The following is a 120,648-nucleotide window of genomic DNA, read 5'->3' as shown; positions in this document are numbered from 1 at the left end:
GAAGGAATCTATATAGCATAACCTTCAGCCTGAATAAGTATCTTTCAAGTATTTGTATATACATTTCAATTGGATGTAAATTCTGGTGTGACTAATAAAGATACATTGATTTAGGCCGGGCATGGTGGCTCAAGCCTGTAATCCCAGCACTTTGGGAGGCCGAGACAGGCGGATCCCAAGGTCAGGAGATCGAGACCATCCTGGCTAACACGGTGAAACCCTGTCTCTACTAAAAAATACAAAAAACTAGCCGGGCGCGGTGGCGGGCGCCTGTAGTCCCAGCTACTCGGGAGGCTGAGGCAGGAGAATGGCGTGAACCCGGGAGGCAGAGCTTGCAGTGAGCTGAGATCCAGCCAATGCACTCCAGCCTGGGCGACAGAGCGAGACTCCGTCTCAAAAAAAAAAAAAAAGATACATTGACTTAAAAGCATTACTGAAATCATAGCAGCTTTTTGTTACATATTCTTTAATCAAAAATACTAATAATATGGCTATCACGTTGTTGGAAGGGAATCTAATAATTTGGGGGTTTGTTTTTGTTTTGAGACAGGGTCTCTGTCGCCCTGGAGTGCAGTGGCACAATCTTGGCTCACTACAACCTCTGCCTCCTGGGTTCAGGCGATTCTCCCTCCTCAGTCTCCCAAGTAGCTGGGACTACAGGTGCGTGCCACCACACCTGGCTAAGTTTTGTATTTTTAGTAGACATGGGGTTTCACTGTGTTGCCCAGGCTGGTCTCGAACTCCTGACCTCAAGTGATCTGCCTGCCTCAGCCTCCCAAAGATTACAGGCATAAGCCACCATGCCCAGCCAAGAATCTAATAATTTTTGGACCTTGAAAATTGTATTTCTTATTAGAAAAGGTAAAGAACCACAAGCTTACATCCTATGATTCACAGATCTAAGTGTTCTGGTTGAAAGAGGAAGAAGGGGCAACATTCAAACTACACTTCTGTGGACACCAAATGTAGTCTGGCAGGAAAACATAAAGTTTACATGCATAAAACCTTAAAGTTGAATGCCTATAATGCACCTGTCTGTGGCACGTATGAGATCAAAACCTTACAATGTCATTTGGATCAGACAAGGGCTCTATTTTGATCCTGGAAAGCATCTCTGGTTGTACACATTGTATTCTATGCATTCTATTTTAAACCCCTGGAGCAGCGCAGTGCTCCCCGGCTGAATACTGAGACACTGACATTATTGCAGGCTAGGATTTCCCCCTACAGGACAGCCACTTGTGATGCTTATCCCACCAAAGTTTTCCTCCATCTTACTGCGACAGAATATAAATGAGATTCATTCAGGAAATTCTCAACAAGAGTATTCTATTCTGTAAGTCGCCCCCAATCCCCAGAGCTCCAATGGATTATTCTTGTAAACAGCACTTTTATCTTCCAATCTCTCTACCACAGAGGCCAAAAAGGGTTTTCCCCTAACATCCAAATACCTATTCAGATACCAGCCCTGCTCCTTCTCTTAAAATCTGTCTCCTCACCTGGGCATGGTGGCTCATGCCTGTAATCCCAGCACTTTGGGACACTGAGGTGGGTGATCACTTGAAGTCAGGAGTTCGAGACCAGCCTGGGCAACATGGCAAAACCCCGTCTCTACTAAAAATACAAAAATTAGCCGGGCATGGTGGCATGTGCCTGTAATCCCAGCTACTTGGGAGGCTGAGGCAAGAGAATCGCTTGAACCCAGGGGCGGGGAGGTTGCAGAGGGCTGAGATCATGCCACTGCACTCCAGCCTAGGTGAAAGAGTAAGATTGTGTCTCAAAAAAATAAAAATCTGTCTTCCACTTCTTAAGTCCCAAAGCTGTTTGTTGTTGTCATTTAAAACAGACTCAGACTATGCTTCCCTCCTGATTTATTAAGACGGATATATTTAATTTGTATTTCTTGAGGGAATAGCACCTGGAAACCAGGGAGAAAGAAGCTGAAGCATGCAGGTCATGAATTATTCCATTTGGTGTCAATAATGTCAGAAAAATTAAAAAAAAAAAAAGCAATAGATAACTGTATTATAGTTCAACTGATTATAATATAGAAGCAATGGATGATGAACACCCTTTCCTCAAAGTCTTTTATTCCCAACCTTTGGAAATGATTAGGTTTTTACCTCCAGGGAATCCCTTCATCACAGAGCATAACAGGGTACCAGCCCAAGCCAACATACCAGAGAACTCAGGGAAACAAAGATCCTAACAGTTATGTACAATGAGAGAATCAGACTGTGAGGCTCCAGCCTTCTTCTGTAACTCTGCTCACTTTACCTCAGTGCACATCATATCCCTTCTTCCTCTATTGTGAAATGTGCATATACATGTATATAAGTATCTATATTTACACATATATACATACATAAAAATGTGCAATACAAAGACATAAGCAAGGAGTTCTTCCTAACAACTATTTAATCAGAGACTGGTTGGAGAAAAAACAAGTTCTTCCCCTCGAATTTTCCTTCTAACTTGAGAACCAATTCCCACTTAAAGAAAACATTTAAGAAGCACCTGTCCGCTGGGCGCGCTGGCTCAGGCCTGTAATCCCAGCACTTTGGGAGGCCAAGGTGGGTGGGTCACCTGAGGTCAGGAGTTTGAGACCAGCCTGGCCAACATGATGAACCACTTCTCAGAGAGACACATTATTAACCTGGTGAAACCTAAGTGGGATGAGGAGCACTCTGTATACATGCATCATTTCTGTTTTTCCTCATTGTGACGGTTAATCGTACGTGTCAACTTGACTAGGCCACATGATGCCCAGATATTTGGTCATACAGTACTCTGGGTGTGTCTGTGAGGGTGTTTTTGGATGAGACTAACATTTCAATCAACAGACTGAATACAGCACATGGCCCTCCCTAATGTAAGTGGCTCTCATCCAATCAGTTGAAGGTCTGAATGGAACAAGTAAGGGAGAAGTCCTCCTGCCTGACTGCTTGAACTAAGACCTCAGTCTTTTCCTGCCTTTGAACTGGAATGGAAACATCAGCTCTTCTAGGGTCTCCAAAAGCTGGCTTTCAGACTGGAACTACACCATCAGTTCTCCTGGATCTCTAGCTGGCCCACTGCAGATCTTGGGACTTCTCAAACTCCGTAATTGTGTGAACCAATTCCTTATAATACATCTCAGGCTGGGCATGGTGGCTCCTGCCTGTAATCCCAGCACTTTGGGAGGCCACGGCAGGCAGATCACCTGAGGTCTAGATCTAGAGTTCAAGACCAGCCTGGCCAACATGGTAAAATCCTGTCTCTACTAAACATAAAAAATTAGCTGGGCATGGTGGCAGGTGCCTGTAATCCCAGCTGCTAGGGAGGTGAAGGCAGAAGAATCACTGAAACCCAGGAGGCAGAGGTTGCAGCAAGCTGAGATTGTGCCACTGCACTCCAGCCTAGGTGACACAGCGAGACTCCATCTCAAAAAAAAAAAAAATAAATAATAAATAAGAAGAAGAATAAAGGCCGGGCGCGGTGACTCAAGCCTGTAATCCCAGCACTTTGGGAGGCCGAGACGGTCGGATCACGAGGTCAGGAGATCAAGACCATCCTGGCTAACACGGTGAAACCCCGTCTCTACTAAAAAATACAAAAAAAAACTAGCCGGGCGAGGTGGCGGGCACCTGTAGTCCCAGCTACTCGGGAGGCTGAGGCAGGAGAATGGCATAAACCTGGGAGGCGGAGCTTGCAGTGAGCCGAGATCTGGCCACTGCACTCCAGACTGGGCAACAGAGCGAGACTCCGTCTCAAAAAAAGAAAAAAAAGAATAAGAATAAATTCCTGAAAAACCCTAACTCCTCAACACAAATTAACGTGGACATTTGAGGTGCCTCCCATTATAAGAAGAAACACAATAGATTCATTAAGAGGGACAGTCTGGGAAACAGCAAAATGAGTCTCACGTCCTCTATCCATCAGAGCAAAAAAAGTGAAGAAAATTTCATATAACTTAGTCTGATGCTGTTTGCTATACTGTGTAAAAAAGGTAGATCCCTATCCAGCACTTTGTTTCCACCCTTTGTAAAGCTACTCAGATCCTTTCTAGTTCTCTAGGCATTGGTTCTGTAGCTGTAAGTAAAACTACAACTGCCTTTCCTGGCATCTCCAGACACTGACAAGCAGATAAATATGTCCAGGCTGTCATAATTTTTCTGACAACTGATATTGTGTACTTGAAAACTGCAATGTGTCCCAAGTTCAACACAGCCTTCCTCCATCTAAGTAGTGGCCAAATATTCATAATACACCTCTAATTTCCTTCCATCCTCCTCCCCAATTCAAAACCAATGTGTATTCTCAAGCTACATTTCAGGGGATACACACAGTAAGTAGGTCTCATTCCCCAAATAATAATCACTACAGAGGTGTAATACAGGAGATATATGAAAAAACATATTTTATTCCCTCTGGGCCCAAATGAATCATACTTTCTGGTCACAACTTTTAGAGGCAGGCTATTATTTCAGCAGGCCACTCTCTCACTTTTTCTTTTCCCTCTCTGACTCCTTCATCCTCTACCAAAGTACAGAAAAAAGTATCTCTAGCCCCCTTCTGTCACCCACAAATCAGTGTATGATAGTCAACAAAAACTGAGGAAAGACTCCTAGCCAAGAAAGAGACCCACTAAAGAGTGGTGTTTTTGTTCTGATCATTCTAAACTATACAAGGCTGATGTGACAACACAAATGGTGCCCCTCTGTACCTTTTTTTGGTACACCAATAGCTGTTCTATGTCCCCATCATTTCCTTTTGAGACCTTGAAGTTTCAACAACATTCTTGACCTTACTGTATTCAATGTTAAACACTTGAATGCTACAAAGAGCATGTGCATGGGATGCTACTAGGCTGAAAAAATAAGGCCTACCTCTCCCAGGCCAAGCTGTTTTGGACATGATCACACTGATCAGTTTGAGTCCAAGTATAGCCAGAGAACCAAGCAGAAAAGGAAAGTTTCAGAGATGAAAAATAGGCTTAAAAATTAAAATGTGACAATGTAAAATCTTAACTCCTGAAGACCAATGAATTACCAAAAACAGTGAACTGGCTGCAGACGCTCACTGCCTCTATTTCTGTGAGGCAAATTATTTTAAGATTACTAGGAAAAAAGACAGTAAACAATGAGTTGAGCACTTTGAGAGGTTGAGGCAGGCAGATCACTTGAGCCCAGGAGTTTGAGACCAGCCTGGGCAACAAGGCAAAACCCTATCTCTATAAAAATACAAAAATTACCCAGGCATGGTACCCAGGCATGGTGGCACATGCCTGTAGTCCCAGCCACTTGGGAGGCTGAGGTGGGAGGATCACTTGAGCCTGGGAGGTCGAGGCTGTGGTGAGCTGAGATTGTGTCACTGTGCTCCAGCCTAGGCAACAGAAAAAAAAAAAAAAAATCAGTGAGTTGGGGTTTTTTTTTTTTTTTTTTTTTGAGATGGAGTTTCATTCTTGCTGCCCCAACTAGAGTGCGACGGTGTGATCCTGGCTCACCACAACCTCCGCCTCCCGGGTTCAAGTGATTGGCCTGCCTCAGCCTCCCGAGTAGCTGGGACTACAGGCATGCATCACCACGGCCAGCTAATTTTGTATTTTTAGTAGAGACAGGGTTTCTCCATGTTGGTCAGGCTGGTCTCGATCTCTTAACCTTGTGATCCGCCTGCCTCAGCCTCCCAAAGTGCTGAGATTACAGGTGTGAGCCACCGCATCTGGCAGGAATAATTTTTTAAAATCTCAGAGGCAAAGATCTCAAACACCTGTCTTTCTGTGCCTGTATGCTGCCCAACTCATTCCCAAAAAGGAATAGGAATCAGATTCCTACCAACATAAGGCTCCCAATATACGTTATGTAGGTTTCTGGGGAAACTACATCAACTGAAGTAGTCTTTAAAAATTAAAGTAAGACGCCAGGCACAGTGGCTCACACCTGTAATGCCAGCACTTTGGGAGGCTGAGGTGGGCAGAGCACAAGGTCAGGAGATTGAGACCATCTTGGCTAACATGGTGAAACCCCAATCTCTACTAAAAATACAAAAAATTAGCTGGGCATGGTGACAAGCGCCTGTAGTCCCAGCTACTCGGGAGGCTGAGGCAGGAGAATCGCTTGAACTTGGGAGGCAGAGGTTGCAGTGAGCCGAGATCGCGCCACTGCACTACAGCCTAGGCAATAGAGCAAGACTCTATCTCAAAAAAACAAACAAAAATTAAGAAAACCAAAGCACACAATGATGAACCACTTTTCTCTTCTCGCTGTAATTTTTTTTTGATTTGCTCTCTGGGGATCAAGACTAAACAAAATCATTAGTCTTAGATTCCTGAATTTGACCTCACCTCATAGCTAATGTGAGCAAGAGTAGTTTTTTTTTTTTTTTTTTTAATACAATTAAGACAAAAGGACTTTATATCAGCAGGACTTTAGGGCCGTGGTTCCACTGTTTTTATAGTAAAATACACTAATGGTGGGGTAGAGGTTGGAGAAGGAGGTGGAAACACCCGTTACAAGGCAACATGACAGATAGCAGGACCCTAACTAGACTTTAAGGAATTAATTCTATTCAGGTAGGGGGAGCCCTACATAATTAAGTTTCACACTTATAAAATTATCACTCTGAATTCAGGGATAAGAGGCATTTGGTTGTAGACACAATTCCATCTGTAGATACTAACTTTAAATTTAGAGAAGAAAAACATTCATTGCATTAATATTATGTGTTGAGTTTCTTACATGATTCCTAAACCCATCTACTAATTTTTTGTTTTGATACAATTTACAGCTATGATAAGATGATTACCACAGCCCAGATTCAGGTGTGGTCTTTAGCTTCAGAAAGTCCATCGGTCATGTAACTGACTGTCATTGCTAAATCTGTTGCTTGCAGAGGCCTCAGAGCTCTGGCTTTGCCGAGTAGAGTCCTCACCATTTAAGCTCTTCCTACATACAGGACATGTGTCATGCTGAAACAGAAAAATATTAGTCTATGTGAAGATCCTGGCCTGAGAAGCTGGGAGTACTGCACACTTAAATAACCCTGAAAATTGTCACATCAAAAATTACAACTTGGAATAGAAAAACAATAGGGAATGCATCCTCATACAGCATGCACTGGCCTCTAAGGTGTGATACCAGGATATCTCCCAAACAGAACTTAAGCAGAACTGACAGGCACAATTCTAGGCCAGCAAGTTAATAATAGCTAACACATACCACCAAACAGAAATAACCAGAAACAGTAAGTGATCTATGACAAGAGGGTAACTGCCCATTACTTCCCATATGGTCTAGAGCAGAGGTCAGCCAACTTTTTGTTTAAAGGGACAGGAAAATTGGCCGGGTGCACTGGCTCACACCTGTGATCCCAATACTTTGGGAGGCCGAGGCAGGTGGATCACTTGAGGTCAGGAGTTTGAGATCAGCCTGGCCAACATGGCAAAACCCTGTCTCTACTAAAAACACAAAAATTGGCTGGGCATGGTGGTGCATGCCTGTAATCCTAGCTACTCTGAGAGACTGAGGCACAAGAATCACTTGAACCCAGGAGGTGGAGGTTTCAGTGAGCTGAGATCATGCCACTGCACTCCAGTCTGGGTGACAGAGTGAGACTCTATCTCAAAATAAATACATAAAAGGACTGAAAATAAATATTTTAGGCTTTGCAGGCCACACTACAGTCTAATCAACTCTGCTGATGTAGCACACGACTAATCAATTCTGCTGATGTAGCACAAAAGTTGCCACAATCTATAAACAAATGAACATAGCTGTGTTCCAATAAAATGTTATTTACAGTAACAGGTGGCAGGAAACAATGACCTGTAGAACATAGTTTGCAACCCTTGGTCAGAAAAGTTCCAAACAAATAACAGTACCAGAGTTACCCAGGGATTTACGGGATAAAATCTGATCTACTTGGATCTCGAGGAACTGTTAACTCTATCTTTACTCTGAATCATCCCCCCAAGAAGCCATGACTTGCCGTACTCACCAGTTCCAGCCATGGCACAATACAACTGCTGTGAAAGAAGTGATTGCAAGGTAACTGCCGGACTTCCTCTTCAACTGTGTAATCTTCTTTGCATACTGGACACTCTAAACCCATATCTGTTGAAGAAGGTAATGCCTTTTAAAGTAAACAAGCAAAAGGAAGGAAGACAAAACTAACCCAATGTCTCTACCAACCCTATGAATGCATAAAGACACAAGAGACAAAAGAAAATGTACACCCAAGTAGCAGGCAGCTAAAAGGCATGAATTTATTTCAAAACGAGGGTAAAGGTATAGTAGACGGAGACATGAAAAGGAGGAATGACGAATGGGGCCTACTCCAAAAAGGCCTACGTAGGAACTATACAAGGCCTATTTTTTGATGTAAAGAGTTGGAAGAAATAAACCGGGGCTTAGATGATCTGTTCAGTAAAACGGAAAAACTTCTTCCCAAATGTGCGACAGCTCTCTGGCAGTCAGTTTCCACTGTCAATCTTTCCACTATAGCCAAGGGATTCATCTCAGCAACCTTAGCAGTTCAGTGTCTCAAGCCACTTGCCACTTTCACCATGCTCTTTTCAGCATGGGATAAAGCACTCTATATTTCAGTGTGGCTACCCTAAAGTCCTCTGTAAAAATTGTTAATGAGGGCGAAGGCGGGTGGATCACGAGGTCAGAGGTTCAAGACCAGCCTGGCCAAGATGGTAAAAACCCTGTCTCTACTAAAAATACAGAGATTAGCTGGGTGTGATGGTGGGCACCTATAATCCCAGCTACTTGGGAGGCTGAGGCAGAGAATTGCTTGAACCCGGGAGGCAGAGGTTGCAGTGAGCCAATTCACGCCACTGCACTCCAGCCTGGACAACAGAGCAACTCTGTCTCAAAAAAAAAAAAAAAAAAAAAAAAATTGTTAATAAAAGCTATACCAGAAAAGAAAAAAAAAATACCAGAAGCTATACCAGAAAAACTATACCAGAAGTGGTGCTGCAGAACTGCAAAGTTGAAGTCTAGCTCAGGTCACCAAATCAAGAGACAGAAAACCCTCTTCTCTGAGAAGCAACAGTCACCAACTATATTGGGAATTCCAAGCAGCAAGTTTTGAGTTTCCCAAATTTGGCTAATACTGTCAGCTAGTCTACATGCCTAGTGGCTGGGATATGCTCCATGAACCAACAGCAGATAAGGCATTTGGGGCAGTACTACTACTTAACCGATTTACTCCTTACTCTCCATTCTTACCACCTTAGCCTTAATTATTTTACTCCTCATGCCTAGTCTGCTGCAACAGCCTCCCAGCTAGTATCCCAGATTCCACAATCTTAAACCCTCCAAATATATCCTATACTTTGCTACAACTTAATTTTCCCTCAAACCAGGTCCATAGCAATCCCCAGCTCCTCTTCACTTGGATTCTCAGCTGGCACCTCAAAAATCAACGAATTAAAAATGTAAAACATCACCTCATCTCCTTACCCAAAGCAGGGCCCATTCACTATTTCCCCAGCCCTTAAGATGTCAGCACCATGTTTACAGTTACAAAGCTGTGAAATCTCAGAATTATCTTTGACTTTCCCCTCCTTCATCCTATTACGCAATCAGTGAGGAAAGCCTTTCTCCAAAATGATCTTCTGAATCTACCCTTTCCTTTCTGTTAGTATTGTCACCATCACCTGAACCTCACCTGAAATGCTGCCACAGACTCCAAAATCCCTGTTTCTGCTATCTCGCTTCCAATGTGCTACACACTGCCCCTAGACTAATCTTCCCTAAAGACCACTTTACCTGACTCACACACCATGTATATTAAATAGAATGACCTAAGATGGCCCACCTTGTCTTTGAAATCTCTAACTCTAAACTCGAACTGATGGGAACAGAAACTCCCAGTCCAGAATGTTGTCCCTTGTCACTAAATTCCTCCAGTGCTTACAAATAAAGTAGTATCTATGACTAATATACCTAACTGTACCTGACACAAAGTAGATCTGAAACAAATTTCCAGTCTCCTATTTTTTTCTCTTCTCCTTTCCCCAATGTCAGTATCATGTGTCCAACACAGTTTTTAATCATTTGATGAGTTTTTCTTCAACTTATTAGAATCAAGTCTTATCTATCTTTGTACCTCTTTATTCCCAATGGCACCTAAAAAAGAGACACAATTGCTTAGGAAATACCTACTGACTAACCTAATAAAGGGGTAGAACTTTCCAGATTTGGCACCCAGGTAAGAATTTTAGAGGGCCATAGCTTCACTTAAAGGTCCTTAATATAGGAAGGTATTGGGATTTTTTTTCTTATTTATCTTTTTTGTCTTTTTATTTTGTTCGCTTTTTAAACTTTTCACTTGTCAGAAGATACTGGGATTTTGAACAGAGATCAGAAGATGACAGAATAAGTATAAAAATGAACCTACCAACTTGTTCCTGAGTTACTGTCACTGTTGGAAGAGATGTGATCTTTTCCTTGTCAGCTGGGGGAGGGCCTGTGTTTTCCAGTTGTCCTAAAAGCTACAAAAAAAGAGAAAGAAAAAGATGAAGTGGCAGACATCTCAATATACCTGGAGAGGGAGCTGCTCCAGCTGAGAACCAACAGCGCAGACATTAGGTATGTTAGTTACTCTTACTTCTGCTAGGCTCTGAGAGGCTTGGGTTTCCCCTTTCCTGCTGCCAGAACACTCATAATTGCTTTACAATTTCAGAGTGACATTGCATAAGCCTACAGACAAACCCATGATTGCAAGGCCCATCTCTGGGTATAAAGCAACTTCAGGGGCAGCAAAAGGGTTGTGATGTCATGAATAAAACTACAGCTTAATAAAAAGTTAATATGTAACTGGTCCAAAAGCTTCATTCTGCTGGAATAAGAAAAAAGCGAGAATATGAAAAGCAGCATAATGTAAGCCAAGAAATAGGTAAATTACCGCCTATAAGAAGACTGAATATAAAGGACATGCTTTCTAGTCTCAGAAATCCACAAGGGAAATGAAAAACCAATCAAATTAAAATGAACATAAACAAGTGGAAGCAATTATACATGGCATGGGAATACCTTTTTCTCTGCTTCCTTCCCCTACTTTGCTCCATCTAGCAGAAATCCCTGCTTCAACATGTGAGGAAATCCTTTTTTTGTGAAATACTTGTCAACAGAATCCTTATTGGACTGAACAAGAAAGACCAAAAATACAAAATACTATTTTTTATAGAAGTCTTTTCTTCCTATGGAGATGAAACCATCTTCTAGAAATTCCCTCTGACCTAGGAAGTGCATGGATGCTGAGCTAACCCCAAAAATCATTCATCCCTTTAGTAAAACGGAAACCCCAAAGCTCAAAATATTAGAGAAAGCAGAGTGACTGCCATTTCAGAAAGTAGCAGAAGGAAAGCAGGAAGCCTATGGAACCATGAAACACACTGAACAGACACCCTCAAAAGGCAGCTCCTCACCTGGGTTACAATGGCATCAAGCCCTGTCTGACCCCAGGCATAGTCCCCAGGGTTGGAGTGCAGCATCCCGCTCCTATACATGAGATGAGACAGACAGCATTAGATGGAGTGACCAGGCTCTGCCTTACACCACAGAAAAAAAGTGGCAGAGGGATCCTGTTCTCTCTCAGAGCTGGAAAGTCACTAGTCCTCAAGGATCAAGAGGCAAAGAATTCTGTATATTTTCAAGATCAAACAAACTATCCAGAGATAGTATATCATTCTCTAGGAATTTTACTTAACTAGAACATAAAATGTGAAGCTACCTAAAGTACCCCATGACATGCCAGAACAAAAAGAGTGACTCATTGCCTGTTGGTTTCAAAAATTTGTCTTTTCTGTGCCCACTTATATTAAACACAGATGGAGCTGCTTTTTAAGGAGAGTTTTCCCTTCATGACTGGTCAAAATCTACAGCAAACATCCCTCATTATAAGAGGCCGCCCACAGTTCTGGACAATGAGGAGCTTTCAAGTAGAGAAGCAGCCATAGCAGTCTCTCTGAATCACAACTTAGAGCAATTACAAAAGGGATTTGGCAACACCTTTTTTTTTCCCCCCACAGAGCTGCTGGTACACTACCAGCAGAGGTCCAGACTACTGGATGACAGAGGTCCTAAAGGGACTGAGGTTCCTTTGAGCAAAGAAACCTTCTGGGTCACAGTCAGAAGTGGCAAATAATTTCTCTGACAAGAAGAAATTCCATCTTTAATCCCTATCATGATAAGTGTCACTCTGATACTGAATTACAGCCTATTGTTTCTTCTGACAAATCCTCTTACTTTGAAAAAAATAAAGTTCAGCATAATGTTTTCAACTTCAGAAATTCTTAAGGAGTAAAATATTCCTGTGTAGTCTACTGGGGAACCCACAAATCAGATACCAAGCCTGGCAGGGACCATCTCATTCCCTGCATCAACACAACTCTCAGACCTGAATATAAAAGGGATCAAGACATTTCTAGCAACCAAACATTCTGGGGGACCAGAACAGCCTTCCTGAGCCTGAATAATAAAAAAATAAAAGTTATGATTAAGTTTGGGCTTAGCAGATAATGGCAGTCTAGCAGCCTCCAGTTACATCTACATACTCACCTATGCAGTTTTTTTGTTTTGTTTTGTTTTTTTGAGTTGGAGTCTCGTTCTGTTGCCCAGGCTGGAGTACAGTGGCGCGATCTCAGCTCACTGCAACCTCCGTCTCCCGGGTTCAAGTGATTCTCCTGCCTCAGCCTCCAAGTAACTGGGACTACAGGTGCATGCCACCATGCCTGGCTAATTTTTTGTATTTTTGGTAGAGATGGGGTTTCACTATGTTAGCCAGGATGGTCTCGATCTCCTGACCTCGTGATCCGCCAGCCTCGGCCTCCCAAAGTGCTGGAATACGATTATGGTTGTGAGCCACCACGCCCGGCCTATGCAGCTCTTTTTCTCTACTGCACAGAAATGAGAGCACCTAAAATGATGTCACTCCAATAGAATAAGATAGAAAGCAATTAGTTACTTACCAGGAAAAAGGGTGTGGAGATCCAGGAATGGCAGAATTTGCAAAGAATCCTGCAAAGATGTGTTGTAGTATTCTGTTAAGAGAAAAAAAAATTAGGTAAGACAACAGACTAATGAAAGTACTCTACAGATAGCCATGGCTGCCTAATTACCAACTACTTCCCTAAACCAAAATGGTTTTTCATTGGCTATTACACAAGAGACAACATCAGAAATCAGCCTGCCACACGGCGGTGTGCTATTTTGCTATTATGGCTATCTTCCTGAACTCTGCTATCTTATAGATTAATAGATTTTTGTGAATTAAGCTGGAAAGGGATCTGATGGTATGGTATAGTTTTTCAAACTATGTTCCTTGTATATCTGACACCAACATAAGGAAGGGTTAAAAGGGATGCCGAGCCAGTGGAATTCTGGATCCACCTCCCTTTAACAAGGGTAGTTCCATTTTTGAATGTTGTACACATTGGGTTTCTGAGTAAGATATCATTTAGTGGGTCCTTCAAAATAAAAGTTCAAGTAACAATTCTATTTTAAGGTTGTTTCAGATGATTATAACACAAACACATATAAACACACACATGCTTAGCATTTGTCTCTCTCAATACTTAAGATGGCACAGGTACACAGTTCTTTATACGAATGAGTCTTTGCTACCCAAAGAGATATTGGAGTGATGCCTCAGCAAAAGAAAAACCTGAAGAAATTGTTCCCCTAGATCTTCTGTGTTCTGGATGATATGCAATTTTTTTTTTCTTTTTTGAGACAGAGTCTCGCTCTGCCGCCCAGGGTGGAGTGCAATGACGTGATCTCGGCTCACTGCAACCTCTGCCTCTCGGGTTCAGGCAATTCTCCTGCCTTAGCCTCCCGAGCAGCTGGGATTACAGGCACCTGCTACCCCACCCGGCTAATTTTTTGTATATTTAGTAGATTTAGTAGAGACGGGGTTTTACCATGTTGACAAAGTTGATCTTGAACTCCTGACCTCGGCCTCCCAAACTGCTGGGATTACAGGTGTGAACCACTGTGACCAGCAATGATATGCAATTTTAAGTCCCTGGTTCCCACTTTACTTATTAGGCCAATTAATGTAACAATGGCAGTAGCCAACATTAGACTTTCCCTGCTACTAAAGTTCAACAGCAGCTAACTGCACTATCCCGTTTGTTTGCTTGCCTTTTTGTATTATTTTTCATTACTTATTTTTAACTGATAAAAAATATATATATTATGGTATAGAACATATTTTGAAATATGTAAGCATTGTGGAATGACTACATCAACCTATCAACATATGCATTACCTCACAAACTTATTCACAACAATAACACTTAAAATCTACTCTCTTAGCAATTTTCAAATGTACAAAATACTGTTTTTTGTTTTTTTGTTTTTTTTTGAGATGAAGTCTTGCTCTGTCACCCAGGCTGGAGTACAGTGGCACCATCTCGGCTCACTGCAAACTCTGTCCCCCAGGTTCAAGCAATTCTTGTGCTTCAGCCTCCCAAGTAGCTGGGATTACAGATGCGCACCACCATGCCCAGCTAATTCTTGTATTTTTAGTCGAGATGGGGTTTCACCATATTAGCCGGGCTGTCAAGTAATCTGCCTGCCTTGGCCTCCCAAAGTGCTGGGATTATAGGCATGAGCCATTGCACCTGGCTGAAAACATTGTTATTAACTACAGCCACCATGTTGTACAACACATCTCTTGAACTTTTAACTGAAATTTTGTGTCCTTCAACATCTCTCTAATCCACCCCCTCTGCCCCACAGCTCCTGGTAACTACCATTTTACTCTCTGCTTCTATGAATTCATTGGCTTTTTTAAAGAATGCTTCATGTTGTTTTAAAAATATATCCAAAAATTATTTGATAATCTTCCCTTCAGTGTGGGCTGGACTTAGTGACTCACTTAACAATAGAATATGGCAGAATTGATCACCTGTGACTTCCAAGACAAGGTAACAAAGCGGGAGAAATGGCCAGGTGTGGTGGCTCATGCCTGTAATCCCAGCACTTCGAGGTGGGTGGATCACTTGAGGTCAGGAGTTCGAGACCAGCCTGGCCAACATGACTCCATCTCTACTAAAAATACAAAAATTAGCTAGGCATGGCGGCACATGCCTATAGTCTCAGCTACTCAGGAGGATAAGGCAGGAGAATTACTTGAACACAGGAGGCGGAGGGTGCACTGAGCCAAGATCATGCCATTGCACTCCAGCATGGGTGACAGAGTGAGACTTTGCCTCAAGAAAAAAAGGTGGGGGGGGGCAGGGTGCGTAGTGCTTCCTCCTTGTACTTCTGTTGGATCAATCACTTGCTCTGGGAGAGTGCCATATCAAGCAGTCCTGTAGAAAGGTCCATGTGATGAGGAACTGAGTACTCCTGCCACCAGCCAGAACAAACCTGCCAGAATATGTGTAAAGCCTAGTCACCCCTATATACTGCAGCAATGGCCAACATCTTGACTGTAAGCTCATGAAATCCTGGGCCAGAATCACTCAGCGACGCTACTCCCAACTGAACCTGTTCCTGACCCAGTGAATCTGTGAGATAATAAATATTTGTTTGTTTTAAGCCACTAAACTCTGAGATAATTTGTTAATATGGCAATAGGTAACATATAGATTTTCATATCTGGATACACGTGCTACCATAATAAAGACTTAAAACGTGAGAGTATCTTTGGAACCCAGCAGTGGGGCAGAAGTTAAAAGGACTTTGAGGAGAGCATCAGTGAAGTTTGAAGAGCCTTGAAAAGAAACAGAAGCACTATGGCCTTTGAGGAAGTTAAAGGTGAGAGATTAAGAAAAGGCAGAAAAATCTTATTAGAAACTGGAGGGAAAAGGATCCTTGTTATATACTGGCAAAGCTGTTGCCTTACCATAACATGGAAAGTAGATGTTGCGGTCCACAAACTGGTTGATAATCTAGCTAAAGAGAGTTCTACTTTTGAAAGTACCTCCTGGCTTCTTGTTGCTTATTTTAAAATGCAAAAGAGGGATAAATTAAAGGAAGGACAGACGGTTAAACAAAAAGGACAGAATTATATAATTCTGAGAATTCCCAGCATCTCCAGATTAGTAAATGACACTAAAATTAAGAAATGGATTTCAAGCAAAGATTAAATCCAAGGCATTGCCAAAAGACTGATTTCAAATGAAGCCAAGGATCAGACTATAACAATTCTTTGTTAAGACCTCAGAAAGGGCCAGGCACAGTGGCTCACACCTACAATCCCAGCACTTTGGGAGGTCAAGGCAGGAGGATCACTTGAGGCCAGGAATTTGAGACCAGCCTGGCCAACATGGAGAAACCCGTCTCTACTAAAAATACAAAAATTAGCTGGGCATGGTGTCGCACACCTCTAATGCCAGCTACTCGGGAGGCCGAAACATGAGAATCACTTGAACCCGGAGGCAGACGTTGCAGTGGGCTGAGATTGCACCACTGCACTCCAGTCTGGGTGACAGAGTACGACTCTGCCTCAAAAAAAAAAAAAAAAAAAAAAAAAAACCCACAACCTCAGAAAGATCTAAAATAGTACCTAAAGAATCATTCAGTTAGAAAATTGGACTAAGAAGTTTAAGGGTGTTACTGCTATAACAAACTACCACAAACTGGGTAGCTTAAAACAAAAGGAATTTATTCGCTCACTGATTTGGAGGGTGTCAGTAGGGTTAGTTCTTTCAGAAAGTTCTAAGGGAGATTATTTCCATGACTCTTTCCCGGCTTCTGGTGATGGTTGGCAGCAATCTTTGCCATTCCTTGATTTGTAGACGTTATGTCCTCCCAGTCTCTGCCTCTGTCATCACACGGCTTTCTTCTCTTTGTCTTCTGTGTTCATGTCCAAATTTCTAGCTTCCTCTTTTTTTTTTTTTTGAGGCAGAGTCTCACTCTCGCCCAGGCCGTAGTGCAGTAGGTACGATCTTGGCTCACTGCAACCTCTGCCTCAAGGTTAAAGCAATTCTCATGCCTCAGCCTCCTGAGTAGCTGGGATTACAGGCATGGGCCACCACACCTGGCTAATTTTTGTATTTTTAGTAGACAATGGGGTTTTACCACATTGGCCAGGCTGGTCTCGAACTCCTGACCTCAGGTGATCCTCCCACCTCGGCCTCCCAAAGTGCTGAGATTACAGGAGTAAGCCGCCACACCCACCAAATTTCTCTCCTTATAAGACTATCAACCGTTGGATTAAGGTCCTTCCTGATCCAGTGTGATCTTACTATAACTTGACTACATCTGTAAAGACCTTATTTCCAAATAAGGTCATATTCACAGTGACCTTATCAGGGTTAGGACTTGAACACAGCTTTTTGGGGGACACAATTCTACCCACTACAAGTGGTATCCCTCAGCAATCCCAGCAGAAACCCAAGGTGGAAAAAGCCTAATTAGAAGAGATTGGTGGACGTGGCTTTTGCCTAATGGCATGAATCCCAGTGAGATTCACAGGATACTCAAAGTTTTAAAAAGAAACACTGACAGCTTAAACTGAAAGGTGGAAAGACAGTACAAAATGAAAACAGGTCTCTGGGCCCTCAAATTTCTACCGGCAAGAAGCATGCTAAGAAAGCTATGCAGCTACAAATATGAACTACTTTTAATGGAAAAGAAAGGATGACTAACAAGGTGGACTCCAGAGTCACAGAGAAGAACTCCTGGGCAGAAGCAGAAGTCCTAGTCAAGGAACTTCCGACATTTGTCTAGACAACTATCAGAACTGCTATGAACCAGCAATTTCTTTGTGCCGCCATTTTTCCCTTTTGGAAGAGGAAATCTTTACACCTGTTCAGAATCACTGCCTGTCCACATCACTGCATGTTGGGTGTGTGATAGACAGATAACTTGTCTCTTTAGTTTACAGGTCTTCATATCAAAAGGAACTGTGCCTGAGGAGCTACACCCAAGAAGCCACACCCACACCTGGACCTAGTTAAAGGACAGCTACCTGTATTTCAAGCTGATGCTACAGAAGAAGGAAACTTTTTTTGATAGCTCTTGGGAGGAAGAAGTGTAAATAATTTGTGGCTAGAGGGCAAACTGGTGATTTTAAAATACATCCATGAATTCTTTAGAGGTGGAGCTAATTCTCTTCTCCTTGAAAGTGGGCTAGACTTAGTGATTCACCTCTTACAGACAAAATGCAGCAGAAATGACAGTGTTTGACTTCCAAAATTAGGATATAAAAAGGCATTATGGGTTTTTTTCCTTCTTCCTCTATCATTCTCTTGGATCAATAACTCCAAGAGAAGCTAGCTGCCAAGTAATAGGGACATTCAAGGAGCCCTATGGAGAGGCCCAGATGGTGAGGAACTAAGGCCTCCTGCCAACAGTCATGTGAGTGAGCCATCTTGGAAGTGGATCTTCCAGGTCCAGTTAAGTGTTCGGATGACTGCAGCCACAGCTGACATGTTGATTATAACCTCATGAAGCCCTTCACCAGAACCACCTAGCTAAACTGCTCCCAAATTCCTGACCCTCAAAAATAGTGAGATAATAAATATTGTCACAAGCTGTTAAATTCTGGGGTAATGTGTTACACAGCAATAGGCAACTAATATATACCCACCTATTTGCCAGTGACAAGAAGGGCAAATTATCACATGCTTAAACTGTTCAATAAGTAAATGGTAATAATCAAGTGTGAGAGATAGCCTAGTTCTTGAAGCTGTTAAAAGTCAATCCTACAGGAATGCTTGGAATTACGAGGAACAATTCACCAGCAGCTGATGAGCTGATGATTCCTCTTTCTTGGCTGCTTACTCTCTGGAAGTCAGATGTTAGTCCCATATTTTTGCAGCAGTAACAGAGACTGCTCAGGGTGGCCCCAATGCATATGAGCTGTTGCTCGGAGAACAGTTCACAGAGTATTTACAATGAATTTTGTTTATTTAAAAAAAAAAATCTTTTCTTGTTAAAGCTAAATGTCTGGGAAGATGTGGAGGGAAGAAAGATAGTGTATACATTTAATTTTAGAAACTTACAGAAGAGAAAAATCAACCCACTGGGTCTGGAAGGGAAGTCACATGCTAAAACCAGGTAAGAGTCTTCACATAGTTTCCAGAGCTGTACTCTCTCTAGGTTTTCCTCGTACTTCCCAGGCTGTTTCTTCTGAGTTTCCTTGGCTTATTCTTATCTTCCAAACTTCTAAGTTTGGAAGGCCCAGGCTTCCATTCTCTGAGCTCTACTATCTCCTATCTTGACTTCTTTGACCATTTTATCCAGCTTTATAATTTTAAATACCATATATAGGCCACAACTTCCAAATTTTATCTCCAGCCAAGACCTCTGCCTACTCAACATTTCCACTTGTGTAATAAGCACCTCAAACTTATTATGTCCCAAACTGAATTAACTCTTAAATATTTTCCTCCAAACTTACTCCTCCTAATGTTCCCCATGTCAGCAGATGGTGGCTCCATTTTTCTTGTTTTCAGGCCAAAAACCTTGATGTGATAACTCTTCTTTCTGTTACATCCCATATCCAATCTGTCAGTAAATCCTATCATGAATATTGCCAAACTGCATCTGAAACCAAACCATTTTTCACTACTCTCACCCAAACCACTGATATCTCTAGCTTATATGAATGCAATAGCCTCTTAAATAGTTTCTCTGCTGTGTCTTTGCCTCGCACACCTTGCAGCCCCCCATTTTATTTTCAGCACAGCAGTTAGAGCAATCATTTCAAGATATAAATGACACCTAAATTCTCCACTGGAATAGAAGCTCTTATAATTGCCAACTAGGCTTCATATAATCTAATACCCACCTCCCCATTCCTACTCCCATCAATTTCTCCTACCATTCCCCTCACCTTCTCTGCCCTACATTGGTCTCTCCTTGTTTGTACATCCCTACACTTCCTTGGTGTCTATTCAGATACTTTCTCAATAAGACATTTGCTGACCATGCTCTTTTTAAAACTTCACTTCCACCATATTCCCTATCTCCCGTCCCTGCTTTTCTTCCACCATAGCACTTACTACTGCTTAACATTCTGTTTATTGTGATTGTCTATCTCTCCCCATTAGCACTTAAGCTCCATAAAGGCAGTCATTCTTGACTATTTATTGACTACTGTATGCCCAACATCTGGCACATAGTAATACACAATGTCTGTTGAATAAATTAAGAGACCTCTTATGGGCCAGGCAAACTGGCTCACACCCGTAATCCCAGGACACTGGGAGGCCAAGATGGGAATACAAGACCAGCCTGGACAACATAAGGGGACCCCATCTCTACAAAAAAATTTTAAAATTAGCTGGGCCTAGTGCTGCACACCTGTGGTCCCAGATGCTTAGGAAGCTGAGATGGGAGGATCACTTGAGCCCAGGAAAAAATTAATTAATTAAGAAACCTCCCCTAGATGGCCTCTGATATGGTTTGGCTGTGTCTCCACCCAAATCTCAACTTGAATTGTATCTCCCAGAATTCCTACATGCTGCAGGAAGGACCCATGGGGAGGTAATTGAATCATGGAGGCTGATCTTTCCCATGCTATTCTCATGATAGTGAATAAGTCTCATGAGATCTGATGGGTTTATCAGGGGTTTCTGATTTTGCTTCTTCCTCATTTCTCTTGCCGCCACCATGTAAGAAGTCCCTTTCACCTCCCACCATGATTCTGAGGTCTCTCCAGCCATGTGGAACTGTAAGTCCAATTAAAGCTTTTTCTGGTCGGGCACGGTGGCTCACGCCTGTAATCCCAGCACTTTGGGAGGCTGAGGCGGGCGGATCACAAGGTCAGGAGATCGAGACCATGGTGAAACCCCATCTCTACTAAAAATACAAAAAAAAGTTAGCTGGGCGCCGTGGCAGGCGCCTGTAGTCCCAGCTACTGGGGAGGCTGCGGCAGGAGAATGGCGGGAACCCGGGAGGCGGAGCTTGCAGTGAGCCGAGATAGCGCCACCGCACTCCAGCCTGGTGGACAGAGTGAGACTCCGTCTCAAACAAAAAAAAAAAAAAAAAAAAAAGCTTTTTCTTCCCAGTCTTGGGTATGTCTTTATCAGCAGCGTGAAAAAGGATCAATACAGTAAATTGGTGCCAGGAGTGGGGCATTGCTAAAAGATACCCAAAAATGTAGAAGTGACTTTGGAACTGGGTAACAGGCAGAGGTTGGAACAGTTTGGAGGGCTCAGAAGACAGGAAAATGTGGGAAAGTCTGGAACTTCCTAGAGACTTGCTCAATGGCTTTGCCCAAAATGCTAATAGTGATGTGGACAATAAGGTCCAGGCTGAGGTAGTCTCAGAATGGAGATAAGGAACTTGTTGGGAACTGGAGCAAAGGTGACTCTTGGTATGTTTTAGCAATGAGACTGGCAGCATTTTGCCCCTGCCCTACAGATCTGTGGAACTTTGAACTTGAGAGAGATGATTTGGGATATCTGGCAGAAGAAATTTCTAGCAGTAAAGCATTCAAGAGGTAACTTGGGTGCTGTTAACCTGTTTTATAAGGGAAGCAGAGCATAAACATTTGGAAAATTTGTTTTTATTTTTTTTATTTTTTATTTTATTTTATTTTTTTTCTTGAGACAGAGTCTCGCTCTGTCACCCAGGCTGGAGTGCAGTGGCCGGATCTCAGCTCACTGCAAGCTCTGCCTCCCGGGTTTATGCCATTCTCCTGCCTCAGTCTCCCGAGTAGCTGGGACTACAGGCGCCCGCCACCTCGCCCAGCTAGTTTTTTGTATTTTTTAGTAGAGACGGGGTTTCACCATGTTAGCCAGGATGGTCTCCATCTCCTGACCTCGTGATCCGCCCATCTCGGCCTCCCAAAATGCTGGGATTACAGGCTTGAGCCACCGCGCCCGGAAAAATTTGGAAAATTTGATCCCTATGTGATAGAAAAGAAAAACCCATTTTTTAAGGGGAAATTGAAGCCAGCTGCAGAAATCTGCATAAGTAGCAAGGCACCTAATGTTAATACCCAGGACCACAGGGAAAATGTCTCCAGGCCCTGTCAGAGACCTTCACGGCAGCCCCTCCCATCACAGGCCCAGAGGCCCGGGAGGAAAAAGTGGTTTCATGGGCTGGGCCCAGGGTCCCCGTGCTGTGTGCAGCCTAGGGACTTGATGCCCTGTGTCCCAGTTGCTCCAGCCATGGCTGAAAGGGGCCAACATAGAGCTTGGGTTGTGGCTTCAGAGGGTGCAAGCCCAAAGCCTTGGCAGCTTCCCTGTGGTGTTGAGCCTGCGAGTGCACTGAAGACAAGAATTGAGGTTTAGGAACCTCCACCTAGATTTCAGAAGATGTATGGAAACACCTGGATGCCCAGGCAAAAGTTTGCTGCAGGGGCGGGGCCCTCATGGAGAACCTCTGCTAGAGCAGTGCGGAAGGAAAATGTGGGGTGGGAGCCCCCACACAGAGTCCCTACTAGGGAACTGCATAGTGGAGCTGTGAGAAGAGGGCCACCATCTTTCATATCCCAGAATGGCAGACCCACCGACAGCTTGCACCATGAGCCTAGAAAAGCCACAGACACTCAACACCAGACAGTGAAAAGCAGCAAGGAGGGAGGTTGTATACCGCAAAGTCACAGGGGTAGAGCTGCCCAAGACCACGGGAACCCACTTTTTGCATCAGCATGACCTGGATGTGAGACTTGGACTCAAAGATGATTTTGCAGCTTCAAAATTTGACTGCCTCGCTGGGTTTCGGACGTGCATGGAGCCTGTAACCCCTTTGTTTTAGCCAATTTCTCCCATTTGGAATGGCTATATTTACCAAATACCTGTACCTCCACTGTATCTAGGAAGTAACTAGCTTGCTTTTGATTTTACAGGCTCACAGGCAGAAGGGACTTGCCTTATCTCAGATGAGACTTTGGACTTCTGCGTTAATACCTAAATGAATTAAGACTTGGGGGGACTTATGGGAATGCATGACTGGTTTGGAAATGTGAGGGCATGAGATTTGGAGGGGCCAGGGGCTGAATGACATGGTTAGGTTGCCGCCATGTTAGAAATGCCTTTAGCCTCCCACCATGATTCTGAGGCCTTCTCAGCCATGTGAAACTGTTAAGTCCAAATAAACCTCTTTTTCTTCCCAGTCTCAGGTATGTCTTTATCAGTCTTGTGAAAACAGACTAATATAGGCCCCAATCAAATGTATCTTGAAAGATATATACAATCTATTAAGATAAAAAATATTATAAAATATGTGTAGTATAATCAATTCAATCTCAATTATATAGATGTAATTATCATATATATGTATTTTAAAAGGTCTACAACATTATACATCAAGGTGTAACTATGGCTATTTCTGGATAAGGTTGTCTTTTTATTCCATACCAAAAAAAAAATTTTTTTTTAATAAGAAAAAAAAAGTTAACAACCAAAAAAAGTCAGTTCTCAAAATCTGAGATGTGATCAGTGGTCAGAAAACCAAGGTCCAAGAACCTAGGGTTAACTTCAGAAGCACATATTCTCTAGGTAGGAAATCTTAAAACATATTCTTTACACAACCATAAAAAAGAACAAAATCACGTACTTTGCAGCAACATGGATATAGTTGGAGGTCAGTAGTCTAATAAGCAAGTTAATGCAGAAAACAGAAATACCACATGTTCTTACTTATACATGGGAACTAAACATTGGGTACACAGGGACACAAAGTAAGGAATAATAAACACTGGGGATCACAAAACGGGAGAGGGAGGGAGAAGGGCAAAGGTTGAGAAACTACCTATAGGTACTATGTTCACTGCTAAGGTCATGAGATCATTATAAGCCCAAACCCCAGCATCACACAATATACCTGTGTAATAAACCTGCTGTTCTGTGAGTTACCAGGAGAGCAAATTTTAAAAAATTAAAAAATTAAAACCAAATCTGTACATGTACCCCCTGAATCGAAAATAAAAATAATAAATTTTAAAAAGAACGTATTATTTAGGTGGGACAGCTTCTCAGAAGTAATGTACCCTACAAAACGAATCGGAAACAGCTTACTGCTAACTAAAATAAAAGAGGCTTCCTTTATATAGCCAGGAAGGAGACTAAACCACCAGGCTAAAAAGTAACAAAGAACCAAAAGAGTAAAGCACAACAAAATAAAAATGGGGCTGGGCGGCCGGGCGCGGTGGCTCAAGCCTGTAATCCCAGCACTTTGGGAGGCCGAGACGGGCGGATCACGAGGTCAGGAGATCGAGACCATCCTGGCTAACATGGTGAAACCCCGTCTCTACTAAAAAATACAAAAAACTAGCCGGGTGAGGTGGCGGGCGCTTGTAGTCCCAGCTACTCGGGAGGCTGAGGCAGGAGAACGGTGTAAACCCGGGAGGTGGAGCTTGCAGTGAGCTGAGATCCAGCCACTGCACTCCAGCCTGGGTGACAGAGCGAGACTCCGTCTTAAAAAAAAAAAAAAAAAAAATGGGGCTGGGCGCAGTGGCTTACGCCTGTAATCACAACACCTTGGAGGCTGAAGCAGGAGGATCACTTGAGGTCAGGAGTTCGAGACCAGCCTGGCCAACATGGCAAAACCCTGTCTTTACTAAAAATACAAAAAAATTATCCAAGCATTGTGGCTCATGCCTGTAGTCCCAGCTACTCAGGAGGCTGAGGCAGGAGAATTGCTTGAATCTGGGAGGCAGAGGTTGCAGTGAGCTGAGATCACACCACTGCACTGCAACCTGGGAGACAGAGTGAGACTCCCTCTCAAAAAAACAAAACAAAACAAAAACAACAAAATAAAAATGGGGCTGGGCGGCCGGGCGCGGTGGCTCAAGCCTGTAATCCCAGCACTTTGGGAGGCCGAGACGGGCGGATCACGAGGTCAGGAGATCGAGACCATCCTGGCTAACATGGTGAAACCCCGTCTCTACTAAAAATACAAAAAACTAGCCGGGTGAGGTGGCGGGCGCTTGTAGTCCCAGCTACTCGGGAGGCTGAGGCAGGAGAACGGTGTAAACCCGGGAGGTGGAGCTTGCAGTGAGCTGAGATCCAGCCACTGCACTCCAGCCTGGGTGACAGAGCGAGACTCCGTCTTAAAAAAAAAAAAAAAAAAATGGGGCTGGGCGCAGTGGCTTACGCCTGTAATCACAACACCTTGGGAGGCTGAAGCAGGAGGATCACTTGAGGTCAGGAGTTCGAGACCAGCCTGGCCAACATGGCAAAACCCTGTCTTTACTAAAAATACAAAAAAATTATCCAAGCATTGTGGCTCATGCCTGTAGTCCCAGCTACTCAGGAGGCTGAGGCAGGAGAATTGCTTGAATCTGGGAGGCAGAGGTTGCAGTGAGCTGAGATCACACCACTGCACTGCAACCTGGGAGACAGAGTGAGACTCCCTCTCAAAAAAACAAAACAAAACAAAAACAACAAAATAAAATAAAGATGGGTTTTAATGTAATAAGTGCAGACTAATGGGTGGTAATCTCTATTACTTGTCTGGAAAATATGAATGTGCTGGTGTTGACCTAACACAAAGGAAAAAACCTAACAAGCATTAATACTTTACTGTCCTAAAAAATTATTTGAAGTGAAATATGAGTAATTCCTTAGCATTTATTACAACCTGAATGGAATTTCTCTTAAAGATCATGCAATTTCCTTGCTGATTCTATATGTACCAAACCACCATCTGATTGCTTTTGATTTCTTGACATCTGAGAAATTCACAGACAACAGTATGCTAACAAACAAGTGAGTTTTGGAGTCACTGAAACAGAATACCCTCAGTTATAAATGTATAAATTAATCTTCTGACACAGGTCAGATGCACTTAAAGTCAGATGAGATGAGCTAGTCTATTCAAGACCTAATTAACTATTATTCAAAAGCTGCAGATTAGAGGATAAAGCACATACTTTAGGGACACTGAATAAATATTTGCAGAATGAATGAACAATGTGAGATTTCCCTGTCTTTGTGTTACTAAAAAACTTTTACTCATGCCAATGAAAAAGTCAAAGAAAATGGATCTCATTTCAGGGAAACTTATTAAGTTGGTGTGAGGAACACACTAATAATCCCACAAAGGCTCATCTCTGATACCTGATTTCTTAAATACAAAGTACTCTTTTTCTTGAAATGGAGTCTTGCTCTGTTGCCCAGGCTGGAGTACAGTGGTGCGATCTTGGCTCATTGCAAGTGATTCTCCTGCCTCAGCCTCCTGAGTAGCTGGGATAACAGGCAACCACCACCATGCCTCGTTAATTTTTGGATTTTTAGTAGAGATGGGATTTCATCATATTGGTCAGGCTGGTCTGGAACTCCTGACCTCAAGTGATCCACCCACCTCGGCCTCCTAAAGTGCTGGGATTACAGGTGTGAGCCACCGCAGCCAGCCATTAAATACAAAGTACTCTGTTTACAATGAAACTAGTAAAATGAACAGGAAACTGAGATGTAGCCCATGGAAACCATAAATGGAATGCCCATATGTTTCTTCTCAAAGCAAGAGGACAAAACTGTTATCAGGAAGAAGCCATGCTAAAGTTTAATCAATTTTTTAAAATTTGTAAAACATGAAATTGTACTTTCAAAACATACAGTGACATCATAATGACAATTACTGCAAAGTAACAACCATATGGAACAATCTGGGCAGGCCTGCTAACTAGCTATAATAATAGGCCCCAAAGATATACTGTGTTTATTTATACTTCTATGAAAGAAAAGAGAAAAGAAACAGAATTAAAAATTTTCAAGTTCTATTCACTGATATGCTGGTGCCTTGGAAGGAAAGTTTCTGAGAAAATTAGGGAAATGTTTAATTCTTTGGTTAAAAAATAAGTGAGAAGGCTACTTAATTTTAAATTTTTGACTTATCCTAAACAGTTATACTAAAATTTTTCAGTATAAGTAAACAGTTAAAAATCTCACCAAATACAAACACTTTCATTTTTGCACTATCCTGGCTCCAATATTTAACTGCCTTTATACTCTTAGACAATTTACCTAAACTCTCTGTGCCTCAGTTTCTCTGGTAAAATGGAGATAGTCACAATACCTTCTTCACAGGGTTATAGTGAGGATTAAACAAATGAATACCTGTGAAGCATTTAGACTAGTTTCTGGTACGTACTCTTAGCTATTACTACTACTAATTTATATTTTTTTATACTTTTTAGGGACATAATTACAATTATCCACTTACTCAAAACAAACATGTTTAGTAGCCACTATAAAACTGATACTGTGCTAGAAGCTGAGAATACAGAGATAAATAAAACACTACCCTACACTATTAACCCCAGAAGTAACTGAAAAGACTGTAATAGATCTAGTTCTCAAAAGATACCAGGTCCAGATGGAATTACAGGTAACTTGTATTAAACCTTTAAATAATAGGTAATTCCTGTGTTATTTAAACTATTTCCAAGCATAAGAATACAGCAAGTCTTCCCAGTTCTTTTTATGCAACTAATATAATCCTGACACCAAAACTTGATAAAGAGACTCACCCTCGTTTGAATAAATGTAAAAATCCTTTTTAAAAAAAAAAAAAAGGTAAAGAACAAATCAACTCCAATAATGTATTAAGAGACTCCAGCCTGAGCAACCTAGTCTCTACCAAAAATTGAAAAATTACATGTCTGTAGTCCTACCTAGTTCGTAGGTTGAAATGGGAGGCTTGCTTGAGCCCACCGAGTTTGAAGCTGTAGTGAAACATGATCTTGCTACTGCATTCTAGCCTGGGCAACAAAGTGAGACCCTATTTCCCCAACCTCTGACCCCTAAAAAAGAGAGATTAGTGCTCCCTGACAAAGCAGCTTGAATAGAAACACTAGAAAACATTAGAAAACATACTTGTTAATAAAATGCATTAACTGTTTAAGGGAGAAAAACTCTAAGGTCATTTTGATAGGACTGCAAAGGGCATGTGACAAAATCATTAGTCATTCTTAATTAAAAGCCCCTAATAAATTATGAATAAAATTAAACTTTCTTAGTGTGATAGTGCATATATTAGGAACCAAAAGCAAACATGTTTAACAAAGAAACACTAATTCATTCTCACTGAAGTCAGGAAAAACACAATGATGCCTATATTAAACAACTTTGTTTTGGTAATATAGTCAATATAACAGATAAGAAAAATAAGAAGTATAAACATTGGAAAGAGAAACATAATCAATATTTGAGGATGACATAAGTGCTAACCAAAAAACTAAAGAGAATAAAATGAAAAACTATTACAATTAATAAGAGAATTCAATTAAGTAACAAGATGAAGGGTAACAAAAAGTTTGCCAGCAATAATCAGTTAAAAAGTTAAACCGGCCGGGCACGGTGGCTCAAGCCTGCAATCCCAGCACTTTGGGAGGCCAAGACAGGCGGATCATGAGGTCAGGAGATCAAGACCATCCTGGCTATCACAGTGAAACTCCGTCTCTACTACAAAATACAAAAAACTAGCTGGGCGAGGTGGCGGGCGTCTGTAGTCCCAGCTACCCGGGAGGCTGAGGCAGGAGAATGAGATAAACCCAGAAGGCAGAGCTTGCAGTGAGCTGAGATCCGGTCACTGCACTCCAGCCTGGGCGACAGAGTGAGACTCCGTCTCAAAAATAAATAAATAAAAAGTTAAATCAAACTATGAAACTTGACTGAATGATGAAAAGTGCCCTGTATCTTCTACTCAATTGGCTGCAAACCTAAAACCGCTCTTAAAAAGTCTATTTTTAAAAAGAAAGGAGAAGAAGGAAGAAGAAAAAAGAAGGAAGAGGAAGAAAAGAGAAGGAAGAAGAAGATGGAAGAGGGAAGGAGAAAGAAGAAAAGGGAGGAAGAAAAAGGAAGGAGGAAAAAGAAAGGAAGGAGGAGGAAGAAGGAAGAGGAGGAAGAATGAAGAAGAATGAAAGAGGAAGAAGGAAGAAGAATGCAGGAGGAAGAAGGAGAAAGGAAGAAGAAGAAGGAAGAAGGAAGAGGAAGATAGAGGAAGAAGAAAAAAGAACCAAATAAACTGAGACCATGAGCCATAGGTCTGAGAAGTTTCAATATTACTAAAACGTACAGGCTGGGCATGGTGGCTCACGCCTGTAAACCCAGCACTTTGGGAGGCTGAGGCAGGCAGATCACCTGAGGTCAAGAGTTCGAGACCAGTTTGGTCAACACGGCAAAACCCTCTTATCAAAAATACAAAAATTAGCCAGGTGTGGTGGCGGACGCCTGTAATCCCAGCTACTTGGGAGGCTGAGGCAGGAAGAAATGCTTGAATTGGGAGGCAGAGGTTGCACTGAGCCGAGATCACACCACTGCACTCCAGCCTGGGCAACAGAGCGAGACTTTGTCTCAAAAAAACAAAAAAGCCTTTCCTGTCCCGGCCTGCGTGGTGTGGGCTTGTGGGTCTTTGAGACCTGAAAATTGAGAGCGTTTTCGCACCCCAAGGGCTGCTCCTGGCAGTTCTGCGGCCATCACCATGCCACAGACCGAATATATTGAATTACTCCATAAAAGCTATGGATACTGTTTGGATTACCATGAGAAAAAGAGAAAGAAGGAAAGTCGAGAGGCTCATGAATGTTCAAAGAAGGCAAAGAAAATGACTGGTCTGAAGGCTAAGCTTTACCATAAACAGCACCATGCTGAAAAAATACAAATGAAAAAGACTATCAAGATGCATGAAAAGAGAAACACCAAACGAAAGAATGATGAAAAGACTCCACAGGGAGCAGTACCTGCCTATCTGCTGGACAGAGAGGGACAATCTCGAGCTAAAGTACTTTCCAATATGATTAAACAGAAACGAAAAGAGAAGGCGGGAAATTGGGAAGTCCCTCTGCCTAAAGTACATGCCCAGGGAAAAACAGAAGTACTAAAAGTTATTTGAACAGGCAAGAGAAAGAAGAAAGCATGGAAGAGGATGGTTACTAAAGTGTGCTTTGTTGGAGATGGCTTTACAAGAAAACCACCTAAATATGAAAGATTTATCAGGCCAATGGGCTTGCATTTCAAGAAAGCCCATGTAACACATCCTGAACTGAAAGCCACCTTTTGCCTACCAATATTTGGTGTAAAGAAGAATCCCTCATCCCCACTGTATACAACTTTGGGTGTTATTACCAAAGGTACTGTCATTGAGGTAAATGTGAGCAAATTGGGCCTTGTGACACAAGGAGGCAAAGTTATTTGGGGAAAATATGCCCAGGTTACCAAACAATCCTGAAAATGATGGATGTATAAATGCAGTCTTACTGGTTTGACAGCAATTTCATATATAATTATTGAGGACTACACACCAACTGAAAAAACTGCCATTACTGTGATGTTTCTGAATACTACCAAACAGCCATACATGTCTGTAATGAAGAGATTAAATTGTACATTAAAATGGTCCTGTTTAAAAAAAGAAAAGAAAAGAAAAGAAAAAAAAAACTCAAAGTACCAACTGTCCCCAAATTAATATATAAATTCAATGCACTTCCAATCAAAATCCTAATGGGATGGGAAAAGGGGCAGAGATTGAAAAACTGCATCTAAAATCCATTTGGAAGGGTAAACACAAGCAAAGCATTAATAAACTTGCAAACAAACTAAGAATTTTTTTTTTTTTTAAAGAAAAGAACAATAATGAGGTGGACCTTCTCTGCCAGTTTTCAGATCACAGTATAAAATCATAGTGCGTACACCAGAATGGTACATGAATAGAATACAAAAATAAAGATCTACAGCACATAATAGAGAATCCAGAAAGAGAAAGGTAAGTATGAAAATGTATACATAATAAAGGTGACATTTCAAATCAGATATGCTATATATTATGCTGTAAATAACTGGATACGCATATGGGGGGGATTAGATCTTTAACTCAAAAATACACAAAAATACTCCCCACCCACCAGAGATTTGGGCATAACGCCCAATCAGGGCCAGAAACCTTCCACAAAAGTCGATGGATAGGCACGCCTGTAATCTCAGTACTTTGGGAGGCCATGGGTGGATCACTTGAGGTCAGGAGTTCAAGACCAGCCTGGCCAACATGGTAAAACCCCATCTCTCTTAAAAATACAAAAAAAAAAATAGCTAGGCATGGTGGCATGAGACTCTAATTCCAGCTACTCAGGAGGGTGAGGCACAAGAATTGCTTGGATCTGGGAGGCAGAGGTGGCAGTGAGCTGAGGCCACACCACTGCACTTCAGCCTGGGCAACAGAGCAAGGCTGTCTCAAAAAAAAAAGAAAAAAAAGTTGACAGATGGACATATCCTCTGGGATGAATCCTCCATAATTCCTGTAAACTTGGAGCCACCACCGGTTATCTTTCATTTCACAAAGAGAGAGCCATCATGATAACACAGGAAAGCAGATTTGAGAGAGAAAGAATGATAGACAGATGAACATAACATATTGACTGACCATCTAGATCCACCTATAGACTTCTAATTTACACCAGTGCTTCTCAATGTCACTCCAGTGATTTAGAAATCCAAGGGAACAGTTTTGCTAGTCACAATAAATGGTAGGTACCATTCACATTTACTAAGCAGGAAAAATGAGTGCTAGCTACCCTGCAATAAACAGGAGGACAGCCAGGCCCAACAAAGAACTGTCCGCCAACCTGCATATTCTGAACATTCTGCCTGGACATTCATTTGGTGACAAACTACCTATAATTAACTGAAACTAAATCCAGCTCCATTCTACACATAAACACAAATTATTTTCCATTTGGTTTTAATATATACTGAATTTTCCAGGGATGTAACTATTGTGAAAACTGACGGAAGTTTATGCTTCCCCACAAACCCCAGAAACTTCCTACGAGTTCTTCACCATTTTGAAAAGTCATAACATTGTACCAACAATGCTTGTGGCAGATGAACTGTAAAATATAATCCTCTTGTACTGTTTGCATTTGTAGCTATCATCTTAATGATTCTATATACAGAAACAAGCACCTAACTATTCATTTTGTCTCCCATAATAGTTATGGCTAGGCATTTATACATTAAAACACATATATTCATATATTATTTTTATTTCTCCTTTATATTAATTGGAGAACTGTATATATATATATATGTATATGTGTTTTTATTATGTTTTATAGTTTACATTATCAATGAATTTCTAATCAGAATAGTAGAGGGCATTACAAGACAATTGTTATAATAGGGAGATGTTGGGTCTGATATAGCTAACAACCATTTGAGCTATGTGAGTCAATACATTCTAGTTTTTTGGGTTTTTTTGAGACAGAGTTGTGCTCTGTCACCCAGGTTGAAGCAATCGTGGCTTACTACAACCTCCACCTCCCGGGTTCAAGCGATTCTCCTGCCTTAGCCTCCCAAGTAGCTGGGACTGCAGGCACGTGCCACCATGCCCAGCTAAATTTTTTTAATTTTTAGTAGAGATGGGGTTTTGCCATGTTGGCCAGGCTAGTCTTAAACTGGCCTCAAGTGACCTGCCCACCTCGGCCTCCCAAAGTGCTGGGATTACAGGCATGAGCTACCGCGCCTGGCCGCCAGTAAGTTTTTTCTTAAGTTATATTAAATTGAATTTCTATCACTTGTAACCAAAAAGAGTTCTAACATAACCATAAAAAGCATTAAGAAAATATAAAAATTAAATTTTAAATCTTGGAGTAAGAAGAGCCTCTTTTTTTTTTTTTTTTTTGAGACAAGACAAGGACTCACTTCTGTTGCCCAGGCTGGAGTGCAGTGGCGCAATCACTGCTCAGTGCAGCCACAACCTCCCAGGCTCAAGCAATCCTCCCACTCATCCTCTGGAGTAGCTGGGACTACAGGCACATGCCACCATGCTCAGCTGATTTTTCATTTTTTGTAAAGATGAGGTCTTGCCATGTTGCCCAGGGTGATCTTAAATTCCTGGACTCAAGCAATCCTCCCAGAAGTTTGAGACCAGCCTGGGCAACATAGCAAGACCTCATCTTTACAAAAAAAATTTAAAAGTTGGCCAAGCATTACAGGCATGGTGGTACATGCCTGTAATCCAAGCTACTTGGGAGGTTAAGGCAGGAGGATTGTGTGAGCCCAGAAGTTTGAGGCTCAGTGAGCTATGATCACGCCACTGTACTCCAACCTGGGCAACAGAGCAAGACTCTATTGCAAAATAAAGAAAGAAAGAAGAAGAAGAAAAAAAAGTAATTTCAAGGGGGAAGAAAAAAGATTAAAAGGGTTGAATTCAGTGAACTAGACCTATACAATAAGGATTTTAAAGTATCCACTGGGTCTGCAATTATTAATAGAAAGTCACCAGGGATTTTAGTGCAAGGAGGGCCAGACTACAGCAGGTAGAATAATGAAAGATAAAAAAGTAAACACAAACAACTCTTAAGAAATTTTATTGAACAGGAAAGGAAAAAGATTACTAGGCAGTAACTGGAACAGTAATTCTCAATTCTGGCTACAATAAGAATAACTTTAGGAGCTTTTTAAAATTACCAATGCCTGGTTTCACCCAGACTAATAAAATCATAGTCCCTGGGGATGGAGTCCAGGTACCAGTTCAAAAGATATCCTCAGTGACAATGATGTACAGCCAGGACTGAAAAACACAGAGCTAAAGAGTAAAACAGTGGCCAGGGGGCATCAACTGGGAAAGAAAGCAGGAAGAAGAAGATGGATGATACAAAATCCCAGACGAAACAGCTAGAGAATGGGTCAGAACATGGGCTGATAGGCTTGTCTCGAAAAAAAAAAACAAAGGACACCTCATCTCAGGAGGTTGGAAGGAGAAATGAATGTTGATACAGAGAAGCTGGGCACAGGGATTTGGGGAGTTCATGCCCAAGGCCCCAATTTTCATAAAGGAGAATATAAATCAGCTTCTGAGAATCAGCTATTGGATAGAAAATTTGAAGAATGAAATTTAGTGAAAATTAAACTATCTGTCGAGGGAATGCAAAACAAAAGCCTAATCAAAAGCATGAAATCTTGTGGAAATTAAATGCACCTTACTATCTGCAGGGGTACGATTGGGAACATTTATGTGACTTTTCTGAAGCAGTACTGAACCATCCACTAGTAAAGGAGCAAGGAAAAGTGAATCACAGCACTGCTCCAAAATTGGCCATTTAGTGGGTTGAATGGAGGAAAAAAAAAAAAGATGCACAGGAGGTAAAAGTTTAGACGAACCGTAGTTGAGAAACTCAATAATGGGATCTCAAATCTCAAAACAGGTAGAAAAGGGAAAGTAATCCACACACAGTTTAACTGGCACAGGATATAGTAGCTTTAACTCTGGGTGCCATAAGCTATTAAAACAATGTAAGACTTCACTGATTTTTGTCCTAGACAATCTCATTAAATCAGATTTCCCATATCCTGTATTTGTTCCATGAAGCGATGTCTGCAACTAACTTTGAAATGCACAAAACATAAGATGAACTAATGGAAAGCTAGATTGATAGATATGTAATAAAGCAAGTATAGTAAAATGTTAATAAAGCCTAGAAGGTGTGTGCTGGGGGAGAGGGGGAGTGTAGGCTCTAGAACAACACTGTTCGATAGAACTTTCTAAGATAATGGAAATTTTCTATAATATGTTCTGTCAAATACGGTAACTATTAGCTACATGTGGCCAATGGGCACTCAAAATATAGCTATTTGGGATTGAGGTCTTTGAATTCTGAGTTTTATTAGCTTTTGGTTAACTTAAATGTAAACATATAGCTACATGTGGTTAGCAGCTACCATATGAGACAGTGCCGCACTAGATTCATAAAGCCCTAGATTCAAGTCTTAGATCCACCAATGGCTGTTACCTTATTTCTCTGAGACTCAGTTAATTATTTTATAAAATGAAAACAGCAATAGCACCTATTACTTCACACAAATTAAACAACATAAAGCAGATAAAGCATGAAGCACAGTACTCTACATATGGTAAACACTTAATAAAATTAACATTTATTATTCCATCTAAATGAGATCCATGAGCAAAACCATCTATTTGACTCATCATTGTGCTCCTACTGTCCAGTACAGTGCCCCATACAAAAAAGACACTCAACAAACATGTATTACATGAATGTTTTTACAGTCACAAGACTTCATATTTATCCTATTAAATTTTTTTCCTTTCTTCACAAAAAGCAGATACTTGATTCAATTTCATGTTAAGTCCACTGTTCCAATCTGTTGAAATATTTAATCCTAATGCCTAATATATTTGATACCCTTTTGAAATTTTGATAAATATACGGCTATAGTTTGAATGTGCCCTCCTCAAAAATTCATGTGTTGGAAACTTAATCCCCAATGGAGCACTGTTGAAAGGTAGAGACTTTAAGAGATGAATCTCCCATGAGTGGATTAAATGCCTTCATCTCGGAAGTGGATTAGTTATTGTGGAGTGAGTTCCTAATAAAAGGATGAGTCTGGCACCTTTCTTTCTTGCTCATGCATGCTCTCTTGCCCTTCTGCCTTCAAACATGCAATGACACAGCAAGAAGGCCCTCGCCAGACGTAGATCCCTCAACCTTGGCCTTCCCAGCCTCCAGAAATATAAGAAATGAATCTCTGTTCTTTATAAATCACCTAGTCTCAGGTATTCTGTTATAGCTACACAAAATGGACTGAGACACATATCGTCTATATATTAATCTAATCCATTAATAAAAACGTTAATCAGAGACGTATAACATTTCTCATTCTCTAGTTCATCATCAGGTGAGTACTAACATTCAATTTAGCTTCACTTTCATCCTTTCTACTTACGTCCATCTTGTCCGCAAAGGTAGTAAGTATGAGACCCTTATAAAGATTAGATTACAGCCGGGCACGGTGGCTCAAGCCTGTAATCCCAGCACTTTGGGAGGCCGAGACGGGCGGATCACGAGGTCAGGAGATGGAGACCATCCTGGCTAACATGGTGAAATCCCGTTTCTACTAAAAAATACAAAAACTAGCCGGGCGAGGTGGCGGGCGCCTGTAGTCCCAGCTACTCGGGAGGCTGAGGCAGGAGAATGGCATAAACCCAGGAGGCAGAGCTTGCAGTGAGCTGAGATCCGGCCACTGCACTCCAGCCTGGGCGACAGAGCGAGACTCCGTCTCAAAAAAAAAAAAAAAAAAGATTAGATTACACCAATTTGTCCTTCACTGAAACTACCTTAAAAATAACTTTAAAAACAACTCACCCTTCAATAGCTGGAGATCTGTCAGGACGAGAACTTCCTCGAGATCTGTATCTCCGACCCAATGGTAACCGTGGAGGCCTTGCTCCCCAGAAGTCAGTGTGAGTCTGGTGACCCCTTTCATTGGCTCTATTATCTTGGTCCAGTGGATTGCCACTTAGAAATGGTCTAAAATCTTGAAAAAACATCGTGTGATCCAAATGGCCCCAAAGCTAGTAAAGACCAGAAATAAGTCACGTGTTAGAAAAATCAATCAATAAACACCTGGATTGTTTACAGTTTTTCATATTACAAATGGCCACTGTGAATATTACTGGATGTGTCTGCTGCTGCAGAGGTACAAGAGTTTTTGTTTTTGGTCTGTACAACTATTACATGATCCATACATCTTCAACTTTACTGGGTAGCGACAAATTGTTTTCCAAACTGGTTGTAGCAATTTATACACCCACCAAGTGTTTAGGAGTTTCTATTGTGCTATATCCTGGCAAGCACTTGATATCACAGGACTTTTTTTTAAAAAAGTTTTTAACAATTTGGTGAATAGAAAATGATTTTCCAATGTGGGATTTTTGGTTTTGCTGTGTAAGAAAAATTGCGAATGTTTAATTAAAATGCATATGTTTTGGTCCTATGCCAAAAAGAAAATTTAATAGATGTGTGGTGAGCCTGAAGACTCCTTTTAGCATTTCTTACAGGGCAGGTCTATTAATAATGAAGCCCCCTCAGCTGTTGTTTATCTGGGTATGTCATGATTTCTCCTTAATTCCTGAAAGATAGTTTTGCCAGATTTAGAATTATTGGTTGGCAAGTCTGTCTTTCATCACCTGAAAAATGTCATTTCACTGCCTTCTAGCCTCCATGGTTTCTGCTAAGAAATCAACAGAAATTCATCTTATTTAAAATCTCTTATATGTTACAAGTTGCTTCTCTCTTGCTGCTTCCAAGATTCTTTCTTTATCTCTGGCTTTTGAAATTTTAATTATAATGTGTCTTGTATGGATGTCTTTGAGTTTATCCTTCTTGGGTGTTAGCTGAGCTTCCTGGATGTGTATATTCATGTCTTGTCAAATTTGAAATGGTTTTGGCAATTATTTCTTTTTTGTTTGTTTTTGTTTTTGAGACGAAGTCTCGCTCTGTCACCCAGGCTGGAGTGCTGTGGCCGGATCTCAGCTCACTGCAAGCTCCGCCTCCCGGGTTCATGCCATTCTCCTGCCTCAGCCTCCCAGGTAGCTGGGACTACAGGCGCCCGCCACCTCGCCCAGCTAGTTTTTTGTAGCTTTTAGTAGAGACGGGGTTTCACCGTATTAGCCAGGATGGTCTAGATCTCCTGACCTCCTAATCCGCCCGTCTCGGCCTCCCAAAGTGCTGGGATTACAGGCTTGAGCCACCGCGCCCGGCCGGCAATTATTTCTTAACCATGTTTTCTGCACCTTCCTCCCTCTCCTTACCATGATACATACGTTGGTATCCCACACATCTCTTGGGCTCTGTTCATTTTTCTTCAATCTTTTAAATGTGTGCTCTTCAAACTGTATAATTTCAGTGGACCTATCTTCAAGTCCACTGATTGTTCTGTCTGCTCATATCTTTTGTTGAGCTCCCCTAGTGAATTTTCATTTCAATTATTGTAATCTTCAGCCCCAAAATTTATTTGCTTACTTTTAAAAACTTCTATCTCTTATTGATATTCTCTATTTGTTGAGACGTTATTATCTTGAATCCCTTTAGTTCTTTGTCCATGGTGTCCTCTAAGCTCTTTGAGTATACTTAAGACAGCTGATTTAAAGTTTTTGTCTAGTAATTCTAGTATTAGTGCTTCCTCGGGGTAGTTTCTGTTCATTTTTTTCTTGTGAATGAGGCATATTTTCTAGATTCTTCACATGCTTCGTAATTTTTTTTTAAAAAACTGAACATTTATAATGTGTAAAAAATAAAACAAAAACAAAAAGAGATGGGTGCAGTGGTGTGTGCCTATAATTCTGGCTACTCATGAAGCTGAGGTGGAAGGATCGCTTGAGTCAACGAGCTCAAGATTAACCTGAGCAACACAGCAAGACCACATTTCAAAACAAACAAATAAACCAAAGAGAAAAAAAAAAGGAAACAAAAAAAGAAAAAGACGCCCAGGCACAGTGGCTCACACCTGTAATCCCAGCACTTTGGGAGGCCGAGGCGGGTGGATCACCTGAGGTTGGGAGTTCAAGACCAGCCTGACCACCATGGAGAAACCCTGTCTCTACTAAAAATACAAAATTAGCCGGGCATGGCGGCACATGCCTATAATCCCAGCCACTAGGGAGGCTGAGGCAGGAGAATCGCTTGAACCTGGGAGACGGAGGTGGTGGTGAGCCGAGATCGTGCCATTGCACTCCAGCCTGGGCAACAAGAGTAAAATTCCGTCCCAAAAAAAGAAAAAGAAAAGTAAAATGCTCGCCAGGTCTTTGCTGATTAGCTGCTGGGGCACTCCTTTAAAACTTAGCCAAGGCCTTTATAAATCTGCCTTAATATTCACTTCCTGCTTGTGCTGAACCTAAAGACAAGCCAAGGTGAAAGCTAACCGCCTCAGGTCTTTTCTGAGCATGCATACTGCCCTGAGTTGCGCACTTGGCTTTCCAGTTTCTCATTCACAATAGCTTTTCAAAGCTCCTATTCCTCCACAAAAACTCACTCTACAGCTTTTTCTCTCAGGCTTTCAATATCTTATTGTTTGCCCTGGTTTTTTGTTTGTTTGGTTGGCTGGTTGGTTGGTTGATTTTTGCCCCTAGTGGCAGTCCTTTGCGGAAAGGACAAAAACAGTACACACAACCAACCCCTTAGGAGGAAGAGGGTTCACTCTCTGGAATCAGGCACCAGCACGGGGAACACAGGCTCTCATCTTCAAAACTGCAGCCTTACCAGAAAGGGAGGTGAGGGTAGGGTAAACTAAAATGCTACAAAGATCTCTTATCTTGTTTTAGTGCCCTTTCTTCTGGTGAAGTATTTGCTTGGCTGCTGTAAACCTCTGACTATCTTTCCAGAGTTTCAATAAGCTTGATTCTGACTTTTTTGTCAAGGTATTTGGTGTTTCTGCAGAGGGATGACCCCCAGAAGCTCCTACTCTGCCATTTTCACTGACATCACCCTGCCATTGTGGTTTTAGTTTGTTTTCCCTGATACTAATATACTAATAAGGCTAAACATCCTGTCACGTAATATTTACCAGCCATTCCTATGTCTTCTCTTCCCTGCTGCCCCCATCACCCTTTTTTTTTTTTTTTTGATGTTTTAGAAATCCAAAAATTTCTTTCTTTTTATTTTTTTCCTTTTTGAGACTGAGTCTTGCTCTGTCGCCCAGGCTGGGGTGCAGTGGCACGATCTCGGTTCACTGTAAACTCCACCTCCTAGGTTCAAGCCATTCTCCTGCCTCAGCCTCCTGAGAAGCTGGGATTACAGGCATGTGCCACCATGCCCAGCTAATTTTTCATATTTTCAGCAGAGATGGGTTTCACCATGTTGGCCAGGCTAGTCTCAAACTCCTGACCTCAAGTAATCCGCCCACCTCGGCCTCCCAAAGTGCTGTGATTACAGGCGTGAGCCATGGCACCCAGCCACATTTATTTCTTAAATTTAAAACATATTCTTATTAAATCACACAGTTTACTTTTTCAGCACTCATCAGTTATTTCAACTAAATCAGTTTTAAATCTCTATTCTTTCTCTTTTATGTCTTCTCTTCTTTCATGTCTTTTGTCCATTTTCCCATTGAACTGACTTTCTAATTGCCTTAGTATCTTTTTTTAAAATTCTATATTTTAATAGTTAATTCCTGGTAACAGAAATGCAACTGATTTTTGTATACTGACCTTAGTATACAGAAAATATGCTGAACTCTTAATAATTCTAATAATTTGTGTACATAGAAAACCCAAAAATAGGCTGGGCACAGTGGCTTATGCCTGTAATCCTAGCACTTTGGGAGGCCAAGGCAGGAGGATCACTTGAGCCCAGGAGTTCAAGAACAGTCTGGGCAACATAGTGAGATCCTGTCTCTACAAAAAATGTAAACATTAGGTGAGTGTGGTAGCATGCACCTGAAGTCCCAGCTACTCAGGAGGCTGAGTGGGGAGGATCACTTGAATCCAGGATCCTGAGCTCAAGCTCATGAGGTCGAGGTTACAGTGAGCTATACAGAATCCTAATTATATGCTATGTTTTTTCATATACATACATACCTATGGTAAAGTTTAATTTATAACATAACAATTTATAACTTAGGCATAGTAAGAAACTAACAATAACTAATAATAGAATAGTTATAACAATATATAATAATAAAAGTTTTGTGAATGTGGTTTTTTGGGTTTTTTTTTTGAGACAAGGTCTCAACTCTTGACGCTCAGGCTGGAGTACAATGGCGCGACCATGGTTCACTGCAGCCTCAATCTCCTAGGCTCAAGTGATACTCCTACCTCAATCTCCCAAGTAGCCAGGACTACAGGGGTGTACCATCACACTCAGCTAATTTAAAAAAAAATTTTTTTTTTTTTTTTAGAGATGAGGTCTAATTTTGTTGCTCAGACTAGTCTCAAATATCTGGCTTAAAGTAATCCTCCTGCCTCAGCCTCCCAAAGTACTAGGATTGAACTATGAGCCTCTGGTGCCCCACTTTAAGATATCTTATTGTAGCTGGGCACGGTAGTTCAAGCCTATACTCCCAGCACTTTGAGAGGCTGAGGTGGGAGGATCACTTGAGGCCAGGAGTTCAAGACCAGCCTGGCCAACATGGTGAAACCTTGTCTCTACTAAAAATATAAAAAAATTAGCTGGGCATGGTGGCATACACCTGTAGTCCCAGCTACTCAAGAGGCTGAGGCATAACAATCGCTCAAACCCAGGAGGCGGAGATTGCAGTGAGCCAAGATCACTCCATGGCACTTCAGCCTGGGCAACAGAGCAAGACCCTGTCTCAAAAAAATAAAAATAAATAAAATAAAATATCCTATTGTAGTATACTCACCTGTTTTCAGACCATGGTTGACCACAGGGTAAGGGGGGGCTACTGTACCAATTTAGACTCCTACCAGAGTATAAAAGCTTACATTTACCCCTACACTGACCAACATTTTTTTTTTTTTTTTGAGAAGGAGTCTCGCTCTGTCGCCCAGGCTAGAATGCAGTGGCACGATCTTGGCTCAATGCATTCTCTACCTCCCAGGTGCAAGCCATTCTCCTGCCTCAGCCTCCCGAGTAGCTGGGATTACAGGTGTCTGCCACCGTGCCCGACTAATTTTTGTATTTTCAATAGAGACGGGGGTTTCACCATGTTGGCCAGGCTGGTCTTGAACTCCTGACCTCAGGTGATGCACCCACCTTGGCCTTCCAGAACACTGCAATTTCAGGCATGAGCCACCGCACCCAGCCTGACCAACATGTTTTAAAAGTTTTAAAAATTCCAATACATAAGCTGAAGAACAAAAAGTAATATGCAGAGTAAGAACATCAATTAGATTTCTCGGACAGGCACAGTGGCTCACATCTGTAATCCCAGCACTTTGGGAGGCTGAGGCGGGTGGATTACCTGACGTGAGGAGTTCAACACCAGCCTAACACGGTGAAACTCCATCTCTACTAAAAATACAAAAAGTTAGCTGGGCATGGTGGAACATGCCTGTAATCCCAGCTACTTGGGAAACTGAGGCAGGAGAATTGCTTGAACCCAGGAGGCAGAGGTTGCAGTAAGCTAAGATCAGGCCATTGCACTCCAGCCTGGGGAACAAGAGTCAAACTCTGTCTAAAAAAAAAAAAAGATTTCTCTAAATACTGGTGACATAAAACATCTTTTCATTTTAACTGCCACTTGCACTTCTTATCAAATCTGCCTTATTTCCCTTTACTTTCTAGTTACAGTCTTCATCTATTAGAGATCACTGGTTTCTAGTCTGAAAAATTGTCTAGAACACAAGAATTCTCTTGACCCAAAATTCCAAAGTAAACGCAAGATTTAAAAACCTAAAACTATACTTGTCTTCAATAAGTGAAAAAGTACCAGCAGACTCCTCCATGTTCTCAATCATCTATCACACTAAGGTGAATTACAAGAAGAAATCTATGATTCCCTTACTATATACGATTTCACAACATTTGCTCACAGAAAACAACTCTCAAAGTAACCATTAGTGTCATTATAATTTAAAAATAAAATATTTAAAATCTTGACTGGAAGAAAAGTCAAGCACCAAGTTCATAATAATCTACTTTGATACTAACATACTTTTAGATGCCACACCTAATAATATATAAAATTTCTAAAGGATCCATGCTTAAAAACAGCTTCAACATCATAATGAGGCATTTTTCAACTTGTACAGAAAGTGCAAATTAGTGCAAATTAATAATAACAGTCAATGTATTTGTGGCCTATTTTAATCTCAAAATAATAGTGTACCCTGAACAAAGAACACAGGACAGCAGAGCACACCTCACAAATTTATACCAAATCAGCACTAAGGATAAAAATAGCTTCAGGTCATTTGTCTCTCAGTAGACTTAGATAAGCATAAAAGAAAAAAAAGAAAAGCTTATACAACAAAACTGGGTATTTAGGACACAGCTTACATAAGTAAAAACTAATAGGGAACACTATCATAGAGTTTTGCTAAAATAGTCTAAAGAATCACAGAGACAGTTTGACAAGTTTTGCCTTGAAAACCTGAAAACATTACTCTGAATATAAATACAATGACAATATTTCTGAAATATTTCTGAAAATATTTGGGGTGAACTACTTACACATTCAAAATAAAAAACAGGATAGACAATATCTTCCATTTAGCAGAACTTGCTCTACACTAACCATGATCACATCAGCACTTCTTAAAATATTATGGTCTGCTCCTCAAAAATGTAAACAGTTACCAAATGCCCCAGCAATTTCACTCCTAGTTATATAACCAAGAAAATTAAAAACATATGCTCACACAAAAACTTGTACAAAAATATTCAGAGCAGCATTATTATTCATAACAGGCAAAAAGTGTAAACAACCTAAATGTCCATCAACTGATGAAGAATAAATAAAATGTGGAATATCCATACAATGTAGTATTATGCAGCCATAAAAACGAATGAAGTACTGATACATGCTACAGCATGAATGAATCTTGAAAACAGTATGCTAAGTAGAAAAGAGTCAGTCACAAAGGTTCACATATTACATGATTTCATTTATAACAAATATCCTATATATGCAAATCCATAGAGACAGAAAATAGATTGGTGGTTGCCTAGGGCTGAGAGAACTGTGGAGAAGTATGTAGTGACTACTAAGGTGTATGGGGATTCTTTTGAGGATGACGAAAAAGTTCTAAATCAGTGGTAATGGTTGTACAACTCTGTGAATATACTAAAACCACTTAATTGTATACTTTAACAGGATGAATTATATAGTATATGAATTATACCTCAAAAAATAATATTAGAGTCTATAAAGATGAGTCAATTAAGAGTAAATAATTGTATAATTATTAACCTTAGAAATGTAATCTCGAAAAAGTTCACAGGCGATTTTGTGAAAACATTAAAGCAAAGTACGAAGATACTCATCACTCCGAAATGTTTCCTCGTGTGCCTTTATAATCCTTCCCTCCTGCCCCTCACCACCCCCAAGCAACCCCTGATCTTTCTGTGGTATGCGTTTTTTAGAATTTTATGTAAAGGGCATCGTATTGTATGTACTCTTCAACAGAGGAATGATGTAGCTGATTAGTGAATGGCAAAGTCTAATCTCTAATGATTTCACATTTCTCCAGCAAGTGAAGTAAAGTTGCACAAATGCAAAAGAAGAGGTTCTGATTATGTGTGCCTGCTCTGCAGACTCTAATTCTCAGGTAGGTCATCCTGTATCAACTTAGGATGCCCATTTGGCCACAGTTCAACTTTGTGTTCCAATTCAGCTGAATAAAAATTAAATTTTTAGGCCGGGTGCGGTGGCTCAAGCCTGTAATCCCAGCACTTTGGGAGGCCGAGACAGGCGGATCACCAGGTCAGGAGATCGAGACCATCCTGGCTAACATGGTGAAACCCCGTCTCTACTAAAAATACAAAAAACTAGCCGGGCGAGGTGGCGGGCGCCTGTAGTCCCAGCTACTCGGGAGGCTGAGGCAGGAGAATGGCGTAAACCCGGGAGGCGGAGCTTGCAGTGAGCTGAGATCCGGCCACTGCACTCCAGCCCGGGAGACAGAGCGAGACTCCGTCTCAAAAAAAAAAAAAAAAAAAAATTAAATTTTTATATCCATCTGTCTGGTGTTCTATGTTTTATTTCTCAGTATGTTGTAGACTTAGGTAGAAGAAGTATGATCAATGATCAACCATCATATATAACTAGACATGCCTAACACAGGATAGTTTAATAAATATAGCGTAGCCATTAAAGAATATGAAGTCCTAAAATTTTTTTTTTTTTGGAGACAGGGTCTCACTCTGACACCCAGGCTGGGCTACAGTGGCACAATCTCAGCTCACTGCAACCTCTGCCTCCCAGGCTCAAGAGACTCTCCCACCGCCGCCTTTCGAGTAGCTGGGACTACAGGCATATGCCACTACACCTGGCTAACTTTTTATTTTTATTTTTGTAGAGACAGGGTTTTACCATGTTGCCCAGGCCGGTCTTGAACTCCTGGGCTCAAGCAATACGCCTGCATCCACCCTCCCAAAGTGCTAGGATTACAGGCGTGAGCCACCACGTCCAGCTATAATTCTGTTAACTATAGAGAGACAAGTAAAAGGTTTATGACATAACACCAAGTAAATTTTTAGAGGCAGAAATACGATATACTCTTATGACAGCAACCCAAACAGTTATGAGGTATGCATATGAGAAATGAGAAGTATGCTAAAAAATGCATAAAGCTATAATCAAGTAATGAGAATATGGGATATCTCTCTTTTTTTTTTTTTTGAAGACAGTCTTGCTCTGTTGCTCAGGTTAGAGTGTGGTAGTGCGATCTCAACTCGTTGCAACCTCCGTCTCCTGGGTTCAAGCGATTCTCCTGCCTCAGCTTCCCGAATAGCTGCGATTACAGGCGCCCACCACCACATCCAGTTATTTTTTTTATTTTTAGTAAAGATGGTGGGGTTTCACCACAGTGGTCAGGCTGGTCTGGAACTCCTGACCTCATGTGATCTGCACACCCTGCAGACATTTCTCATTTTTAAAAAAGCTTAGGCCCAGGCATGGTGGCTCATGCCTATAATCCCAGCACTCTGTGAGGCCAAGACGGGAGGATCACCTGAGGTCAGGAGTTCCAGATGAGCCTGGCCAACTTGGTAAAATACAAAATTACAAAAATTATAAATTATTTTACTTGGTAAAATACTAAAAATACAAAAATTAGCCAGGCTTGGTGGCGGGGGCCTGTAATCTAAGCTACTCAGGAGGCTGAGGTGAGAGAATCACTCAAATCCAGGAGGCAGAGGTTGCAGTAAGCCGAGATCGTGCCACTACACTCCAGCCTGGGCAACAGAGCGAGACTCCATCTCAAAAAAACAAAAACAAAAAAGCTTAAGGTTGTTATTTTTCAGTATCTATGCCTTAGGACAAAATCTGAAAGGAAATGTATGGAGAAAGGGGGCTCTTTGAATAGTGAAACTCGAATGGGCGCGGTGGCTCACGCCTGTAATCCCAGCACTTTGGGAGGCCAAGGCGGGCGGATCATGAGGTCAGGAGATTGAGACCATCCTGGCTAACACGGTGAAACCCCGTCTCTACTAAAAACACAAAAAATTAGCGAGGCGTGGTGACACGCACCTGTGGCCCCAGCTACTCAGGAGGCTGAGGCAGGAGAATCACTTGAACCCAGAAGGCAGAGGTTGCAGTGAGCCAAGATTGCACCACTGCACTCCAGCCTAGACAACAGAGTGAGACTCTGTCTTAAAAAAAAAAAAAAAATTGTGAAACTAAAGATATATATTTTTAATTTTTTTTACTGCCACTATAATGCTGCTTATGTAACAAAAACAAATTTTATTTAAATACATATAAATCAGATAGCTCAGAGCACCCTGCCCTCTTGTGCATACCTGAGAGCTCTTTTTTCCAGAAAGCCATGTATCTTATTTTCTCCTAATCTGAGGCAGCCGCCAGAGCCACTCTTGCACTGAAGTGATCCATTCAGGTAAGCTGAGACTCTAAGATTAGATGACCCACTGGCACCAGGTCATGGTCAGAAGTACAAGTAATCAATGAAACCTTCAGGTAGCTATAGGGCTCACTTTCCAGATTACCATCAGGAGCTTAGTATAGCAATGTCTTCTCTCTACAAATTGCTAGCAACATTTTCAGATTCACTCTCCACTGGCCCTCACACATTATTCAAACATTGCTCCCATGTAACTGGCAACCCTCCCCTACCTTCTCTCTACCCCATTAGTCTCTTATCTCCCAGCCCAGTCTCATTTTTTTTAAAAAAAGTCAATACTGATTTTGTCAGAAATTTTCTTGGAATGAGCCTCTTCTAATACAGTCAGTATTTTAAGAATTCAGCTATCAGTAAATGTTACTTATAGAAAATAACCACCTCATTGTACAAGTAGCTCCGGCTAAAGAAAAATAGAGCAAACCTGAGCATAAGTCTTTGCTGAAATTACTAACTAAAACAGGGGAAAGAAAAACAACTTTAGTTTCTATATATAATTTTATTTCTGTTTTTTCTTCAGGGACATAAGCATAAAACCTTACAGCTTATGAATACTATTTTGAGATAATTTTCACATCTTTGCTTATCTAAATTCCACCTACTCTTCAAGTCTCCAGTGCAAGTTTTACCTTCTCTATGAAGTCTTAATAATGGCTAAAATGTATCAAGCACTCACTAGATGGCAGGCACACTGGGGTCTACACACTTAGCATGTATTAACTCAATTTAATCCTCATAACATCCCTATGAGGAAAGGATGATTATTTCCCCCAATTTACAGACAAGGAAAATAAGAGAGGCACTGAGAGATTCTAAGTAACTTTGCCCAGGTTACACAGCCAATAAGTGGCAGGCACAGGATTTGAGCTCAGGCAATCTGGTTCCAGAGGCTGTGTTCTTAATTACTGTTATATGACCGCTCCTCAAGACCATGGCTCACCTTATCTCTTCCTTCTACTATACTTGTTACATATACCCCACAATAAATTTATTATACTCTGTACACTTTTTTTTTTTTTTTTTTTTTTTTGGAGACAGAGTTTCGCTCTTATTGCCCAGGCTGGAGTGCAGTGGTGCAACCTCCGCCTCCTGGGTTCAAGCAATTCTCCTGCCTCAGCCTCCTGAGTAGCTGGAATTACAGGTGCCCACCACCATGCCTGGCTAATTTTTTGTATTTTTTAGTAGAGATGGGGTTTCACCATGTTGGCCAGGCTGGTCTCAAACTCCTTACCTCAGGTGATCCACCCGCCTTGGCCTCCCAAAGTGCTGGGATTACAGGCATGAGCCACCACGCCCAGCCTTCCCTGTTTTCTTAAGTGTTTCACTTGCTCCACAACTAAATTTTAAGTTCCTTTCAGGCAAGGCAACTGTGACATTTACTTCCTGGCCCTATTTCTAGGAGAGTGCTATGTATGAAACATTCAATATATACTTTTAGTCAGGTACAGTGACACCTGCCTGTAATCCCAGCTACTAGGGAACCTGAGGTGGGAGGATCACTTAAGCTCAGAAGTTCGAGTCCAGCCTGGGCAACACAGTAAGGCCTCATCTCTTAAACACATACACACACACACAAACACGCACGCATACACACACACACACACACACACACACACTTCTTAGCTAATTTTTTAAAAATCCCTGGCAACATCTAAAGAACACGAAGTTACAAGCTATGAATCAGCAAAATTACTTTAACACCTGAAGAATAACTCATGCCATCAGTGTCGGATTTAGCATTACTAAAGTTAGGAAACTGACTACATATATTTATTTTTCTTCTTACTCAATGCATCTCTTCCTGGTGAGTCATATCTACAAAATTGGCAGACCAATCTATTTCCACTACCTAAAAGAGAACACTAAAGAAAAATCAAATGAAATTTCTTCTTCTGCATATGCATAATCAGTAAGTGACAATCTGTGTTATCACAAATAGCACACACAAGGGAAAAGAATACTGAAATCATAAAGGCTTCCAGGACTGGCAAACAGAATACATTTTATTTTATTTTATTTTTTTGAGATGGAGTCTCGCTCTGTCACCCAGGCTGGAATGCAGTGGTGCAATCTTGACTCACTGCAACCTCTGCCTCCCGGGTTCAAGCAATTTTCGTGTCTCAGCCTCCCACGTAGCTAGGATTACAGGCGCATGCCACCATGCCCAGCTAATTTATTGTATTTTTAGTAGAGATGGGGTTTCACCATGTTGACTATGCTGGTCTCAAACTCCAGCCCTCAGGTGATCTGCTCACCTCAGCCCCCAAGGTGTTGCGATTACAGGCGTGAGTCATTGTGCCTGGCCCAGAATACATTTTAAATAACGTTTTTCAATTCATTAAAATGAGAAAATAAAAATGGAACTTCAAAACATGATCTGTCTGGAATCACTCTAATCAATCTAGGCAGTTCAGAGTTAACCAAAACTCTTTTTTTTTTTTTTTTTTGAGACAGAGTCTCGCTCTGTCGCCCAGGCTGGAGTGCAGTGGCCGGATCTCAGCTCACTGCAAGCTCCGCCTCCCGGGTTTACGCCATTCTCCTGCCTCAGCCTCCTGAGTAGCTGGGACTACAGGCGCCCGCCACCATGCCCGGCTAGTTTTTTGTATTTTTTTAGTAGAGACGGGGTTTCACTGTGCTAGCCAGGATGGTCTCGATCTCCTGACCTCGTGATCCGCCCGTCTTGGCCTCCCAAAGTGCTGGGATTACAGGCTTGAGCCACTGCGCTCGGCCCACCAAAACTCTTAATACTGGATATTAAGAAGTAGTACAGACCATAAGCAGAAAAACCACCCTAAATAGAACTGGACCGTTACCCACACAATATTGATAAATCTAACAGCATCAAAATGTGGGGGCTACAGGTCTTAAAATAATTTTCAAATAATAAGGGAAAGAAGCTTACGGCTTTACAGACTTCTTCTTAAATATGACTTTTCAAATATACTACTAGTACAATTTCAATTTACATACCAAACAGTGAAATATTTTGCTATCTCTCTAAGCACTTCAGCTATCTCTGGAAAAGGCTAATGTGATCCTAAAACAAAGAAATCCTGATTATGGGATTTAACTTATTTCTTACTTTTAGCATCTGTCAGCTTTCTAGAGCAAACATTTGTATGGCAATATAGGGTACACATACAAACAAGCAAAAGAAAAACATCAGTGTTTTTTGTAGGCTGGCAGGTTTGTACCTTCTGGGCTGTAGTCTCTAAATGATTAAAAACAGAGAGCATTAATGCCACTGAATTATACACTTAAAAATAGTTACAATGGTTTCTTTTTTTAAAAAAAGACAACTAAAGAGACTTTAGGTCAATGGACAAAGTGAAAAAAGAAAATTACTCTGGATTTGATATAAAATGGTATTCAAGAATGAAGACTAATACCCTATTTTCAAATCACAGTTAAGATTTATTTTTCCAAAAAAAATATGGACGCCACATTATAAGAAGACATAGCAATTATTTACAGACCCCATCTTGGGATCTGAAAGGCAAGTAAATATATCCTTAATCTACACCAAACGACTGTGTTGACTAAAGGTAAACCCTGGAAACCAGTACCTCTGTACAAGGTTGAAGACTATTTCATTGTGACTTCGACAACTCATCCTGGCCTGCACTTTACCTGGTTGTCACACCACTAAAGCGGAGTCTGCAACACTGTTATTTCAAAAACAGCACAAGCTTTTTATTCTCACACTGTATGTACAATAACAAAGTAGAAAACAAGAATTAAAAACACTACCAGTTTAAAAGAATACAGTTTGAGGCTATTACTTTCTCCTAATCAAGGGTTTATCAAAGGTAACATGCTCAAGCCCCAGTTACTGAAAACACAAATCTTCCCAAGGGTTACTCTGGCCCACATTTTTTCTTATACATTCAGTTAAACTCTGATGTTTTGCCACACTGGAAAATTAGTATGTGCCATGATTTTAACACCTAACCACTTCTTAAAGAATTCCTATAGCTAAAGGAAAACTTACCTCTGCAAAATGTGTTGTTGTGCTATTGTCTATCCGACTGCCGCCACCACCTAAAAAACTAAAGAGAAAAGGAATGAGTGGTGATTCTATTCCCAGGAACAAGCTCCCCTCCCAGAAGCTAAATATAGAATGGCATAATGAGAACAAAGCCCAATAAGGAAAAATAACTCATCCCAACACAACACCTATAAAGGAAATTATGAATAACTGTCATGTAAATTAATCTATGAGAAGTATCATAAACCACAAAATCAAGTGATTTTCAAGGCTAAATCCAGTGAAAAATTGGAGAAGTCACCATAGAGAAGGAAGAAGGACCCACAGCCAGCAATGCAATTCAGATTTGACCTATCAAAAGAAAAACATTTATCCTCAAAAAACACTAACAAAACAAAATGTTTCACTAAAAAATCATTCAACCACCAGATGAACAAAACATGTGCAGCTATAATAGTTAATATTTCTTAGGAATGATTAAATGTGGTAACGTAAGGGGCCTGGTACTGTATTTAAAACATTATAAAAGGATTAAATAAACATTTCTCCCCCTACCCACCTTTCAGGACCCATCTCAAATGCTACCTCCTCCATCAAGCCTTTCTGTACTCACCAACCAAATAAGACTCTTCCACACCCCTCTGCACTCTCACTTTGATTCTAAAACCTACCTTGCATTATAAATATCTAGGATTTGCTGCATCCATTTCAACCCATTTGCCTCCTTCATCAATATAAATTCAGGAGGTAAAGACTGCAATTTATTAATGCCTCTCAAATACACATAGAGTGTTCATTAAGTGTCAGACATTACACAGTATTATCATCTTTAAAAACCCTGCAATGTCAATATCCTATACTGATACTCAAAAATAAAAGTTGTTGAATTAATCACATGTGAAAATGATAAAATAACTATCTATTCCCAAAGACCCTGAAGAGTGGAGATTAATATTAAATCTCACTGTCCCCATGAAATTTGCAAAGAACAAAGAAAACAAGCTAACACATACGGGAAGGGGGAATGGAAAGAATCACAGGAACTGCTGGATACCACTTCTACCTCAAGAGACACACTTAAGCACGCAAACATACAAACACTCACCCCAATGATAAGTTCACAAACTACTACAAATAGTTTTCATCTGTAGGATTACAATACCAATCCAGGCATTGTGCTGAGCTCACTGAGGAAACAAACACACCCTAGTTAGTCTGAAACCAAAATTGAAAAAGCAAAGCTAACGCCATCCTTTATGCAATCATTCTCAAGCCTTATTCCATGATTAGAAACCATTTAATAACTCTATTAATTTCAGAAAACCACTTTTGTAAAAATCACTCCAAATGTATAACAAGCCCAAAAGTACTTGTACATCTATGTTAAATAAACAGCTAATTGAACTACCACATACCATAAAAAACTAAGTTGAGTGGCTATGTATCCATTTGATTGCTCAAGCCCAGACAGGTTTCCAGGACTCTTCCTTCTTGTCTTTACTACAGTTTCAAGGATTCAAATATCCTTGGTAATTGAAACTGCAACTCTTATCTTCTGGGGTTCTGCTCTCCCTGAAGCTACGTCACCGTTCGCTTTCCTTACAATTCCTTTACATTTTAAGAGTAACAGAGCTAATCATAGAGAAGGGATAATAGAAACCACCATGTTGTTCTGAGAAATGTTACAAAGCTTAAGAAAACTTACAATGTGCTACTCTACATGGAAGTTTAAGAGCAGATGGAGCCTATCATCTAATATTTACATGCGAGGACCTCCTCTTACTGGTTTTTACCCTTCCACTACTTACCAATGCAATTGCTAAATATTTAAATCAGCAAATATTTATGAACTTTATAAAAGGAAATACCATACTGCCTCTAAAACAAGGATTCTAAGAAAAAGATTTCTTCTTTCACGTAAAACACTAATCTCTTTCAAAACACCCAGTCTTTGTATTTGAGTAAATTGCTACCAATAGCACCTATATAAGACAACTTTTAATCTACGAAGACACATAAAAGAATTAAGAACAAAAATCACAGAATCCATAGTTCCCTGCTAGACAAAGATTCATCCTACAGTTATTCATTCTCATTTATAACCATATTTGCATAAAACTACTATCTGCCTAAAGAAACCAGGGTTACTACTTGAAAACTTGGCAAAAAATAAGCCCATTAATCGTTCCCTCACAACCAATATATCCTTTATTTAGCACATGCAGAGCATAAGTGCCTGGAATAAGTATTTGATGCAATTATAATGGCACAAACAAAAAGCTATCCCAAGTTAGCATGCCATCCACACAAAACTGCTAATTTTGCAGTCATGCTCATCTTAAAGGTTTAGTGTTGGTATTGTACTATTTAAAACCAAGATGATATTTAACTGTATCAAAACAGATCCCATGCCACATATTGCCCCAGAAGCTTCAGCTTGTTTACACATATAATCACCAATCATTAGTAAAGTAAAACTAATAGTACATACTGTAAAATGTGTAGTTTTTCCTGGTTGTGGAAGGGACCTTCAACTTTAGATTCTGCCAACAGTAACAGTAAAGGAATTACCTACTGCCATTAAAATCCCCAAAGTCACTCCAAGATTAAGATGCTTCAGATTACAGGTTCTTTTTGACCAGTCGGTATTTCTTCAATTTTCAGACCCATGTTTAACCAAATAGCCCCAAAAGAACAAATGTGCCATTGTGTTTACCAAAAGAGGCCATCCTATCAATGCTATTTCAAAATTTATTAAAATTTTAGGTTAGGCCAGGTGTAGTGGCTCACACCTGTAATCCCAACACTTTGGGAGGCTGAGGCGGGCAGATCACAAGGTCAGGACTTCAAGACCAGCCTGGCAAACATGATGAAACCTCATCTCTACTAAAAATACAAAAATTAGCCAAGCGTGGTGGCGGGTGCCTATAATCCCAGCTACTTGGGAGGCTGAGGCAGGAGAATCACTTGAACCTGGGAGGCAGAGGTTGCAGTGAGTCAAGATCGGCCACTGCACTCCAGCCTGGGCAGTAGAGTGAGACTCCGTCCCAAAAAAAAAAAAAAAGATTTTAGGTTGGGCACAGTGGCTCATGCCTGTAATCCCACCACTTTGAGAGGCCAAGACAGACGAATCACTTGAGGCCAGGAGTTCGAGATCAGCCTGGCCAACACAGCAAAACTCCGTCTCTACTAAAAATACAAAAAAAATTAGCAGGGCACAGTGGCAGACACCTGTAGTCCCAGCTACTGGGCAGACTGAGGCCCAAGAATCGTTTGAACCAGGGAGGGAGAGGTTGCAGTGAGCCGAGATCGAACCACTGCACTCCAGCCTGGCAACAGAGCAAGACTCTGTCTCAAAAAAAACAAAAAACAAAACAAAACAAAAAAAAAAAGAAAACACATTTCATAGTTTTGTTCACATAAACAAAAAAAGAATGTGTAAGTCACTTCCAAAAATATTTCCCCTTTTTATCAGCTGTATACCTTTACTAAGGCCAATAAGAACAAATTCCAAGCATTGCAAACCCATATATTAATATTACACTGGAAAGATGGCCTAAGTTTGACAGCAATAATCTTTTTTTTTTTTCTTTTTTTGAGACACAGTTTTGCTCTCGTTGCCCAGGCTGGAGTCTTGACTCACTGCAACCTCCGCCTCCCGGTTTCAAGTGATTCTCCTGCCTCAGCCTCTCAAGTAGCTGGGATTATAGGCACCTGCCACTATACCCAGCTAAGTTTTGTATTTTTAGAGGAGATGTGGTTTCACCATGTTGACCAGGCTACCAGGCTAGTCTCGAGCTCCTGACCTCAGGTGATCCACCCACCTCGACCTCCCAAAGTGTTGGGATTACAGGCATGAGCCACCACATCGGCCAAATAATCTTAATAAGAACAAGAGACTCAAGGCTTCCTCAAAGTAGAGGAACAATCAGCTTCCCTGGCTAGAACAGAATGTTTACTGATTAGGTATCTAGGTCAGAAGTCACTCCCTAACCCACCAAAGAGGTATAACAGCAGTTTACCTTCAGGCATCAGAGTGGTCACTAAAAACCAACCAATAATCTAAGATAAGCCCCCAAGTCTCAGATAATAAATGAAAACTTACCAGATTTACTCTGACATGCATACAGTTGTACATAGAATGCCACATACAATCAGAAGCAGTGCATATCACCACATCTGCTTTTATTACTTTCCAAATTTTCCCATTTTTCTTTCTTTTTTCTCTCTCATTCTTCTGCCCTCTCTTGTGCAAGCTCACGCACTCACTGACACTCTCTTTCTCTCTCTCTCTCTCACTCTCGCTCTCTCTGTAGAGTGTAAGTTACAAAACAAATTCAATTTACTCAGTCCACGCTGAGAGAAAATAGTTTTGATAATGTAATGTCTGACTTATTCATGAGCTTGTACAATACCTGGAATCATCTGTCACTTCTTCAATAAAGCCTGATTCACATCTGGGACAAATATATTCCTATAAAAGAAAGGAAGAAACAAAAATTTTTCATTAGAAAGTTAAGTGAGATCTGTAGTTTTAGAATAACATGCAGTATACAAACTGAGGCTCTGAAATGCTGTATGTACTTGCTGGCTCGAGTAGTATTTTTTTTTTCTTTTGTGATCTGTCACCCAGGCTGGACTGCAGTGGATCATGGTTCACTGCAACCTCGATCTCCCAGGTTCAAGAGATCCTCCTGCCTCAGCCTCCAGAGTAGCTAGGACCACAGGCATATGCCAACATGCCTGACTAATTTTTTTTTTATTTTTTGTAGAGGATGAGGTCTTGCTATGTTGCCCAAGCTGATCTCAAACTCCTGAACTGATCTTCCTGCCTCAACCTCCCAAAGTGCTGGAATTACAGGCATAAGCCACTGAGCCCAGCCTAGTTTCCTCTTTTCCTTTTTTTTTTTTTTGAGACAGAGTTTCGTTTTTGTTGCCCAGGCTGGAGTGTGCAATGGCATGATCCCGGCTCACGGCAACCTCCACCTCCTGGGTTCAAATGATTCTCCTGCCTCAGCCTCCCGAGTAGCTGGGATTACAGGCATGCGCAAACATGCTCGGCTAATTTTGTATTTTTAGTAGAGATGAGGTTTTTCCATGTTGGTCAGGCTAGTCTCAAACTCCTGACCTCAACTGATCCACCTGCCTAGGCCTCCCAAAGTGGTGGGGTTACAGGCGTGAGCCACCATACTCAGCCTTTTTTTTGAGATGGAGTCTTGTTCTCTTGCCCAGGAGCTCAGGAGCTAGAGTGCAATGCAATGGCGTGATCTCAGCTCACTGCAACCTCCACCTCCTGGGTTCAAGTGATTCTCCTGCCTCAGCCTCCCGAGTAGCTGGGATTACAGGCTCCTGGCTAATTTTTGTATTTTCAGTAGAGACGGGGTTTCACCATGTTGGTCAGGCTGGTCTCAAACTCCTGACCTCAGGTGATCCACCCGTCTCGGCCTCCCAAAGTGCTGGGATTACAGGCATGAGCAACCGTGCCCAGTCCAGTACCAGCCTAGTTTTTTCTATTATACTCTGGCAAATACAGAATTCCATAAAATATTTGCAGAATTGCTTCATAGCTACCTAAGTGGTTTCCACTGACAGCTGAAAGGTAGAGTGCCAAAGATTTTTTTCTTTATTTTAAAATTTAGGTTATTTATTTATTTATTTATTTATTTTGAGACGGAGTTTCGCTCTTGTTGCCCAGGCTGGAGTGCAATGGTGGGATCTTGGCTCACCACAACCTCTGCCTCCCAGGTTCAAGCGATTCTCCTGCCTCAGCCTCCCAAGTTAGCTGGGATTATAGGCATGCACCACCACCATGCCCGGCTAGTTTTGTATTTTTAGTAGAGACTAGAGACTGGGTTTCTCCATGTTGGTCAGGCTGGTCTTGAACTCCCGACCTCAGGTGATCCCCCCGCCTCAGCCTCCCAAAGTGCTGAGATTATAGGTGTGAGCCACTGCGCCCGGCCTATTTTTATTTTTTTTTAAAGACGGAGTTTTGCTCTTGTTGCCCAGGCTGGAGTGCAATGGCACGGTCTTAGCTTACTGCCATCTCCACCTCCCAGGTTCAAGCCATTCTCCTGCCTCAGCCTCCCAAGTAGCTGGGATTATAGGCACCCGCCACCATGCCAAGGTAATTTTGTGTTTTTAGTAGAGACGGGGTTCTACCATGTTGGTCAGGTTCGTCTCGAACTCCTAACCTCAGGTGATCTGCCCACCTTGGCCTCCTAAATGGTGGGATTACAGACGCGAGCCACCTCTCCTGGCCTAAAATTTAGGTTTTTTTATTTAGAATGAATTCATCGTCTAATTTTATCTTCAAATCTAACAAAAAAGCTCCACTATATATATACATATATCAAAGCAGTAAAATATTATGATAATGACAGGTATACAAACCACTACCTTTAGGCTGGGCGCAGTGGCTCACACCTGTAATCCTAACACTTTGGGAGGCCAAGGTGGACAGATCACTTGAGGTCAGGAGTTCAAAACCACCCTGGCCAACAGGGTGAAACTCTGTCTCTACTAAAAATGTAAAATTAGCTGGGGTGTGGTGGCGTGTGCCTGTAGTCCCAGTTACTTGGGAGGCTGAGGCAGAACTGCTTGAATCCAGGAGGCAGAGGTTACAGTGAGACCAGATAGTGCTGTTGCACTCCAGCCTAGGCGACAGATCCAGACTCTGTCTCAAAAAAAAAAAGTAAGAAACTGCTACTTTTTACTATGTAAAGAAAGAGACTGCCACTTTTTACTATACATACAAGAGACATAAATTGGGCCAGGCGTGGTGGCTCATGCATGTAATTCCAGCACTTTGGGAGGCCAGGCAGGTGGATCACCTGAGGTCGGGAATTCGAGATCAGCCTAACCAACATGGAGAAACTCCATCTCTACTTAAAAAAAAAAAAAAAAAATTACAAAATTAGCTGTGGTGGCACATGCCTGTAATCCCAGCTACTCAGGAGGCTAAGGCAGGACAATTGCTTGAACCTGGGAGGTGGAGGTTGCAGTGAGCCAAGATTGCACCATTGCACTCCAGCCTGGGCAACAAAAGCGAAACTTCATCTCAAAAAAAAAAAAGAGAGAGACATAAACTGAGTAACAGCATAAATCAATTTGTAGACTAGGGACAATGAAGTAGTACAATATTTCTATTCTAATCTATCTTCTGTTTATCAATGATTCCAAATAAAACCTAACATTCTCAAATACCCTACAGAAATGACAATTCAAATAACCAAAACAATTCCATTAAGTCAATTTCTATTTCCTTCAATAATAAATCTTTATTTTAAATAGTATCAAGCGTTGGGGACAAGAATATACTTTAGAGACTGCCTTATAATAATTTTTTAAAGTATATTTTAACTACCTATGAAAATAGATCTGGGAAACATTTTTTTTTTAACCTCATCCTGGACTCCAAAGGCACAGGAAAGACATTTTCAACCATTTTCTTTCTCATTTATTTATTTATTTATTTTTGAGACAGGATCTCACTCTGTTGCCCAGGCTGGAATGCAGTGGCACAATTTTGGCTCACTGCAGCCTTGACTTCCAGGGCTCAGGCAATCCTCCCGGTCTTAGCTGGGACCACAGGCACACACCATGGCCAGCTATTTGTATTTTTGGAATAGATAAGGTCTCGCCATGTTGCCCAGGCTGGTCTGGAAGAACTCCTGAGCTCAAGCAATCTGCCCACCTTGGCCTCCCAAAGTGCTGGAATTACAGGCATGAGATACTGTGCCCAGTTCAACTATTTTCTTATGCCCTATAGTTTCTGAACCCTAAATTTTGTTTTACCTGAAGATGATGTAAGCTGTATTTGACTCTTCAAAGAAAGACAGGATGGCAATTCAAACACTCAAATGCTTTTTTTCTAAAGAGATGGGGTCTCATTCTGTCACGAAGAGTGGTGTGCAGTGGCACAATCACGGCTCATGGCAGCCTCAAACTCCTGTGCTCAAGTGATCCTCCCTAAGTGCTGGGATTACAGGCATAACCCATCATGCCTAGCCCTCAAGTCCTTTTTAAAAAGGAAAAAAAAAAAAAAAATCCCTCATGTCAAAAAGATTAGTTTCTTGAGGAGACAGTCAAACCAAGAAACAGCGAATCTAATACAATAATTGCTATAATCAATGAACACTGGAAACAGAAACAAATACAGAGTTTGCCTGGGAGAACTAGGGAAAGCTCTGACTGAAACAGAGACCTAAAATATTTGTCCAGTGAAAAAGGAAATAATAGGTTTAGGACCATGATGATAGAAAACAGCATGCATGGAGGTTGGAAGGGAGTGGTATGAATGTGGATATGCAGACAGGCAGATAGGGGTCAGAATGTAGAAAACTTTAGATAACTATTAATATCAACTTTACCCTGAGGATCAGAAACTCAACCTTTTTTCTCCACTACACACATGAAGGATGAGACACATTCACAACTGGCATACTGTAAACTACTCCAGAAATAAAGTAATCTGAGGACCACATAAATCCCTGAGTCCTCCTCTACTCCTTCATCCCCTACCCTCCCAGAAAGCTGCAACTCCATCCCTTTCTCTCCCATTAAGAAAATTTATCTGGTCAGATGTGGTGGCTCATACCTATAATCCTAACACCTTGGGAGGCTGAGGCGGGAGGATTGCTAGAGCTCAGGAGTTTGAGACCAGCCTGGGCAACATAGTGAGACCTTGTCTCTACAAAAATTTAAAAATTAGCCAGGCATGGTGGCACATGCCTGTAGTCCCAGCTACTTGGGAGGCTGAGGCCAAAGGATCACTTGAGCCCAGGAGGTTGAGGCTGCAGTGAGCTGTGATGGTGCAACTGCACTACAGTCTGGGTGACAGAGTGAGACCCTGTATCAAAAAAAACATATATATACACACACACACATATACACATACACACATACACACGAGTGTATCTGAATGCCGAATGCAAATGAGACTGATTTTGGAAAGCTAACCTTATCTATTCTAATGTCTAAAATTAAATTCAAAAAAAGAGTCAATAGCAAAATGAAATCACAGTGCTAGGTCCTCTTTTCTCTCCCTCTCTCACTCATTCCTATTGCTATAAATATCTCTATATGCTAACTCCCCCCAAATGTATATCTCTATCCCAGGCCAGTCTTCTGAATTCCAGACTCACTCACTCTTATATGTATGCTCTCTCACACACTTTTTCTCTCTTACACACACACACCCTCTAGAGACGTGGCATACCAGTTTGCTCATACTAGAAACCCAAGGGTCATTCCTAACGCCTCTCTTTCACCTCTCACCATCAAATCCTGGTACTCCAAACACAAACACATTTCCCAAATCTACATACTCCTTGTGCTGCTGCCGCTGCCGCTACCTTAACCCAAGTCAGTACTGGCTCTGGGCACTAAATATCTTCCCCTCTTTCTTTTTCCTTTTTTTTTTTTTTTGAGATGAAGTCTCGCTCTGTCATTCAGACTGGAGTGCAGTGGCACCATCTTGGCTCACTGCAATCTTTGCCTCCTGGGTTCAAGCAATTCTCCCACCTCAGCCTCCAGAGTGGCTGGGATTACAGGCATGTGCCACCACACTCGGCTAATTTTTGTAGTTTTAATAGAGACGGTGTTTTGCCACGTTGGCCACGCTAGTCTTGAACTCCTGACCTCAAGTGATCCGCCTGCCTCAGCCTCCCAAAGTGCTGGAATTACAGGCATGGGCCACCACGCCCAGCCTGAATATCTTCCTTCTTAAGTCGTGTCCTGCTTCTCATTTAGTCCTTTCCAACATAAAATCAAAAAAGAACCATCTTTTTAAAAGCATAAAACAGACCACGTCATTACCCAGCTTAAAATCTTTCAATTATTTACAAAAACACTTAAAATTAAATTCTTTAACACGATTTACAAGGCTGGTCTGTGCTCAACTTGACAATCTCATTCTAGACTACCCACCTCTCCCTTCCCTCAGTGTGTTCTAGCCATAAACTAGCCTTCTTTTGATTCTTCGAACTTATCAAGCTCAGTACTGCCTAAAAGCTTCCTGTAACTTTCTGCATGGCAAGAGGCATCTAATCTTTTTTTTTTTTTTTTGAGACAGAGTCTCACTCTGTCGCCCAGACTGGAGTGCAGTGGTGTCACCTCGGATAGGGATCACGTGAAGTCCCCACTTCACATGGTCACTTCACGTGATCCCAGTCACGGTTCTGTGTCCGGAATGTATTCCTTCCGGTGGGTTCTTGGTCTCACTGACTTCAGGAATGAAGCCGCAGACCCTGGCAGTGAGTTTTACACTTCTTAAAGATGGTGTGTCTGGAATTTGTTCCTTCAGATGTTCAGATGTGTCCAGAGTTTATTCCTTCCGGTTGGTTCGTGGTCTCGCAGACTTCAGGAGTGAAGTCGCAGACCTTCGCAGGAAGTGTCACGGCTCTCAAAGGTCGCGCGCCTCTGGAGTTGTTCCTCCCAGTGGATTCGTGGGTTCCCTGGCTTCAGGAATAAAGCCACAGACCCTCCAGGTGAGTGTTTCAGCTCATAAAGGTAGTGCGGCCCCAAAGAGTGAGCAGCAACAAGATTTACTGTCAGGAGCAAAAGAACAAACCTTCCACAGCTTGGAAGGCGACCAGAGCGGGTTGCTGCAGTGGCCTGAGGATGGCCCGCTTTTATTCCCTTATTTGTCCCCACCCACATCCCGCTTGATTGGTTCACTTTACAGACCGCTGACTGGTCCATTTTACAGAGCGCTGATTGGTCCATTTTATAGACTGCTGATTGGTACCTTTTTACAGTGTTGATTGGTGTGTTTACAATCCTTTAGCTAGACACAGAGCGCTGACTGGTGCATTTACAATGCTTTCGCTAGACACAAAAGTCCTCCAAGTCCCCACCCAATCCAGAAGCTCAGCTGGCTTCACCTCTCAGTTCTAGGAACCAGGCTGTCAACCACTACAGCTCCTTCACAGGAACATGACACTTCAGAGATATGAATCAAACTGTAAAAGTGCTCTATGGTTCTTCCTGTCATTTGGAAGTGACAAGTACTCCTTCCATTTATAAGCAACAATCAAAGCTTTCTAAATAGTTATATTTTGATTTCAGGGAAGAAAAGCTAAAACTCTTCCCAAATGCTCTGTTAATTATTCTTGATAAAAGTAGCTAATTATAAAATAAACCTCACAGCCTGGACTATCCTCCTGCAATCAACATTACAGGAACAACAGAGAATTTTTTAGAATATACAAGATCTTCATTCTCTAATTATCTAAGTAAAAAATGCACATTTGTATCTTACATACTTTAGTAGTCTGATTTCAGAACAAAGTCTGGTCTCAGAAAACTATTTCACTTCCGTTTCTTTAATCTGCCTCTTAGATACTTGGAAACCCCAAAATGATACTCTAAAGTTATTATATTTCCTGTTTCTAGATTTTCCTTATAAAGGCTTCATATCACTCCACTTACTAGTACCACTTTTCTTCTGGATTCACACAAGTCACTAGCTTTCCCATGATTTCCAGCTATGTTAAGGGTCCACCCCTTCACTGTAAGAGCTCAAAAACTCTATCAATTGCTTCAAACTAATCAACAGACAAGGTGTTAGATGAGGACAGATATAAGATTGGTTATAAGCTGATAATTGTTGAAACTGTATACATATAGATTTGTTATATTATTCTGTCTACACATTTTGTGGTACAAAATACATAAAAATTTGCCATCTTAACCTTTTTTTTTTTTTTTTTTTTCCTGAGACAGGGTCTCCCTCTGTCACCCAAGCTGGAGCGCAGAGGCATGATCTCAACTCATTGTAACTTCCGCTTCCTGAGACTACAGGTGTATGCCACTGCACCCGGCTAATTTTTGTATTTTTTGTAGACATGAGGTTTCACCAAGTTGCCCAGGCTGGTCTTGAACTCCTAAGCTCAAGCAATCTGCCTGCCTCAGCCTCCCAAAATACTGGGATTACAGGCATGAGCCACCACACTCGGCCCACATTAACCATTTTTAAGTGTAACAGAAGTGTTAAGTATATTCACATTGCTGTGAAACAGCTCCAGAATCTTCTCATCTTGCAAAACTGAAACTCTATACCCATTAAACAACAACAACCCATTTCTCCACTTCATTCCCTGGTAACCACCATTCTACCTCTGTTTCTATGAATTTACAATTTTTGATAATGACACCAACAACCCAACTGTCCCACAGAACTGACGATTATAGTTTCTTTTGAAAAAAATAGTTATTGACCCTCCCAGTCTTAAAACGTGAAAAACTTACATGTCTTATCTGAGTTCCTTTCTCAGGAAACCATCAGGTCTCCCAGATGATATCAAGGAACTGAAACTTACCAGATCACTGCATCTAAATAATGAAACCTCAGACCCTTCAATCCATCATGATTGCCTAAGTGACCTCCTGCTTCCTGTTGACCAACTTCTCTTCCTTATCTCTCCCTAATTCCTGTTTTCCTACATGTAGTTACAGTTCTTCCCTGCTATATAAGGCCTTAATTTTAGTCAGCCTGGGAGATGGATTTCAGACTGAGTTCCCGTCTCCTCAGCTACAGCACCCAATTAAAACCTCCTTCCCTGGCAATATTCATTGTCTCAGTGACTGGCTTTCTGGGCAGCAAGCAGCATGACCTAGAATACACCCCTGGTGTTTCAGTAATAATACCTAACATAAGTGAAAGCATACAGTATTTGTCTTTTTTTGACTGATTTATTTCACTTAATATCCTCAAGGTTCACCCACACTATAGCATGTGACAGGATTTATTTCCTTTTTAAGGCTAAATAATATTCTATTGTGTGTATATACCATATTTTATTTATTCATCAAGAACATCTGGGTTGTTTTCACCTCACAGCTATCCTGAATGTGCTGCTATTAGCATAGGTGTGAAAATATCTCTGAGGCCCTGCATTGAATACTTCTAGATACATATCCAGAAGTGAGTTTGCTGGATTACATGGTAATTCTATTTTTAATTTTTTGAGGAACTGCCATGCTGATTTCCATCACAGTTGTACCATTTTACAGTCCCACTAATAGTGCACAAGAATGGTTCCAATTTCTCGTAATCTTCACTAACACTCATAATTCCCTGTTTGATTTTTAATAGAAGGCATCCTAATGGGTGTGAGGTGATATCTCATCGTGGTTTTGATCTCTCTGATGATTAGTGATGATTAGTGATGTTGATCTCTCTGATGATTAGTGATGTTGAACATCTTTTCAAATGCGTCTTGACCACTGGTTTATTATCTTTGGATAAATGACTATTCAAGTCATTTGCCTATTTTTTAATCTGTATATCTGATCTTTTGTTGTTGAGTTGTTGTTCTTTCTACATTCTGGACATTAATACTTTAACAGATATACAATTTACAAACATTTTCTCCCATTCCACAGGTTGCCTTTTCAAGTTGATTGTGTTCATTGATGCACCATAGTTTTTAAGTTTTATACAGTCCTATTTGTCTATTTTTGCTTTTGTTGCCTGTGCTTATGGTGTCATATGCAAGAAATCACTGCCAAATCCAAAGTCATAAGGCCTTTCCCCTAAGTTTTCTTTTAGGGGTTTTACAGTTTTAGGTCTTATGTTTAGGTCTTTAATCTACTTTGGGTTAATTTTTATATATAGCGTAAAATATGAGTCCAACTTTTTGTTTTGCATGTGGAAGTCCAGTTTTCCCAACACTATTTGTTGAAGAGACTGTCCTTGCTCCACAGAGTGGTTCTGGCACCCCTGTCCAAGATCATCTGACCACATATGCAAGGGTTTATTTCTGGAGTCTCTATTCCATTGTCTATATGTCTGTTGTTATGCCAGTACCACACTAGTTTTATTACCATAGCTTAGTAATATAGTTTGAAATCAGAAAGTTTGAGTCCTCCAGCTTTGTTCTTCTTTTTCAAAACTGTTTTGGCTATTAGGGGTACCTTGAGATTCCAAATTAATTTTGGGATGAAACTTTTATTTGCAAAAAAAAAATGCTGTTGGGATTTTGATAGGTATTCTGTTGAATCCGTAGATCGCTTTGGGCAGAATTCATATCCTAACAATATTAAGTCTTCCAATCCATGAACACAGGATGTCTTTCTATTTACTTGTAAGCTCTTGAATTCTTTTCAGCAGTATTTATATTTTGTTTTGTTTTTTGTTTTTTTTGAGACAGAGTCTCGCTCTGCCACCCAGGCTGGTGGTGCAGTGACGCGATCTCAGCTCACTGCAAGCTCTGCCTCCCAGGTTCATGCCATTCTCCTGCCTCAGCCTCCCGAGTAGCTGGGACTAGAAGTGCCTGCCATCATGCCCAGCTAATTTTTGTATTTTTAGTAAAGACGGGGTTTCACCATGTTGGCCAGGATGGTCTCGATCTCTTGACCTCGTGATCTGCCTGCCTCGGCCTCCCAAAGTGCTGGGATTACAGGCATGAGCCACTGCGGCCGGCCTCAGGGTTTTCAACAAATAAGATCATATCATCTGTGAACAAAGGTAATTTTACTTCTTCCTTTCTAATTTGGGTGCTTTTAAGTTCTTTTTCTTGCCTAAATTGGCTCTGGTCAGGACTCTTAATACTATGTTGAAATAGTGGTGGCAAGAATGAGCATCTTTGCCATGTTCCTGATGTTAGGGAGAAAGCTTTCGGTCTTTTACCACTGAATAAGATGTTCACTGTGGGCTTTTTTTTTTTTTTTTTTTTTTTTGAGACGGAGTCTTGCTCTGTCGCCCGGTCTGGAGTGCAGTGGCCGGATCTCAGCTCACTGCAAGCTCCGCCTCCCGGTTTTACGCCATTCTCCTGCCTCAGCCTCCCGAGTAGCTGGGACCACAGGCGCCCGCCACCTCGCCCGGCTAGTTTTTCGTATTTTTAGTAGAGACGGGGTTTCACCGTGTTAGCCAGGATGGTCTCGATCTCCTGACCTCGTGATCCGCCCGTCTCGGCCTCCCAAAGTGCTGGGATTACAGGCTTGAGCCACCGTTGGGTTGAGGGGTGGGTGAGGGTGGGAAGGGTCTTGCTCTGTTGCCCAGACTGAAATGCAGTGGTACAATCTTGGCTCACTGCAGGCTCAACCAATCCTCCTACAAAAGCCTCCAAAGTAGCTAGGACTATAGGCGTACATCACCATGCCTGACTAATTGTGCTTATTTTTTGCAGAGATTAGGTCTTACTTTGTTGCCCACGCTGGTCTCAAACTCCTGGACTCAAGCGATCCTCCCACCTTGGCCTCCCAGAGTGCTGGAATTACAGGCATAAGCCAATATGCCCAGGCCACTGTGGGCTTTTCATAAATGCACTTTGATATGCTGAATTTCCTTCTATTTCTAGTTTGTTGAGTGTTTTTATCATGAAAGGGTGCTGGATCTGTCAAATGCTTTTTCTGCATCAATTGAGATGATCATACAGTTATTGTCCTTTATTCTGTTAATGTGGTATTCTCTTTACTTTGATGTGTCTGGAATTTTCCATGATAAAGTTTGTTTTGTTGTTAAGTTACAACAGTCTAAGAAACATAGGCCAAGAAACAGTTAACCAAACCATATACTGAGCAAACTTGTGGCCATTTAAAGTAGACGATCAGGCCGGGCGCGGTGGCTCAAGCCTGTAATCCCAGCACTTTGGGAGGCCGAGACGGGTGGATCACGAGGTCAGGAGATCGAGACCAGCCTGGCTAACACGGTGAAACCCCGTCTCTACTAAAAATACAAAAAACTAGCCGGGCGAGGTGGCGGGCGCCTGTAGTCCCAGCTACTCGGGAGGCTGAGGCAGGAGAATGGCGTGAACCCGGGAGGCGGAGCTTGCAGTGAGCTGAGATCCGGCCACTGCACTCCAGCCTGGGCGACAGAGCAAGACTCCGTCTCAAAAAAAAAAAAAATAAAAAAAAAATAAAGTAGAAGATCAGAAGTAATTTGTTACGTTAGAATTAAGGGGGGAAGTCTACTTATATTTACTAAACACATTTTGTGCTTGACATTGTGCTATTCCACTTAACCACTCTGTGAGGTAAATATTGTTATTGCTATTTTACAGACAAAAAAATGAAGGAAAAAAATTGTTTGTGCCCAGATGACCTTCCAGAGACAGCCCTAATAAGATCTCTCAGCCCATATATTCTTCTGCAATGTGACCTTCCCACTCCCTTTAAAGACATGGAGTCTATTTCTCAAGCCCCTTGAATCTGGGAGGCCCTGTGACTTCTTTGATACAATACTGTGCCAGTTCCAAAGCCCTTAACTGCCTGGCAACTTCTACTTCCTAACTCTTGGAACCCTGAGTAGCCACATAAGTTTAGGCTACTCTGATATAGACAGGCCATCTCAAAGAGCACAGAGACATCAGACAAGTAAAAGGAAAAAAACATCTTAGATCCAGCCTAGGGCAGAGTCTTCAGATGGCCCCATCTCCAGGTACCATCTGACCACAACCACATGAAAGACCTTAAGGGGAGAAGTGTCCAGCTGAACCCTGTCAATCCACAGAAACATGAGAGATAATAATAAGCTATTGTGTTAAGCCACTACATTTTGGATAGACTTGTTAGGCAATAATAGAAAACCAGAACATAGCCCAAGGGATGAAAAAGAGCTTTAGGCCGGGCGTCGTGGCTCACGCCTATAATCCCAGCCCTTTGGGAGGCTGAGGCGGGTGGATCACAAGGTCAGGAGATTGAGAACATCCTGGCTAATACGGGGAAACCCCATCTCTACTAAAAATACATAAAAATTAGCTGGACGTGGTGGTGGAAGCCTGTAGTCCCAGCTACTCCAGAGGCTGAGGCAGGAGAGTGACGTGAATTCGGGAGGTGGCGCTTTCAGTGAGCCGAGATTGCGCCACTGCATTCCAGCCTGGGCACAGCGCGGAGCGCAGAGCGAGACTCCATCTCAAAAAAAAAAAAAAAAGAAAAGGCGCTTTAAACCTTGGTCTTTCTTGAATCCAAAATTCCATCTTCTTTTCATTACACCACGTTAATTGAAAATAACTATGCTTTTAGGCCAGGCACAGTGTCTCACGCCTACAATCTCAGCACTTTGGAAGGCCGAGGAGGGAGGATCACTCGAGGCCAGGAGTTTGAGCCTGGCTCAACATGGCAAAATCCCGTCTCTACCAAAAATACAAAAATTAGCTAGGCATGTTGGCACATGCCTGTAATCCCAGCTACTCTGAAGGCTGAGGCAGGAGAATTGCTTGAACCCAGGAGGCAGAGGTTGCCGTGAGCCAAACAGTGAGATTCCATGTCAAAAAAAAAGAAAAGAAAAGAACTATGCTTTTAAAGGAACACTAAATCAAGAATAATAATGAATCAAATGCCAGTTATATGGCAGGCACTATGGAAATCCTACACTTACATATTAATACGTCAAGTCTTCGCAACAAACCTCTCCCCAAAATATTTCCAATGTATACAGTCAAAAAATCTTACCCCTCAAAATTCAGTAACTAAATTCTTTCTTTTTTAACTGAGACAGGGTCTCGCTCTGTTGCCAGGCTGGAGTGCAATGGCACGATCTCGGCTCACTGCAACCTCTGCCTCCCAGGCTCCAGAAATTCTCTCACCTCAGCCCCCCAGTAGCTGGGACTACAGGCATGTACCATTACGCTCAGCTAATTTTTGTAATTTTTTTGTAGAGATGTTTTGCCATGTTGCCCAAGCTAGTCTCCAACTCCTGAGCTCAAGCAATCCTCCCATGTCAGCCTCCCAAAGTGCTGGGATTACAGGCGTGAGCGACCACGCCCGGCGGAGTCATTTCTGTCATCCCATCTGTAAAAGAAAAGCATAACAAAAAATCAGTTACTTACCTAGAATCATTGGAAACAGGAACCCAATTGTTTCCAGCAAACTAAGTTGCTTTCCCCCTTGGATCTAAAAGATTACTGTAAACAACTCTAGTGAAGATACTCAGTAGCAAGTTCTGAATCAAGAACAACTCCCTAAGCTTAGCTTAGCCCTGATGCTGACCCACATAAAAGAACAGGCCGGCCCGGCCTAGTGGCTCACACCTGTAATCCCAGCACTTTGGGAGGCTGAGGCAGGAGGATCATGGGGTCAGGAAATCGAGACCATCCTGGCTAACATGGTAAAACTCCTTCTCTACTAAAAATACAAAAAAAAAAAAAATTAGCCAGGCGTGGTGGCAGGCGCCTGTAGTCCCAGCTACTCGGGAGGCTGGGGCAGGAGAATGGCGTAAACCTAGTAGGCGGAGCTTGCAGTGAGCTGTGATCGCACCACTGCACTCCAGCCTGGGCGACAGAACAAGACTCTGTCTCAACAAACAACAACAACAACAACAACAACAAAAAGAACAGGCCAAGAGGACACAAAGCACTAGAAATATAGGAAGGAAAGGGAAAGGGTGGTTTTAATGCATTATTTTCTTTTGTCTCCAGTATTTCAAAGGATTAGTTATCACAATATGTGACATCTTAGAGGACAAGGAGCTATGAATTCAGATCTTTTATATCAGGTCACATAATGGGAAATTTACATATTCTTGAACCCTATACAAGTTTGTATCCAATACATATTCAGTGCATCAAATGTAATATAAAGACTTACTACAGGGCCGCGCGCGGTGGCTCAAGCCTGTAATCCCAGCACTTTGGGAGGCCGAGACGGGCGGATTATAAGGTCAGGAGATCGAGACCATCCTGGCTAACACGGTGAAACCCCGTCTCTACTAAAAAATACAAAAAAAATTAGCCGGGCGAGGTGGCGGACGCCTGTAGTCCCAGCTACTCGGGAGGCTAGAGCAGGAGAATGGAGTGAGCCCGGGAGGCGGAGCTTGCAGTGAGCTGAGATGCGGCCACTGCACTCCAGCCTGGGCGACAGAGCGAGATTCCGTCTCAGGAAAAAAAAAAAAAAAAAAAAAGACTTACTTATTTCCTAATTTCACAGCTATGTTTGTCTACCTCTTCATTATCAACTCAAAATGTTTATTTTATCTAAAACAGAAGTTCCAATGGTGATTAAAGTGTCAAAAAAAAAAAAGCCCATTTTCTGTCTAGTCTGACAGTCACAATATTAAGTTAGTCACATTCTATTGTTTATATTCTCTTTGAGTATGGCATGGCAAGACAGTCAGAAATTCCTAATTAGAAGGATTAAGAACACAAAATGTTTGCTACACATCACAGCTTCTAGGCCAGTACCCACTGTACTTTTAATCTGATGCTAAGTCTCATCACTAGGTCAAAGACCCTGCTTTTTTCTAGAGACTGGTTCCCTTTTCAAGCCAGGTTATACATCCTCCTCCCTTTTCAAAAGCATCAAATGAACCCCAAAATAAAGACAACAGAACTTCTGAGTTCCGTTCCCAGTTCCACCATTATCTTCAAGGTCTCTGTGAAAATCTCTTTCTAAAGTACAAATACTGTCCTCACTGACTTCTTTCTCTCAACTCTCCTTCAAGAAAATAAGGAAGACATACCTCTCATTCATTACAAGAAAGAGAAAGTTTCCAGTCTAAACATTTTGAAATTAGTTCTCTGAGCTCAAGGAGTTGTAAGCAATTGTTCTCTTGGCTATTAATAAGGAAAAGCAGTTTACTAAAAAGGAAAACAACAGGCCACAGTTTCAGTGTTACACAAGGATACCTATACAATTTAAATACTGTTTGAAGAGCTGTGATTCAGTTCCAGGCCAATAAAACTACCTTGATTTATTTATGGTCTCACCCCTAAGAATAGTAACATTCACATTCACAATCTTTATCATCTTTTTTTTTTTTTTTTTTTGAGATGGAGTCTCACTCTATTGCCCAGGCTGGAATGCAGTGGCGCGATCTCGGTTCACTGCAACCTCCGCCTCCCACGCTGAAGCAATTCTCCCACCTCAAATTCCCAGTAGGTGGGAATACAGGTGCCCGCCATCACGCCCAGCTAATTTTTATATTTTTAGTAGACCAATGGGTTTCACCACATTGGTCAGGCTGGTGTTGAACTCCCGACCTCAAGTGATCCACCTGCCTCAGCCTCCCAAAGTGTTGGGATTACAGGCGTGAGCCAGCGCACCCAGCCACCTTTATCATTTTGTTACTTAATTCAGGCCATGATTGAACACTGACATTACAGATTCCAAACAGGAGTGCATAATCAACCAAGCTTCTTTAGCTCATTGTGTACCAAAGCAGAAAATCAGGTCACAAGACAAAGTGTTACTTGATACGAGCTTGATCAGATGGTCAAGAAGCCAAATTTTCTATGGAAAAAACACACGGGACTACAAGAATTACCAGAGAAAATGTTAACCTCAGACAACATAATATAGCAGAAAAGATTTATAGTGTTTTTGGCTTGCTCACACTAAAGGCAGCAAGAAAGGAAACAACCCAGTGGCATAAATATAAAATGATAAATTGAGCCAAACAGTATAGATGTTTAGCTCTGATGTGTACCACAATCGTTTAGAAAATGTATTTTCTTGCTTTTAGCTTAGGCCGACAGAATCTTCTTTCACAAAGTGACAACATTCATTCACTCAGCAAAAATTCTAAGCTGTATAATATTCCAAGCATTATGTAGAAAGAAAAATAACCTGGAATTAAAAGTCACTAAAATCACCTACAAAGTGTATGGTTTGATAAAATCATACTTCCCTTAACCATATTCTAGTAGTTAGGGAAGTCAAAAGGCATATAAAATGAACTTCTGAATATCCTAGTCTTAGGTACTTAGCCTCGAAATGAGAACTGAGCAACGCTTCACAACAGCGTAAGTGGTTAGAGTAATGAATGTGAAGCAAAACAAAGCCGGACTGGTAATCATTTCAACTATGTATGTGCACTTCAAAACATCATGTTGTCCATCTTAAATGCATGCATGCATGCACGCACACACACACACACACACACACACACACACACACAATTGGACTGGAATCACAGAATAACCAACCAGTTGTGTGAGATTGGGTAGCTTACTTCATCTAAATGAGATAGTACCTGGAATATACTAAATTCTCAACAAACTGTAGATTCTAATAAATTATTCTGAGTGATTTGGATATGGAATATTTCTCAAACCATGTTTCACAAGATATTAACCAGTGGTTAAGGGGGAAAAAAAAACTAGATTTAGAAAAGCCTGAACTAAATATCAAACATGCTGCTTTAATGAATTTTTCAGAACCATTAATATGCCATTCTGTGTCACAAAAGGGGAAGTGGAGGGATGGAGATAGGGAAACAGTTTGGTATGCAATATTTTACCATAATTCTGAACTCCTATTAAATCTCCTGGCACACAGTTTGAGAAACACTGACCTAGACTACTGATTTCCATACTTTTGGTTCCCATAAAGCAGTTCGATTTTTAAATTAAAAAACTGGAAACCCGCACGTATTGCCAGCTTTTTTATTTTGCCAAGTATAAATATTTTTTTAAATAACCATCTACTATCACCATCATTTCATTTTAAAAAGTACTATTTTACCATGTACCCACAGAGCAATCAGAGCTTCTGACTGAGAACTCTTCATCAAAATAAAAGTAATACTTGGAATTCTAGCACTGACTTTCCATCAATGACATAAGAGAACTTCACAAGTATGATCTAATTCAATTCACGGCAGGAATATTCAAGTCAGGAAAGATCACATACAAACTGGTTGTTAACAGTAGCCGCTGACTATTGGATTAAGAAAACAATTAGTTAACTGAATAGAACTTTAAGAAAAGCAACATAAATGCAACCTCAAAGCAAAACAAAGAATATTCATAAAACAGTTCTAAAAACAAAAATTATCCCAGGCCAAGTTTACCTGTTACTGAATCCCAAGTCTTAAAAAAAAAAAAAAAAAATGAAGTTTTAATTTATTTAGTCAACATTACCAGCATTATTGCTTTGTTTGATTTATAAAAGGAAAACTTTGACATTGCTTTGCATTATGCCCTCCATCCTAACATTTTCAAGACTGTTCATCATTATGAGATAAAATATGTACTAATAGTTTATAACTCATGAAGCAGATTATTTCAGGAGTAAAATCTAAATCCTAGTATGTCAGTGGCTACCACATGATCTATGTGGAAAAACTACAGAAGAAAATTTCCTTACACAAAATCCAAAAATATGCCAAAGCTCAAATCACTAAACCGTAGCTAGCAGGAATAAACACAACTATCTCATTTTACAGACAAGGAAAATGAAGACCCTGAAATGTTCAATAATTTAACAGCTAAAATAAAACATTTTTCCCATAGTACTATATTATTATTTATATATAATTAAAATAAATAAAATCAGCTATAAAAAGGGCTGACAACCGTTGCAAAATGAGGGCTAGTTGTTAGTTTTACAGCTTACAACAACAATATCTCAGATCTGAAATGGGCAAAAAGGCATTTGCTCTAATCCAGAGATAGCTACATTAATATAATGTTTAAATGAAATATGAAATTTAAGTCCAGGCGCAGTGGCTCACGACTATAATCCCAGCACTTTGGGAGGCCGAGACGGGTGGATCACTTGAGGTCAGGAGTTCAAGACCAGCCTGGCCAACAGGGTGAAACCCCATCTCTACTATAAATACAAAAATTAGCTGGGCATTGTGGCACATGCCTGTAGTCCCAGCTGCTCGGGAAGCTGAAGCAGGAGAATCTTTGAACCAGGGAGGCAGAGGTTTCAGTGAGCTGAGATCGTGCCACTGCACTCCAGCCTGGGCAACAGAGAGAGACTCCATCTCAAAAAAATAAAATAGATAAATAAACATTAAATTTAAAGAAAGCCAAAGGAGGAGAAAATATTTAAAACCTCATTTTACTACCCATTTTTCTCAACATTTTATTAATCTCCTTACTTCTTCCTCAATATAGCTGATACAGTTTGGATATGTGTTCCCTCTAAATCTCATGTTGAAATTTGATCCCCAATGTTGGAGGTAGGGCCTAGTAGGAGGTATTTAGGTCATGGACACAGATCCCTCATGAATGTCTTGGTGTAGTCCTTATAGGAATGAGTGATGTGGTTATTTACAAGAGTGTGGTACCCCTCCCCTTTCTCTCTTGCTTGCTCTCTTGCCTTGTGGAATACCTGCTTCCCCTTGGCCTTCCACTATGACTGGAAGCTTCCTGAGGTCCCACCAGAAACAGATGCTGGTGCAAAGCTTCTTGTACTGTCTGCAGAGTAATGAGCTAAGTAAACTTCTTTTGTTTATTTTTTGTTGAGACAGAGTCTCCTTCTGTTGCCCAGGCTGGAGTGCAGTGGCAGGATCTCAGCTCACGGCAACCTCCACCTCCTGGGTTCAAGCAATTCTCCTGCCTCAGTCTCCTGAACAGCTGGGATTACAGTGATGTGCCACTGCGCCCAGCCGTAAACCTCTTTTAAGTTACCCAGCTTCAGTTATTCCTTTATAAGCAACACAAAATGGACTAAGTACCTAGAACAGCTCCTGGAATATAGAAGGTACCAATACAGTTACTGAATAAATAAAAATGGACTACCGGGCACGGTGGCTCAAGCATGTAATCCCAGCACTTTGGGAGGCCGAGGCGGGTGGATCACGAGGTCAGGAGATCAAGACCATCCTGGCTAACATAGTGAAACCCCGTCTCTACTAAAAATACAAAAAACTAGCCGGGCGAGGTGGCGGGCGCCTGTAGTCCCAGCTACTCGGAGGCTGAGGCCGGAGAATGGCGTGAACCCAGGAGGCGGAGCTTGCAGTGAGCCAAGATTGCGCCACTGCACTCCAGCCAGGGCGACAGAGCGAGACTCCGTCTCAAAAAATAAAAAATAAATAAATAAATAAATAAAAATGGACTGCTGTTACTGTTGCATAATCTAGTGCCTGTTACTTTAATATTATCAAATACAAACTAAATTCAAAGTGCTGTACTTCACAAATAGAGTATACGTGTGTGTCCTCAAAGAAAATATTGAGAATCAATCATTCAGGAATAGAAATAGACATACTTCTGGAGACCTTTTACAGTACTAGTGTTACAGTACTAGTGTTACAGTACAAGACAGACCTATATTATACTGCTAATCTTATTAGAAACCTTAGGAACTCTGAATCTGTCCATCTAATACTGATTGCATATTAAAACAGGATGCTAATATAATATTAAAACAACTTCTCCCTATCCATTCAATCAGCACCTGCACTTGATAGAGAATAATAAACCAACAATTTTAGTGATCAGTAAACTAAGGTTGAAAAATTCAGGAAATTAAACATTTTTATGATTCTCACTTATTAATATTACTTTCAACCACTTTTTTACTGCTACAGGTATCTGTAAATATTCATGGGGTACATGTGATATTTTGGTACATGCATATCAAGTCAGGGTATTTAGGGCATCCATCACCTTGAATATTTATCATTTCTATGTGCTGGGAACATCTGAAATCCTCTCATCTAGCTATTTTGAAATATACATTGTTGTTAACTTCAGTCATTCTACTCTGCTATCAAACATCAGAACTTATTCCTTCTATCTAATTTGTTTATACCCATTAATCAACCTCTCTTTATCCACATACCTCATACCCTCTACCTTCACACACCCTTCCAGCCTTAGATATCATTCCATTCTCTACCTGCATGAAATCAACTTTTTTAGCTCCCACATATGAGTGAGAACATGCAATATCTGTCTTTCTGTGCCTGGCTTATTTCACTTAACATAATAACCTCCAGTTCCATCTATGTTGCTACAAATGGCATGACTTCATCCTTTCTTATGGCCAAATAGTATTCTGTTGCATATATATATACACCACATTTTCTTTATCCATTCATCCATTAATGGATACTCTGATTCCATCTTTGCTACTGTGAATAGTACTACAATGAACAGGGAAGTGCAAGTATCCCTTTGATACACTGATTTCTTTTCTTCTGGATAAATAACCAGTAGTGGGATTGCTGGATTGTATGGTAGTTTTTAGTTTTTTTGAAAAATATCCACTCTGTTTTCCACAGTGACTACACTAATTTACATTCTCATCAACAGTGTTTAAGAGTTCCCTTTCTTCCACATTCTCGTCAGCATCTGTTATTTTTGTCTTTTTAATAATGGCCATTCTAACTGGGGTATAATGATATCTCATTCTGGTTTTGGTTTGCATTTCTCTGATGATTAGTGATGTTTCATATACCTGCTGGCCATTTATATGCCTTCTATTGAGAAATGTCTATTCATGTCCTTTGCCCAACCATTATTTGTTTTTTTAATTATAATTTCAACAACTCTTTAATCTAAAACACACAAATCAAGACTAGCAGTGAAAATTATTTGCTGTTTGCCTTTTACATGTTATTAAAAAGTAAATGTACCATTTATAAATAGTTTTTGCACTATATCAGCAATCCAAATAACTACTTTTTTTTCAAACCGATGAAGCTAAGATACAAAAATTTCTATTCCTCAACCTAACTTTTCTTAACTAGGTACACTAATACCTGTAAACATTTAGCAGTGACCATATTACAAGATCAGGATCTAATAATTGGCACCATAAATTCAAAATCAGGGAACCAACAGTTTAATAAGTTTGAGAGTAAAAGTACCTCACATTAGTACTTAGAGAAGATCCTCAAAGAAGCTTTCATTCAACAAATTCAGCTATTAATGACTAATGAAGTAACTCTGCCTACAAAGCCCATCAGCTGTTTATCTGACAGGCATGCAATTATGGGATGACTCCTCTACTTATAAGCTCTCACACGCAGAAATAAAGCCATATTTCACAAGAGGCTCCACTCTATTGGCCACTAACAAATGGCAAGTGGTCCATCAAACTGCTGCTTTGAGCCAACCCTTCAGTCATCAGTCCACAGGTCTGTGCTTTGTTGCTTTGTTTTCAAGGACTTTTTTTTTTTTTTTTTTTTTGAGACAGAGTCTCACTCTGTTGCCCAGGCTGGAGTGCAGTGGTGCAATCTCAGCTCACTGCAACCTCCACCTCCTGAATTCAAGCAATTATCCTCCCTCAGCCTCCCAAGTAGCTGGGATTACAGGCGTGTGCCACCACACCCAGCTAATTTTTGTATTTTTAGTAGAGACAGGTTTCACTATGTTGGCCAGGCTGGTCTCAAACTCCCGACCTCAGGTGATCTGCCCGCCTCAGCCTCCCAAAGTGCTGGGATTACAGATGTGAGCCACTGCACCTAGACCCAGCTAATTTTTTTATTTTTTATTTATTTTATTTTATTTTATTTTTGAAGACAGAGTTTCGCTCTTGTTGCCCAGGCTGGAGTGCAGTAGTACGATCTTGGCTCACTGCAACCTCGGCTCGCTGCAACCTCCACCTCCCAGGTTCAAGCAACTCCCCTGCCTCAGCCTCCCGCGTAGCTGAGATTACAGGCATGCACCACCATGCCCGGCTAATTTTGTATTTTTAGTAGAGATGGGGTTTCACCGTGTTGGTCAGGCTGGTCTTGAACTCCTGACCTCGAGTGATCCGTCTGCCTCAGCCTCCCAAAGGGCTTAGATTACAGGCGTGAGCCACAGCGCCCAGCCTGTTTTCAAGGTTTTTACGAACACTAGTACCTCCATCCTTTTCAACAGGTACAAAAAGAAGAAAGCTGCAAGAAGAAAAAGCCTACAATTAAGTTTCCTTCATTAAATATTAGTTGAATATCTACTATGTACCAAGGCACTGTCCTAACACTGATGAAAAAGAAAACATCAATAATAAGAGTGGTGAGGATATAAGAAATTTGAAGACATGTAGGAATTGTCTAAAGGCCAAGTAAATCTTTGTCTTTTAGACTAAAAGACTGTGCTAAAGTAGTGAATAATAAGCAAGAAAAAAAGACAAAAGTGAATGATAAAACAGAAAAACGTTTTCCTGTATGACGTTATAACCTCATTAAAGTCATTCTTAATGAGGACAATACAATCATCTAGGGGACATTTGGGACATCTATGGAAGTGCTTTGGTTGTCACAGCAGTTAAGAAGTGCTTCTCACTCACTATTCACAATAGCAGAGACATGGAATCAATCCAAATGCCCATCAATGAGAGGCTGGATAAAGAAAATGTGGTACATATACACCATGGAATACTATGCAGCCATAAAAAGGAACGAGTGATTACTTTGCAGGGATGTGGATGGAGCTGGAAGCCATTATCCTCAGCAAACTAACATAGGAACAGAAAACCACACATCACATATTCTCATTTGTAAGTAGGAGCTAAATGATGAGAACACATGGACACATGGTGGGGAACAACACACACTGGGGCCTGTGAGGAGAGCCTCAGGAAGAATAGCTAATGGATGCCAGGCTTCATACCTAGGTGATGAGTTGATCTGTGCAGCCAACCACCATGGCACACATTTACCTACACAACAAAACCTGCACATCCTGCACATGTGCCCTGGGACTTAAAATAAAAGTTGAAGAAAAAAAAAAGTGTTACTGACATTCAATTGGCAGAGGCCAGGAAAGCATAGGCAAGTCTGGCACAAAGAAAAAATGTCTTTATTCTCAAACTTCCTTATGAATAGTTAACTAGATTTTAAAAATTTGTATAATTACCAAAGCCTAGAACCTAATTCCATTCTACATATAAGGCACCAAATCCTTCTGCATAATTTTACTGATTTATTTTTTGAGACAGGGTCTCACTCTGTCACCCAGGCTGGAATGCAGCGGTGTGATCATGGTTCACTACAGCCTTGACCTCCTGGGCTCAGGTAATCCTCCCACCTCAGCCTCCCAGGTAGCTGGGACTTCAGGCACGTGCCACCACGCCCGGCTAATTTTTAAAAAATTTTTTTGGCCGGGCGCAGTGGCTCAAGCCTGTAATCCCAGCACTTTCGGAGGCCGAGATGGGCAGATCACGAGGTCAGGAGATCGAGACCATCCTGGCTAACATGGTGAAACCCTGTCTCTACTAAAAACTACAAAAAAAAAAAAAAAAAACTAGCCGGGCTAGGTGGCGGACGTCTGTAGTCCCAGCTACTCAGGAGGCTGAGGCAGGAGAATGGCGTAAACCCAGGAGGCGGAGCTTGCAGTGAGCTGAGATCCGGCCACTGCACTCCAGCCTGGGCGACAGAGCGAGACTCCGTCTCAAAAAATAATAATAATAATAATAATTTTTTTGAAGAGACGGAGTTTTACCATGTTGCTCAGGCTAGTCTCCAACTCCTGGGCTCAAGTGATCCATCTGCCTTGGCATCCCAAAGTGCTGGGATTACAGACGTAAGCCACCGTGCGCAGTCCATAATTTTAATACGTACTGAATGTCCAGAAAAGCAACTGTTGAATAAAGTAAGAGAAAACTGTACTTTGGGGCCAATACAGTAGCTCACGTTTGTAATCACAGCACTTTGGGAGGCCAAGGAGGAGGACAGCTTGAGCCTAATTCAAAACCAGCCTGGGCAACTAAGTGAGACCCCATCTCTACCAAAAAAAAAAAAAAACAGAAGAAGAAGAGGAAGAGGAAGAGGAAGAAGAAGAGGAAGAGGAGGAAGAAGAAGAAGAAAAGAAGAAGAAGGAGAAGGAGGAGGAGGAGGAGGAGGAGAAGAAGAAGAAAGAAGCTGTATTTGAGTTTTATTTGTACATTTGCAAAGAACTGTTCACTGTACTGGTTTGCTTCTCCTGGTATTTAAGTTGCAAATACCCTTACAGCAGTCTACTCAGGCAGCTGTCATGTCAAGCGAATCTGTCAGAAATGTTTTCTATTTATCCTTCATCTTACTGCAAGATAATTTTTTAAATTATATATGTAGGGCCAGGCGTGGTGGCTCACGCCTGTAACCCCAGTAATTTGGAAGGCCGAGGTGGGCGGATCACTTGAGGCCAGGAGTTCGAGACCAGCCTGGCCAACATGGTGAAACCCTGTCTCTACAAAGAATAAATAATAATACAAAAAAATTAGCCAGGTGTGGTAATGCACACTTGTAATCTCAGCTACTTGGAAGGCTAAGGCACGAGCATCGCTTGAAGCACCCTGGAGGCAGAGGATGCAGTGAGCCAAGATCACGCCACTGCAGCACAGCCTGGTTGAGAGAGATTCTGTCTCAAAAAAAAATATATATATATATATATACACACACACACACACACACACGTGTAGAAAAGTTGTATTACCTGTGGATTTCATTTCATTAAAGAGAGTATTTCAAAATACTTATAAAAAGAGGGCACTGGATCTGAGAGGTTTGAGAACTAACGGGCTGGAAGATCAGCATCACTGTAGGACGCTTGCAGGTCTCAGTTAATCCAGCAAAAGGTAAGAAAGAGCATGTAACTATAACTGTTTTTTCTTTTGAGAATGTAAATTCTAAGCATGGTGAAACGTAAGCAAAATGAAACTTCTGGAAGATGGTACTATGACTTAAAAGTCTATTCAAATCTATACAACATCAAAGTGGCAACGAGGTAAACATTACCTTGTCTACTAAGAAGTTTCCTGTGACACTTGCTCAAATTGTCAAGGAGAGAGATTAATCTGTCTTAACAGATTTTCAAGGAAGATAAAACTAACTGGTCTGGCCAGGCGTGGTGGCTCACGCCTGTAATCCCAGCACTTTGGAAAGCCGAGGCAGGCGGATCACTTGAGGTCAGGGGTTTGAGACTAGCCTGGCCAACATGGTGAGACCCTGCCTCTACTAAAAATACAAAATTAGCCAGGTGTGGTGGCGCACACCCATAATCCCAGCTACTCGGGAGGTCGACGCACCAGAATTGCTTGAACATGAGAGGCGGAGGTTGCCGTGAGCCAAGATCGCACCACTGCACTCCAGCCTGGGCACCAGAGTGAGGCTCTTGGTCTCAAAAAAAAACTGGTCTGTTTTGGGGAAAGAGTCACCAACAGTCTACTTATCATACAAGAAAAGTATGCCTGGTTTAGAAATCACTAGAGCCAACTCACTTCTGTCTTTTTCTTCAAGAGATGGGGTTTTGCCATATCACCCAGGCTGGTCTTAAACTCCTGAGCTCAAGTGATCCACCCCCCTCAGCCTCCCAAAGTGCTGGGATTACAAGCAAGAGCCACCATACCTGGCCTACTTCTAACTGATATACATGCATCTGGGGACCTCAGAGAAACTCTGAACTGCAAATAATTGAAGAAAGAAATTTTTTAAAAAGAAAAATTTTTCAGCACCTAAACTTCTGTGTGTGAAACTACAACAACAACCAAAATGTTTCCAATACGGTAATGGCCCTATTTCTCTGCACATAAGGATTGCTCATCATTCTTACACTGCCTTTCAATTAGGATTATACAGATAGATTCCTCATTCAAGCTTCCAATACGTGCACCTAAGTATTATTTTACAGTGGGATATACTTAGGTAAACTGAGAGGGTCAGACGACTCAGTTAGAAGCACCCGAAGAATTTTAGAACAAAGATTAATAACTCCAATATACCCCCTCAACCAAGAAGTTGAAGAAACTAAGAGGTTAAACACAAAATTTCCAGAGCTCATGAAACTTCTGAGAGGTGTAAGAGAAACACAGAAAGGAAAACTAAAAGTTAGGCTTGTTGTCTGTTTTCATTTTGTTTTCAAACTGGGATTTCCAGCTGTCTTACTAAATTACATGCAGTGTTACTGTCTCAATTCCCAACTGACAAAACATGTGGATAGTTTTCTTTTAGAAGTCGCCCTTACAGTACGTAACTTGAGAGGAGTAATCCAATTCCTCCGGTCTCAGTAACTCCAAAGAGAGAAAGTGACTCCAACTGATATAGCTACAATGGAATTGCAGCCACTAACTGAACCCTAGTTCCTGTACTAAACAATCTCTCCCATCAGTGTTTTGCCTAAAATTATATGGTCTCAATTATCTTACTGAAAATTCAATGGGATCCCAAAATTAAAAATCAAACCTACACCAAAACAAACCTTAAACACCATTAGCACAAGATGACACTGACTATCCCTCTAGCTATCCCAGGGTTTCTCAACCTCAGTCCTCTTAACTTTTTGGGCCCAATATAATTCTTTGAGGGGGCTATCCTGTGCACTGTAGCATGTTCAGCAGCATCTCTGGCCTCTACCTACTGGACAACAGTAGCAGCCCTCCTCACAGCCCCCAGTTATGAAAATCAAAAATGTCTACAGGCTGGGTGTGGTGGCTCACGCCTACAATCCCAATACTTTGGAGGCCCAAGCAGGACTGCCTGAGGCCAGGAGTTTGACATCAGCCTAGGCAACACAGTGAGACTCTGTCTCAACAAAAAATTAAAAAATTAGCCGGGTGTGGTGGTATGGTGGTACAGCTACTTGGGAGGCTGAGGTGGGAGGACTGCTTGAGCCCAGGAGGTAGAAGCTGCAGCGAGCCGGTGATCATACCACTGCACTCCAACCTGGGCAACAAAGTGAGAAAAAAAATTGTCTACAGACTTTGCCAAATGTTCCCTGGGAAACAAAACTACCTGAAATTGAAAACCACTGCTCTAGGCTATCTCCTTTATTGCTCATTAGGCTATGAAGAGATCCAGCCTGGCCAACATGGTGAAACCCCCGTCTCTACTAAAAATACAAAAATTAGCCGGGCGCAGTGCCAGGCACCTGTAATCCCAGCTACTTGGGAGGCTGAGGCAGGAGAATCGCTTGAAATTGTAAGGTGGAGGATGTAGTGAGCCGAGATGGCGCCACTGCACTCCAGCCAGGGTGAAAGAGGGAAATTACGTTTAAAAAAAAAAAAGAGGCAACTAAACATAAAGAAATACAAAGTATTAGCACATCTAGTTGGTACTTCCCCCAAAAATACAAAAAAATCATCTGCAGTGAGTTCAATTTTCAGATTTTTTTCTTCCTTATACTGAAAAAGTCCCACACAAATTTCCCCAATATATACATTTATATTTATCAGTAGAATTTCAAGGATAAACTAGCCTCTACCTATAAGACTACATATTTATTTCTAGATATTGCAGTGAATATATGGACTGACACTGTACATTCAAATTTCATATGGCAGCACCTGCATTTTGTACCACTGTTGCCTTTTAAAGATCTCAAAACATTGAACTCATTACTTTTTAAATATAACTACTGGGTGTTCAACTCATATCAATCATTCAATCAAAAAATACTTAATTAGGAACTGCTATATAACACCAGACAGACACCTCTCTGGGACCTTTCTAAGAATCGTGCAACTTAGAAAGGTCAGTGAGCTTAAAGGGTCACAAAGTCTTTAAGAAATCTGCTTTTTAGCTACTTTTATTATGGGTGGTTTGAACATTTCCTGTATTAGAGTTATTACAAGTACAATTCAATGATGAATGCCTTCTGTAGCACCTGGTAGAGCCAAACTAGATAACATTACTTATTGATAAGGAAAACATTTTATTAGATCACAGAAGATGATAAAATACGAAGATAGAGGGAGAGAAGCCTACTACATAGTTTCTTCAGGTGGAGCCTGAAGGTGAGCAGTCCTTAATCTGATCTCTTCATCTGGATATAGGAAGATACCCTGATCTCCATAAAATACTTAAAGAAACCCTAGTCTCACCAATACCAAAAGTAGGTTACTCTGCATATGATTTATCTCACCTATTTAATGATGACTCTACCAGATTTAATCTCATGAGGTTACATTCCCTGACCTTGATTTAACGGGGAAAGATGGATGGTAGGGTGTGGGGACGGAATAACACCTTTACACTCCATGACACTGCCCTCTGTGGTGTACTACTCAGTCATTCATAATCAACGTATCATACTAACTCCATTAGTCATGGCTTCACATTGTCTCTCAATAAGATAGGTCGAGTTTCTGCTATGGTTTTGAAAATAATACTCTGAAGTTACTTTAAGTATTTATTTATTCTATCATCTGATGACCAAAAAATCTATAATGGCATTTTACCCAATCCTACAGAAACTTGAAATCCTGAGGCTCCAGACTATAGAATCGAAATCTCTGATTTATTTTTTTTATTTTTTATTTTTTTTTGAGACGGAGTCTCGCTGTGTCGCCCAGGCTGGAGTGCAGTGGCGCGATCTCGGCTCACTGCAAGCTCCGCCTCCCGGGTTCCCGCCATTCTCCCGCCTCAGCCTCCGAGTAGCTGGGACTACAGGCGCCCGCCACCGCGCCCGGCTAGTTTTTTTTGTATTTTTAGTAGAGATGGGGTTTCACCGTGTTAGCCAGGAGGGTCTCGATCTCCTGACCTCGTGATCCGCCCGCCTCGGCCTCCCAAAGTGCTGGGATTACAGGCTTGAGCCACCGCGCCCGGCCGAAATCTCTGATTTTAAAATCCAAGTTTAGTACTCACAAAATTTTACTAAAGTTATTTTCACTGTAAATAGGAAAACACTTTCAATAAGAAGGAGAAATTCCTAAACAATACTCACTTGGAATGGAGACTTTTTGAAGCCTAACAGAAAACAATGCCATGAAATATGTTTTCATTTTTAAATTCCCTCCATGATTTCTCCTTATTTCTTAATATCTTCTTTCCAAATGAACCTTTTGTCCTCTTTTTGAATGGTTTTTTTCTTTGTTGTTGTTTTTTTTTTTTTTTGAGATGGAGGCTCCCTCTTGCTGCGAGTACAGTGGTGTGATCTCGGCTCACTGCAACCTCTGCCTCCCGGGATTTCAAGCAATTCTCCTGCCTCAGTTTCCTGAGCCCATCTCAAATCACTAAATTGCTTAGATTAGAGGCGCCCACCACCACACGAGGCTAAGTTTTGTATTTTTAGTAGAGACGGGATTTCACCATGTTGGCCACGCTGGTCTCGAACTCCTGACCTCAGGTGATCTGCCCACCTTGGCCTCCCAAAATGCTGGGATTACAGGCGCTAGTCACCATGCCCTGCCCTCTTTTGTCCTCTTATCTGGGTGGATCCAACCCAAAGACACACAAAGCTAGAATTGATCAGGATTAGCAGTAAGGAGTGTTATTTTATGAAATTAAATGAATTCAGTCTACATGTGGCTTAAAAAAAAAAAAAGATGGCCGGGCGCGGTGGCTCAAGCCTGTAATCCCAGCACTTTGGGAGGCCGAGACGGGCGGATCACGAGGTCAGGAGATCGAGACCATCCTGGCTAACACGGTGAAACCCCGTCTCTACTAAAATATACAAAAAATTAGCCGGGCGAGATGGCGGGCGCCTGTAGTCCCAGCTACTCGGGAGGCTGAGGCGAGAGAATGGCGTAAACCCGGGAGGCGGAGCTTGCAGTGAGCTGAGATCCGGCCACTGCACTCCAGCCTGGGCGACAGAGCGAGACTTCGTCTCAAAAAAAAAAAAAAAAAAAAAAAAAAAAAAAAGATGAAAATAATAAAATAAAATTTTAATGGAAGAGTGATTAAACCTTGCAACCTAGTCCCATTGAACACAATCATGGCTCTGAAACAGTCCTTCCCATTGAATGGGTGAAGAAACCTAGAAATAGCTCATCAAAAGCTGATGTAAACTCAGTACCCAGCCTCTGGTGTTCAGTGAGGACAGCACTCATAGGTGATGGGTTCTTTCTTTCTCTTTCTTTTCTTTTTTCTCTCCTCTCTACCCTCTCCCCTTTCTCCCCTCTCTTCTCTCTCCTCCAGACTGGGTCTCTGTTGCCCAGGCTGGAGTACAGTGGCACAACCATAGCTCACTGTAACCTCAAATATCCTGGGCTCAAGCAATTCTTTCACCTCAGCCTCCCAAGTAGCTAGGACTACAAGCACATGCCACCATGCCCAGCTAAGTTTTTTTTTTTTATTTTTGTTGAGACAGGGTCTTGCTATGTTGTCCAGACTGGGAAAACATTTTAAACAAAAGGAGACAGAGATCTAAAAATAGGTAACACATAGGAGAATGGTGAGGCAAATGCTATGGCCAAGGCACAGGGTGTGTGGAGGAATGAGTTGGGTTTTTGAAGCTGATTAGATTATATCATGGAGTCTTTTTCTGTTCTTTTCCTTTCTGAGATAAGCTCGCTCTGTCACCCAGACTAGAGTGTACTGGCACAATCACAGCTCACTGCAGCCTCGACCTCCCGGGCTTGAGCGATCTTCCCCACCTCAGCCTCCTGAGTAGCTAGGACCACAGGCACACACCACCACCCCTGGCTAATTTTTTTTATTTTTGTAGAGATAGGGTCTCACTTTGTTGCCCAGGCTAGTACCAAACTCCTGGGCTCAGGCAATCCTCTCCTGCCTTGGGTTCCCAAAGTGCTAGTATAACAGGTGTGAGCCACAGCATGCCCTAGTAAGTGATGGTTCTTGGTATCCAACTATCACAAGAGTCAGTACCTTCTTTGTTTACTTTGTTTTTATAAAATTTATCCATATCTGATTTTGACTGGGGTATTAAGCCTTTTTATATATTGACTATAAATGGTTTTTAGGTTTTATGTCCTTCATTTTGCTCTTTGTTTTCTATACATCTTTCTTGGATTTTAGGTTTGGGGGTACATATGTACATTTGTTACATGGATAAACTACATCACTGGAATTTGGTGTACAGATTTTGTCACCCAGCAACTGAGCATAGTACAAGACAGATAGTTTTTTGACCCTCATCCTCCTCTTACCCTCACCACCTCAAGTAAGCCCTCGTGTCCATGTTTGTGCCCATGTGTACTCAATGTTAGCTCCCACTTATAAGTGAAAACACGTGGTACTTGGCTTTCTGTTCCTGCTTTAATTCACTTAGGATAATGACCTCCAGGCTGCATCCATGTTGCTGCAAAGGACATGATTTCGGTTTTGGTTTTTTTTTAAATAGCTGCATAGAGTCCCATGGTATATGTGTACCACATTTTCTTTATTAAGTCCACCACTGATGGGCATCTAGGTTGATTCCATGTCTTTGCTCTTGTGAATAGTGCCACAATAAACATACAAGTGCATGTGCCTTTTTGGTAAAACGATTTATATTCCTTTGGGTATATAACCCAGTAACGGATTGCTGGGCAGAATGGTAGTTCTGTTTTAAGTTCTTTGGGAAATCAAACTGCCTTCCACAGTGGCTGAACTAATTTACATTCTCACCCGCAGCGTATAAGCCTTCCCTTTACTCCACAACCTTGCCAACAACTGTTATTTTTGACTTTCTAATAATAGCTATTCTGACTGGTGTGAGATGGCATCTCACTGTGGTTTTGGTTTGCATTTGTCTGATGATTAGCGATGTTGAGCATTTTTTCATATGCTTATTGGGCCACATATATGTCTTCTTTCGAGAAGTGCGTAGGCAAAAAAACCCAAAATCATACCAACCACACTCTTGGACCATAGCACAATTAAAATAGAAATCAATACTAAAAAGGTCTCTCAAAACTATACAATTACACGGAAATGAAACAACTTGCTCCCGAATGACTTTTGAGTAAAAACTGAAATTAAGGGAGAAATCAGAAAGTTCTCTGAAATTAATGAAAACACAGATACAGCATACCAGAATCACCAGGACACAGTTAAAGCAGTATTAAGAGGAAAGTTTATAGCACTAAACACTGACATCAAAAAGCTAGAAAGATCTCAAATTAACAACCTAACATCACACCTAGAGAAACTAGAAAAACAAGAACAAACCAATCCCAAAGCCAGCAGAATAACCAAAATCAGTGCTGAACTGAATGAAATTGAGATGTGAAAATCCATACAAATAAATGATAAACGAAACCAAAAGTTGGTTCTTTCAAATGATAAACAAAATTGATAGATCCCTAGCTAGATTAATAAAGAAAAAAAGAGAGAAGATCTAAATAAACACAATCAGAAATGACAAAACTGACATCACCACCAATCCCACAGAAATACAAAAAACCCTCAGAGACTATTACAAACACCTCTATGCACACAAACTAGAAAACCTAAAATTCCAGATAAATTCCTGCAAACATACAACCCCACAAGACTGAACCAGGAAGAAACTGAAATTCTGAACAGACCAATGATGAGTTCCAAAATTGAATCAGTAATAAAAAACCAGGCCAGGGCCATGGCTCATGCCTACAATCCCAGCACTTTGGGAGACAAAGGCAGGCAGATCACTTGAGCCCAGGAGAGACCAGTCTAGGCAACATGAAGAAACCTTCTCTCTCAAAAACAAAAAACAAAACAAAACAAAACAGAAAATGAGCCAGGTGTGGTAGCACATACCTCTAGGCCCAGCTACTCATGAGGCTAAGGTGGTAGGATCACCTGAGTCTGGGAAGTCGAGGCTGCAGTGAGCCGTGATCACGCCACTGAATTCCAGTATGGGCAACACAGTGAGACCCTGTCTCAAAAAATAATGAAAAATAAAAACTTACCAACCAGAAAAGGCCCTGGACCAGATGGACTCACAGCCAAATTCCACCAGACACACGAAGAAGAGCTGGTACCAATTCTACTGAAATTATTCCAAAAAATCGAGGAGGGACTCTTCCCTAACCCATTCTATGAGGCCAGCAGCATTCTGATACCAAAACCTGGCAAAGACACAACGAAAAAAGAAAAAAACTCCAGGCCAATATCCCTGATGAACACAGACGCAAAAATCCTAAATAAAATACTAACAAACCGAACCAGCAGCACATTAAAAAGCTAACGCAGGCCAGTGTGGTGGCTCACATCTGTTATCTCAGCACTTTGCAGGGCCAAGTCAGGCAGATCACTTGAGGTCAGGATTTCAAGGCCAACCCGGCCAACACGGGGAAACCCCATCTCTACTGAAAGTACAAAAATTAGCCAGGTCTAGTGGTGCAAACCTGTAATCCCAGGTACCTGGGAGGCTGAGGCACGAGAATCACTTGAACCCACAAGGCAGAGGTTGCAGTGAGCTGAGCTAGTTCCACTGCACTCCAGCCTGGACAACAGAGCGAGACTCCGTCTCAAATAAATAAATAAATAAGTGAGTAAGTAAGTAAATAAAAAGCGGCCGTGCACAGTGGCTCACGCCTGTAATCCCAGCATTTTGGGAGGCAGAGCCAGGCGGGTCCATATGGTCAGGAGATCGAGACCATCCTGGCTAACATGGTGAAACCCCATCTCTACTAAAAATACAAAAAATTAGCCAGGCATGGTGGCAGGTGCCTGTAGTCCCAGCTACTCGGGAGGCTGAGGCAGGAGAATGGCGTGAACCCGGGAGGCGGAGCTTGCAGTGAGCCGAGATAGCGCCACTGCACTCCAGCCTGGGCGACAGAGCGAGACTCCGTCTCAAAAATAAAAATAAAATAAAATAAAAATAAAAAGCTAATCCACCACAATTAAGTAGTCTTTACTCCTGGGGTGCAAGGTTGGTTCAACATACATAAATCAATAAATGTGATTCATCACATAAACAGAAGTAAAAACAAAAACCACATATCAGGCCAGCCGCAATGGCTCATGCCTGTAACCCCAGCACTTTGGGAGGCTGAGGCAGGCAGATTGCTTAAGCTCAGGAATTTGAAACCAGCCGGGGCAACGTGGCAAAATCCCATCTCTACAAAAAAGAAAAAAAAATTAGCCGCGCATGGTGGAACCCACCTATCTACTAATACTCAGGAGGCTATAGTGGGAGGATAGATTGAGCCCACGAATTCAAGAACAGCCTGGGCAACAAAACAGAATAAATTCTGTCTCTATTTAAAAATAAAAAAGGAGGCCGGGTGCGATGGCTCACGCCCGTAATCCCATCACTTTGGGAGGCCGAGGTGGGCGTATCACGAGGTCGAGATGGAGACCATCCTGGTCAACATGGTGAAACCCCGTCTCTACTAAAAATACAAAAATTAGCTGGGCATGGTGGCATGTGCCTGTAGTCTCCACTACTCAGGAGGCTGAGGCAGGAGAATTGCTTGAACCCAGGAGGCGGAGGTTGCAGTGAGTCAAGATCGCACCACTGCACTCCAGCCTGGCGACAGAGCAAGACTCTGTCTCAAAAAAAAAAAAAAGGGAGAGAATATACTGTATAATTGAAAATTGCTAAGACAGTAGAATTTAAGTGTTCTCACCACACAAAAATAAATATTTGAGGTAATACATGTTAAATAGCTTGGTTTAACCATTCCATGTATACATATATCAAATCATCTGTACACTACAAAAAATACAGTATACAACTTTTAGTTGTGAAAAAAACATGATTAAATGCTTCTCCCCTCTTCATCACCCCCCCTTCCTTTTGCTACCTCACAGTCTTTGGAATTCTCAATCTGAAATGTACCTATCCCTCAAAACTCAATTTAAATCCCACTGGCCGCATCAATGCTATGAAATTCTCCTCTCTGTATCCTAAAGCACACATCCTCACCCCTTTACGTTGTTACTTTTTCCATGTTTGCCTTGTTTTTCCCCAAAAGCTGTAAGATCCTTAAGGTCAGGAATCACATATCGCTCCATATCACCTCCAGGACACTCAGCAGAGAACCTTGGATATATTTAGGAAGAATCTGGTTATATTCAATTGCGTGGGGCCTCAATTTACAAATCAGACATGACAAATAATATATCAGACCAAAAAGATCAAGAAACTTCTCCAGGCATTAAGTAAGGCTTAGAAAAACACCTACTCAGCCTTTAAAAGTATCCCTTTGAAGTAAGGACTTAAAGGTGAGAAGAAAATATATAATCAATTGTGGAAATTTAGACTGTCTTCTCACTCTTTTTTTTTTTTTTTTTTGAGACAGGATCTCACTCTGTTGCCCAGGCTGGAGTGCAACGGTGCAATCTCAGTTCACTGCAACTTCCGCCTCCTGGGGTCAGGCACTCCTCCTACCTCAGCCTCCTGAATAGCTGGGACCACAGATGCATGCCACCACACACAGCAGATTTTTTTATTTTTTGGTACAGATGGGGTTTCTCCATGTTGCCCAGGCTAGTCTCGAACTCCTGAGCTCAAGCGATCTGCCTGTCTTGGACTTCCAAAGTGTTGGGATTGCAGGCGTGAGCCACCACGCCTGGCCAACTTCTCACTCTTAAAGGCAAAATAGTGAACAGCAACTTAAAGATCAAAAAAGCTAAGGTTGCAATATTCAACAAGGCATCACATTCAACAACACACCACTGGTCAGTCACACACATGCTGGCTGAATTCCAGACTCCCTCTCTATGGTAAAAGAGTTCTGCAGGCTCTGATGTTGGCTGGAAAAAAACTAGGCACCTGCTCTTCCCAGCACTGAAATATGGCCAAAAAAGAAAAAAGAAAACCATAAACACACAGCAAAATCAGCAAGCAAAACTAGCATTTAGGCGGGGAGTGGTGGCTCACGCCTGTAATCTCAGCACTTTGGGAGCCCGAGCCAGGCGGATCACTAGAGGTCAAGAGTTTGAGACCAGCTTGGCCAATGAGGTGAAACTCCGTCTCTACGAAAAATACAAAAACTAGCCAGGGTGTGGTGGTTGCGTGCCTATAGTCCCAGCTACCTGGAGGCTGAGGCAGGAAACTCGCTTGAACCCGGCAGGTGGAGGTTGCAGTCAGCCAAAATCATGCTCCTGGGTGATAGAGGGAGACTGTCTCAAAGGAAAAAAAAAAAGCTAAGTGCATTTATATGAAACTATGACTCCAATGTTGGGGGTGAGGCAAGTAGAGAGGACAGAATATATCATAATGCCTTAAACAAAACTTTTGAGTGAGAGAAGACCATAAAACACCCTTTAAGCACTTATTCACTGGACTCCATTTGTTTCTAAGAAATAAGATATACAGACTCACTTTAGAAGGCTTCCTCCTACACTGTATCTGAGACACCATAAATATAAACATACATTATGCTGCCACTCTATGGTAAGACTGAACCTGGACACTTCTAAAGAACGGAACAACCATGAAGACAGTAGGCTAAAGATAGGACTGACATTCACCCTGGGGGAGCCCCTCGTAGTAGCTACAACCCAACCCAAAACAGCTTCTGGGTTTGTGATGCTGGTGCTGGCTAATAAGCTGCATAAGTGTTGTTTGTTTTTTGTAGAGAGGAGTCTCACTGTGTTGCCCAGGCTGGTCTCAAACTCCTGGCCTCAAGCAATCCTCCTGCCTCGTCCTCCCAAAGTACTGGGATTACAGACCTGAGCCACTGCGCCTGACCTACAAAAGTGCTTTCTTCACAACCACAGCACTGCCTCTCAAGGAGCTAACAGTCTGGCAGAAACTCGTGAAAACCAATTTCATGTCAGAGGAAGCAACCCAAACATTCTGTCCCGGCTTTTTTTCTTAAGTGAAGAAAAGGACAGGGCGAGGGGCGGAACAATGGTATTAAAGACACTGGCAACATGACAACTAAAATAAACGAAGTTGAAACAGTACGTCCTGCCTTCTTCCTAAAGCCATTTCCTTCAATAGCGATAGGAGTGCAGGCCGTCTGCAAGTCATTAGTACGCTGCTATTTTCACTTTCACAAGGACCCTGGAAACCACTGAAGAGCAAAATCCTTCTTTTCGCCTCACAGATACCATCCAACCCCCTTTCTGTGCTTCCTTCCTTCCCCAGAGAAAACCGAATAGGGACAATCCTCAGCAATCCGCTATTTTGCTTCACTGACAAGGGAGGTGGCGGGGGCGGGGGGAGTGAAAAGTGGAAAAGAACGTAGAGCAAGGTGAGAAGACACAGCGGAAGGAGTATGGGGGGAGGTCATCGTGGGGAAAAGACCAGGTATAAAAGAATGCAAGAAAATTGAGGGGAGAGTTATCAGAGGGAAACTTGCTAAGAAAAAAAAATAATAATAAGGACAGGGGAGTTTAAGAGGTGAGATCAGGTGGAGCAGCCCAGGATGAATTAAGAGGTAGGCAGGAGGTACGGGGCCGAAGCCGTGACGCCCAGGGTTTAGGACCAGTGGCTGGAAAAGTGGGCAGCAGGTATTCGGCAGACCGATGTCCGGGGAGTCAAGGGTGTGCGGAAAGCTCCAGACCCAGTTCTGGGACATCGGGGCCAGGAATCTATGAGGTTCCCAAGTACAGAGAACATGGGGCTCTTACCGGTAGTTTGGGGCTGACCTCGCCCTTGCAAAAGTGGCAGAAAAACCGGTGGGCGGCTACAGCGGCGCCCGAATCCGCCCCGGCCGCCGAAGCCTCCGCCATTTTTGTCCTCCGCCGCGGCCGTCCGAGAGGGCAGCCGGCCAGTCCCTCGCCAGGCCGCTACCTCCCGGGCTGCAGTAGCCACCGCCGCCTCGGTGCGGCCCACCGCTTCAGAGCCCGCGTCGGTCACGTGAGTCGGCCAGACCCAGAGAGGCGGCGGCGCCAACAGCAACCCTGCGGCCCGCCTCCCAGCACCAAATAAGCGCAGGAAGGAGAGGCAAACCGTCCGCCCGCCGGCTCCACAAACAGCCCCTCGCTGGTCCTCCAGCCTTCCAGCGAGAAGAAAGAAAGAGCGTCCCCGGAAGCCGCCGAAACTCTGGGGTAGAGCGGCACGCGCTTTTTGCCTTTCCGCGTCCTCTTCGGTGGCCGTCCTCTTCCTTGAAAGGGCGGTGGGCTCCACTTCCGCTCAGAAGGCCAGAGGGAGCCGCAGGAAGGCGTCGTGGGAATCTCAGCAGCGTTGGGGTTGGTGCCTCTGAACTGCGCTGATCCTGAGGTTAGTGGAAAATGCTGTCTGAACGTGGCAGCACTGACTGGACCAAGAGACCAAATCCGGAATGGGAACCTGTGTAAAGGGAGTGTAGAGCTAGGAGCCAAGCGTCTTGGAAGTCCTTTCGGAGGATGGCAAGGGATCTGGGAATGCTTCTGCAAAGATACGCGGATGGACGAAATAGGTCTCTGGTGATACTGAGGCTTCTTAGGAATTGGAAGAAATAAGTAATGTTTGGTAGCAATTTGTAATAAGAAAGTAATCGTATAATAAACTACGTCCGTTTCTGATTGTGTCAACTTTGTCAAGGAGTAGAAGTTTGAGAATTGAATACTGTCCTGCAAACAACGTAACCTCATCTCCTATTTGACACACCCTGTTGAGAAGCAGTCCTTTACCGCCTACATTTCTTTTTCGAAATTATCATTTCCTTTATGGACTAAGAATAACACTGCCTGCTCACTTCCACCGGGCTGTGAACAGTGACCTTAATTTTTCCAAGCAATGAAGTGTAGAAACTAAGGTCTGTGACAGACTGCAAAATCATCTACTCCCAATCTTTAAAGAAAATCAGAATCATGCATAATCCCATAAAGGTATATTTGATGCATAGTCTTTTTCTATGCATACATTTTTCCTTTTTTTACAATAATTGAATTTTTATATTTTTTCAGCTTCTGTCACTTAATATATTATGAATAATTTTCTTCTTTTTTGGGGGGGGGGTTTTTTTTTTTTGGAGACGGAGTCTCGCACTGTCGCCCGGGTTGGAGTGCAGTGGCCCGATCTCGGCTCACTGCAACCTCCCTCTCCTGGCTTCAAGAGATCCTCCTGCCTCAGCCTCCCAAGTAGCTGGGATTACAGGCGCCCGCCACCACGCCCAGCTAAGTTTTTTTTGTATTTTTAGTATAGAAGGGGTTCACTATGTTGGCCAGGCTGTTCTCAAACTCCTGACCTCGTGATACGCCCACCTTGGCCTCCCAAAGTGCTGGGATTGCAGGCATGAGCCACAGCGCCGGCCTATTATGAATAATTTTCTTCCACAGGAATACACATGGTACTAAATAACTTTGTTGGCGTAGTATGCCATTGTATGGGTATGCTATCATTTATTGTTAGACGTTAGATTGTTTCCAGTAAGTCTGTATTATAAAGAGAACTAATGACTTCATTATTATTAGCTTTTTATTCTTTCCTTGGACACAATATCCAAAAAGAAATTGTTGTTTCAAACATATACAAGATTTTTAAGGCTTTTTGATACGTATTGTCAAATTGCCCTCCAGAAAGAATACATGAATTTACACTCAGCAGCTCTGCTTCCAGCATGAAAGACTTTCCATTGTACCGTTTTGGTGTTTTTTCCCTAGCTCTCAGACTCCCCAGTACCATGACTCAAGCAGAAATTAAGCTGTGTTCTTTGTTGCTGCAAGAGCATTTTGGAGAGATTGTAGAAAAAATTGGAGTCCATCTGATAAGAACCGGCAGCCAGCCACTAAGAGTAATTGCCCATGACACAGGAACATCACTGGATCAGGTATGTCTAAATGACATTAATTTTCTCTAATTTCACTAATTTATCGCACCCACCTTTGAATATTGTTCTTCTCACCCCAGAAAAGGAAAAATGAAGAAAACTTGCCCTGGGAGCAGAACAATGTTATTTGGGGAAGAAAAGGATGGGACTTAGGCATCAACATTTTGTTTCTCAAAGTGTTCCTAGTTCATCACAGCTTTTAGGCAAATCTTTGCTCTTCCCGTGCCATACCTCATTTATTCACAATAGGTCTATTAATCTCAGTACTGCCTTTAAGGAATGAGAATGATGAAAGTAAATTGTGTATTGAAAGATAAGGATCAGAGTGAATATAGCAAAGAATCTTCCTGATTTATTGTATTGATGTCTGATTCTTATTAGCTACTCCAATGGAGAGAGGAAATAAGTGCAGAAATTATCTAGCCATTTTCTGATGCTTAGTAAGTTGTTGGACAAAAAATTTCCAGCAGTAATGAGCTATATCTTCAGGTCTTTCCTCTCTTCTCTTTATGTCCCATCTAGGTGAAAAAAGCCCTGTGTGTCCTCATCCAACATAACCTGGTGAGTTATCAAGTGCACAAACGTGGTGTGGTGGAGTATGAAGCCCAGTGCAGCCGGGTATTACGAATGCTTAGATATCCCCGGTACATCTATACTACCAAAACTCTGTACAGTGACACTGGAGAACTGATTGTTGAGGAGCTTCTGTTGAATGGCAAACTGACAATGTCAGCTGTTGTGAAGAAGGTGGCAGACCGGCTCACAGAGACCATGGAGGGTCAGTACTGTATCCATAGTTGTTAACAAAAGCATAGATCAGCTGGCTACAGGAATGGACCCTGAGCTATCTTAGGCCGTCTCGTCTGCCTTTTTCCTCTCTTATACAGATGGCAAGACCATGGACTATGCTGAAGTATCAAACACATTTGTGCGACTGGCAGACACACACTTTGTACAACGCTGCCCCTCAGTACCTACCACTGAGAATTCAGACCCTGGGCCACCACCACCTGCCCCCACACTTGTCATTAATGAAAAGGACATGTACCTGGTTCCTAAGCTGAGCTTGATAGGTAAGGAATTTTAACCCCGGAACTGTGACTTGCCTTAATTATGGATTCTTCTTGATTGATTGTCAAATGTATGAATCAGTTGAACATTTACCATTGGTAAATCAGACTGATTTGCCAATCAGTCTGAACATTTGTTATGTGTCAAACATCGTGGTGTATAACAATGAAAAAATCATGGTCTCTGTCATGGGGCTTTAGGAGACATACATTAATCAGAAAATCACATTGATATATCATTAAACGGTGATAAGTACTATGAAGGAAATATTCCTATGAAGGAACTGTCATAGTATTATGACACATACATTAATCAGAAAATCACATCAATATATAATTAAACCATGATAAGTACCATGAAGGTAAAGTATGAGGTGTTATGAAAATATATAATGGAGACTTTGGGAGACTGAGGCAGGCGAATTCTATAAGGCCAGTTCCAGACCAGCCTGGGCAACATGGTGAAACCCCATGTCTACTAAAATTGTAAAAATTAGCCAGTTATGGTGGTGTATGCCTGTAATCCCAGCTACTCGGGAGGCTAGGGCAGGAGAATTGCTTGAACCCAGGAGACAGAGGTTGCAGTGAGCCAAGACTGCGCCACTGCACTCCAGCCTGGGCGACAGAGTGAGACCATCTCAGAAAAAAAGAAGAAAATACATAATGAGGGACAGGATTCATCTGGGAGTTTAGGCCTCATGTTTCTTTGAGAAGGTGACATTTGAGCTAAGATTTAAAGTGGAAGCTAACAGTGAGGTAACAGAGGAAAAGCATTTTTGGCAAAGGGAATAGTATGTAGTAAAAAAAAAAAAAAAAAACAGCATTTTGTAGACCAGGCACGGTGGCTCACGCCTGTAATCCCAGCACTTTGGGAGGCTGGGGTAGGCGGGTCACGAGGTCAGGAGATCAAGACCATCCTGGCTAACACAGTGAAACCCTGTCTCTAAAAAAAAAAAATACAAAAATTAGCCGGGCATGGTGGCAGGTGCTATAGTCCCAGCTACTCTGGAGGCTGCGGCAGGAGAATGGCATGAACCCGGGAGGCAGAGCTTGCAGTGAGCCAAGATCTGAGATCATGCCATTGCACTCCAGCTCTGTCACACTCCAGCCTGGGTAACAGAGCAAGACTCCGTCTCAAAAAAAAAAAAAAGCATTTGAGGAAATGAGAGAATGTCAGTATAGCTAAAGCATTGTAAGCAAAGCAAAAGAGACATGAGATAAGGTTAGAGACATAGATAGGCAGGGGTCTGATATCAGAAGCTAATCAGGATCGACCTGCTTAGTACTTGGATGGGAGACAGGCAGGAACTAAATCAAGTAAGACCTTATAGAGCATTTGTTCTTTATGCTAAGAGCAAAGGAAAACTACTAAAGGATTTTTAAAGAAATGACATGATCTAATTTATACTTTTAAAAGATTTTTTGTCTACAGAAAGAATGGGAGAATGGGGCAAAGGTAAATGTTGACAGACTGGTGGAAAATGAAACAGAGGGTGAAGGAGACAAGTATTAAGAATGACATTTGTGTGTCTGACTTGCACATGTGGGAGGATGGTGATAACATTGGCCATGAAAGAGAGTATTGGAGGAGAAAGACTATAAGCTTCTTTTTGAACATGTTGAGTTTCAGATTATTTCATCCTTTACTTGAGTTTCTTATAGCTCTTCAGCCCCCTAAGCAACTCTGATCTAGAGGCAGCTACAGATGTCTTTGGAATGAAAGACACCTGCTCTCATGTTTGGTCATTTGCTGTCATCATATGATATACAGTCTAAGTGTTCAATTGTTTGTTTGGCAGGAAAAGGTAAAAGGCGCAGATCATCTGATGAAGATGCTGCTGGGGAACCCAAGGCCAAGAGACCAAAACATACTACAGATAAGAAGGAGGTAATGGGGCTTCTTGATTAGAAGTCCTCACCCTGAAGCAGGCCAGAAAGAGCACTCAGATAACAAGCCCCAAGAAAGCTTAAAGCTTCCTGAGCTAAGAAGCAGTAGGATTATGAACCTCATTAAATATTAGAAATAGACTAACAATGAACCATTACTGTCTCCCTTCTGAGCCTTAATTCTTTCATTGAACAGAAGTAACAGCTTATGTAAAAAGGGGCCTAGAAAACGTTTAGGTTGCTCAATATAGCAAGAACCTAAAAACCTATAGGGACCAGTGGTGAAAAATGGGTCTAAAAACTGTACATAGGCCTGAACTCATATTCAGTGCCTTCTTAGCATGCCTATAAAGATGTCAGTAAGCATCTCAAACTTAGTGTGGCCAAAACAGAGTAATTGATTCCTCCTCTTAGTAAAAGATGCTACCACCTAGGCCAGCCACCTAGGACACCACCATTTCTGCTTAGGCCAAAATCCTTGGAACCCTCTAATCTCACAGTAAAACATATCAGCTCAGTTTCCAAAATTACCTCAAATCCAACCATTTCTCATCTTTTATCTGCCATCTCTCATCAACTCTTTCCTAACCCTTTCATTAATGGTCTCCCTAGCTGCATTCTTACCTACTTAGTAGCCAAAATGACTTTCTAAGTTCAAAACAAAACAATACATCCACTGATTAAACTCCTTTAATAGCTTTCCTTTACTCTTAGAAGAAATCCAAGATACAGGCTAGGAAGCCTTACATGATCTAGGTCTTCGTATGATCTGTTGGAGACAGGGCTCTTCAACCTCACCTCTGCCCCATCTCCGTCTTGCTCACTGTGTTCCCCCTACTGACTTTCTATCTCTTAAACATGTCAAACTCTTTCTAGTCTTTAGACTTTGGCCCTTATCATGCCTCTGGCTTCAAATGTTTGTCCCCAGATCTTCATGTAGTGGTTTCTGTTTGTATCATTTCTGTCTTAAATGCTCTTTTCATAGACTTCAAGCACCATTGTCCTGTCCTACACTGGTCCCTACCACATTTCTCATTTCATATACTTCACAGCATTTATATTTATAACTGGAATTATTTATTATTTGTGTACATGTTTGTCTAAGAGGTGTGGACTTTATCCTGAAGACAAGGGAGAGCCATTGATGGATTTTAAGCAGGGAAATGAAGTAACTGGATTTATGTGTTAGAAAGATTATGATAGCATAGCAGTTCCGAACCTGTACTACTCCATGCATGGATTTCAGAGAGTCTGCTTGTACTTATGTGCATTTTTCAGTGAAGCTCTCCATACCTTTCATTACATTCTTCAAAGGAACTGTGACCCAAAACAGTTTAAAAAAAAAAAAAAAAGCACTACTCTAAGAAATGGGAAGAATGATGCAAAACAAAATTAGAAGGAGAAAACCCAGTTACTCCTTTTATAGTGTCTGCTATGTTTCAAAGGGAAAAAAAAGAAAAACCAGTTCGGAGGCTATTGTAGTAATCCAGATGGGCCAAGATTTAGAGTCTGAAATAAGGTAATGATAGGAGAGAGAAAAGTAGATATCTGATAACTATAAAGAATAGGTAGAACGCCGGGCGCGGTGGCTCAAGCCTGTAATCCCAGCACTTTGGGAGGCCGAGACGGGCGGATCACAAGGTCAGGAGATCGAGACCATCCTGGCTAATACGGTGAAACCCCGTCTCTACTAAAGAATACAAAAAAAAAAAAACTAGCCGGGCGACGAGGCGGGCGCCTGTAGTCCCAGCTACTTGGGAGGCGGAGGCAGGAGAATGGCGTGAACCTGGGAGGTGGAGCTTACAGTGAGCTGAGATCCGGCCATTGTACTCCAGCCTGGGCGACAGAGCCAGACTCCGTCTCAAAAAAAAAAAAAAAGAATAGATAGAACTTGGTAATGGGATGGTAGATATGGACAGCAGGGGACTAGGGGTGATACCCAAGTTTGTAGCTTAAGAAATTGGGTTGGCCGGCCAAGCACGGTGACTCACGTCTGTAATCCCAGCACTTTGGGAGGCCGAGGCAGGTGGATCACCTGAGGTCAGAGTTCGAGACCAGCCTGGTCAACATGGTGAAACCCCGTCTCTACTAAAAGTACAAAAATTAGCCGGCCATGGTGGTGGGTGCCTGTAATCACAGCTACTTGGGAGGCTGCGGCAGGATAATGGCCTGAACCTGGGAGGCAGAGGTTGCAGTGAACCGAGATCGCACCACTGAACTCCATCCTGGGTGACAGAGCGAGACTCCATCTCCAAAAAAAGAGAGAGAGAGAAAGAAAGAAATTGGGTTGTCTAGGCACAGTGGCTCTCACCTGTAATCCCAGCATTTTGGGAGGCTGACGCAGAAGAATTACTTGAGCGCAGGAGTTTGAGACCAGCCTGGACAACATAGACCCTATCTCTACCAGAAAAAAAAAATCCACCAGACCTGGTGGCACATGCTTGTAGTCCCAGCTACTCAGGAGCTGAGGTGGGAGGATCACTTGAGCCCAAGAAGTCAAGGCTGCAGTGAGCCACAATTGTGCCACTGCACTACAGCTTGGGCAACAGAGCAAGACCCTGTCTCAAAAAAAAAAAAAAAATTGGGATGGTTATAGTGCAGTTACCTGAAAACTTACAAAACAGAACAGTTTGGAGAAAAGGTGACAGTGTCAAATAGGCAGCTGAGTCTATGCATCTGAAGCGTAATAGAGGGTTCTAGGATAGGCCGGGTGCGGTGGCTCATGCCTGTAATCCTAGCACTTTGGGAGGCCGAGGCGAGTGGATGACCTGAGGTCAGGAATTCGAGACCAGCCTAGCCAACATGGCGAAACCCCATCTCTACTAAAAATACAAAAATTAGCCAGGCGTGGTGGCACAGGCCTGTAATCCCAACTACTCAGGAAGCTGAGGCAGGAGAATCGCTTGAACCTGGAGGGTGGAGGTTGCAGTGAGCTGAGATTGTGCCACTTCACTCCAGCCTGGGCGAAAGAGCAAAACTCCGTCTCAAAAAAAGAGAGAGAGGGTTCTAGGATAGAGTGACATATTTGGAAATGCACCAATAGTTGAAGCCTGTAGAGCAGATAAAATTACCCAAGTAGAGCGTGTAGAATAAAAAGAAAGGAAAGGTATGGACAGAACCCTGACAAAACACTAGTATTACAGGTGGGATCTGAAAGAGGAACCTGTGGAGACTGAGGAAAGGTGGCCAGAAAGGTTCAAAGTAGCACCAAGAAAAAATGGTGTCAGCCAGGCCCAGTGGCTCACACCTGTAATCCTAACACTTTGGAAGGGCAAGGCTGGCGGATCACTTGAGCCTAGGAGTTTGAGACCATCCTGAGCAACATGGTGAGACCCTGTCTCTACAAAAAATACAAAAATTACCCAAGCATGGTGGCACACACCTGTGGTCCCAGCTACTTGGGAGGCTGAAGTGAGAGGATCACCTGAGCCCAAGGAGGTCAAGGCTGCAGTGAGCTACGATCACACCACTGCACTCCAGCCTGGGTGACAAAGACCCTGTCTTTAAAAAGAAAAAAAAAATGGTGTCATAAAATCCAAGGAGCCACATAAAGTTTTAAGAAGGAAAAAATGTCCAACCATGTCATATGCTTCCAAAAGGTTAAATAAGATCAGAAGTGGAAAGTATTATTTGAACTTAACAACATAGAGTCCTCAAGGACAATTGTGGAATTTCACTGGAATGCAAGTGACAATTGACATTTCAGTACAGTGGTGGAAACGGGGTAAGTAAATCTAGATAGAGATAACAGCTGGGATGGCCAACTGTTTGAGAAGCTTGGCTGTGACAGTAAGGAAAAGAAGAGAAGGCATAGGGTTGAAGGAGAATTCTACAGTAAAAGAGACTTGGACAGGGTAAAGGCTGATAAGAAGGCGGTAGAGAAGGAAAGGCTGAAGATGTTAGAGGACAGGGTAAAATAGAGCTGGATCCCCAAGAATGAATGAGAGAGTAAGATCTGGAATACCAATATGGGCATTAACCTTAGGTAAAAGGAACATTTTTCAGCTGTGATAAAAGTGAGTGAAAATATGAGTTAAGAACAAAAAAGAAAGAAATGTGGTGAGGATGTGCACAGAGCTGAGTAATTTCTGGCTTAGTGGCTTCTATTTTCTCTGTGAAATCAGAGGCAAAGTCATCTGCCAGGAGTGAGAAGGAAGGTCAAGCTGGAGACTTGAGGGTAATGGAGAAGAGTTAAAATAGGGAGAGAGAAGGCCGGTCATGGTGGCTCACGCCTGTAATCCCAGTACTTTGAGAGTCCAAGGCAGGCAGATCACCTGAGGTCAGGAGTTCGAGACCAGCCTAGCCAACATTGTAAAACCCCCCAACTCTACTAAAAATACAAAAATTAGCCTAGCTCAGTGGTGGTTGCCTGTAATCCCAGCTACTTGGTAGGCTGAGGCAGGAAAATCGCTTGAACCCGAGAGGCAGAGGTTCCAGTGAGCCGAGATCACGCCACTGCACTCCAGTCTGGGTGACGAGCAAAACTGCATCTCCAAAAAAAAGTAAAATAATAAAATAGGGAGAGAAAGATTGGAGATGAGCTTAGAGAACCTGTTTGAAGTTGGGATTTGTCTAGACACCAATCTACATGACTGAATGATTTTTCTCCAACCAATTTAGTTGTTACTGTGTAGGAAAAGAAATGGTGGCCGGACGCGGTGGCTCAAGCCTGTAATCCCAGCACTTTGGGAGGCCGAGACGGGCGGATCACGAGGTCAGGAGATCGAGACCACCCTGGCTAACACGGTGAAACCCCGTCTCTACTAAAAATACAAAAACCTAGCTGGGCGAGGTGGCGGGCGCCTGTAGTCCCAGCTACTCGGGAGGCTGAGGCAGGAGAATGGCATAAACCCGGGAGGCGGAGCTTGCAGTGAGCTGAGATCCGGCCACTGTACTCCAGCCTGGGCGACAGAGCGAGACTCCATCTCAACAACAACAACAACAACAACAACAAAAAAGAAATGGTGAACCATTAAATCCAAGCTGCTCACCAGAAAACTTTACATTATATCTAAATGTTTCTCTCTAAGTCTTTTCTCTTCCTCAGCCCATTCCAGATGATGGGATTTATTGGCAGGCCAACCTTGACAGATTCCACCAACACTTCCGTGACCAAGCCATTGTGAGTGCAGTCGCTAACCGGATGGACCAGGTAATACCTAAGTGGGTCTGTCATTGGTCATCAGGGACATTTACTTATTTGTCAGATATGGCCATTGGCACAGAGAGCCGGGGCAGCACTGTGATTTCTGAATTCTAGTTTACTTTTCAAACAGACGAGCAGCGAGATTGTGCGAACCATGCTCCGAATGAGTGAGATTACCACTTCCTCTAGTGCTCCCTTCACCCAGCCATTGTCTTCCAATGAGGTGAGTTTCGTGTTCTTGGGCTAACTTTCTGACAGATTCTTGGGTATTAACAACGTTTATTATACACAGATCCTGGGTTTGGGTTGAGGTCTGAGCCTTGATAGAGAAGAGCGTTTTGTTTGATGTGGAGCAGGGATTATCTTCAAGTGGTGAGCACTGAAATGTTTGGTCTCTTAGGATCCAGCTTTTAAAAATCTACACTATTCACTTAGTCAAAGTATCTGTTTGTCAAGTACAGCCTATTCCTAATTATTTTAAGAATTCACGATTTGGATTCTGAGAGCCTTGGCATTCAGGACATTATTTGACCCCTTGTATTTAAAATACCGATATGTAATATATCCAATATGTGTTATTTATATTACTTTCATAGTAATACAGTCATGCACCACTTAACAACAGGGATACATTCTGAGAAATGTGTCATCAGGCGATTTCATCATTGTATGAACATCGTAGAGTGTACTTACACAAACCTAGACGGTGTAGCCTACAGCACATCTAGACCATACGGGATAGCCTATGGCTTCTAGGCTGTAAACCTGTACAGCATGTTACTGTACTGAATACTGTAGGCTGTTGTAATGCAGTGGCATCTGTGTATCTAAACATCTAAACCACAGAAAAGGTACAGTAAAAATATGGTATGAAAAATTAAAAACTACACCCCTTTAGTGCATTTAACATGAATGGAGCTTTCAGGACTAAAAGTTGCCCTGCGGAGTCAGTGAATGAATGGCAAATGTGAATGTGAAGGTCTACATACTTAGGCTACACTGTATTTATTAAAAACAGTAACAGGCTGGGCGGGGTGGCTCACGCCTGTAATCCTAGCACTTTGGGAGGCCGAGGCTGGTGGATTTCTGGAGCTCAGGAGTTCGAGACCAGCCTGGGCAACATGGTGAAACCCATCTACTAAAATATGAAAGAAAAAAACAATTAGCCAGGCATGGTGGCGTGCTCCTGTGGTCCCAGCTACTCAGCAGGCTGAGGCAGGAGTATTTCTTGAATCCAGGAGGCGGAGGTTGCAGTGAGCCAAGATCATCCCACTGCACTCCAGCCTCACCACAAACGTGAGTAATGTGTTTCACAGCGGCATTATGCTATGATGTTACAACAGCTACGAAATCACAAAACAGCAGGAATTTTTCAGCTCCAGTATAATCTTATGGGACCACAGCTGCACACGGTCCATTGTTGACTAAAATGTTATGTGGTGCATGACTATATTTACTTAAATATTCCTATATTTTTATATTGTTTATTTTAAAGTCCTACAGCCAGGTACAGTAACTCATACTTGTAATCCTAGAACTTTGGGAGGTTGAGGCAGAAGGATCCCTTGAGGCCAGGAGTTCAAGACCAACCTGGGCAACATGGCAAGACCAGACCCCCGTCTCTACAAAAAAATTTTTTTAAAAAAATTAGTTGGGTGTGGTGCCACATGCCTATAGTCACAGCTATTCAAGAGGCTGAGGCAGGAGGATTGCTTGAGCCCAGGAGTTTGAGGTTGCAGTGAACTGTGATCATGCCACTGCACTACAGCTTAAACAACAGAGCAAAACCCTATTTCAAAAAAAAAAGGCCGGATGCAGCGCCTCACACGTAGAATTCCAGCACTTTGGGAGGCTGAGGTGGGCAGATCACTTGAGGAGTTCAAGACCAGCGTAGTCCAACATGGTGAAAGCTCATCTCTACTAAAAATACAGAAATTAGCCGGGCATGGTGGTGGGCGCCTGTAGTCCCAGCTACTTGGGAGGCTGAGGCTGGAGAATCACTTGAATCCAGAAGTGGGAGGTTGCAGAGAGCTGAGATCGCACCACTGCATTCCAGCTTGGGAGACAGAGTGAGTCTCTGTCTCCAAAAAAAAAAAAGTTTGATATGTATCTTTATTCAGACCTTGCATACTCTAACATATGTGTGGGTGTATGTATTGTTTAACCCCAAAATGGAACTATTCATACTGGCTTGGCTTTTTTTTTTTTTTCTTTCATTTTTTTGTGACAGAGTCTCACTCTTTCACCCAGGCCGGAGTACAGAAGCATGATCTCAGCTCACTGCAACCTTCGTCTCCTGGGTTCAAGGCATTCTCCTGCTCATCCTCCCGAGTAGCTGGGATCACAGGCACATACCACCACACCAGGCTAAATTTTGTATTTTTAGTAGAGACAGGGTTTCACTATGTTGGCCAGGCTGGTCTTGAACTCCTGACCTCAAGTGATCCGCCCACCTCGGCCTCTCAAAGTGCTGGGGTTACAAAGGCATGATCCACCGCACCCGACCTATTCATATTGTTCTATAACTTGTTTTTTTATATGACAGTGTATGTAAAACTTTTCATGTCAGTTTCTATAGATTTGTCTCACTCTTCATAATGACTCTCATATTCCACTTAATGGCCATGCTATATTTTAGTGTACTCCTCAGTACTGGTCATTTGGGTGTTCCTAGTTTTTTACTCTTACAAACAATCCTGCTATGAATATTTTTGGACAGTTTTGTGATAAAACTAAAATTGAAACTTTTTTTTTTTTTTTTGAGACGGAGTTTCGCCCTTGTAGCCCAGGCTGGAGTGCAATGGCACAATTTCGGCTCACTGCAACCTCTGCCTTCCAGGTTCAAGCGATTCTCCTGCCTCAGCCTCCCAAATAGCTGGGATTACAGGCATGCGCCACCACGTCCAGCTAATTCTGTATTTTTACTAGAGACAGGATTTCACCATGTTGGTCAGGCTCTCCAACTCTTGACCCAAAGTGATCCACCTGCCTCAGCCTCCCAAAGTGCTGGGATTATAGGCATTAGCCACTGCGCCCAGCCTAAAACATCTTTATTTCAGTAAAGTCAGGAGTTCTAAGTTCCCACACTCATTTTAAGTGTCTTTTGCTCCATAGATCTTCAGATCCCTGCCTGTAGGCTATAACATCTCTAAGCAAGTTCTTGATCAGTATCTCACTCTGCTGGCAGATGATCCAGTAAGTCTGTTTTTGCTTTTTTTCTTTTTTCTTTAGTCTGTACTGTTGATAATTTACTTCTGCGCTGATATCTAGTATCATTCTCCTGTAGAGTTATTCTCTACCTAGCCAGCCCAGACAATTTCTCCACATCATTTGATGGGAGGGCTACCTGCTGCAGACTTTTGGTCAGATTTGTTCCATTGGAAACAGAATCACTGGACTTTCCATTCAGTTAACACTCTCTCTTTTTCTTAATAGCTAGAGTTTGTTGGAAAGTCTGGCGACAGTGGTGGAGGAATGTATGTCATCAGTATCCTTACCAGTTATTTCCTTAGAGTCAGGCAGCCTGACCTATAAATCAGAATGGTGCCTTAGGAAAGAAAGATTTGGTAATGTTTATTACACTAAATAAGTTAGAAAATTGAAGTAATTGTTAAATAAATTTTTCTATTAATGTCCAGTGAACTGCATTGATGATAAAGAAGTAAAAAGAAGCCAGGCGTAGTGGCTCACACCTGTAATCCTAGGACTTTGGGAGGCTGAGGCAGGCGAATTGCATGAACCCAGGAGTTCAAGATCAGCTAAGCAACATGGCAAAATCCCATCTCTACAAAAAATACAAAAACTAGCCAGATATAATGATGCATGCTTGTAGTCCAGCTCCTCAGGAGGCTGAGGTGGGAGGATCGCTTGAGCCCAGGAGACGGGTTGCAGTAAGCTGAGATGATGCCACTGTACTCCAACCTGGGTGACAGAGTGAGACCCTGTCTCAAAAAAAAGAAGTAAAAAGGACTTTTAATCAGCCAAATTGTAGTTAAGCAAAACCCTTACTTAAACACTTGTATTAAAGTTTTGGAATATTTATGTACCATAACTGAAATCATAAATTATAACATGAAAAGCAAAATAGCTTTAAAATTTAATTATAAATTAGAAACTTAGGAGTAAAACTCAGATCACAATAACTAGGCCAAAACATTACTGAGTGACCTTAATTCTCTACATAAAGACCTCCATAAGGCATTAGCATCCCTGGCCACAGCCACTCTGGAGTCTGTCATACAGGAGAGGTAAGGGGGACACTGGGTTTGGGATCACATACTTCCTATCCCCAATGAAGTAATTTGATCATTATGTAAGCAACCAATATAACCACACATTGGCACACTTTGCCCCATTTTTTCACTGGACTCCTATGGATCGCATTAACACTGCTCTTTACCCTAAAATAACCTACTGTTTAATTCCAATTAACCAGCCTCCCTAAAGCCTTTGCTTACAAATGTAGGAACTGTGGCACTCAAATGAGTCAGCAGTTGGTGACTGCCTTATGATTAACATCAGCTGGTGATGCCTTACCATCACCAGCCTATGGAGCTATAGAATAATTTTCTGATAACTGTTCCCTTCTGGTCCTGGCTCCACACATGGAATAGAACAACCACTCCATCTGTGACTGGGAACTAAAGCTAATCTTCTATATTAGCGTGCCATTTGCTTTCTTCATTCCTTTCCAGATTTGGGTCTCGCTGTGCTAGAATATTCCGTCTAGTTTTGCAGAAGAAACACCTAGAGCAGAAGCAAGTGGAAGACTTTGCAATGATTCCTGCAAAGGAGGCAAAGGATATGCTATATAAGATGCTCTCAGAAAATTTCATGTCACTCCAGGTAACCAACTAAGGGTATAATAATTGCCAACCAGCAATGCTGGCCTAGGGTGAGAGAAACTTCTTAGGGAAACATACTGAACCCCCAAGCAAACTCTGTATCCAGCTCTGAGACAGAAAAACATGATTCACAGAGACGGAGCAAGCACTTGGAGAATAATGTGGGGCCTTAACTGCCCTAGTAAGAAAGAGGCAGCCGGGCACAGTGACTCACGCCTGTAATCCCAGCACTTTGGGAGGCCAAGGTGGGCGGCCAAGGTGGGCAGATCACTTGAGGTCAGGAGTTCGAGACCAGCCTGGCCAACATGGTGTAACTCCGTCTCTACTAAAATACAAAACCATTAGCTGGGCCTGGTGGCATGCGCCTATAATCCCAGCTACGCGGGAGGCTAAGGCAGGAAGGAGAATCTCTTGAACCCGAGAGGGGTAGGTTGCAGTGAGCCGAGATCGAGCCACTGCACTCCAGCCTGAGCGACAGAGTGAGACTCTGTCTCAAAAAAAAAAAAAAGAGGCACAGGCAGGATGTCACCCCAAACCAATCCTGCCTTTTTTTCTCTTCTGTTTCTATCCTTCCTTAAGCCTTAATTCTGTAATAGTTTAAATTTATCAACACATCTAACTGAGTCTGCAGGGCTATGTAGTAGACCCTATGAGTAAATAGAATGGATTTTGGAGTCGGATTAGAGCTCTGCTTTACCCAGTTACATTAAGCAAGTTACATTTTTCCCATCTATAAAACAGTGATGGATGGTGATAATAAAAATAATATGGTTGCCAGGCGCTGTGGCTTATTCCTGTAATCCCAGCACTTTGGGAGGCCTCGGCAGACAGATCACTTGAGGTCAGGAGTTTGAGACCAGCCTGGCCAACCTGGTGAAACCCTGTCTCTACTAAAAATACAAAAATTAGCTGGGTGTGGTGGCGTGTGTCTGTAATCCCAGCTACTCAGGAGACAGGAAGGAGAATTGCTCGAACCCAGGAGGCAGAGGTTACAGTGAGCCAAGAGTGCACTACTGCACTCCAGCCTGGGCAAAAGAGCAAGACTCCGTCTCAAAAATAATAATAATATGGTTTTCTGTGAAGATCAAATAGAATTTACCTGGCACGTAGAGTTGCTCAGTAAATGTTAGTTGCCTTCCCTTTCTTCCCCAGCTCAGGATGCTGACAGTCATAAAAAAACAGGGAAGCCCAGCTCTCCAATTGACTAATTATGACATAAACCACAGAGACTGGGTTGAGCACAACTGTAATCTCAGCACTTCGGGAAGCCAAGGCAGGATGCTCATTTGAGCCCAGGAATTCAAGACCAGCCTGGGCAATATAGTGAGACCATGTCTCCCCGACCCCCAAAAAATTAAAAAATTAGCCGAGCGGCCGGGCGCGGTGGCTCAAGCCTGTAATCCCAGCACTTTGGGAGGCCGAGACGGGCGGATCACGAGGTCAGGAGATCGAGACCATCCTGGCTAACACGGTGAAACTCCGTCTCTACTAAAAATACAAAAAAATCTAGCCGGGCGAGGTGGCAGGCGCCTGTAGTCCCAGCTACTCGGGAGGCTGAGGCAGGAGAATGGCGTAAACCCGGGAGGCGGAGCTTGCAGTGAGCCGAGATCCGGCCACTGCACTCCAGTCCGGGCGACAGAGCGAGACTCCGCCTCAAAAAAAAAAAAAAAAAAAATTAGCCGAGCATGGTGGTGCATGCCTGTAGTTCTGGCTACTCGGGAGGCTGAGGTGGGAGGATTGCTTGAGCCGAAGGTAGAAGTTGCAGTAAGCCAATATCATGCCACCGCACTCCATCCTGGGTAACAGAGCAAAACCCAGTCTCTAAACAAATAAATAAATAAACATAGGTACTGAATGACTAGGAAACAGGAAAGTGTAAGTAAAAAAGAGGGCTGAGTAACTCCAGGGGGAATGAGTGTGTACTTTGCCAGTTCTAAAACAGTATAATTTCTGTTATTTTTCTTTCTATTGGACAAATAGGAAATTCCCAAAACACCAGACCATGCCCCATCCAGGACCTTCTATTTATATACTGTGAACATCCTGTCGGCTGCCCGAATGTTGTTGCACAGGTGCTATAAGGTATCTCCACACGGACAAGTCCCCCTCATATGCCCACTTCGCCCTGAGCTGCTGAAATAGAACTATGTACATTCCTTGGTCTGTCTTCTCTTTTCTCAGAGCATAGCCAACCTGATAGAAAGGAGGCAATTTGAAACCAAAGAGAATAAGTAAGTAACATTTTCAGCTGAGTTATTTACATTTTTCAAAGTCAAGGGCCTAAGGGGGAAATTTCCTCTAGAAATAGGAACTAATAGATGCTGGGCCTGGCAGGGTGGCTCACGCCTGTAATCCCAGCACTTTAAGAGGCTGAGGCAGGTGGATCACTTGAGGTCAGGAGTTCGAGACCAACCTGGCCAACATGGTGAAACCTTGTCTTCACTAAAAATACAAAAGTTAGCTGGGCATGGTGGCGCACACCTATAGTCCCAGCTACTTGGGAGGCTAAGGCAGGAGAATCACTTAAACCAGTGAGTGGAGCTTGCATTGAGCCAAGATCATGCCACTGCACTCCAGCCTGGGCAACAGAGTGACATTCCATCTCAAAAAAATTTTTTTTTTGAGAAATAGGAACCAACAGAGATAGCAACCAGTCTACTTGCATTGAATCATTGGCTTGGATTAGTATAAATCATGCATTAGTCTACACTTTTCTAACATGCTCCCAGTGAAATAATTTTTCAGATTAAATTTATGAGAAACGTACAAACGCACCAAACTTTTAAGTGCAAATGAGAGGCAGTAAGAATTTCAGGAGTAAAGTTATATTTCCCAATAAGTTTGTAGAAAATGTCCTTAGAAGGTAACATTATCTACTTTGACCAGGAAAATGGTAAAAGGGTGGTGGGCTGTGCCTCAGACATACGTGGTAAGAGAATCTCCCAGGTTAGGGAACATGTTTCAGAGTTGTGTTTGTTTGACAGGCGTCTACTAGAAAAATCTCAGAGGGTAGAAGCCATCATTGCATCTATGCAGGCTACAGGTGCAGAGGAAGCACAGTTACAAGAAATAGAGGAGATGATCACAGCTCCTGAACATCAGCAGCTAGAGACCCTGAAACGTAATGTCAACAAGTAAGCATCACAAACTTCAGACCTACATTTCAAAATACTATCCAGAAAATCCATTTTGACATCTGTAACTCTCCAACTTAGCACGAGCAAACCTAAACTCACTGTCTTCTCCAGCTAACTGAACAGAATGTAATCCACCTATTTTTGTAAACCAGCAGTTCTGAAGATGTTCTCAGCTTCTTCTCCATCACCATATACACTCTCTTGTTCATCAAGTACTGGTAAATTTTTTTTAAGAGGGGATTTTGGCTGTGTTACCCAGACTGGCCTTGAACTCCTAGGTTCAAACAGTCTTCCTGCTCAGCCTCCCAAGTAGTTGGGACTACAGGCAAGTGCCACTGCACTGGCTTAATTTTACTTCAGTAATGTGTCTCAAATCTGGCCTTTCTAAGTATTTTTTTGGATGCTAGGTTAGTGGTTGCTTATTTCATTTTTGGATTGTTCATTGCTAGTGTTATACAAAAACAACCAACTTTTGTGTTGTGATTTTGTATCCCACAACAATTAAGACTACCCTCCCCCAGGACAGAGGCTCTGTATTTTGCATTCTTAGCAGTTTCCATGGTGTCTGGCACATAAAAGATGCTTGGTAAATGGCAAAATGATCTACTGGTTCTCCTGCTTTCTTTCCATCCACTCTCAGGGGTAACCAAGCAGTTATCCATGGCCACACCCACCCTAGCCTCTAATCTTAAATATGCTAATGAACATTCAGTCTAGGCAAATGCTTTTACTTTTTCACTCAGGTTGGATGCCAGTGAGATCCAGGTGGACGAAACCATCTTCCTGCTAGAGTCTTACATTGAGTGCACCATGAAGAGACAGTGATCCAGAAGAAGCATCTTCCTCAAAAGATCTGGGGGGGGGATGGAAAGCAAAATAAAGGAAGTGCCTGGACGCATTATTTGCAGTGGGATAAGTTGCAGATTCTTCAACTAAACCCCCCTCTCTATCCCCTGCAGCCCAGGATACACCTGAAAGAATTTGGCATATTTAGATCCATTGCTATAATCTCCCCTCATCAAATCTTGGCACTGGGAAGAACCTTAAATCAACAGGATTAATCATCTATCAGATGCATCTGTAGCCATAAAGAAGTTACCCACACCTGTGGTTACCTACATCCCTGGCAGTAGGAAACTTCTTCCTAATAAGTTAATTTTATTTTCAAATGTCTATGCCTGTTCTTTATTTTGTTGCGATAGATAAGACAGAAAATTTGTTGTTGAGACAGGATCTCACTCTGTCACCCAGGCTGGGGTATAATAGTGCAATCACAGCTCCCTGCAACCTGGACCTCCTGAGCTCAAGCATCCTTGCATGTCAGCCTCTGGAGCAGCTGGGACTACAGGCATGCACCACACATACCTGGCTAATGTTTTCTTTTTTTTTTTTTTTTTTTTTTTTTTTTTTTTTTTTTTTTTTTTTGTAGAGACGGGGCCTCCCTGTGTTGCCCAGGCTGATGAACTAATTTCTAACACACACACGCTGGAGGGAATGTGAAAGACTATCACGGAGAAGAAAAAGTTATTTTGAGGGTTAGCAGGTGGATTGTCCCAAGCAGTCACACTAGAATCTGTGGACTGAAGCCACATTTGCCAGCTCCAGGCTTCTAATACATCTGAAACTACGTAGAACAGCTAGCCCAATGCCTGGCATATGATAAGCATACAGTAAATGAGTGCCTTCCTTTTCATGGTTCCTTAAAACTGGCAACGCTAAATTGTCTCTCTCAGTATCATGGATATAATTTGTCCCAGCAGCTTTAATTCATTTAAAGCAGTTAAATGTTGTTTTATAATATTTTCAGTTTGGTCTCACCAATGTGTTTTCTAATTCTTTAAACACTTGAGTGCCAAATAATTGCCAGCCACCATACTAAACACAACATACAAAGAGATAAGACACCATCTCTGCCCTCAAGCCAATCACCATCATTTACTAAGCACCTGTTTTGTAAAGTACTAAGTACTTTACTTTTGCTAAGTACTGGGGTAAGCCTTGGAGATATAAAGATTAATAAATTTTAAGCATACCGTCTAGTAGGAGGAGACAAGTACATAAGTACCAGGAAGTACTGGAGGTGCTACAGTAGAAGAGTAAACACTATGTATAGAGAGGCCAGAGAGGGAAAAGGGTCAGGCAGGAAAGGGAACACAGAGAAAGTGACAATGTATAGTTTGAAAGATGAGGATGCTTTATTTGCAAACTATCTTAACAAGGGATTAATAACCAGAATACACAAGGAGCTCAAACAATAGCAAAAAGAACAAATAATCCAACTTAAAAATAGCCAAAAGATCTGAATAGGTATTTTCAAAAGAAGATATACAAATGGCCAACAGATATATCAAAAAATGTTCAACATCACTAATCAGAGAAACGGAAATCAAAATCACACTGAGATATCATCTCACCCCAATTAGTTACTTTTACCAAGCAGAAAGAATGAATGCTAGTGAGGATGTGGAAAAAGGAAAGCCCTGCCTGGTACACTATTGGGAATGTAAATTGGTACAGCCACCATGGAAGACTACAGAGGTTCCTCAAAAAACTAAAAATAGATCTGTATGCTCCAGCAATTCCACTACTGGGTATATATCTCTCTCCAAAAGGAAAGAAATGAATATATCAAAAAGATACCTGCACTCCCATGTTTATTGCAGCACTATTCACGATAGCCAAAACATGGAATCAACCTAAGTGCCCATCAATAGATAAAAGGCTAAAGAAAATGTATCTATTATTCAGCCAGAAGAATTAATGAAATCCTGTCATTAGCAGCAACACGGATGGAATTAGAGGTCATTATGTTAAGTAAAATAAACCAAGCACAGAAACAAATATTGCATGTTCTCTCTCACATGGGAGCTAAAAAAGTGGATCTCAAGAAAATAGAGAATAGATTGGTATTACCAGAATCTAGGAAGGATGGGGAGGATGAAGAGAGGTTGGTTAGTGGGCACAGATAATACAGTTTGAAGAAATCAGACCTAGTGTTGGATAGATCAGCAGGGTTGCATAGTTATTAATTTACTGTACATTTCAAAACAGCTAAAAGAGAATAATTTTGATGGTGGCTCAATCCTATAATCCCAACACACTGGGAGGATCAACTGAAGCCAGGAGTTCAAGAACAACAGCCTGGGCTACATAGTGAGATTTCATCTTTACAAAAGTTTAAAAATTAGCCAGGTGTGGTAGGGTGCACCTGTAATCCCAGCTACTCAGGAGGCTGAGGCAGGAGAATCGCTTGAACCAGGGAGGTGGAGGTTGCAGTGAGCCGAGATCGCGCCACTGCATTCCAGCCTGGGTGACAGAGCAAGACTCCGTCTCAAAAAAAGAAAAAAAGCCAGGCGTTGTGGTGGGCGCCCTGTAATCCCAGCTACTTGGGAAGCTAAAGCACCAGAATCGCTTCAACCCAGGAGATGGAGGTTGCAGTGACCTGGGATCACGCCAGTGCACTCCAGTCTGGGCGGTGGTGCGAGACTCTCAAAACGAAACATCACTCTGGCAGCACTGTAGAGAATGAACTGGTAGGGGCAAGACTATTTGGAGACTTGCAATAATATTTCAGGCAAAATATGAGGAAGGCTTAAACTAGGGCAATGAATGAAGGCTAGAGAGAACATGGGTTTGAGGAAGTTTAAGGAGAGCATCTGCGTACTTGGTTGCCATTTGGGTGAAGTGAAAGAAGGAGAAGTGGCATCGAAAATGTTATTTGGTGTGTTTCGCTTGGAGATAATGAATTCAAAGTGATGCCTGCTGTAACAGGTGTGCACAGTGCTGTAGAGGGTGCTTACAGTTCAGCTTAGGGCTGGTAGGAAGTAACATGTGAGTCCTGAAGTCAGTCGGTCTGGGGGTCATTGTCCTAAACAGAGAAGATAGGAAGGAAATAGGAGCTGAGCATTTAGAGATATTCTTTGTGGTTTAATATTATACCCATGGGTCATCCTCAAAAGATGTGCCCGGATTTCCCGGGGACTTTCGGAAACCCCGCTACCTTCCGACCCCGTGGAACGCTCCAAGGGGAAGCGTCGCTAGACCACCAGAGGGCGCCAGGCGGGCCGCAGCGACCCCAGAGTCGCGTTATGGCCGCGGCGCGGGTACAGCTGCTCTTGTCCGGGCGTCCGGAGTCGGTGAGCTTCGCACGGAGTGTGTGTGGCCTCCTCGGAGCCGGGCCAGGGCTCGGGCCGTGGCCCATTCACTGCAGCTTGAAGCGAGGACGGCTTGTCCTCTCGAGCAGGCCCTTCCCAGGCGCCTCCGCTAGGCTTCCGCTCCAGGTCAGCAGAAAGGGGCCCCAGACCGGGGGCGGGGGCGGGGGGCAGTGAAGGGCCGAAGACGGGGACTGAAATCGGGTGGGAACTGGCGGCGAGGACCCCGCCTCCAACGCGCAGGGTAGCCCCATTTTTGAAAGTCACGCCCACCCAGTGCCACCCCACTTCTGAAGCCTTAACTAGCTGGATTCCTTCTGCCAGCGACCCCCTTTCTGCCCTTTTGCGGCCCTGGACGAGCGGCCCAGGGTTCCTGGGGCTGAGCTGCCCACAGATCGAGGTGTGGACTTGGGTGTGGCCATCATTGTGCAGTCCAGCGACAAGACCGTCTTGCTAACCAGAAGGGCACGCACCCTCAGCGTTTCCCCCAACCTCTGGGTACCCCCGGGTGAGTATTCTGGGGACAAGGCCCCACGTACAGAAAAGAAATTTGCCCTTTCCCCGCAACAATGTTTTCCCCAGTCTCAAAAGGATAAAAGTGGGCCCCAAAATGTGGCATCTTCATAGCTACAAGTGACTGCAACTCCGTGTCCACGGGAGGGGAGAGAAATGTCAACAGTGAGTGGGCGGTCCCTGGTCAAGACCACCACCATTCACCTACTGGCCCCGCTGTTGTTGCAGGTGGGCACGTGGAACTTGAGGAGGAGGTAACCAGTCAGCTGATCCAACCTGAGCCAAGAGACTCATGCCTAGGACCACCTTGGGTGTGGGCTGAGGGAGGGGCAAGCAGAAGGACTTGGAGGAATCAGGCACTGGCCAATCTGATGTGTCCTCTCTGACTCCCAGCTGCTGGACGGAGGGCTTCGAGAACTTTGGGAAGAGTGTGGACTACACCTGCCCCAGGGCCAGTTCTCTTGGGTCCCTCTGGGTTTATGGGAGGTGAGACAAGGAGCTGGGAGAAGGCCCTCCATATTTAACCAACAGACCTCAACAACTACCCACCAAAGTCCATAGATCAGCCCCTACCTGCCTTGGCTACAAGGGAAACAATAGCACATAAGTGGGCTGGAGTCCCCAAATCCATAACCCTCACCCATGTCCCTGCTGTGTCATCTATACCATCCATGCCCTCAGCTTTTGGCCACCATTTTGTTTCACCCTAAAGCTGTATTAACAAAGTCTCAAAAAGTGACAGAAAGGGCCGGGTGTGGTGGCTCACACCTGTAATCCCAGCACTTTGGGAGGCTGAGGTGGGCAGATCACGTGAGGTCAGAAGTTCAAGACCAGCCTGGACAACATGGCAAAACCCCGTCTCTACTAAAAATACAAAAATTAGCTGGGCGTGGTGGCAGGTGCCTGTAATCCCAGCTACTCTGGAGGCTGAGGCTGGAGAATCGCTTGAACCCAAGAGGCAGAGGTTGCAGTGAGCCAAGATAACGCCATTGCACGCCAGCCTGGGTGACAAGAGCAAAACTCTGTCTAAAAAAAAAAAGGAAAAAAGTGACAGAAAGTTCTCACTTTTGCTGTTTTCTTTTCCTAGTCTGCCTACCCTCCTAGGCTGAGCTGGGGTTTACCCAAATACCATCACATTGTTCTGTATCTACTCGTGATCTCCCAGGAATCACAGCAGCAGCTGCAGGTAGGGCTGGCAGTGAGGGAAGGAAACAGGGCTCAGGGGAGCCCAAGCAACCTGGTTCTGCCTGTGACTGGGAGCTGGGCGGCAGGGGTTGGGGGAGGGGGAGGGGGGGGGTGGTCAGAGATAACCAAGAATATGCAATACCCTTTCCCCTTGCGCCTGCCTTCCTCCATGAAAACTGCAGGTAGGTTTTGATCACGAACAGGCATCCCAGGGAGAGGCAATGACTGAGGGGTCATCATGTCTGACCCCAGGCCGGGATCCAACCAAACCCAAGTGAGGTGAGCGCCCTTATGTGGCTGACACCAGATGTAGCTGCTGCAGTGGCTGCCACAGAGGATGGGACAGAGACACCCAGACTTCTCCCCCAGGACGTACCACCCTCTGTCCTGTAAGTAAGAGCTTCTCCCTCAGCCTCTAATACACCAGCATATTCATGTTGAGAAGTACAGCGTCTATCCTCTCCTCAGGATGGAATTTGGTGGTGTGGGGAGATTTAAAGAGAGTGGGTCAGGTGATAATTAAGAAGGTCCATGAGATCTAAGACACTGACCATCAAACCCCAAGGATTCGTGCTCTAACTGGCTAGCACTGAAGGTCTAAGTGTCAGTTCTAACAGAGGGGCAAGTCATTTAACCCTCCTTGAACCTGTTTCCTTTCTGCAAATGAGATCAACACCCACCACCTCCTGTGGTAGTTGGGAGGATTCGGGGACCTCACATACATGTAAGTTCTTTGTAAGCTACAAGGCACAGCCCCAACAGGAGTTGTCACTATGCAGTGCACTGGAACTAGAAGAGGATGGAAGAGCCCGACCTCTGGTCCTGCCCATGTCCACCCTGCTGCGGATGATCCCAACCGTGGCAGAGGGCAAAGAGAGAGTCAGCACTGGAACCAAGTTTGCCCTCAGGCTCTGGCTGCAACATCTGGGCAGGTAAAAGTGAAAAAGGACTGGAGAGCTCCACAGTACTGGGCTGGAATGGTCCGGTTTTTACAGGCATGCGGGAAAGGAAGGAAGGACAGCCTCTCTGGGATTTCCTCCATGGAACACCCCCACCGTGTAAAAGTGCAGCTCACCTGGACCCAGGGCCAGCAAAGGAAGAATGGAACATGGACCCTCTTCCCCCAAACCAGGGGTCTGGAAAGTGAAGTGTAAAATCCCCTCCCTAGCCCATCTCCGTGACACTCACAGAACATTCACAACCTTTATTATTGGTGAGAGCTTCACCACCACTTTAGGAATAAAAAGTAAAATTACAACATAGGTCCCAGGCCTTGGATGAGCCTGAAAAAGAGGATTGGGAAGGAGCGCACAGGGTCCTCCCACCTCCCTGGAAAGGTGCAGAATGAGCCAGGCCTAACCACAGGGCCATGAGCCTCTAGAAGCTTAGGGCGGAATAAGAAACACTGTGAACTTAAATATATAAATAGAGAGAGACCCAAGCAATAGGCCGGGCCTGACTCCCAAACCACTGGGGGATCATGGCTAAGGCCTTACATCCTCCTCTGTCATACTGGAGTAGGAGGCAGGGGAAGTCATCTTTGGAGTATTTTGGTTTTTCTTATTTATGTACAAAAAAATCCACATCCACAATCCAAAATAAAGTTCTCTGTCCATCTCTGAAACTGCCTGTCTCAGTTTTTCCACCTGTCTGCGTGGCCGAAGGGAAGGGAATGGAATGGACATGAAGAGACAATGGATGTGAAGAAGAAATAGAGCCATGGGTTTGGGGGATAAGAAGAAAGAACATTTGGGGTTCGAGAGGTGCCCCTTTCCCAAGAGGCTCTAGACACAGTAGAGGCTGAGGGTTCAGCCCTTCTCCCAGCTCACATCCCATCCCATTTACCTCCCACTGCCTAGGTTAACATACCCAAAGGAATGTGCCACCATCTAAAGAACATTTCCAAAAACAAACCCCAGTGTCCTTAAAAAGAGGTTAAATATTAACCCTTTGGGTGCTGGCCTTGTCAGGCAGAGATGAAGCCAAAAGTAGGCATCTGTGAAGGTCTGTCTGGCCCTTGGCCAGAGCCAGCAGAGGGATCAGAGTAGCTGGGGTTGGGACTCCACAGCACACTTACTCAGTGTTGGGGGACAGTGAAGGTTCCATACTCCAAGGAACTCAGTCCAGGGAAATGATGTCTGACCGACAGCCAGTCAAAGAAGGACCTGAGGGTAGGGGTCCTCCATGCCCCTCCCTCAAGGCCCCCCCAGGGGCCACAATGCTGCTGACACGGCCAGGAGGGGGCGCCGGAGTGGCACTGCGGTGGGAGCTCCCCAACGTGGGGGCCAGTGGGCCCAGAAAGTGAGAAGGGGTCCCTCGGTACTGGAAGAAGTGGCCAAGGGCATCCTGTTCATCTAGTGAGGTGATGACGGAGGGGCCATAGTGCTAGGAATAATCAAGGACATAGTTTAAGATCTCATCCTGACTTCCCCACCTCCCAGTCACTCATCTCAGAAATGCCGTATGGGAGCAATCAACCCCTGTGGATCCCAAGGTATTCTCTGAGAAAAGGGAGAGCCTCTCCCTCTTTCCCCTACTTCCCCACACCCTTCCCCTTTCCCTGCCTTGAGAGAGCTCCTCCAACTTGCTAGGTTCTTGGCTTTGTGGGTGTCTGAAATGTGTGGAATGTCCGGTTAGGGCAGGCATGGTGCTCTAAGTGCACACGGGGGTGGGGGTGAGTAGGCCGGGGCAGAATAGTAACAGGGGATCTAGGAAGGAGGCCTAAGTAGGAATCTCAGGAACTACCAGTGGGGCTGAGGAGGGTAATAAGCTACCTACACCCCACTGCCCTCACAGAAAAGCAGATTTACATCCCCAGAGATCATAAGAGAGGGAGGGGTCCCATCAGTGCCTAGAAAGGAAACTTCAGAGATCTGAGACTTTCTGAAGAAAGAACCACTTACCTGACTCTCCGTCTGAAGAAATGAAAATAAATCTAAACCTGGCAAGAAAAGAAAAACCAAAATCAACCTCCTATCTGACCCCTTTACCACCAAAAGACAAAGCACTTTGGACTGTGGCCCCTTGCAGGAGAAGCAGGAAGCTTTAAGAAGGAACAGGGGTTCTGATGTAGCTCTGGGGAGGGTGTGGCAGTGCAGGGTCCATCTTATGATCCATGTCATACCTTGGATATCGGCTCCCAGTGGGAAGGCAGGTGGGTACTCATGTAGTGGGAGACTGGACAGGAAATCCCCACCCAACGCACCCATGGCAGGGCTCCTTAGCACCGAGGATGGCTGGTGGCCAGACGTCAGGACTCTGTGGGTAGAGAAGAGCTGAGGCAGCCAGCAAACCACAGATGCCCTCACCCAGCTCAGGTCCCCAGGTTCCCTCTCTGTCCCCTCCACATTTCTCTTGCCCCAGGCTTTGTCCAATGATCAGAAAGCATTCCTGACTTCTTCCCCTGTCCCTTTTGCTGTAGATTCAGCCTATTTTCTCATACCCTTTGCTTCCAGGTAGGGCCGGGATGGCAGCTGAGGTGACAGAACAGTGCTTCTTGGTAGGGGGCAGATCCTCCTCATCTGATGAACTTTCTATTGTCAAGTCAATAACTTCGACCTTCTTCTTATTCTCTGATGGATTTCCCTCCTGGACTGGGCTGTACTGGAGGCCTGCGGATATTACGAAGACTATGTCTCAGAGAAGAGGCCATCCAAGATTTAGCTTAGCTGGGGAACAGGGGGTCACTCACCATCCAGCCCATACCCTGGCGGGGGGCAAACCTCAGATGCCTCCTTCTTGGGTTTCATTGGGCACCAGGATCCATCTTCCATGAATTGGATCTCATCACAATCTGAACAGGAACTAAGAATCTCCATAAATAAACTGGGGGAGGAGAGAGATGAAAATTCATGGGGCTGGGAGATGAGCAGAACAGTAGCCAGAGAGTTCTATAACTCACCTTCCTGTACCTCAGTTTCCTCATCTGTAAAATAAGGACATTATCCATCCTACTGGACCTCTCTGAGTTGTTGGAATCAAATAACAGAAGGTATGTAAAAGAGCTTTGCAAACTAAGTAACAGGTTTTAAAATAAATACAATCTGAGGCCGGGTGAAGTGGCTCACGCCTGTAATCCCAGCACTTTGGAAGGTAGAGACAGGTGAATCACTTGAGGCTTGGAGTTCAAGACCATCCTGGCCAACGTGGTGAAATCTCATCTCTACTAAAAATACAAAAATTAGCCAGGTGTGGTGGCACATGCCTATAATCCCAGCTACTTGGGAGGCTGAGGCACGAGAATCGCTTGAACCCGGGAGGCAGAGGTTGCAGTAAGGCTAGACCACACCACTGTTCTCCACCTTGGGCAACAGAGCAAGGCTCTGCCTCAAAAAAAAAAAAAAAAAAAAAAAAAAAAAGGCCGGCACTGTGGCTCACGCCTGTAATCACACTTTCAAAGGTCGAGGTGGGTAGATCACCTGAGGTCAGGAGTTCGAGACCAGCCTGGCCAACATAGTGAAATCCCATCTCTACCAAAAATACAAAATTAGCCAGATGTGGCAGCACATGCCTGTAATCCCAGCTACTTGGGAGGCTGAGGCAGGAGAACTGCTTGAACCCGGGAGGCAGAGGTTGCAGTGAGTCGAGATCATAAGACTGTGCCATACCACTCCAGCCTGGGCCAGGCATGGTAGCTCATGCCTGCAATCCCAGCACTTTGGGAGGCCAAGGTGGGAG

At 42.6% G+C, this 120,648-nt stretch overlaps 4 protein-coding genes and 1 pseudogene across 8 annotated transcripts in view; 3 read left to right on the top strand and 2 right to left on the bottom strand.

Annotated features, from left to right (window-relative positions):
• Positions 1-6,228: 6,228 nt before the first annotated feature.
• On the bottom strand, positions 6,229-92,213 carry RNF115 (ring finger protein 115). 2 transcript variants are annotated; one of them, XM_033197928.1, is made up of 10 exons: positions 91,916-92,134; positions 54,579-54,637; positions 52,655-52,706; positions 50,167-50,224; positions 36,004-36,212; positions 12,959-13,030; positions 11,417-11,489; positions 10,387-10,480; positions 7,975-8,090; positions 6,229-6,946 (listed from the first exon to the last, which is right to left on the bottom strand). In XM_033197928.1, the coding sequence occupies exons 2-10, from the start codon at positions 54,586-54,588 to the stop codon at positions 6,815-6,817; spliced, it is 816 nt and encodes a 271-aa protein (XP_033053819.1). In that variant the 5' UTR covers positions 54,589-54,637; positions 91,916-92,134; the 3' UTR covers positions 6,229-6,814. The 2 variants fall into 2 exon arrangements, with proteins under 2 accessions (XP_033053819.1, XP_033053818.1); XM_033197927.1 differs by lacking the exon at positions 52,655-52,706 and having other exon boundaries at positions 91,916-92,213.
• LOC117075493 lies at positions 29,325-30,211 on the top strand (annotated as a pseudogene). The gene has a single exon (XR_004434018.1). The product of XR_004434018.1 is annotated as a ribosome biogenesis protein NSA2 homolog (transcript).
• Positions 92,214-92,333: 120 nt separating the features above from the next.
• POLR3C (RNA polymerase III subunit C) lies at positions 92,334-111,289 on the top strand. The gene is made up of 15 exons (XM_033197888.1): positions 92,334-92,507; positions 93,872-94,038; positions 94,561-94,816; positions 94,926-95,111; positions 96,908-96,996; positions 102,043-102,147; positions 102,272-102,364; positions 105,256-105,336; positions 105,577-105,628; positions 106,328-106,388; positions 106,836-106,986; positions 108,966-109,067; positions 109,167-109,216; positions 109,970-110,119; positions 110,866-111,289. The coding sequence occupies exons 2-15, from the start codon at positions 93,892-93,894 to the stop codon at positions 110,945-110,947; spliced, it is 1,605 nt and encodes a 534-aa protein (XP_033053779.1). The 5' UTR covers positions 92,334-92,507; positions 93,872-93,891; the 3' UTR covers positions 110,948-111,289.
• Positions 111,290-113,473: 2,184 nt separating this feature from the next.
• Positions 113,474-117,595, top strand: NUDT17 (nudix hydrolase 17). Its single transcript, XM_033197986.1, has 8 exons — positions 113,474-114,402; positions 114,598-114,781; positions 115,015-115,040; positions 115,180-115,272; positions 115,874-115,972; positions 116,224-116,360; positions 116,751-116,902; positions 117,015-117,595. The coding sequence occupies exons 1-8, from the start codon at positions 114,064-114,066 to the stop codon at positions 117,116-117,118; spliced, it is 1,134 nt and encodes a 377-aa protein (XP_033053877.1). The 5' UTR covers positions 113,474-114,063; the 3' UTR covers positions 117,119-117,595.
• The window catches only part of PIAS3 (protein inhibitor of activated STAT 3), an 11,549-nt gene continuing 8,061 nt past the window's right edge, over positions 117,161-120,648 (bottom strand). For 2 of the 3 annotated variants that reach the window (XM_033197875.1, XM_033197874.1), the window contains exons 10-14: positions 119,663-119,796; positions 119,414-119,582; positions 119,096-119,229; positions 118,875-118,912; positions 117,161-118,356 (exon numbers count right to left, since the gene is read on the bottom strand). In XM_033197875.1, the coding sequence (XP_033053766.1) occupies positions 118,090-118,356; positions 118,875-118,912; positions 119,096-119,229; positions 119,414-119,582; positions 119,663-119,796 (742 nt within the window). In that variant the 3' untranslated portion in view covers positions 117,161-118,089. The remainder of the gene's footprint in view (positions 118,357-118,874; positions 118,913-119,095; positions 119,230-119,413; positions 119,583-119,662; positions 119,797-120,648) is intronic. The other variant, XM_033197876.1, reaches the window with a different exon arrangement.

The sequence above is a fragment of the Trachypithecus francoisi genome, unplaced genomic scaffold (assembly GCF_009764315.1).
Source record: "Trachypithecus francoisi isolate TF-2019V2 unplaced genomic scaffold, Tfra_2.0 Lachesis_group5, whole genome shotgun sequence".
NCBI lineage: Eukaryota > Metazoa > Chordata > Mammalia > Primates > Cercopithecidae > Trachypithecus > Trachypithecus francoisi.
The sequence above is the reverse complement of the archived record's forward strand: the minus strand, read 5'-3'. Positions and strand labels throughout refer to the sequence as shown.

Excerpts from the sequence above, each read along its gene's own strand:
- RNF115 (XM_033197927.1), bottom strand. The coding sequence starts at position 92,017 with ATGGCGGAGGCTTCGGCGGCCGGGGCGGATTCGGGCGCCGCTGTAGCC. Across the intron at positions 10,481-11,416 it reads TTGATGCCATTGTAACCCAG|CTTTTAGGACAACTGGAAAA; the intron begins GTGAGGAGCTGC and ends CTTTTTTTGTAG. Across the intron at positions 8,091-10,386 it reads AGTAACTCAGGAACAAGTTG|ATATGGGTTTAGAGTGTCCA; the intron begins GTAGGTTCATTT and ends CTTCTTCAACAG.
- POLR3C (XM_033197888.1), top strand. The coding sequence starts at position 93,892 with ATGACTCAAGCAGAAATTAAGCTGTGTTCTTTGTTGCTGCAAGAGCAT. Across the intron at positions 109,068-109,166 it reads TGTTGCACAGGTGCTATAAG|AGCATAGCCAACCTGATAGA; the intron begins GTATCTCCACAC and ends CTCTTTTCTCAG. Across the intron at positions 110,120-110,865 it reads CTGAAACGTAATGTCAACAA|GTTGGATGCCAGTGAGATCC; the intron begins GTAAGCATCACA and ends TTTTTCACTCAG.
- NUDT17 (XM_033197986.1), top strand. The coding sequence starts at position 114,064 with ATGGGTCATCCTCAAAAGATGTGCCCGGATTTCCCGGGGACTTTCGGA. Across the intron at positions 115,273-115,873 it reads TCCCTCTGGGTTTATGGGAG|TCTGCCTACCCTCCTAGGCT; the intron begins GTGAGACAAGGA and ends TTCTTTTCCTAG. Across the intron at positions 116,903-117,014 it reads CTGGCTGCAACATCTGGGCA|GAACACCCCCACCGTGTAAA; the intron begins GGTAAAAGTGAA and ends ATTTCCTCCATG.